The sequence below is a fragment of the Meriones unguiculatus genome, chromosome 14 (assembly GCF_030254825.1).
Source record: "Meriones unguiculatus strain TT.TT164.6M chromosome 14, Bangor_MerUng_6.1, whole genome shotgun sequence".
In the NCBI taxonomy this organism is placed as follows: Eukaryota; Metazoa; Chordata; class Mammalia; order Rodentia; family Muridae; genus Meriones; species Meriones unguiculatus.
Window position 1 is genome coordinate 88,757,426 of NC_083361.1, and position 121,896 is coordinate 88,879,321.

Genomic DNA, 121,896 nt, shown 5'->3' on the forward strand with positions numbered 1-121,896 from the left:
CTTCACTTTCCTTCTTCCAGATATCCTGTCTCCATCAGAAAATGTCAGGCATTCAGTATGTGAGCATACATTCTGTCTTCCCTATTAGACTATTAGTTCTTTCTTTCTGTACTGCCAAGCCAAGCGTACTCCCCAGGACAGAGGGAAACTCTATGAAGAGCTAATGATCAAATGGGTGCAGCAGGGTTAGCAGGACACATACACAAAGTCCTCTAGTCATCACCATTGGATACGCTACCCTACCACTTCCCCATATACTTCAGAAATCACATACTGGGACTTGGAAAGAAAAATAGAAATGAAGGTAGGACTAAAATAAGAAAATGCCCATGTCTTTGGGAACTCCCCAGTTCATAACATAAATAAACTACATGCAGCCACAAAATTTCAGCTCCAAAAATCTTTGACCAGACTTTGCCTCAACTTCCCAAGGCTATGCACACCTTCAGATTGTTATCACACGCAGAAAGATTCATGTTTTTCTAATCCCCAGCTCTCTTGCTCTCTAATATTGGCGCATTGTTTAGGAAACTCTATAATTGCTCCATTTTCTTCTGTCAGCTGTATGTTTTTCCTGCTATACTCCCTACTGAGACAGTTACCCTGATCTCTGCCTTTCTTCTCTTTGAAAGTTTACATAGTAAACCACAAACATTTAAAAAAAAGCTATAATCAGGTTAATCAAAGCAAAGAAACAAAATGTTTTATTGGAATTGCATATACTATTATTGCTACTTAAAATTTTAAATGTATTTGCACCTTTATCCATGCTTAGCCCAGTTTTGTGAGCAGACGTCTCTTTTCCAAGGACAGGCACTCTGCTTAAGATTCCACTCCTATCACTCCTTCAGGCTCTTCTACCGGGCCCCTGTACAGTCCCTCCAGTCTTGTTCCTCTTCCGGTTCTTTGTCTTCAGACAATAGCTGTGTGCAGACACAGCCATCATAAAGGCATGGTAACCTTTCTTTCCAGCTTTCCAGCTGTTCCCCACCCATAGTCAAATTCCTTTCTTTTTAATCTCTCCTGACACCAGGAAAGGTTGTCTGCTTGAGTGTCAGCTTCTCCGACATGATTCTGAGACTCTAGCTGCCAGGAACTTGACCTGGTGGAACTTAACTTGCTAGTGTTGCATTTCATTGTACTGCAGATAGCGCCCTCTCCCCCTGCATGTATCTTTCTCTGTGATGGCCTATTCCTTTCTAAATGTCAGGAATACATTTTCCTAGTACAACAAATTCCCTTTCAGAATTCATGTTGATGGTAACTCACCTTGTTAAAGCTGCTTTTCTCCCTTAAGGAAACTGCTTCTTTTTTCAGTTTTCCTACTGAACACACACTCCCCTCATACAATACACTCTGACCACAGTGGACTCACCTGCCAATCTTCCCAATTCCCTACACTTCTCCTCTCCCCCACAAACACTTCCCCTCCATTTCCTTTCAGAGTTGCTTCTTAACTTTCTTCCTACATTAACTTCTCTGTGTATCCTTTCCTTTTCTTTAAATAATAATATTTTCCATTTTTTCACTTTGTATCCCAGATGTAGCCCCCTCCCTCATCTCTTTCTGGTCCTACTCTCCCTCCCTCTTCTTCCCCTATCCCTCTTCCCTAGCCCACTGATAAGGGAAGTCCCCATCCCCTGTCTGACCCTATAGCCAACCCACAGAGGAAGAGGACCCAGGCAGTCCTGATGCGTATCCTTTCTTCATGGGAACTCTTTCTCTGTCATTGTCTTTAAACAGCTACAATAATGCCAGCAAAATAATTTATAAAAACAGAGTCACAAACACTGAGAAACCATGCCATAAAAGAGTAGCTTTATAGTCTTTATCCATAGATGAGTCCATGATACTGGACAGCCCAAAATTAAAGCTCTATTTTAGAACATACGTAAAATGGCACCTTATATCCTTTGCCAATTGTAGAGTTGTCCTTCTATTCTTAATACTCTCAGTAAACACACTAAAATTTGATGGTGATTAGAGCCTGAAGAGCATAAAAGTACAAGTCATAATCCTAAAAGTGTATGGGATGTGAGTCAGAAATCTACTTCACAGTTTCTGTCTCCTCCAACTGAGAAAAGAATGCATTCCTTTCACCAATGGGATTTCTTGTCATCTATTCTCTATTCTCTTTCTATTTCAAACCAGGGTTAAAACTGATATCTCTAATAAGTCTTTTTAGTTCCAGCCTATACAAATCTTATTTTTTAACTATTTTTATTTTAGACTGTCTCCAGGTCAAGTAGAAATGGAAAAACTGACAACTCCTAAGAATGCTTCTAAGATATAGATTAAACCCAGTTCCTTTTTCCTTTTCTCTGGTGAGCCAACTGAAGGAGTCTAGGAAGGTACTAGCTTTCATGTCTGCAAAGAAGCTGTGAAAACTTCCCACAAAAAGCCAATCACACTCCAACTGAGGTCTTTTCCTTGATTTATCTATGTTTGTGTGTTAGTCAAAGTTCCCCAAATGAAGACGCTCTAGGAAGACAGGTCAGAAGACAGAACACAGTGTGTATGAGCATATACACTTCCTGAGCCTCTCTAAGACCTTATAAAACGCACATTTCTACTTCCATGAATGCATGTCAAGTCACCATACCACATCCATAAATGTGACATGGATACATAGAACCTACTACATCCTCCTTTGTTATACCTGACACTATTACACCATAGAACTTAGGAAAATTTATGGACTCTTATAGGTACTACATAATATAATATATTTCAAATGTTTGCTCATTTTTGTTCTATCCTTTACTTATAAATACACTCTTCCACACAAACACACACAAAGCACAACAAATGCATCATCATTAACAAATCCACAGTAACACAAACTAATTATATTCTCATGAAACAGTCAACACAGAAATCAACCAAAATTAAAAGGCATGTTGTTGAAGGGCACATTTGTTTCTGTGATATTTTTTTTTTTTTTGGATCTGCATACATAGAAGCTGAGGAAAGGAAATCATAATTCAAAATACAAGCTTTTAAAACAAGTAGTTTGGAAAACCCTTAAGCAGAATATAAACTGGCTGCATCAGCCTCTCAGCCTCTTGACAGGTAGTCTGGGAATGGAGCTTTGAGTCAGATGGAAACCTGGCATAATTTCTCTGTGATCCTTGACTTTAAAAGGATATATGTTCCGTCCTTGTGTGGAAGGGAAATAGACAGGTTAGAAAAACAACAGCATTGACACTATCTGGATAAGAAATCCATGGTCGGTGTGGGGGAGGAGCACTCACTGAAGCTGTGTCTTTTCTTTGTAGCTGGACGTGCTGTGATGTGGGTCCAGCCGACACAGCGGCCTCCGTTCGTCTCTCTAGGACATAAATTTATGAAGTTCTCCAAGTCTCTAAACACCTGTATGAAGTGGAGGAGTGGAAAAGTGGCACAATTAGCAGAGTGGCACCAATGAATAAGGAAGCTGATACAGATGGGAGTTGATCCCAAGAGGGTCTCATTCTTTTGCCTTAGTATTTTTACGCTGTCCTCTGCTCCCGCCAGTGTGTCCGTTCTTCCGTGACAGGGAATGTTAACACACTGCATTTGATGCAGTCACATGCGTAGTCGTTTAGAGGACACACAGGCACACCCTCAAACACTCAGTTATGTGCTAATATTCTCATCCTACATATTTGCAAGAAGTTAAAGAACCACATAAAATGTTAAATTGCAATAAATGACATAAATGGTCACATATTTAGGAAGAAGTAATTAAACCACAACTTTTAAAGGTTTCCAAAAGTCAAGATATGAATATGCAAGTAGTTAATAGGATGGGCAAATGAGGAGAGAGAAACCATGCACAAACACTTTTTCATTAAACACACACACACACACACACACACACACACACACACGGAGAGTGATAAACAAAGAGCCAACTGTCCTCCTCGGACAGGTCAGGTTCTGAAGACAAACGTAGGAGTCACTAATGCAGAAATGTTAAAGCAGCTTCCAGAGAAATGTGGATGACTTTGTAAAAGAGGATTGTCATATACAACAAAATTATTCCTCACAAGCTGACAAAGTCATCCGTGACTTGGTTGTGCCGTATGCTCTTACACTGAGTTAGTTAGCACTTTGCACACTGCTTGTTATGAACGTGAAAACCCATGGAGAGGATTTATCTCATACTGCTATTATGATCCATGTAAAATTAATTAATTGTATTTATACTCTAACAAGGCAAGGTTTGCATGCCTTAGGATCCACTCCTTACTCGTGTATGTCTGTTCTCCATAGAGCAAATGCTCAACTGTCATTTTTTGAATATTCCAAGCTATATCAGCCATGTTTCAGATAAACCCAACTGGTGGGAATCATTCACAGATGTAGAGCTTCCATCAGCGTGTTTCTCACATACATCACGCCTCTTCCACTGCTTCTGTTCTTGAGCTCATTTTTGGGGGTATCTAATAAAACCACCTCAGATCTTTGCATAGTAGTGGCATCTGGCTGTTGAAAATCTCCAGGATGTATCAACATTGGCTCTTCACTTAGTCTGTTGCTTTGGGATCTGCCTAAACAACTTCTGGGATACAATTCACTTCAAATTATTGTGTTGATTAATTGTAATATCTCTCTATTCCATTTTCATTGTTATTTGTTTGTGTTTTTTTTAGATTCTTTTCTGTTGTTTTTATATTAATTACAGTTTATTCACTTTGCATCCCAGCTGTAGTACCCTCCCCCATTCCCTCCCAATCCCACCCTTCCTCCTTCATCTCCTCCCATGCCCCCCACCTCCAAATCCACTGATAGGGGAGGTCCTCCTCCCCTTTCCTCTGACCCTAGTCTATCAGGTCTCATTAGGACTGGCTGCATTGTCTTCCTCTGTGGCCTGGTAAGGATACAACCTCCTCAGGGGTAGGTGATCAGAGAGCCAGCCACTGAGTTCATGTCAGAGACAGCCCCTGTTCCCATTACTAGGGAACCCAAATGGACACTGACCTGCCATGGGCTACATCTGAGCAGGAGTTCTAGGTTATCTCCAAGCATGGTCCTTGTTTGGAGTATCAGTCTCAGAAAAGACCCCTGGGCCCAGATTTTTTGGTTCTGTTGCTCTCCTTGTGGAATTCCTGTCCTCTCCAGGTCTCTCTATCTCCCCCTTCTTTTCTAAGATTCCCTGCACTCTGCCCAAAGTTTGACTATGAGCCTTAGCATCTGCTTTGATACACTGTTGGGTAAAGTCTTTCAGGAGCCCTCTGTGGTATGCTCCTGTCCTGTTTCCTGTTTTCTCCCTCCTATTTGTCCCTGCCTATCCTATTTGTCTTTCTTGGTAAGGATGGATCATCTTACCCAGGCTCCTCCTTCTTGCTTAGCTTCTTTGGGTGTGCAAATTTTAGGATGTTTATCCTATATTATATGTCTAATATCTACTTAAATGTGAGTATATACCATGTGTGTCTTTCTGCTTCTAAGATAGCTCATTCAGGATGATCATCTCTACTTCCCACCATTTGCCTGCAATTTTAATGAATGCCTTGTTTTTATTGCTGAGTAGTATTCCATTGTGTAAATGAACCACAATTTCTGTATTCATTCCTCCTTTGAGGAACATCTGGGTTATTTCCAGATTCTGGCTATTACGAATAAAGCTGTGACAAACATGGTTGAGCAAATGTCCTTCTTGTGTACTTGAGTCTTTGATCTTAGCCATTCTGATGGGTGTATGGTGAAGTCTCAGGGTTGTTTTGATTTGCATTTCCCTGATGACGAAAAGACATTGAGCATTTCTTTCAGTGTTTCCCTGCATTTAGAGAGAACTCTCTGTTTAGCTCTGTACCCCATTTTTTAATTGGAATACTTGATTTGTTGCTTTTTAACTTCTTGAGTTCTTTATATATACTGGATATTAGCACTCTGTCAGATAAAGGGTTGGTGAAGATCCTTCCCCAGTCTGTAGATTGTTGTTTTATTCTGACGATAGTGTCCTTTGCTTTACAGAAGCTTTTCAGTTTCATGAGGTCCCATTTATTGATTGTGGATCTTAGAGCCTGTGTTGATGTTGTTCTGTTCAGGAAGTTGTCTGCTGTTCCAATGAGGTCAAGGCTCTTCCTTACTTTTTTTCTAACAGATTTAGTGTGTCTGGTTTTATGTTGAGGTCTTTGCTCCACTTGGACTTTAGTTTTATGCAGGGTGATAGATGTGGATCTATTTGAATTTTTCTAGACATCCAGTTAGACCAGCACCATTTGTTGAAGACTCTGTCTTATTTCCATTTTATGGTTTTGGCTTCTTTGTCAAAAATCAAGTATCCGTAGGTGTGTGGATTTATTTCTGGGTCTCCTATGTGATTCCACATTGATCCACCATTCTACTTCTATGGCAGTACCATGCAGTTTTTATTAATACTGCTCTGTAGTGGGAAAAGCAAATTAAAACAACCCTGAGATTTCACCTTACACCCATCAGAAGGGCTAAGATCAAAAGCTCAAGTGACAATGCACTTGAGAGGATGTGGAGAAAGGGGAACTCTTCTCCATTGCTGGTGGAAATGAAAACTTGTACAACCACTTTGGAAGTCACTCTGGTGCTTTCTCAGACAATTAGGAATAGCGCTTCCTCAAGATCCAGCTATACCACTCCTAGACATATATCCAAAAGATGCTCAAGTACACAACAAGGACATTTGCTCAACCATGTTCATAGCAGCTTTATTCATAACAGCTGGAACCTGAAAACAACCCAGATGTCCCTCAAAGGAGGAATGGATACAATACAGAAATTGTGGTTCATTTAAACAATGGAATACTACTCAGCAATTAAAAACAAAACAAGGCAATCATGAAATTTGCAGGAAAATGGTCGAATCTAGAAAAGGTTATCCTGAATGAGGTATCCCAGAAGCAGAAAGAAACACACAGTATAAACTCACTTGTAAGTGGATATTAAACATATAATATAGGATAAACATCCTGTAAAATCTGTACACCTAAAGAAGCTAAGCAAGAAGGAGGACCCTGGGTAAGATGATCAATCCTCACTCAGAAAGACAAACGGGATGGACATTGGTAGAAGGAGAAAACAGGAAACAGGACAGGAACCTACCCCAGAGGGCCTCTGAAAGACTACCCAGCAGTGTATCAAAGCAGATGCTGAAGCTTGTAGCCAAACTTTGGGCAGAGTGCAGGGAATTTTATGAAAGTAGCTGGAGAGAGTAAGACCTGAAGAAGACAGGGGCTCCACAAGGAGAGCAACAGAACCAAATACCTGGGCCCAGGGGTCTTTTCTGAGATTGGCACTCCAACCAAGGACCATTCATGGATATAACCTAGAACCCCTGCTCAGATGTAGCCCATGGCAGCTCAGTCTTCAAGTGGGTTCCCTAGTAAGGGGAACAGGTACTGTCTCTGAAATGAACTCCTGAGTTGGCTCTCTGATCACCTCCTCCTGAGTGGGGAGTAGCCTTTGCCAGGCGACAGAGGACAATGCAGCCAGTCCTGATGAGACCTGATAGGCTAGGGTCAGAGGGAAGGGGAGGAGAACAACCCACTATCAGTGGACTTGGAGCCAGGCATGAGAGGAGATGAGGGAAGGAGGGTGCGATTGGGAGGGGATGAGGGAGGGAGCTACAGCTGGGATGCAAAGTGAATAAACTGTAATTAATATAAAAAAAACAAAAATTTAGTTAAAAATTGCTCTGTAGTACAGCTTGAGATCAGGAATGGAGATACTTCCTGACAATCTGTTGTTGTACAGGATAGTTTTGGCAATTCTGGGGTTTTTGTTTTTCCATGTGTCATTGAGAATTGTTCTTTCAAGGTCTATAAAGAATTGTGCTGGTATTTTGATGGGAATTGCATTGAATCTGTAGACTGCTTTTGGCTGAGTGGCCATTTTCACTGTTAATGCTACCGATCCATGAGCATGGAGATCTTTCCATCTTCTGATATCTTCTTCAACTTCTTTCTTCAGAGACTTGAAGTTTGTTTGTTTGTCCTTTTCCAGCAGGTCTTTCACTTACTTGGTTATAGTCACACTAAGGTACTTTATATTATTAATGGCTATTGTAAAGGGTGTAGCTTCCCTAATTTCTTTCTCAGACCCTTTGTCTTTTGTATACAGGATTACTCATTTTTTTTTTGTTTTTTGAGTTAATTTTGTGATTTCATGGGTAGGTGCTTCAAACTGTGTTCCCTCTTTGCCAATCAGGACCTCAGATATGCAGCTAAATCCATATCTTCTTCTAAAAAGGTGACTTTCGGCTTCATGGCACTCTTCTTTCAAGACTGTTTAATAATTCTAAGACCATTTAATAATTCTAAGCCCTCCTTTCCCTCACCCAGGACTAGGGTTAGGAGCCATTCCCTGAATTTGCTACTTACAATGATACCTTCGAATCTCATTTTGTCTGTCATGCTTTCTAACACATGGTTAATATTTCTGTATATTTATTAGTTTGGTTTTTACATTTCAACTGTACTACAAATGACATCTGATATTGCTTTCTTGAATGTGACTCACATACATCTGAATGCAACCATTAACAGAACATAATGTACACTTAACAGGGGTTAACTGGAAATGAAGTTGCCACTTCTAAGGCTCGATTATCAAGGCTGAAACACTGAGATCAGGCATTCATGGAGCAGAGGAAGCCTTGTGCTTTGTGGATGAGACACATCCAAGAGGGAGCTGCGTGTAGTCTGGCTAGTATCCCCGTCAAATTACCTGGCTCATACATGGCTCTTACAAAGGAAAATCTGTGATTTGTATGGGCTCAAATACTAATGGCATGGCCACTTAAATCAAGTACAGAATGAAAGAACAAAGAAGAGAAGCTCTTTGAATATGAAATCAGCAAATCAAAAATCAACTATGGCTATTTAATAGTTAAACTAAATACTTAAGTGCCAATGAACCATGGACTTTCCCTCTTCCCTCGAAGAGAACCCAGAGACTGTTGTTAGCAAGTGAAGTGAAGGAAGTCAACGGCTGTAACTCTGAATGCCAGGCATTTGTGTGGTTACTCAAGACTGTATACTCTAACTCTTCATCAGAGGATACTCTATCGCTGGATATGATCCCCAAAGATCAGAAAGCAGAGTTTCAACAGAGATTTAGGAAGAGCCAGCCCCACTCAGCACATGCAAGGGGATATGAATAAAATTACTTATTTTCTCTTTACTCTTTATTTCCTGGATTTACACAATGCCTATTGCATAAATCTGAGATTTCTCAGGTATTGAGCCTCACAGTGTCTTCCGATAATGTGCAGTGTTAGAGTAAGAGGTAGTTGAGCTCATTTTCAGCTAAAAGAGAACATGATTTAATTGTACCAGCCTTTAAAGACCCTGGGGACCTGAACCTCCCTGGAGAATTTTAAGACAAAAAGTCAATATCAGTGTTCTCTCTCTGTGGGGTTTAGGGTGAAATATAAGAGTAACAGGCATGAGTTCACTTCGGGAAACAGAAGAACGTGCTCAGAGAGTGCCTCTACTCTGCCTGTCTTCTGGTGAGTTCTGAAACTTTGTGGGGTGGGAGACAGCGGGTCTCTGAAATCCTGCTCCAAGAGCTGGCTTAAATGAGTAAGGATGGGTGAGAGCTGAATGGACTAGGTAACAGAGTCTTGACAGCAGCTTCCTAGTAGAATAAACAGAGATGGTAGAAATAGCAGGAGTTGAAAAATGGGTTCTTATTCTGGAATTGTGAGTCACTTATTTTGTAATTTTCTGTATATCACCAAGTAATGCACTTCCCATGTTCAACATCTAAGCTTCAAAAGTCAAATTTTCTAAGGTTTAGCAGCATTGCCACAAGTTCAGGTAACAAAGTGGGACTCAGAACTCAGGACTATCCACTATGTGGTTCTAAAAGCTTAAGCATTTACTTAAGTTTCCATTCTAAGAAGGAGAAAAAGTCTTCCTCAGAGAAGACACCAGTTAGGTTTATCTGACACCAAGTGACCAGCTTAAGAGAATAAGAGAAGTCGGCTGGTAATAACAACAGATGAGCCATAAAAACCTAGACATGTCTAGTCTTTTCTCATATGTGCTATAGATTGAAATCTATGGTCTGTAAACAAAAACCTCCTGAAAACTAACTGCCTACTTCACACTCCTTTCCAGACCCACTCAAATCTTTATAGATATTCATTAAATAATTAAATAATATTTTTAAAGCTTTAGAGGTTTTACAGTGTCCGTTAACAAAACATCCATATACTAGATACAGTGATTATTTGTTTTTCAAAGTCAGTATATACCAAAGCCAGGGATAAACCATAGCAGCTCTGCGCCCTGCCAAAGGAGCCTTCCCTTATCACATTAGCTTCTGTGTGGCTACAGTAACAGAAATAGTCGAGTTTCCAGAAGTGAAAGAACCTGTGTTTGGCCAGGAAGCCATGCTTTTGATGCCCTCGTCTTCACATGTGTCTGCTTGAGTCATGTACCCTCCCCATGTTACCAGGCTCCTGAGAAACCTCTGCTCAGAAATGCAAGCTGTCACGAACAATTCCACATTTGGCTAAGGCTGAGGATCTGGCTTGCTTCCATGTATGTGGACCTATCTGCATTACCCACGTGGCACGCTGGGGTTGGCTACCCAGAGGCTATTTAAGCTGTGGGCTGGCTTTCCCCGGGGTCCGAGGATTGTTCAATGTTCCTGAATAAACTGCATTGAAAAAAAAAAAAAAGAAATGCAAGCTGTACTTTCCAAATTTCCTGCACCTATAATGTTTCCTCAAGATCCAGAGTAGACAGACAGCCTGGCAGATCTCTATGTAAACTAGGTGTGTATTACTTGTCCTCCATGACCTATGGGGTGACCATACATCACTGAACCCCTTTCCACATCTGTCAAGGATCAAATGTGCAATCATTTGAACACTTCTCTGAGTAGCTGTACATAGCATAGCTGACACACAAATGTTCTTTTTCCTTGTCTGTGTCTCTTTATTCACTGATATCCAGGAAGCTCACAATCTCAGCACCACTGACTAAGGAAATAGTGTGATCATTGATCTGTCAGGTGTTCTTTCTTCCAAAAATTCTAAAACTTGAGTTCCCAGACCTGTCCTCACACAGATCCACACCTTAAGACTTTTTCTGTCTTCTCTCTGTTCTCTTTAAAATGGTTCAATTCTATTCTTTGTTTTCTAATTTTGTTCTGTGTAGCTCTACAAAGAATTGGACTTGGCATAGTGGCACTTGCCTTTATTCTAAGCATTCAAAAGGATTAGAGGATGAGACAGAGAGATCTCAAGTTCAAGGACAGCTTAGGCTACAAAAACTAAATGTATAAATAGATGGAAAACACAAAGGTCAGTTTAGGGTGGCTAATCCTGGATCTCAAAGAACTGGTCCTTAAGGGACAAGGGTACACAGTTATTGAGTAATAAAAACAAAAGAAATGTGATCACTGTAAGCACAGTGGGGTGGCCACTGACTTGCTAAGAAATACTGCACTGAACTTCTTCAGCGTTCCCCCAAAGTTGAGAAAGGCTTCCTGAAGAGGCTATGCTGCATAACCTTACACCAATCTCACTAGCTTAGACATTAATACCTCGGCTCCTGGGTTCCCTTCCTCTTCCTCCCCCATCAGAGAAAACTTTCAAAACATAGTCTGACCTTACTTACTGGAAACTAAGGAAGGAAAAGGACAAGAGAGTGGTATTTGCTTTTGCCAGAGCAATGGGCGCACATGACCACTGCTGACCCCAAGTCTAAAACTCTTGCCCACAAATCAGTCTGAATCTTTGTGTTTTGTATGACATAAACATTCTGAGTTTTGAGGGCAAAGGAACATAATTTTGACATGAATCCCTGGAGTTCTTCAAGGAGCCAAAACCAAGTCAGCCATATAAGAAGTCTTCTAGCATTCTCTATTCTTAGCCATCACGAGACGATGAACATGAAACCATGTCAAAAACATTACTGTAAGAGAATGCACAGAATAATCACGCACAGAGAGGTGGCTGAAGCAGTTAAGTAACATGTATGTAATGGTATTAAAACATCTGGGAGAAAATAATCCGCATGCCTGTAGCTATAAATGTGAATAAACATATCAGTACGTGTGTGTGTACATAAAATGCTGCCTACACATCAGGTAAACTGAGAACATGAACATGACAAAGTATGTCACTTTTATGTTGGCTGGAGAAGGAATGCGGGGCTCTAATGCGGGGCTCCAAGTGTGAGAAGAGTAAGGCTGTGCGGAACAGAGTGGGAGGGGTGTTGCTTTGGAGATGGATGGGAATCGGGCTGAGTCTAATGTGCACGGATGTGTCTTTTGAACAGATATTTTGGGAGTGTGTGAGACTGTATCAAGATGTGGAAGAATTTTTGGGGACAATACCCTCATATACTCTCAATATTAGTATGCCTATTGGATACTTAGAATTTATATTTTTCTGAAAGTAGAATCTGCTTTAAGTCCCTGTAGAAATATATGGGGGCTTTTCTTACTTCTCAGTATTGCTCTATTTTTCTCTGCATCATATTAAATTACATTAATTGCATTTAATTTGTACATATTTTATATATTTTATGTAAATAAAAAGTTAATATTTGCTTTCCATGGTATGTCATATTTTGATTTAAAAAAAAATGTTATTGTTCTTTTAATCCTCTGTTTTCAGTAACTGCGCCAATGAAAACTGATGCTCAGATGTAGTCAGCTCCCTCAGTCTCTTACTGTCTCTTCTCCTTATTTCCCAAGTATCTCCATGATATAAGCTGACTCTGGGCTCTAGCGAGATGGCTCAGCCATTAAGAGCACTCGCTGCTCTTGCAAGCTTGGTTTTCCAGCACTTACATGCCAGCTCACAACCACCAGTAACTCCTGTCAGTGGCTGACATCCTCCTGGATCCACTGGCTCCACATATATGTTGCACAAAATCAAATGCAAGCAAACACACATACATGTACATAAAATATATAAACCTCTAAGATATATCTCTGGGGAATGTCTCCTAATTAATGACATGTCTGAACTTTACAGTGTTTCCAAGGAATTGTTTAAGCACTTCCAACACCTGCTTTCCTTCCGCAACAATAAACCTTTAAAATAAGTTACCGTATTTGTATTTTCCTGAATGGTGCTTCTAAAATACATGAATATGTGAATAATATAATAATAATGTGTTTTTCATTGTTAACTGATATTTCTGAAGTCTTATACATTGTCTTTCTACATCCATGAAACAGGAAAATGCTATCTTAGTCTGTAGCCTCATGAACATAAAATATAAAGACCCATATTATTCCCTGTGCCTGTATTATTATTCTCAAACCAGTGGTTTCATGAATGCACCAGCTTTTTAAATTTTTTGTATTAATTACAGTTTATTCATTTTTTATCCCAGCTGTAGCCCCCTCCCTCATTCCCTCCCAATCCCACCCTTCCTCCTTCATCTCCTCCCATGCCCCTCTCCAAGTCCACTGATGGGGGAGGTCCTCCTCCCCTTCCATCTGACCCTAGCTTATCAGGTCTCATCAGGACTGGCTGCTTTGTCTTCCTCTGTGGCCTGGTAAGGCTGCTCTCCCCTCAGAGGAAGGTAATCAAAGAGCCAGCCACTGAGTTCATGTAAGAGACAGTTCCTGTTCCCATTACTAGGGAACCCACTTGGAGACTGAGCTGCCATGGGCTACATCTGAGCAGGGGTTCTAGGTTATATCCATAAATGGTCCTTGGTTGGCATGTCAGTCTCAGAAAAGACCCCTGAATGCACCAGCTTTTAATTATAGAGATTGCCTCACTCTATCTTCTGGTTTCTTGTCTCCAGTAAGCACAGCTCTTGACAGTCTCCAAGCAAGCTCTCACGCTGAGACACATCCTGGGTTCTTCCTGTTATGGCACTGTTCAATGTGACTCGCCCTGCTTCCTTCCTCCTGACTGGTATCCCTGGTCTGGAGAGCCTCCACCCCTGGCTGGCCGGGCCCCTCTGTCTGATGTATGCTGCGGCCCTTGGGGGAAACACTGTGATCCTGCAGGCTGTGCGAGTGGAGCCCAGCCTTCATGCTCCCATGTACTACTTCCTGTCCATGCTGTCCTTCAGTGACGTGGCCATGTCCATGGCCACACTGCCCACTGTGCTCAGAACCTTCTGCTTTGATGCCCGCAGCATTGCTTTTGATGCTTGCTTAGTCCAGATGTTCCTCATTCATTCTTTCTCGATGATGGAGTCAGGGATTCTGCTAGCCATGAGCTTTGACCGCTATGTGGCCATATGTGATCCATTACATTATGCCACTGTACTCACCAATGAACTCATTGCTGGGGTGGGGTTAGCTATGACTGCTCGAAGCTTCATCACTCTCTTCCCTCTGCCCTTCCTTATCAAGAGGTTACCTATCTGCAGATCCAATGTTCTTTCCCACTCCTACTGCCTACACCCAGACATGATGAAGCTAGCCTGTGCTGACATCACCATCAACAGTATCTATGGGCTCTTTGTTCTTGTGTCTACCTTTGGCATGGACCTGCTTTTTATCTTCCTCTCCTATGTGCTCATTCTGCGGTCTGTTATGGCCATTGCTTCTCATGAGGAACGCCTTAAAGCTCTCAACACGTGTGTGTCACATATCTTGGCTGTGCTTGCATTTTATGTGCCAATGATAGGGGTGTCTACAGTACACCGCTTTGGGAAGCACGCCCCACGATACATACATGTTCTCATGTCCAACGTCTACCTCTTTGTGCCTCCTGTCCTCAACCCTCTCATTTACAGTGCCAAGACAAAGGAGATCCGCCGTGCCATCTTCCGCATGTTTCACCGGATCAAACTGTGACTTTCACATCTTAACTCAGGATCTAATGATTACAATCATAGTTTTCAGAATTAACATTATCAACATCATACTGTAAGATGGATATGTAAATAGAGGAGAAGCTATGAGACCAGGAAAATGGAGACACAAAGCTTAAAACATAAAATAAAGAGATGCAAATCACTGGGGCATCCAAGCTAACATCTGTGTCATCCACAGAAAAGTAAATGTTGGGGACAATTGAGTAGTTGTGTAAAGTTTTACAGACTAACTTGAGCTAGAAATTATTTTTATAAAGGTAACAAATTTTCCTAATGTAACAATTTTGCTGAGTCACTATTCTACTCTAAAGTCTTTATATACATTGACTGACTTAATGCTCATATTTTAATCACATGAGGCATAGAGAATAAATTGCTCAGGGTTACATAGATATTTGAGATTAAATTCATGTCTGTTTCTCATCCTTGTGCAACATCTGTATGAAAACCTTGCCATTGTCTTCTCTGCGATGCACGAAGTCGCCATTGCTATCTTGTTTTCCCCAACACTATTGCTCTAAACTTTGACAGGTTGCTTTAACTTCATAAGATGAAATCTGATGCACTTTCATAACTCACTATGAAACAAACAGACACACAAAGATGTCCCAGGAACACTGACAGCTGCTAAGACTGACAGTTTTCTACATCTCTTCCATCTACTGCATTGATCTTTTTCTAGGAAAGCCGGGCTCCTTGTCACAAATGTCTGAGTGCAGACTTTCCTGTAGGGTGGGAGAAGTGCTGGAGATCTACTTTCTCTTTTCTCTCTCCCTTGAAGGGTGACAATTTTCCTTTGATACAATCCCATGCCAAGAGATGTCAGAAATTATGTTCTAGAATTGTTGACTAAAAAAAGAATTTCTGGCATACACATCATAAAACATTCATGATTTATGATTAGACAATTAAAAAATAATTCTTTCTGACCTTCTTTTAGTATGATTTTTCCATATGTGTCATTTTTTTTGATAGCAGATATTTTCATCAAATATCGTTATTTAAAAAATAAAAATCTAAAATCATGATTTGCATCCTAAAGCCAGCTAGGAGTTTCTTATATGATTCAGTAAATTTATTTTTAAGTTGATAGTTACATTTGACTGTAGATTAACCTTTTCTGTTTATTTTACTTTCGAAATTGTTTTGCTATATTATTCAATAATTCTCTAAAAAGTTAACTTAGTGGACCAATAAACATGAGTGTCTTACTGTACTCATGGCTGAGTTTTGAGACCTGACACACAAATGCTCATTTACAAAGAGCTCCCTCCCATTGTACCCAGCACCCGGCCTTGAATGTACCCAGGAAATGTATGTACCCAAACACCAGGAAATTCCTTAGCCTAATTTTGATGATCTCAGACTAAGTTTATGCTTATTTACAGCTGAAAAAAATAAATGGTAGTGACTATAAAATCTATATCAGAAAAACTGAGCTAGAATCCCAGGGCAGCAGAAGACACCACTGATACAATATTTTCTTTGGTATGCAAGACTCTACTGGGTACATTCAAGGTCGGGTGTTTAAAAAAAAGAGTCATAAAAGTCCTATGACAAATAAGATCCAATGGAGAACTAAGAAATGCCAAGCCACTTTGCAGGGAGTTCCACAGGAACTCAAGGAAGAAGAGGTTTTTTTCAGAAATGATCCTCAAAAGAAGATAGTGCCCACATCCCTGCCAAAGCCTGGTCATCTGCTTAATTGTCCATGCACCGTGTAGCAGAGCTGACGAAGTTGTTTGCAAGCCTGAATAGCTCTTCTCAGACACACAGCTTTGCTACTGCAGAGACATCGTCCTTGTGAGCAACTGCAGTTGATGAAATAGCCAGTGGTGAAGTAAATGTCCATAAAAATTGTGTGAAGGCATAACAAAGGCTGAATACTACAAGACTGTCCATTAAAGGTAAACGAAAGCTGGGAGAAACAGATTCCTGGGTGCTGGGGCTTGAAGCAGGGCCTGGTGCAAGCTGGGCTAGCACTCTGATACTGAAATACACCTCCAGTTCTTTATGGTCTCAACATGCAATTCCTGATTTTCCTGTTAATCGAGATGAGCTGTTCCTTATATACTGATCAGGCTAGAGCTTAACAGATAGTCAGTTAGCTTTTTCTATACTGGACACAACACGAAGCCAATTTTTGAAACTGTATGAAAGTAAGTAATAAAACTCAAATTAATTATAAATAATAATTATAAATAATTATTTTAAATAATTATAAAATAATTATAAAACTCAAATAAATTCCTGCTAAGCAGACATATATAAGGGCATTTATATAAGGGAAAGGCAGGCAATAAATTGGAAATATTGTATGATTCTCCACAAGAAGGATTTGTGATTATGCTTAATAAGAAATTTAGATTATAAATTCAGCATTTAGAATTCAAATGTCTATAAGAATATTTTTATAAATAACATAACTGTCTTCAACTATAAAGAAGAATTGTTTGAAATAAAACCGGTACAAATTGGACAATGTTGTTTTATTTATTATCAACCATAGATTTTTTTTTCAAAATAATGAAACTTCTCAGTCAATACAAAAATGGGGTCTTAATTTATTTAGAAGTTGACACGCTATATAAAATATTTATTTTGCTAGTAAGAACAAATACATTAATTCAGAAAGAAAAATTACAAGTCTTTATTTAAGGATTTGGTTCATATATATTAAGCAGTAGCAAAGCAAAATATGCATTTATTAGTGTGACTGGCAAATATTTCCCATGCTCAATATGGGTACAGTAGTTCCCCTATAGCAATACGAGTCAAGTACTCACTTATCATTCTTATGCCCTATTATGTCACTAAATTATATAGCTGAAAGCCGAGCTTTGGGCTTTTTAAATGTGTTTATTTAGTCCATGTGTAGGTGTACCTGCGTGCAGGCATGTCTGTGCCACAGTGAGCAAATGAAAGTCAGAGAACAACTCTCAGGAGTGGGTTCTGTCCTACCACACGTTGCTGAATCCCCGGTTTGCAGCCAGGTCATCAGGTCTGTGCAAACTCCTCTGCTTCCTGAACCATCTCACTTGTCCCAGATTTCAACTTTGTATTTTTATTAATTACAGTTTATTCACTTTGTATCTCAGCTGTAGCCCTCTCTCCCACTCCCTCCCAATCCCTCCCTCCTTCTGCTCCTATGAGCCTCTCCAAGTCCAATGATAGGGTAGGTCTTCCTCCCCTTCCATCTGACCCTAGTCTATCAAAAGCCTGAAAAACCACTCAGAAAGGTGGTTTCTAGTGACAGGTGGGGGCTGGGAGAGAGAGATTACTAACCCCAGCTAGTTCATTGTCATCTTCGGCATTTTGCATGTTTACACATAACTATATGCAGAGATACCTTGTTTCCCTTTTTCTCTCCAAAAACTAATTAGGTTGCTTTCTATGATGATTCTGGAGATTCCTGGGAGAGAAGTTCCTCCACTGGCTTTGCCTTCAGTTGGTTCTGTAGCATCGCAAACAGCTCAGCGTATTACGTGTTCCTGGGTCAGAGCTGAGTGTGCTCTCCGCTCGGTCCCATCGCCACGATGGGGCTCCAGCCCTCGCTCGCAAGTGTTGGCTCCAGGCCCTGCTCCTGCACTGCTGCGGCACTCTCTTCTACCTGACTCCCCTCCCGTTGTGCCTCCAGAGCCTTCTTTCCTCACACTGCACCCTCTTTCCTTTGCTTGGCGTGCTTTCCTTCAGGGGGAGGCTGTACTCTTTTGGAAGAACTCATTTGCTGCGTTTTTTAAATTGACAGTCTTGGGACTACGGTGGCAGGACTTGGTTGCCTCATGCCTCTGAGACATTGGAACCTGTAAGTTGTGTTCCTGGTTTTACCAGTCCGTCACAAAGCCATCTATCTAATCAAGCTTCTTCTTGAGATACGTTTGCCTACAATTGGCAATAAGTATTTCTCTGCTATCTCTGTTGTCTACATTATGTTATCTGTAGGTTTTTTTTATTTTACTTTCTGTTTTTTTAGTTTGGATTCAAGGATGGGCATCTATGTATGCTCTCTTTTATTTGCATCACCATCATATTACTTGGTCCACATAGCTTTAATCACTTTTCTTGATATTTTTCTGAATTAATAATTTTTATTACAATTTGTTCACTTTGTATCCCAGCTGTAGCACCCTTCCTCATCCCCTCCCTGTTCCACCCTCCTTCCCTCTTCCCCTGCTATGTCCCACCCCTAGACCACTGATAGGAAAAGTCCTCCTCCCCTACTATCTGACCCTAGCCTATCAGGTCTCATCAGGACTGTCTGGATCCTTTTTCTCTGTGGCCTGGTAAGGCCACCTCGCCAGGGGGAGGTGATCAAAGAACAGGTACTGAGTTCATGCCAGTGACTGCCTCTGCTCCTCTTACTAGGAAACCCACATGTAGACTGAAACCAAATCATCTTATAAGAAAAAATATGAAGAGCTATTTAAAAGGCTTCTGCCCCAAGTACGTGCTTTCTCCATCCACTGGACTTACACCATGTTCTGTCCACTGCGCGAAGAAAGCCTCCAGGTCACTGCGCTTAGCTCTACCAGGCCCCAACTGCCTGTGCCACATGGGTTGTGCTCACATTTACAAGTCTCAGAAGGTTTACATATCTTCATGTGTGGGATTCTATGGTTTCCCTGGCCTATGTCATGTCTTGGTTCCTGTTGTAGCTTGCAGGGTTGTCTTTGGGCAGTGCTACTTATCGTAGGACATGAACCCACACTCTTGTAGACTCGGCTACACTGCCACAGCTGATGGTGAGAAATGGTCCCTCCATTATGCTCTAGTGTCAGCTCCTCTCCCACTCAGTTTGTCTATCAGCTTCTTCAGAGAAATTTAATCTTCCCTTTAGATGTGCCTGAGTGAGGACAGCACATGCCATCACGGTCAAATAACTATTGGATAACTTGAAAGTTTAAAGATATGCAAAACCATCATTCTCTTAGTAGATAATACCATATATATGTATGTATGAATGAACTTACTTTTGTATTACTTGAAAACAAAAAAAAGATGTAACTCAAGGGCCTTTTTCTTGTTATGCTGGAGAGAATTAATCTGCAGCAAACTGTAACCTAATTAGTGACCTGACGTTCTGAGTTGCAGATTGTGTCTAGGCTGCATCTTGCATGCAAAACCTATCCCCGAATGCATGACCATATCTAAAAATATGTATTTAAGGGCTCCACAAACTATCTGGATACACTCAAACATCAGAAATAAGAACATTTTCTAAGCTACATAGGGTTTCTGAAAATATATCCCTGGTCAGAACTTGGTGCCCAATAACATTTTGTGAATCCTCCTGCGGATCTCCTTTGTCTTGATGGAATAGATGATAGGATTGAGCATTGGAGGCACAAAGAGATAGACCAGAGAGGTGAGCTTGTGCACGTACTCTGGGGCATGCTGTACAAATCTGTGGACCATTGACACACTAATCATGGGCACATAGAAGACGAGCACAGCAGAGATATGTGACACACACGTGTTGAGTGTCTTAAGCCTCTCTGCCCGGGAGGCGATGGCCAAGACAGAGCGCAGAATGAGCACATAAGAGAGAAGGATGAGCACTGAATCTACGCCGAAGGCGGAGATGACGATGAACAGCCCGTACATGCTGTTGACAGTCGTGTCTCCACAGGGCAGGCGAATCAGGTCGGGGTGTAAGCAGTAGGAATGGGTCAGGACATTGGCCTTACAAAAGGGCAGCCTCTTCAATAGAAAAGGGAGCGGAAAGACCATACAGAAGCTGCGGATGATGACGGACATGCCCATACGCGCCACACGGGTGTCAGTGAGCACTAAGGAATAGTGCAGAGGGTTACAGATGGCTACGTAGCGGTCAAAACTCATGGCCAGCAGAATCCCAGACTCTGTCCAGGAAAACAAGTGTATGAAGAACATCTGGGCCAGGCAAGCACTAAAGGCAGTCTCTGGGACATGAAAGCACATAGAAGCCAGCACCGTGGGCAAGGTAGAAAAGGACACTCCCAGGTCATTGACAGAGAGAAGGGCCAGGAAGTAGTACATGGGCTGGTGCAAGCTCTGCTCCTCCTTGATGATGAAGAGAATCAGAGCATTGCCTACAATAGAGACAGCATACAACAGCAGCAGGAGGGCAGCCAGCCCGTGCTCCAGACTCTCCATCTCTGGGAAGCCCGTTAGTATGAAGCTTGAGGTGCTTGAGGCATTGTTGTGGAAGCTCATCAGGCTTGCTGAATAGCTGCTAGCACAAGGATGAAGTGAGACTGAGCTATGAAAAAAGTGAAGACCGGGCCAGTAAGTGTCTCAACAAAGGAGGTAATGAGGCTTGTATTCCTCCACCAAAGATATGGAAAGAACAGACTTGATAAGCCCTTTCCCTTTCCCCAGAGCCATCCTGTAGCTTCTTTTTGGACATTATCCTCTATTGTCTTGTGTCATCTTATCCAAGAAGTTTGCATCTGTATGATCTGGCCTTTGTTGGCCCCAGGTTTTTAGACATCATCATACAGTTAGGGATAAATGAAGTCAGTTCTTATTCCTTTTTTATTTTATGTACATTGGTGTAAGGGTGTTGGATACCCTGGAACTGAAGTTACAGACAGTTGTGAGCTGCCATGTAGGTGCTTGGAATTGAACTCAGGTCCTGTGGGAAAGCAGCCAGTGCTCTTAACTACTGAGCCATCTCTACATCCTCCAGATCTTAATACTTTAAGGCTGGTTTGTTCTCTTCTGAGCTGTCTCTCTCCTTTTCCCTGAACTCATCTCCTCTTTGCTGTTTGAGCCCCTCACTTACTCACCAGAGTTCAGTAACTTTACTCTCTGTCACAGGCTGCTTTTGATTTTCCTTTCTGGATACTCATATGTTTCCTTGGGTGAAATATCCTCCAACTGAACCATATGCTACGTTGAGTCCAGGGGTATAAAAAATGCTGTTCAGGCTACATTCATAGCAGTTGCATCTGAAAGTCTGCAAGAAGGATTAAGGCATCCAGTAATAAGAAGCAATGTGCTATTTTTATTTCCCAGTCTGGCCCAATGTGGCTATTTCATTTTATATGTGTTTAGTACATATGTTTTCTTGTATATGATATAACTTCATTGTTCCTTATAGAAAAATAAATTCGTTCTTACACACAGTATGTGTGTATACATATATACCTACATATTTGTGTCACATTTCCTTTATTCCTTCATCTACTGGAACACTCCCAAGGCAATTCCAAAGTTTGGCTCTTGCCTTAACATATTTTATTCGTTGTTTTTATCACAGGTAGTCACAGTGACAAACTTGTGGTTCTTTGGTTAGTATCTTTCTCCCTTAATAAAGTATGAGCTCCAATCACTGTCTGCATTTCCTTTTATTTTTAAGCTGTATCATATTTGCAGTCATTTATTTAGTGGGAAAGCGCGTACCATGACATGTGTGGAAATTAGAAGACAGCAGGTGGATCCTAGGAACCAAGCTCAGCCTATCACGCTTGGTGGCAACTGCCTTTGCCAGCTAAGCCATCTTATATCTCTCTTCATTTTCTCCTCGACACTTAGATAGCAAAACTGGCATACATGGGCTCAGAGATTACTAGTTATAGTTTTAAGCTTTTATAAAATGTTATTGAATTTATAAACTGATTTCATAACAATATATTAACACCTACATTTTAAGTGTAAAATCTATGAGACAAGTAAAATAATCTGAACTTACTTTCCCACACAGTAACTATAAATTTAACTTTCTAATAAATTATTTTCACATTTAAAGAATATGAGCATTAATATAAAATAAAGTTCTTAATGTGAATATTCAGGTCTCTAGTGCAAGTCACACACTGAAACATGACAGATAAGAAAACGGCAACGAAAGCAGATTGGGAGAGGGTGAGAATTTCTGGTTCCGCCTCTAACCTACCTCTAACCTCCGTCTCTAATTTTAACTAGTTTCCCACTCAAAGCCTCTCATGTGTATTGTCTACTACCGATGAGAACATCAGAGCTAATGCGCTGAAGCTTTGATCTCAATCCAAACTATGCATACCAAACAAAAACACAGATGCCTCTCTGAGCCTTCATGCCAGGACCTGTAGTGTAAGTGGAGAATCAGGCCAGCACAGTGGCGTTGCAACCACTTAGGACTGATGGCCTTTTCTGAAATCTTTGTATCCTAGTCATCTCAGAACCCCAGAGTTGGGAAAGAGGTTCCTGAGGATCCCTGTGAGAGAAGGGCTAAGCTCCCCGTTTACCTCCTCAGGGGGGATCTGATGGCTGTGAGAAAAGACGAAACGAGGTACTTGCCCAGAGGAGAAACGCCAAGATACAGCTCTGCTCTTCATACTAGTCTGTTTCCACTCCCTGCTCTGGGATCTATGAAACTGCCTCTTAAAAGCCCCCCGAGCCCCAGGAGATGGGTGGAGCCTTAGGAAGAGTGAAAACACTTGAGTCAATGTGCTCCCCTGTGTGCTGTCATTTCTCCCACTTAAAGATATCAACGAAGTTGAGAGTCAAAGCTGGGGTTGACCTGGAGAGTTCACAGGTTCAGCTCTTCATTTGGTGGAACCAAGACTCGAAGACATGTACAACGTAAGCCAGCAATGGATCTGGGCAGAATCTCAGATCCATGGATGCCCCTGATTCCCAAATTAGCTTTTTAAATAACTGTGCCAAGGCTCAAACAGATTTCAAGAAAAGAATAATACAACCAGTAAAATTTAAGTTATATGGTGACAGCAAATAGAGTAACGTCTAATTTTGTCTAGAAAGCCACCTTACTGACTCCTAAAAGTCTTGTGGAAAAGTGGGAGGAAAGAGAAAAGGTCCTGGAGGTGACAGGAGCTTCATGAGAAGACCAACAGAGCCAACTAACCAGGGTCCAGAGGAGCTTGCTGAGACTGAAGCATCAACCAAGGCCATGCAGGAACTGGACCTAGGCCCCCTAGATGTAGCACACGGGCAGCTTAGGTCTCATGTGGGTCCTCTAGTAAGGGAAGTGGAGACTGTATCAAACACAGCTCACTTGCCACCTTTTGAGCACTTTTCCCTAGTGAGACTGCCTTGCCAAGCCACACAGGAAGAGGCACACGCAATCCTAATGCAACTTGGTGAGCTGGGCTGGATGGGAAAGGGAGCTCTCCTTTTCTGAAGAAAAAGGGAAGGAAGGAGGAGGAAGGGGACTGGTAGAGGAGGAGGAATGGGGCTACAACAAGGATGTAATATGAATTTTTAAAAATTTTAAAAATAAAATAAAGGAATCTGCCTGAAAGTTTGTTACCATATGGCCAGACCAACATTCAAAGCCTGCTTCAGGAAGGCTGGAGGACGGCTCAAAGATTACAAGCGTTGATTACTCTCGCAAGTCGCCCAGGTTTGATGCCAGCACACACCTAGCTCACAACCAGCTGGAACCCACGTCATGTGAGACCTAATGGCCCCTTCTTGTCTCCATGACTACCAGTCACACAAGTGGTGTGACTGCTTACGTGTAGGCACAACACTCAAGCACATAAAAAGAAAATAAATAACACATTTAAAAGATACTTTTAAATCCAGCCATTAAGCTTAATTCTTTTGGGTTTTAGATTCTGTGTTTGTAAAATGAGGGACAAATTCCTAAAGATCTGAGCACATGTGACCCAATGACACATAACAAGAGTTTGTAAAATGGTTGGAAAAACTGGCTAATTTTTCTCCCCAGAAAAGAACTTTAATAGTAGAAGGGCCAGTTCACTCTGTATACAGATTGACTGCTGAGACACAGTCTATTTTAAAGTCTTAAAATTGAAAGAGCTCTTGGACCATAATGTGCTAAAACCAAACTTTTATAATGGAGAAATTGAGACTCTAACTGAAAAGTTTGCTGATTAGCATAGCAATGTGATTTACAACATCAGAATTTGAACATAAATTATCCTAATGCACACCCAAGTTGCCTTTGCTGTCCGTGCTCTCTCTCTTCAAGGCTAGAGAATAGAGGAGACATCAGCGACCATGTGCTCCAGCCAAGGGTACACCTCAGAGGAGACCTGATGAATTCATTTAAGGCGCCTCAGATAATCACCAGATAATTCAGTGGAGAAGGAGAACATGTTCACTTAGGGTAACCAAAGGGAAACATTCTAAACCCTTGTATGTTGACTGTATTTAAGTGCAACTTTTATTTGTTGAAGTTTTTCCTACTGGAAGTATAAAACTCCATTGAACTAATTGTCTTTTACCTTTCTGAAAGTTTAATTTTAAAGATAAAATTTTTATTAAAATAAAAATTATGACCGTGCACAAATAAACATATGCAAACAGTCATTAACTAAAAGATGGAAATACAGAAAAGAAAAAAGAAAGAGGTTTGAAGGACAGCATTGACAAAGTAATCACAAAAAGTCAGAACTAGTCTACTCACCACAGGTTTTATATGCTGAAGCATTGGTTTTTAGAGTTTAGTACACAGCCATTAGAGTTTCAAACATGGCTTCTGTCAGGGACCACCTGTGGGAACTCACCAACTTCAGGGACCACCTGTGGAAACTCACCAACCTGCCTCAACTTGCCTGTTCCCTTACCTGTGGTAAACATACTGCTTGGCAGCAGCAGAGATGTGCTCACAGAACCGTGGCTTATCACAAGATGTTTCAGGCCCCTGGCCAAGAAGAATCTGTAACTTTTCACCCACCCTACTTCCTCATCCTGAACCCTTTATAAAAGCTGATTCTGCTCAGTAAAGTTAGAATGCTTGACAAGCACCTGTTTGCTTGGACTCGTTCTTTTCTCTCGCCCATCTTTTCACAGGATTGGATTCTCTTCTATCCCCCCCGAATAACAAGCTCCGCTGGTCGGAGCAGGCTTCTTTTTAATAAAAAAAGAAAAAAAAAGAAAAAATTATTGAGGATCTGAAAAACAATTCTTCTAAAGCTGACTTTTTTCTTTTTCGTAATATTTTTTTATTTTTATTAATTACACTTTATTCACTTTGTATCCCCCCATAAGCCCCTCTCTCCTCCCCTCCCGATCCGACCCTCCCACCCCTTTCTTCACGCATGCCCCTCCCCAAGTCCACTGATAGTGGATGTTCTCCTCTTCTTCCTTCTGATCTTAGTCAATCAGGTCTCATCAAAAGTGGCTGCATTGTCTTCCTCTGTGGCCTGGTAAGGCTGTTCCCCCCTCAGGGGGAGGTGATCAAAGAGCAGGCCAATCAGATTATGTCAGAGACAGTCCCTGTTCCCATTACTAGGTAACCCACTTGGACACTGAACTGCCATGGACTACATCTGTGCAGGGGTTCTAGGTTATCTCCATGCCTGGTACTTGGTTGGAGTATGAGTCTCTGGAAGTTCCCTGTGTTCAAATTTTCTGGTTCTGTTGCTCTCCTTGTGGGGTTCCTGTCCTCTCCAGCTCTTACTATTTCCCACTTCTTTCATAAAATTCCATGCACTCTGCCCAACAGTTGGCCATGAGTCTCAGCAAAGCTGACTTTTTCAGAAGTAGCTACACACTGCATTGCATGGGTTGTGTTAAATCATATAATAGACAAGAGTAGGTGAATCATGAGCTCTGGCACTCTTCTTCAACAGTTTCAACAAAGACAAAATGCTGAAGCAGCGTCATGGATGACTTGCACAATGTGGGTTCTATTGGAACCATCACAAGCTGTTGTGTCTCCTTTTATTTCCTGTTTAAAATCGAAGGGAAAACAAGTGTCGGGTCAACAGGATCACTCAGATGAACGACTAAAAACAAGCCTGTGATTTGCATCTCAGAAGGCCTTCGGATGGTGCTCCGGAGACACCTCATAATCCCTGCGGGAGACACCTCATAATCCCTGGTACTTGTGCGTCTGTGCTCAGCATCTACCATCTACACTGTTTACTCACAACAGAATGAAAATAAAACCAGCCTGCATAACTGTCAACTGATGAGTGGATGACGAAAATGTGATACACACACACACACACACACACACACACACACACACAGGACATCTATTTGGCTGTAAAGAACAATTAAATTTCCAGTTAAATGGATGTAACTTGAAGTAACCATATAAACCTGAAAAGTAGGGAAAATAAAAACCATTGGAGGAGGGGGAAGAGCTCTAGAGAAGAAGAAGAGTGTTAAAAGGGGGAAGTGGGAAATGGTGGGGGAGATGCTTAACTGGGGAGGGATAAGAGGGCAATAGAACAAAAAAAAGGAGAAATAATAAATAACACTAAAAATGTTTAGAAAAGCCATAGGGAAACATTTTATATGCTTACTTTAAAATACATGTGTAACATATATAAATACACATACATGTAAATACACATATACAGTATTAATACGGTTATTTCTCAATAGTGGGATAATGACCCCTCCCAGAAGCTATAGATATATATAATATATATTATAAGTTATATAATATATATGCACATATACACATACATACATACATATGTGTGTATATATATATATAGTTGTAGTTGCTGTTGTTCTTGGTTGCCTGACGAAACATCAAAGTAAGATCCTATTGCTGAAGACACTGCATCCACTTCAGGCCCAGGAGTGGAGAAATCAAGCTGTCACTGCTCCAGAATTGTCCCGACTGAGGGCTCTCCTACTGTATCCGGAAGGCACTATGCAAGCTGCCAGGGCAGAGCCACCATCAACAGTGCTACCCACCTCTAAATCCTGAGAAGCTCAACCATGACAGGACCCGCAACATACCCCTAAGAGCACAACAGTGGCACTTGAATCTTTGGCACATCCAACAACTGGCTTTGCCTGCTCAACTGGAGGGAACTCGTCCCTGGTACAGTCAACCAAGTGGAAAGATGAAAAGCCTTGGGGGGAGAAAAACAAACCTGTACTAACCTCTAAGCAACATGATATAGTTTCCAACTGCCCTCTGAGTATTCTTACACTCATAGATAAGTTCAATTCTCACTTCTCACCAAAGAAGCTTTATGTTAAGGAACATGAGGATTCGTAGAGAGATCCATACAACTGGAAAAATGCAGAAATTAAGTGCCCATGGGGTTCCCAAGCTCAGATGAAACATTTATGACACAACAGTTAAACCTAAGGCCCCAAGGCTCCAGGAACATGGTGGAAAGGGGGTGAAAAGATCCTGAGAACCCGAGGACAAGGACAGGAGGAGGACAATACTGTCTGAGAACTGAGCAGGAAGGTTGTTCCCATGAGTTCTCAACAAAAGATCTGCCTGAAAAGACAAGACCTGTAAATAGCTCAACTCGGATGGAGAGTAATTTCACAAGGACCCAGATAAAGAGCTACAGGCAGTCAAGGAATGCTGAGGTGGGGAGAGCCATTATTTGTTTACTTATTTATTTTATTCTGTTTTCAAGGATAAGACCCCAAACCTAAGCCATCAGTCCTGAGCCAAAACAAATGAGAGTAGCGTTAACTAAATTCAGTAGGCTGTGTGTGTGTGTGTGTGTGTGTGTGTGTGTGTATGTGTGCGCAATACGGAAGAGGTCATGACTAGAGGGGGCAGTTGGAGGGAATTAGAGAGGGGAGGGTGGAAATAATGCAAATGCACTGTTCCCATGTACAAAAATCTCTGAAGGTTGAGAAGGTGGCTGGGTGGCTGGGAGTGTAAACGGATCCGGGAGGAGCCACAGGGGAAATGGGAATTAATATGCTCAAAATGCACTGTATGCGTGTATTAAATTCTCAAAGAATTAATAAAGCATTTAAAAAAATTATGCCCTTTAGGATAGTGATGCTTTTTGGCACTTCTGGGTGTTTCTGATGAAAATAAATTCAGTGTGTGTCCCTTAGAGGCAGAGAGCTCCTTCCACCGGGATAGGGAAAACTGCGGCAGGTAAGTTAGAGACACAGAAACTGGAAGGAAATCAGCCCGTTATCTTCTGCAAGGAAATTAAAAGAAAGTGTATGAACTCAATAACTAGGAAAATGTGCATCTTATCACCGCCAGGTTTCTGAGGAAGTGTTCTCCTAAAGTTACGATTGCTTACACGTCTTTTACTGTATCGTTACTCGTTAGTATGGGGGATTTCTAAAAACAGAGTGCATTGTAACTCTACAACGTATTTAGGCTAAGCAATTAAGGAAGCGGAAACAGGAAAATCAACCTGAGAGATACAGAAATAGTCACTTCCTACTCCATGTGCATAGAGATGGGCACACACCCTAACATAAAGCACACAACTTCACCACAGTCACACACGCTCACACACGCACACACACCAACACGCACACACAGCCTACTGCAGCCTTGAAAGTATCTCCACCACGGGAAGACATAGACTGTCTAAGTTTCACTTTATATTGGGCTACATTTTCTAAAGGTCGGTCTAGACTGCAGGTTTATTAAAGGATCAAGACTGAATGTCTTGTCTTCTCTGCCATACCCACTGCTTAAGTTCTTTTGAAGCATTTCCATCATTTTATAAAGTAGCACATTATTTTATCACATCCTAAATTGAATCATCCTATATATTGAGGGTATTTTGTTACACAGCCTTTTCTATCATTTTAATTCTTTCATTAATAGATGCTGAGAATGACTGGCTCTTTGGCCTCCCCACCCCCGAAGGGAGGAGCAGTCCTGTTAGGCCACAGAGGAGGGCTTTGCAGCCAGTCCTGAAGATACCTGATAAAACAGGATCAGATGAATGGGGAGGAGGTCCCCCCTATCAGTGGACTTGGAAAGGGGCATGGTGGAGATAAGGGAGGGAGGGAGGGAGGGACTGGGAGGGAATGAGGGATCGGGACACGGCTGGGATACAGAGTTAATAAAATGTAACTGATAAGAAAAAAATAAAATTAAAAAAAATAGATGCTGAGAAAAAAAAAGACAGATAACAAGAAAAAAAATAGATGCCGAGCATATAATTACATACAATGTAAATAGCAAAATAAAATAGCTAAATTTCAATATCACTGAAAATAAGAACTTTTAACATAATTCATATAAAATAACATTCATTTCATCCTAAAGGCCAGATGGGTACCATACTATATAAAATAGTTATACATAATTTGTGTGCATATGTGTTAGAGAGACAGAAACACTTTAGTTAATATCTCTTGACCAAACTTTTTGGAGAAAACAATCTGATTCCCACAACATCAATGTTTCCATGGTAATGAGAAATCTAAGGTGATGTAAGAATGTAATTTAAAAAGTGGAGGTGTAATGGTAGAATGATTACAAAAAAGTAAAGTTTTCCTTTTGAAAAGAAGGAAATGGAACACGTGCTTTTTTTTTTTTGATAAATTTTAATGTGATCTCTTTTTATCTCACCAGAGCCTGTTGAGAAAATTCTTACCATGCTGATGCTTTTTACAGAATCTGATAACAAGAATCTCGATAGAAATGTCAGTGACCAAAAAAAAAAAAAAAAGTTAAAACTCCCAGGTCAAAGCAGGGCTCTGAAAGTACAAATTCATGCAGTCAGGACAAGCATGCCCTGAACCTTACAATATTCTCCAACTCAAAACTTTGTCCCCCAACAGGATTTTGCAAAGCCTCCGCCGAATCTCCTTGGTTTTGATGGAATAGATGACAGGGTTGAGCATTGGAGGTACAAACAGATAAACGAGCGAGAGGAGCATGTGCACAAATCGTGGGGCACTCCTGCCGTAGCGGGCAGCCACGGACACACCTACCATGGACACATAGAAGATGAGCACAGCACACAGGATGACACACACGTGTTCAGGGTCTTCAGCCTTTCCTCCCGGGAGGCGATAGCCAGCACAGAGCAAAGTATGAGAACATAGGAGAGGAGAATAAGTGCAGAATCCAGCCCAAAAGTGGAAATGACTATGAACAGACCAAATACGTTATTAATAATAATGTCACCACAGGGCAGGCGAGTGAGATCTGGATGCAGGCAGTAGGCATGGGAAAGCACATGAGCCTTGCAGAAGGGCAGCCTCTTCAGAAGGAATGGCAAGGGGAAAACCATGCAGAAGCTTCGAAGGAGCACACACAAGCCCATCCACATCACCCGGGCATCGGTGAGCACTGTGGAAGAGCGCAGGGGGTTACAGATGGCTACGTAGTGATCAAAGCTCATGGCCAGCAGAATCCCAGACTCCACGAAAGAGAAGAGGTGGATAAAGAACATCTGGGACAGGCAAGAATTAAAACTTATTTCCCCTAAGTGGAAGCAAAACACAGCCAGGACCGTGGGCAGTGTGGAGAAAGACACGCCCAGGTCATTGACTGACAGCAGAGACAGGAAGTAGTACATGGGCTGATGCAGACTCTGTTCCTCCCTGATGATGAACAGGATCAGAGCATTGCCGGCTATGGAGACAGTGTAGAGGACACCGAGGAGCAGGAACAGCCAGTGCTGGGAGGTCTCCAGCCCTGGCAGTCCTGTCAAGATGAAGGGAGGCAACCCGGAGCTGTTGTGGGCTTCACCTCTCATTCTGCAACTCCCTCAAAGATGTCAGACCTCTACCCTGTAAAGAAAATAAATTAACATCTTCAAGAATGGTCTGAGGCCCGTATTATGTTCTTTGTCATATTTATGTAGTTTTTTGCTTTAGAGAAGCTTTGATCCTGATAGCACTTAACTTTGCCTCTCATTGAACAAAAGATTCTGAAAACTCTGAGTTGTCACACTGAATTTACCTAGTAATAGACATTTCCCTCCTTCTAACCCAGGTCTATTTATTTTTCTTACCTTTAAGGCTGTGAGCTCAGTTTACAATCCATTAGAACTAGTCTTTTCTAGTACCAACATAAAACTCTATTAGTGCCAAGGTCTTCAGTTATTATGCCCTTTTGATGCAAAACACTTCCTCATCAGACCCTGATCTTGTCCCCTATCTGCACTGTGGTGGAGCTGAGCCTCCACACTCTAAGCACCCACCTCTAGACCAGTTGCCCCATGGCTTCCACCCATTTACCCAGATGGCAGATAAATGGCCAGAAAAGAAGCTGTCCAATGTGGTGGGTCACACCTGCCATAGTCTTCAGAGGCTGGGAGACTGGAGGCACTGGCATTAGTAAGCTCTATGGCAAGACCCTGCCTCTCAAAGCGGCCATCCATAGTGATGATCATTCAGGCATTCACTAGCTGTGCTTACACAGTCTTCTCTCCTTTCTCCCTCCTTCTCACTCTTCTTCACAGTCGGCTGACATCACTTCTCTCCCTGAACAGTATGATTTACTGGAAGTGCATTCTTAACAGTTTCATTCGTGGCCAACATGTGCTCAGTTCCTAAAAGCTGTGGCATGAGCAGTCACTTCTCTAAGAACAACATTGCTTTCATGCATGCAGTTCTCCCTTTGCATGACCTCATCCTTACACCCAAGGTTAAGACTCAGTCACAGACGACGCCTTGACAATGCCTCGACAACGCCTTTTCCCACTGCCTACTACATTAATGAGGTAACGCTAGATAGAGCCACTGCCCCCACGTGCTTCCTCCAGCACATACTCTATACCGTTTCCCCTTCAGGCCCTCCCTCATACCTGGAAGACCACCTCACTGTCCTTGATAAGAGCTTCTTCGTTAAAGAAAAAACTTATTTCACAGGTTTTTGATGAGAAGATGCCATCTCTGGTGAAACATGGGGATGATTGTAAGCAGAGCTACCTCCCCTCCCCTTAGACCATCCTTTATAAACACTTCTTTGCTAAGGTCTTCTATTGTATCCTAAATACTAGATTTTTCTTACAAAAGAACGGGACGGAGTTTGTCCTCACAAAGACTGCATTCATAATACAGTCTCATGGAGTACTGTTTCCAAGAAAGTAATTTCTGATACAGAAAGCAGTAGACGTTTCTTAGACAAAGAGGAAAAGGCAGAGAGAAGACAAGGAAGCATAGGTTTTCCTTCTTCCAACTATAATGTAGAGCTGGGGTTTCTAATCTAATGTCAGAGCCTTAACCCTTGATTTTGGACCTCTTGATGTTTCAGTCACCTACCTGAGAATCACAAAATGGCCAGTGTGAAGAAAGAAAGCGCATTGGGGGCCATGCCCTGCACACATCCCTCTCTCTACTGAGCACTATATATATATATATATATATATATATATATATATATATATATATATATATATATATCTGGAAAGTCCCTCAGCTTGTTATCAGCTCAGGTGCTCATGGACTTCTGGGAACCCAGAGCACCACCAGCATCCACGCCTCCCGGACTTAGCATTCATGTCTCATGGAGTTATGACAGAGCAGAAATGATCAGAACGGGAAGAGACCTGTGGGTTAAGAAGATTCTATCTCACCGCTCCTTCACGGAAACAGAGCGAACGACTCCTCAGATGTGAGCAGTGTGATAGTGAGTGACTGTTTGACTATATGTATTTTATAGCCATTCCATGTACATGTGTGTCCTCATATGACCTTATTAACCACAAAAATACTGAATCCCACAATAGAACATGTAGATACTATATAAACTCAACACTTAATGTGATCATGACATTTGCAAACCACACCTGAACATCAGTGAATCTGTTCTGAACCACAGTAAGAAGCATTACTTCACACTGTTTGTCAGTATGTGAATGCAGATCATGTAATACAAAGCATTCAACCAGGTACAGAAAGAAAGTGCAGAAGAAATTGCTCTGCATTCTTCACAGATGGCTATAGAATACCTATTAGGGAGAGAGTAAAGATTCATAGATGAAAACATTACAAGAACTTTAATTTCTGTATATACTCTACTCCTTGATTGAGAATCGATCACACCCCAGTAAACGTCATTTTTCTTCTAAAATAGGTAAAGGCATTCATCGTACAGTGACAAGAAATCATGCAGAAGAATTGCCTAGTAAACATTCAACTTGTCATGTGGTCTCCGTGGGGTTAGCTAGTGTATTAACTTTCTGAAGGCTAAGATCCAATGATACTAGGGAACGCAGTTGGAGACTGAGCAGCCAGGGGCCGTCTCTGACCTGAACTCAGTGGCCTGCTCTTTAATCACCTCCCCGTGAGGGGGAGCAGCCTTACCAGGCCACAGAGGACAATGCAGCCACTCCTGACGAGACCTGATAGGCTAGGGTCAGAGGGAAGGGGAGGAGGACCTCCCCTATCAGTGGACTTGGGGAGGGGTATGGGAGGAGATGAGAGAGGGAGAGTTGGATTTGGAGGGAATGAGAGAGGGGGCTGCAGCTGGGATACAAAGTGAATAAACTGTAATTAATAAAAACATTTATTTAAAAAATCCATGCATGGTCCTTGATTGGAGTATCAGTCTCAGAAAAGACCCCTGGGTCCTGATTTTTTGGTTTTGTTGTTCTCCTTGTGGAGCTCCAGACTCTTCCAGGTCTTTCTATATCCCCCTTCTTTCCTAAGATTCCCTTCGTTCTGCCCAAAGTTTGGCTATGAGACTCAGCATCTGCTTTAATACCCTTCTGGGTAGAGTCTTTCAGAGGCCTTCTGTGGTAGGCTCTTGTCTTGTTACTTATTTTCATCACTATCAATGGACTGGAGAAGGGGCATGGGAGGAGATGAGGAAGGGAGGAAGGGCAAGATTGGGAGGGAATGAGGGTGGGGCTAGAGCTGGGACACAAAGTGAATAAATTGTAATAAATAAAAAACTATATTTAAAAAATGAACAAAAAAAAATCCAATAGTACAATGATGGAGAATGGAGACTCACTAAAGTGTTCAGCCAACAGGCTTTCAAGAGCTTCCCTTTGTAAACAAACGAGCTAGTATAACTGAAAGGATTGATGATGACTAATACACTTGAAACAAATGAAGAACATTGTGTGTGTGTGTGTGTGTGTGTGTGTGTGTGTGTGTTTCTACATGCATGGATGCTTTTCTAGATGGAGCTCAGGGTCTGAATATGCTAGGCAAGTACTCTGCCACTAACAACCACTAAAAACTTACTTGATATTACAAGCCATTTTCAGTCTTAGTATAAAACAGCTTAATGTGATTAACTCGCATTTTATCCTTACATAATCACAGCCATTTTTCTGAGTCAAATATCTACCTTACAGCTGCCTTTGCTGGGGATAGCATGAACAGTAATCAAGGTGTCTTTTCTTAATGAATTTTATACCACCTTCCCCCAAGAAATAATACCCATGCATTATTATTATGATGTTTGTGTATGAATTGACTTTGTTAACTTCACATCCTACTCACAATCTGCTATCATTGTGTATTGCATTTAGTAAAACCAAGGCACTGTGAGATAGATAACTTCACTGGAGGCTGCAGGTATGGCTTGGTGGAAGAACAGCATTTACTGTTCTTCCATAGGATCAGAGTTTGGCTTCAGCCTCCCCTTAAAGCAGCTCACAATCACCTGCCGCATTTCTGGGAGAATAAATGCCCTCTTCTGGCCTCTGTAGGCAGCTACATACACCTGGCACACACAGAGACACACATAAATACACACATACCACCACCACCACCACCACCACCCATAAAAATAAGTATTAAAATAACATTACCAAAGTCTCACCTCATGTAACTGTTAGAAGTAGCTTTCAAATCTAGACTCTGAACCACGATGCAAAATGGCGACACCTTCACATTCAGAAGACAGAGAGTCAGTCTATCCATCATTCCCCTGAGTCATCGCTCCATTCTGCCTAACGTGAGTTCTAGGATGCTGCGGATACTCAGTCGAATCATGAAACAAACCAATGGATCGGTTATGACGTGATGCCTTTCAAGAACCTAGGCTAAACTAAGCCTGACGCTGTTGGACACGTGGCAAGTGTTCAGCATTTTCAAGGCAGTGTCACCAACTCAGATGAGCCTTCAACTCACATGTCAGTCTGCACCCATTTGCCTTCTGCGTTCCTGCTTCCTGGGTGTTCATCCTAGACAAGGTGTAAAATCTGTCATCTCAGTGCCTTTGACTATAAGAATAGTAATTTTACACATATCATAAGCTTACTTATGATATATATTTTTAAATAATTGCAATATAATAAAATAACATTTTAACCTTAACTGGAACACAGCAAAAGGTATGGGAAACTTGAGGAAATATGGGTCAAAGGGCACAAGGTTTCATTTGTGCACCAACAATAGGTTCTAAAACTATAGAGTATGATCTCAAGTCAGTTTAACTACTCCTGGAAGGCTTGTAAATTTTTTTATTTTTTTAATTACAGTTTATTTACTTTGTATCCCAGCTGTAGCCCCCTCTTTCATCCCCTCCCAACTCCACCCTCCCTCCCTGATCTTCTTCCATGTCCCTCTCCAAGTCCACTGATAGGGGAGATCCACCTCCCCTTCCATCTGACCCCAGCCTATCAGGTTTCATCAGGACTGGCTGCATTGTCTTCTCCTGTGGACTAGTAAGGCTGCTCCCCCCTCAGGGGTAGGAGATCAAAGAGGATGCAACTGAATTCACATCAGAGACAGCCCCTGTTCCCATTACTAGGGAAAACCCACTTGGACACTGAGCTGCCATGGGCTACATCTGTGCAGTGGTTCTAGGTTATCTCCATGCCCGGTCCTTGGTTGGAATATCAGTCTCAGAAAAGACCCTATCATTACATGCTCAGTGCTGAGAATCTAATCCACAGCCATAACCCACAGCAGGCAACTGCTCTACCAATGACATACATCACTTACGTTCAATCTCATGTTGTGTTATCAAAGAAAATAAAAATAAAAATATGTGGGAACTTTTAGAAATTATGGGTATCCTGATTATGTATATGTTGTGCACATTGTTTCATGGTTATAGATTTAGCTTCTAAATGAATATGAATAGCTTTTCATGCTATCATATTAAGTGGTTTTATACAAAGAAATGTTAGTATTACTTTGGCTCTTGCAAAAAGAGCATCCTTGAAGAAAGCTGATGAGGTTAGCAGCACTGACATTAGTTATGGCAATCAGAAAATGTTCTATTATTTTATATTGAATTAATTATCTATTATTCTCCTTTGACTACAGAAAACACATTCTATCAACAATGTCTTTGGGAGATTTATAAAAAGAGAAAATAAAGTACAGTGTGTGCCCAATATTTCTTGAACTGCTTGAGCACCAGGAGAGGAGGCCTTTGGGGCTCCCTGGGTAGGGATACATACAATAGAGCAGTGCACATATGTGGAAATGAATGGCTCTACTAGGAAAGGTAGATGCTTGTCCCTAAAGAAGAGAGAACAGGTGTGCTTGGAAAAGCACCACACCTGAAAGCCAGCAACATGCCAGTGCTCCGACCACTTCCTTCAGGCCCCCTCCACCTTCCCAACCACACTGTAGGTGGCCTGCTCTTCTACATCCATCTCTTTCCTCTCCAGGTCACATATTATTTCAATACAGATATATGCACTATTCAAATATAGATTCTACATGAATAGAAATTACATCTTCCTAAATGCTATTTTAAAATAATAATAAAATTTGTGTTAAGTTTTCTAAATATTTCTTCTAGAAAATAATAGACATATTTAACAGTAACATAAACTGTTAAAGTTTTGACTCCCAAAGAAATCAGTGTCTATAAACACTGTTAGAAAATAGTTTTAGTAGTGATGTAGAGGTAAGATGAAAGTCTGATGAGGGTTGCTTCAGTTATCTTTAATTAGAGAAGAAGAGATGTGCAAAGTATCTGAGCTCGCAAGTTTCATCTAAGTCAAAAATGCCAACAAAACTAGCAAACAATCATTTGAAGTTTTTTTGTTAAATCTCTTATTTTAAATAACAGTTTGTTATATCCTATAACAAATTAGGATATTGACCAAAAGAAGACTGTTGTGAAGTATGTATTTTAGTTGCTTACATATATCTTTCATTCACTCATCAATAATATAAAATGTATTGAGAGATTTTGTTCATGTTTGTTTGAGTCTAGGATATGTGTAGACTAGGCCAAATGCTGTGGCATAGGCTTGGAAACCCCCATGAGGGGGGCGGAAGCAGGGCCATCTTGCCCTTCTCTCCAGACTACTCTCTTTTTTCCCTCAGTGTGTGTGTGTGTGTCTGTGTGTGTGTCTGTGTGTGTGTGTGTGAGAGAGAGAGAGAGAGAAGATGTACATTACACACCATGTCTACAATATTTTATGTTAACTGTATTCATGACAGTATTTATTAATACATTTTCACAATAATTTTTTGTTCATACAATTCTTTAGGTATAGTTCACCAAGATTATATTTGTCATAGCTTTCTTACCTTCTATACCATGTAAAAATGTATAACATAACAGAAACAATCTGTTTATCAATATTTGTGAAAAAGGTAATTAAAAATCTGTAACAAAATATCTTTGATGTATGTTGTGCTGTAATTGTTAGCTTTTGATTTCTTCCTAAATTACTACTTCATCCTTAGTACAAAATTTATTATTTCCACACTACAATCAATTTATACAGGAATTTCATGACTATATAAAAATTCATAGAGCATCAGACTATGGTATTGGCCTGCCATACCATAATATGCCAAAAGGGATGTGTGCCCACTGGTGCAGCTTTATTTGTAATAGCCAGAAGCTGGAAACAGCCCAGATGCCCCTCAACTGAAGAATGGATGCAGAAACTGTGGTACATCTATACAATGGAATATTACTCAGCAATGAAAAATAAGGAAATCATGAAATTTGCAGGTAAATGGTGGGACCTGGAAAGGATCATCCTGAGTGAGTTGTCCCAGAAGCAAAAAGACACACACGGTATATACTCACTCATATAGACATACAACACAGGACAAACCCACTAAAATCTGTGCATCTAAAGAAACTAAGCAAGAGAGAGGACCCTAACTAAAACGGTCAATCCCCATCCTGAAAGGCAAAGAGGATGGACATCAGAAGAAGAAGAAAACAGGAAACAACCTAGGAACCTTCTACAGAGGGCTTCTGAAAGCCAGAAGAAGAAAACAGGAAACAACCTAGGAACCTGCCACAGAGGGCCTCTGAAAGCCTCTGCCCTACAGACTATCAAAGCAGATGCTGAGCCTGATGGTCAACTGTTGGGCAGAGTGAATGCAATTTTATGTAAGAAGTGGGAAATAGTAAAAGCTGGAGAGGACAGGGTCTCCACAAGGAGAGCAACAGAACAAGAAAATTTGAACACAGGAAACTTCGCAGAGACTCATACTCCAACCAAGGACTATTCATGGAGATAACCTAGAACCCCTGCACAGATGTAGCCCATGGCAGTTCAGTGTCCAAGTGGGTTACATAGTAATGGGAAGAGGGACTGCCTCTGACATAATCTGACTGGCCTGCTCTTTGATCACCTCCCCCTGAGGGGGGAGCAGCCTTACCAGGCCACAGAAGATGACAATGCAGCCACTTCTGATGTGATCTGATAGACTAAGATCAGAAAGAAGGAGAGGAGGACCTCCCCTACCAGTGGACTTGGGGAGGGGCATGCATGCAGAAAGGAGAGGGAGGGTGGGATCGGGAGGGGAGGAGGGAGGGGCTTATGGGGGGATACAAAATGAATAAAGTGTAATTAATAAAATAAAATAAAAAATAATAAAAAAGAAATGAATGTGTGTAAAGAAGTTATACAGATGTTAAAGAATCCTTGTTGTTTATACCTCGAGCCTGTGAGGTAAATCAATGGAAGACTGATACCTCACTTCACATGTGAAAAAAATCAAGACTCTAAAATCCCAAACGTCATTTACACTTTCTCCTATTAGGAGCGACATGTGACCGGAGAGTTAAGAAACATTTTAGGATCTAAAACTACGATTTGAGAAAAGTCAGCAATGTGTTTGTCGATTTGTTCAAACCTTGTTGTCTTCCCTTGGTTACTCATTCGCTATTTCTTATTCAACCACTCTTTCACTTATTCCTTCATTATTTGTCTCACACTGTCAGGTGCTATCTCAATGGAAGGACCGTGGCAGCTCTAATATGGACGGACAGACAGCTCAGGATTGTTGCCACAGAGAAGTCTTACTCTGTGAGGATAAAAATATGTATGGAGAATGGCAAGATGGTTCCCGGAGTTATAAACAAAGGACTGTTAACTTCAACTAGGTAAAACTACGCGCCGATGTGCCTCTGGTTTCCCACGCGTGGGGAAAGCGTCCAAAGGATCCTAAAATCAAACTGTGAAGAAATAAACACCAGAGCTTTACAACTTTTTGGACCTAAGGTATCAAGTCATTTTTGCTTAAAATTCCACAGTATTGATGAGCTTGACCCATCCCACATTAACCTCTCTCTGCGTCTTTATCTTTGTCATGCATAGCCCTCAAGGTCCCACAGTGTCACTATGTATATTTTATGTTAGGCCTTGGCATCTCTAGAAAATAAATTTTTCCTTGTTTTGATGGTAAAATATCTCTTGGTTATCTTGAAAACAAGATTGCTTTTTATCTCTACAGAAAAGTTAACAAAGTTAAGTTTTTGTTATGACCCCAGATGGTGTTGGCAGGTACTAGCCTAATAATGTGGATTAACTTCTAATCAGTGATCCTGGAACTTTAAGCACAGGCCTCACAACCCTCACATCACAGAACAGAGACTTAATCTCTCCCCGTTCTGGTGCCTGGCTGCCCACACTCCCAATGCTAGGCCATATGTTGTTTCTGACTTTGCCTGAGTCACAGCTTGACCCTGAAAAGCATCTTGCGAAGCCTCCGGCGTATCTCCTTTGTCTTGATGGAATAGATGACAGGATTTAGCATAGGGGGAACAAAGAGATAGAGGGTAGACATGAGGATGTGGACTGCGTGAGGCAGGCCGGCCCCAAAGCGATGCACGATGGACACACTGACCATGGGCACATAAAAGATGAGCACAGCCAAGATGTGGGACACACAGGTGTTGAGTGTCTTGAGGCGCTCCTCCCGAGACGCGATGGCCAGCACTGATCGCAGGATAAGCACGTAAGAGATGAGGATGAGCGCAGAGTCCAGGCCAAAGGTGAGCAACACGATGGACAGCCCATAGTGGCTATTGAGGGAAACATCGGTGCACGCCAGCTTAATCATGTCCACGTGTAGGCAGTAAGCGTGGGAGAGGATGTTCTGAGGGCGGCAGAAGGGCAGTCTGCGCAGAAGCACTGGGAAGACCACGATGAGAGCAAAGCTGCGGAGCGCTGTGCCCAGGCCCATCGCCACGACGCGGGCGTTGGTGAGTACTGTCGCATAGCGCAGTGGGTTGCATATGGCAACATAGCGATCGAAACTCATAGCCAGGAGGATGCCAGACTCTGTCCAAGAAAAGAGATGTATAAAAAACATCTGGGCCAAGCAGGCATGAAAAGTGATCACTCGGGCATGGAAGCAAAGAGCCACCAGGACAGTTGGCAGAGTGGAGAAAGACACGCCCAGGTCGTTCACAGACAATAGGGACAGGAAGTAGTACATGGGCTGATGCAAGCTCTGCTCCTCCTTGATGATGAGGAGGATCAGGGAGTTGCCTACAATGGAGATGGCATAGAACAAAAGGAAAGGGAGGGACAGCCAAGGTTCCACGGCTTCCATTCCTGGAAAGCCTGTCAGAATAAAGCTGGGAGCCTCAGAGGCATTGATTCTGGAGTTTCCCATGAGAGGAGAGTCGCTCGCCACCAGTCAGAGGAGGGTTTTTGGGACACTACACCATGTGTCCAATATTACTACCATCCCTGTGAGGGAAAGGAAGCGCACAGGTCTTCAAATACTGGCTGCACACCTGTCTGACATCTGAAATCCACTGGTGAGCTGATCAGAGGGTTATGAAACACTTGCTATGGAAAGAGGTTTCTTTCTCAGGCTTCTCTCAGAGGAATAAATTGGAAATCTTTTGGAAGGAGCTAACCATCTCATTCAGTCTCGTAGTAGCTCCCTGGATATGGTCCTTATAGTCAGTCAGCCAGCTTTCTCCATATGCCTCAAATTTAATAACCATGATATAAGGTAACGGAAATTAAACATCCATTCTGAGATAGAAGGAAACAAATGTTCAAGTGAAGGAAGGAAATCACTCCAGGCTTCTTGTTAAGGAAGTTACATGGTTAGAACTCAAACTCTAACCCAACTATAATTTCCAGGTTTTTTTCCTGTAAATTAATAAACTATCTCATGCTTTATGTTTATAACATACCGTTGCTGCTCTTCCATTAGAATGTCAAATTTCCCAAGAATAGGAGATGAGAAATGCTGCCTTATATCAGCCAGGTGAGGCTGTGGTGAAAGGGCAACACATTTGTAACATTTCTGTGGAAAGCCTCCAAACAGCTAATGCCTTGTAAAAAGTGACTTCACAATATGGTGCCAGATCAATTTCTGTGTCTCACAGATAGCCATTGACACGCATAACTGTCATTGAATAGCATGCTGTTTTCGTGTTTATTATTTTTTACAATCCTCAGAAAAGATAGTTTTCTGTGGCAGAAGTTAGATTTTCTATCAGGAAATACTAATACTAAGTATCAGGAGGAAATTACCTGTTGGGGGACGAGGGTTTGAGAAAGAGCCCCAAGGATCATCCAATGAAGGACAAGTTTGCTGGAAAAAGAGTGTCAGTTTTGAAGAGGTTGAAAACACAGACCAGAAACACTTAGAGAAATCTTTACAGTGCAATGAGCCCCTGACGGCACCATGCAAAGAGCGACTGGTGCCAGTTTTAGAAGAAATTGTCCCAAGGTGAACAGACTTCTTCAACACTTCATTCCACCACGAAATACATTCCACTGTAAGGAAACACAAACTTGTCTTAACTAAAAGCCTGCTTCTTCAGAAAAAGAGTAGCACTGATATCTGCTGTAATCAGAGAAGATGAAAAGGCTCTAGTGGCCCCTGTGACACTAGTGTCATCTAGGTTTCTTAGCAATTTCCTGAGTATTTACACCAAGGAACAAAAGGAGAATAGAAAATTAAGAAAGAGGTGATAAAGAGTTAGAAAGACAAGGATATAAACAGAGGAGAAAAGGCTGAAAAAATTTTAAAAGAGGAAATAATATTAGAAGGGGAAAATCAAGTGAAGAAATGTGAGATGCAGGATACAAGATCAGAGAGAGAAGATTAGAAAGGCTACGACTGCAACTCTGAAAATAAAGATTAAAAGAAAGACAAATAAAACTGCAAACAGCTACAGGAGCTGCATCCTGCCTCATGCTCATCCCAGGCTGGAGAAGAACCCACTCATGCCACATTTCTCAGGAGCTTCCTCTCAACCTCTGAGCAATGGGGGCCCACAGGAAGGCCTAATATTCTTCAGCCAAACACTGCTGGGAATAGGTTCCTCACCACGGGATCCCGGTGTTTACCACCTGCCACTATTCCCTTGACTGCTCCAGGGCTCTGTGCAGAGAGCAAAATTAAAGTCTCTCTACTCCCAGCCAAGCAGAACGTCTGTGCATTTGCAGCATGACCTCACGACTATCGGGGTCCTGTAAGCAACGTATCAAATCAGAGTCTGAGCCTAAGACTTACAAATAACAAAATACACCTAATCCATTCTTCTTCTTCTCCAGCAAGACGGGGTTCTTCCCCAAGCCTCATTTCCACCCCAAGAGCCCTTCCCAGGGGAGATGCAGACAGTGTGCTGTACTGTAGGGACAGCTACTCCTGTGGACAACAGAAACAAATGCTTATCAATGATGCCCTGTGTGGTCGGTGTCCTTGAACTCCATCAAAGCTTAACGACATTGCCTTACTTAATCCTCAAGACCAACCTCACAGACAAGGAAGCCTCCCATTCTGCACCTGAGAAAACTGGGGGCTCAGAAAGTCAAAGTATACTCAAAATTATTAGAACCAAGTAACAAGGCTGCCTTCACGCAGACCATTTATTGATTCTCTCACAATTATCACAACACATAATGGACAGACGTGATATTGAAAATTTGTAATCACAGCATGGGTGCCACTGTCCCCTGCCATCTCTTGCTACATAGTCAACCGCTTCGTGTTCTTTGACGTCTCGCCCAGCGGCGAGCCCTGGGCCACGTCTCCTTCAAGCTGTTTGCAAGCAAAGCTCCAAAAACAGCGGAAAACTTTTTTTGCTCTGAGCACTGGAGGGAGAGGATGTGGATGTAAGGTTCCTCCTTTCACAGAATTATTCCAGGATTCATGTGCCAGAATGGTGACTTCACACACCATAATGGCACTGGCGGCAGGTCCATCTATGGGGAAAACTCTGAGGATGAGAACTTCATCCTGAAGCACACAGGTCCTGGCATCTTGTCCGTGGCAAATGCTGGACCAAACATAAACATTTCCCAGGTTTTATCAGCACTGCCAAGCCTGAGTGGCTGGATTGTGGCTTGTGGTCTTTGGGATGGTGAAAAAAGGCCTGAGCGTCATGGAAGCTGTGGAGCGTTTAGGGTCCTCGAATGGCAAGAACAGCAAGAAACTCTCCATTTCCAACTGTGGGCAACTCTAATTCTTTTGACTTGTGGTCATCTTACCCACCAGACCATTCCTTCTGCAGGAGAGCGCCCACCCCATCTGCTCGCAGTGCCCTGCTCTCATTGTAGTTCCTTGGGTTCCATATTTCCTCATTCCCCTCCAAGTCTAGCTGGATCTCAGAGTTAACTTTATGATTATGAATAAAAAGTAAATAAAAAAATAAAATAAACAGGGAACGCTGGGTCATAGAATAGATTTTATTTTTAGAATTTTAGGACTCTTTAGTAACTGTAATACTAATTCATATTCTTATCTGAAGTTGAGTCTCTCTCTCCCTATACTCACCAATATCTGTTCTGGAATTTTTATTAGTTCATTGAGAGTTTAGTACATGTGTTTTGATCTTGTTCAAACAAACCCTTCCCCCAACTCTTCACAGATCCATACCTACTTCCCTACTGACTTAAAGTTGTGTCCATTTTATTCTTGGATGTAAAGTCTGCCGGAGGAGCGTGGTCAGGTTACAAGGTCCTGTCCTTATAGAGAAAACTGTCTCTCTCCCTCTCCCAGAAGCTAACAACTGCCAGCAGCCCATGGCCAGCAGTAGGGTTTTGTGTCCAATGGCTCTCTCCATGCTGAGGTTTGATCTAGTTAGGGCTTGTCCAGATTTTTTGTCTGCGGTTTCAACTTTTTGAGTTTCTATGTGCTGCTGCCCTACTGCGTGTAGGAAGTAAAATTTAGTCATCCATCCCCTTTGACTCTTACACTCTTTCTATTCCCTTTTAGTGGATGTTTGAAACTTGGGAGGGATGTGAAACACACATGTTCCTTTCAGGGCAGAACATCTGCTGTCTCTTATCCTCTGGCTCTGGCCAGTTGTGGGTCTCTGTACTAATCACCAATCTTCTGCTAGAAACGGAAGATTATCTGCTTGAGCAAAGCTTAACCTATGGGTATAATGGTAAGTCATTAAGAACTTATTTAATACTGTGTTTATTCAGCAGCATGATAGGAACAGGTTCTCCTCCAGGACCTGTGACCTGTGTAGTCACAGGCTCTAGCCTGATAAAGGTGCCAGATGTTGGTTTCATCTTGTAGAATGGGATTTAAATCCAATCGGAAAGTGTCTGGTTACCCCCATGCTGCTCATGCCACTGTAACACTGTAGACATATTTTATGAGGCCAGGGCATCTGTTTTGTTTAAAAATAAAAAATACCTAATTGGTATAAGATAATATCGCTTCTCACTTCTTAACACTGTCTTCATAAAAGATATGAAGGGAACCCATATTTTTCTGAGCTGGAGAGGCTGGGTGCTGAGCAGGTATAGAGCATTGCTGGATCTTGAGGAAGCGCTATTCAAGTGTAATTGATGAAAAAATTAAAAAAAAAAGGGAAAAAATAATTTAAGAACCTTAAATGACTTTCAAAAGTGGAGGAAAACATGGAGTTAGTCAATTGGCATGGAGCACGTCTCGCCCCTGGGGGCAATGGTCTCCTGAACCTACTCAGACCTCGGACACCACCACTGCTAGTCCTAGAACTGACGCAGGATGTTCCAACGAGGGGGTTAAGGCTTCTCATAATATTTCCTATAAGCCCACACCTGTTTGTCTATATCCCCCATTTTTATTCATTATTAGCCAGATAGAGCGAAGTAATTGTGGTAATGATACTTGCTTTTTTGCCCAATGCTGGAATGCTAGTAAATTTAGGTATGCCCTGCTTACTCCCATGCCTCACTGGGTGCCTGTGCCTGTTGATGCCCCTCACGCTATGACTCTCTTCAGACAGAAAAGGGATCTTGGAACTACAGCCACCATTGTTACTACCATCTCATTGGCGGCTGTTGGAGCTACCACCGGGGCATTAGCCATGAGTTATACTGGGCAGACTGCTCAGACCCTGAACAATCATTTAGCCAATGTAGCTCATGCCTTAGTTGTACATAAAGGAATTAATGCTCAACTAAAAGGAAGCTTGATGGTGTTCAATCAGAGGATTGACCTCGTGCAGGAGCAAATTGATACCCTATGGCAAATCGCTCAACTTGGCTGTCAATGAAAATATGCTGGACTTTGAGTCACTAGCATATAACATGAGAATTTTTCCTGCGCTGCATATCTGTCTAAACAATTGTCGAGCTATATTTTAGGTAGTTGTACTGGAGAATTCGATACTACGATGGAGCAGCTGAGAGTGGCCATTGTCACAGTAAATTCTACCAGAGTGGACGCAGGACTAGCCACAGGATTATCATCAGGGATTGCTGCAGCCATGAATCATCTGAAGGAATGGGCAGGCATGGGAGCGTTAGCAGGCCTTCTGGTGTTGGTCTCCTTGGTTTGCCTGTGGTGTATATGCAAGATTAGAATCTCACAACAGTGTGATGCAGCCATGATCATTCAGGCCTTTACAGCCATTGAAGCAGGACATTCTCCCCAAGCATGGTTGGATACCATAAAAAGCTAAAATGATACGCTCAGGATGCGAGGCTAAGCACTGCACTCAGGGTCAGCAGCTTTGGACCCAGAGAAGAGCATGTCTGGTTGCATGCGGGTTGATGCCCCAGGTCCCGCCTCTGAGAAAAAGGTATCAGACGGGTCTGATGCTCTTTGGGTGGATGACACCTAAACGAACATCGGTACAAAGTCCCAATTTATTTCTAATATCAGAGATCAGACTTCTACTCTTGCCTGATGCGTCTAAAACAAAAAGGGGGAACTGTAGAGAGCTGCGGAATGCTATGCCTTAAAGATGGAGCTGGTTTCTGCCTTCCACCTTCCCAATGGTGAGTGCTTTCTGTCACAAACAATTCCACATTTGGCTAAGGCTGAGGATCTGGCTTGCTTCCATGTATGTGGACCTATCTGCATTGCCCACGTGGCACGCCTGGGTTGGCTACCCAGAGGCTATTTAAGCTGTGGGCTGGCTTTCCCCTGGGGTCCGAGGATTGTTCAAGGTTCCTGAATAAACTGCATTGAAAAAAAAAAAAAAGAACCATAAAACCATATGTAAATGTGTACAATATTGTGACTTAGAAAGCACTGAATAAAAGTTATCTGTCAAAAAAACTATTAAGTACTATTAAAATTAACTTTAATTTTAGTTAGTTTTATTTAATTTTACATCCCAAGGGTTCCCCCTCTCTTCTCTCCTTCCAGTCCCTCTCTCACTCCTTTTTCCTCCCCTTCTCCTTTCCTCCCAGAAAAGGGGATCCCTCCCCCTTATCAACCCTCCCCAGCACATCAAGTCACAGCAGGACTGAGCATATCCTCATCCACTGAGTTCAGGCAAGGCAACCCTGCCAGAGGGAAGTGATCCAAAAGTAGACAATAGAGTCCATGTTAGAAATAGCGCCCCCTCAACGCTTGCCAGATGACCCACATGAAGAACAATAGTGCTCCCATCGGGCACTATTAATAATTTCTTATTGTAAGTGTTCCTCTAATGCTTATTCTCGTTGGATAAGCAAAATTATTGGGAGCAATATGGAGAAATTTGGCTCCCTAAGCAACAGCTGTTAGACCCTTCCCTGGGGCCCTGCTTCTACAAACAACTGCCAGTCAAATTGCCAGCCAGATTAAGCATGTGGGGGGGGGTTAGAGATGGAGACAGAAAAGAGAGGGAGAGAGGTGTTTTCTAGAGTTTATCATTCTTACACAATAACAAAACAAAAAGCAGGTATCAAAATCTTTATGGTTTTTAATACATTGTGGTGTTCCTGCCCTTTTTAAACATGTCACATATTATACGACATATGTCACATATACGTTTTAAACTCAGGCTGATTTCCATCTTGGTTACATGTGTTCAGCTAGTTTGGTTGGTTGGATGTTTTAAAGTGAATATGTGCTTGCCTGAGTGAATGTTTGTAGACCATGTGGTTCCGGCAGAGCACAAAAAAGGGTGCAGGACTTCCTGGAATGGGGATTACCGCAGATGGGTGTTACTAGATGTGGGTGCTGGGAACCGAACCCAGGTCCTCAGCAAGAGCAGAGCTCTCCACTGCTGTGCTGCCTCTCCAGCTCTAACAAGCGTTTGTTTGGATCAACCGTATGATACCATTTTTTAAGAGACAGTTGTTTTATGAGAGCGAATTTAGTCTCTCCAGCAAATTTCATACAGTTTTACTGTGTAGCATTTTCATTTCTCTGAACAGGCTGAGCTGAAATTCAGAATCTGTATTTGTTTGGATCTTAAGCAAGAATTCTGAGATTCCAATCACCTAAAAAAAAAACATTGAAGACATCTATAAGCCATATTAAATAGTAGGTGACTTGAGGGGGTTTTTTTTGTTGTTTTTTATTTTTATTAATTACAATTTATTCACTTTGTGTCCCAGCTGTAGCCCCCTCCTCATTCCCTCCCAATCCCATCCTCCCTCCCTCTTTTTCTCCTATGCCCCTCCCCCAGTCCACTGATAGGGGAGGTCCTCCTCCCCTTTCATCTAACCCTAGTCTGTTAGGTCTCTTTGGGACTGGCTTCTTTGTCTTCCTCTGTGGACCGGTAATGTTGTTACCCCCTCAGGTAGAGGTAATCACTTGAGTTTTTGATCTTCGCCATTCAGACAGGTATAAGATGGAATCTCAGAGTCATTTTGATCTGCATTTTCCTGATGATAAGGAGGCTGAGCATTTCTTTAAGTGTTTCTCCACCATTGGTGATTCCTCTGTTAAAAATTCTCTGTTTAGCTCTGTATCACATTTTTTATTTGGATTATTTGGTTTGTTGGTATTTAATTTATTGAGTTCTTTATATACTCTAGATATTAGCCCTTTGTAGGATGTAGGATTGGTCTTAGCCTGAGCTGTTGGTGTTCTGTTCAGGAAGTTGTCTCCTGTGCCAATGAGCTCAAGGCTCTTCCCCACTTTCTCCTCTAGCAGATTTAGTGTGTCTTGTTTTATGTTGATGTCTTTGAGCCACTTAGACCTGAGTTTTGTGCAAGGTGATAAATATGGATCTATTTGCATTTTTCTATATGTAGACATCCAGTTACCAGCATCATTTGTTGAAGATGCTATCTTTTTTTATTATATGGTTTTGGCTCCTTTGTCAAAACTTAGGTGTTCATAGGTATATGGGCTTATTTCTGGGTCTTCGATTCGATTCCATTGATCAACCAGCCTATTTCTATGCCAGCACCATGCAGTATTTAAATAAATCCGGCACTCTTTCAGAAATCTAGGCATGCCATACCTCAAGACCTAGCTATACCACTCCTGGGCATATACCTAAAAGAGGCTCAAGGACATTTACCCAACCATGACTATAGAAACTTTATTTGTAATAGCCAAACTGGAAACAACCTAGATGTTACTCAATCAAAGAATGGATAAAGAAACTGTGGTACATTTACACCATGGAACACTACTCAGCCATTAAGAACACGGAAATGATGAAATTTGCAGGCAAATGGATGGAACTAGAAAACATCATCCTGAGTAAGGTAACCCAGACCCAGAAAGACAAACATGGTATGTACCGACTTATAAGTGGATTTTAGTCATACAGTACAGGATAGACATGCTACAATGCACAGACTCCCAAGGCATCTTGGGTTTCACGTGGGCCCACTAGTTAGGGGAGTGGGTAATAACTGTGCGGGGGACTATGTTGCCTGATTTTTTGATCACTTCCTGCATTGAAACTTCCCTACCAGGCCACAGTGGAGGAAGATGAGCTCTGTCCTCATGTGAGTAGACGAGCTGAGGTGTCTGGGTAGAGGAGCTCCCCTATTCTAAGGAATATGGGAGAGGGGATGCGGGAGGGAGGGTGGGCCTGGAAAGAGAGGAGGGAGGAGCCTATGACCTAGATGTAAATTGAATTAATTAATAAAAATATTTTTTAACAAAAGAAGAAAAATGGTAAGTGAATACTTGTATAAATGTCTAGGACATTTCTAGGGAGAGTTTTCCATTTGGAGACTGTCTAGGGTTTGAATTACATTGTGGCTTCTACTTCCCTTCTGATTTGGAGTTTTACCTGAGCCATACTGTCAGAACAAAAGTTTGATGTTCATGACAAATAGGCTATGATACACATTTTTATAGGGATTATTAGACTTCTTTCTCTGGACCCTGGGTGCCCACAAAGAGAGGCTCTGGAGGCCAAAGTAATTGCATGCTGACAGGAAATAGAGATAAAAATCAATGTCTCTTTCTTGTTTTCTGCTAACCCCATGATGGAGGGAGGTTGGATGTCAAGACTCATCAAGACAAGATTTTAAGAGACTAATTTGATGGAAAAACAGCCTAAACATCCTTATAAACTATCCTGGTTTAAAAAAGGAAAAAGAAAAGGTTTTAGGACATCTCACTAGAATTAGAAGTACAAACTTGGCTACAACCATCCATTCACATAAAAACAGGTCAATATTGCTGAGAGTAGAAGCTGATCTCAGAAGTCCCCAGCTGTGCCTTACAGCGTGGCTCCTACATTACAAGCATTGTCCACTCTCCTCAATTATTTACATTTTAAAAGCAGTTCTTATAGGTAATTGTTGAAAATTTAGATTAAAAATAAAAGCTCTAACCCTGTCATGATTCATTACTACTGACTACATACAAATTTAATGAGGAAATGGTATCTCATTAAGGAGTATTTCCTCCTTAAAAACCTGTTTAAGTAAGCCAGGCATAGTGGTGGTGCGCACCTTTAATCACAGCACTCAGGGAGGCCAAGGCAGGCGTATACTTGTGAGTTCAGGGACAGCCTGGTCTACAAAGTGAGTCTAGGACTCAGAGAAACCCTGTCTCAAAAAATCAGAACAAACAAATGAACAAACCTGTTTAATAATTTGCTGAGATCTTAGCATTACGTGTTGCCTTTATTAATACGATGTCACAGAAATGAGCAGACGTGACCAGAGTACTAACATGGCTCATACCTATGGTTCATAACCTGAAACAGCAAAGGGCCCTACACTGTAAAGTGCCTTGAGTCTGATTCAATACTCTACTTTCATGTTTTTTTAAATATTAGTAATTGTAAGGAATGTTTTGTGGAGTGAAGGCTAATGATCAGGGAGCAAACACATGTCCATGATCATTTCTTGATACATGGCCTTAGAGATGCCCTGTGCCCACAGAAAGCACAGCATACAGTACACAGGAAGTTCAGTGACACCAACACCATTACAGAGAAAAGGAGAGGAGAGAGAGAAGAGAAAGTGAGCTTAAAAATCCAGAAGTGTTGCTTCAATAGTTTCCTCATATATCATACCCTGTGGCATACTTTCCTTATTCTTTTTTCCTCTTATCAACACCTTATTATTTTCCTGAAAAGGAAGCACCATGAATCAAATTCCTAGAGTAGGTCATCTGAGTTTTAAATTTGAGTATTCCAATATATGCATTACCACACCTCCAAAAGCGATGGATTTCAGAGCTATCCCAAACACAATCCTTGAATTTAGCAAAACTGAGAACAGATAATTATATCCAGATTACACACTCACCTTTCATGTCCTCAAACAAACCATCATAGGCAGCTTCACATCACTGGTACGCGTGGCCATTCTACCACTCATACCTCACAGGGCTCAGATTCACACGTGACAACCCACCACAGCTAAAGCCTAAGCAGGCCACCCTATCATTGGTATGCCCATAAGATTAGAGTCTCTAGAAACAAGTGTTCAAAGAAAGAAATCAGGATCCAGGTGCTAAGCTCTAAAAAGAATCCGGGGACAAACTCACAAAATGGCTCACAGCAACGCTGCTCACAGCAACGTGAGGCGCATGCTCCATTCGGAACTCAGTACCTGTCCCCAGCTTCCGCCGCAGGACAGACTTGTCGGCGGTTCAGCTTTGCAGAGTCTACGTCCATTTCCACTCACGGGAGATCAACCTCCTTACAATTACCACCTGAAGTACTCTCTTGGGGATGAGAATAAGCTAAAAAGAAAACACTGCAGAAGTCCAGCCCTTTCGTTTCCACTGTCCAAATTGTTGCCCTAAGAACTGAGAAAATCTTCAGACAACTCTCTCTCTCTCTCTCTCTCTCTCTCTCTCTCTCTCTCTCTCTCTCTCTCTCTCTCTCTCTCTCTCCCTCTCTCCCTCTCTCCCTCTCTTCTTCTCTCCCTCTCTCTTCCTTTGCTTTTATCTGTCTCTTTAAAACAGTGAGTGTTTTCAGAGTTACAGATGTATACAGAGTACCATGTGAAAAAACATTGGAATTCGAGTCGTGGCCATGTAAATTGACAGTTAAATAAAATGCCGAAGTGCAGATCAAGAGACCCGGGAGCTGATTGCTGTTCTGATAGTCAGCAGTGCCCTGCTCGTCCATCTCATCAGCTCATTCTGTGAGCTTGGCCCTGTGGGTGAGATCCAGGTAAGGTTAATGATTAAACCTCCACCACACTGGTTGCTGTTACGGGACAAGGAGATTGTGAGATGGGGAATGTGCTGTTTGTTTTTCTAAGTTTGAGGACAATTTTATTTGAGATAAAGAAAAAAAACCCAGCAGGTTAGGAAAGCTGTCGATATAAGTATCTGAATGAAGGGAGATGGGGAAGAGGCAGAGACAGCCTCCTCTGTTGTAGTGAGTGTCAATAATCTGACAAGGTTGCAAAGAAGGAGCTTCAGAGAAAGAACCAAATCACCCAAAGCACCAGGAAAGGTATGTTTAGCCGTTGGACAGTACCCAAAGAGGGGTAAAGAGAAGGAGAGAAAAAGTAACGCTTTCCCAAGTCCTGGGAAAGGGGCAGGCAGCACGGCAGAGGTGCCACAATGCTGCCTGATGGGAAGCGCCCCAAGCTTTCACCTGGTGTTAGAACTTAACTGTTTTACCTCAGTGACATTGTATGAGACAGGTAAACCAAATGCTGCCATTCTCAGTTCAAATCAAATTAAAACCCTCACCAGGGTTGGAGGGGTCATTGATGTCTAAAATCAAAGGGTAGAGAGCTGAGCTGGGATTCCACTGCTGTTTATAAGTCAAGATGACTCAAGAATTTGAAAATAGTCATAGAGCATTCATACTTCCGAATTAAGGTTCAGATTTCTTGATACTCAACCAAAAAAAAAAAATCTGCGGGTAAACAATGTGTCACTTGAAGATACATACGATGCCCTTTAGCCTTCTGCAAACAAAAAAAAAAAGAAAAAAAAAAGTCTCATTCTTTAGAATACCTTTGTTTCTGGCAACACCAGGCTTATCAACTCCCTCCTCACATCTATTCTTTCAGGATTTGCCATGCCACCTGGTTATCATATCTAGCCACTGCCCTGGTGAATCTGTAGGGCCATGAACTGGCTTTGCAGTAAGTAGTTGGGAGCGATGGAATCACATCTAAAGTGTGTGATGTATTTCATGCTTAAATTACTATGGACACTCCTGAAGCAGGTGGATGCATTCAGGTTGACAATTGCTTAAGATACAAAAGCTCTTTAACGTACAACTCAGTAGACATTTTACAGACACAGAAGGCACTAACATGGAGGTCCTGAACCAAATGGGCAATGCTGATACTATGAACTGGTAAGTCTTTATAAACACACTAACAAAAAAGAACACAAAGAATGTCTTTTTGGGCTTGTGTATAAGCTGGAAAAAGAAACAAGGAATGCCCCAAGCTTCTTGTGCAGAGATGAAGCAAATTGTCTGTACAACAAAGTGGAAGGAGATAGATTGACCAGGGTCAGGCTGAGAAGATGAACAAACATTAGTTTGCTGCTTTGGATTTCATACTAAGTGCACAGCACCAATGATGAACACAAAAAGAAAAACCTGTTATATATGACAGCATCTTCTCGGATGCTCAACCTAGTTAGCGGAAATGAATATTTTCTCATTAAAAATGTTTTTCATAGAAAGGCCATTATTTTAGGTGAATCACTGCATGGCTGATGCTGAGGAGCCGGTGCACCATTTCACTTGAGGTAGAGCCCTTCTTCTGTCAAGAATGCCACCCTCCAGTGTGATTGGCCGTCTCCCAGCCACTCTCTTCCTGACAGGAATCCCAGGGCTGGAGTGTGCCCACCTCTGGATCACCATCCCTTTCTGTGTCATGTATCTGGTAGCCCTGCTTGGTAATGCTGCCCTCATCCTAGTCATTGGGACAGAGAGTGCTCTCCATGCACCCATGTATCTCTTCCTCTGCCTTCTCTCACTCACTGACCTGGCTCTCAGCTCCACCACTGTACCTAAAATGCTGGCCATTCTGTGGCTCCATGCTAATGAAATTTCCTTTGGTGGATGCCTAGCCCAGATGTTCTGTGTCCACTCTATCTATGCCTTGGAATCCTCGGTTCTTCTAGCCATGGCCTTTGATCGATACGTGGCTATCTGCAGCCCTCTGAGATACACAACCATCCTCAACCACACTGTCATAGGGCGAATTGTCTCTGCTGGCATAGTCCGTAGTGTGGCTATTGTCTCCCCCTTCATCTTTTTGCTGAGGCGACTGCCCTACTGTGGTCACCGCATCATGGCTCACACATACTGTGAGCATATGGGCGTTGCTAGGCTTGCCTGCGCCAACATCACTGTCAATGTAGTCTATGGGCTGACTGTGGCTCTGTTGGCTATGGGCCTGGATTCCATCCTCATTGCCATCTCCTATGGCTTCATCCTCCGGGCTGTCTTCCGTCTTCCATCCCGTGATGCTCAGCACAAGGCTCTGAGTACCTGTGGCTCTCACCTTGGTGTCATCCTGGTTTTCTATATACCTGCCTTCTTCTCCTTCCTCACCCACCGCTTTGGTCACAAGCGAGTTCCCAAGCACGTGCACATCTTCCTGGCTAACCTCTACGTGCTGGTGCCTCCCGTGCTCAACCCCATTATCTATGGAGCAAGAACCAAGGAGATTCGGAGTCGGCTTGTAAGACTGCTTCGCTCAGGGAAAGTCTCAGTGTGAAGTCTGAGCAGAGGTTGGAGATGACAAAAAGTACATGGTCAGGTTAGTCATTAGATAAAGTAATGTGGACGGAGATATGTGATGTGTTAATGACAGCAAGACAAGGGAAGAACTGCTGGAAGGAAGAGCAACAGTCTGGTGAATGCTGCTTGCTAAACATCACAGTAAGGTGCTGCCCACCGCTTCTGCACAGATAGGGGATTACACTGTTGTTCTGTCATCTTAGAAGAAAAAAGGAGATACAATCTCCAGGAGGAGGAAGAGGATGAAAAGGGGGAGGAAAAGGGAGAGAAGGAAGAAAAGGAGGAGGCACGTTCTGAGGAGAATTGTGCATCTCGAGGTTGGAATAATCACTGGCACAATGTGGAAAGAAACAAAGGAATCAAATGGCATTCAGCACGATCATAAACCTGTACTGGCAGCGCTCTGAGGTGGGCACAGTTCTGAAGGAGCACCTGGGCTTGCATGTGCTCTCTCTCACTTGGTTTCCAGCTTTGAGCCAGTTGTGAGATCTTCCGTTAAGAAAGGTCAGCTCTGAAACCAGGGCAGTGGGAATACCTGTGCGGTAGTGATAAGGACTAAATAAATTACTGAGTGGTGCCTAAAATGTAAAATGCTCAGTAAGTAAATGTGAATTATAGAATGTTTAATCTCAAAGATGATTAATTTAGCTTTCATATAAGACTTTTTACATAGTCTTCTTATATAATCTCCCATCATAGAATTATAACTATTTTTATAATATCTATATATAATATAATATCTACAATGATAATATGATGAGTGCTTAATAAAACTACATCTCCTTCCAATACATTTCTTGCCCTTCAGTTTGGGATGAGAGAGGGAGGGTGAAACCGGAGGAGATGAGGGAGGTGCTACAGCTGGGATACAAAGTGAATAAATTGTAATAAATAATAATAATAATAAAATTTAAAGTTATATTTTCTTTCAGTAGCAAATGCACCCTCACTAAGCATTTAGGGAAGCTTATGTTCACCTGAGCTGCCTTTGCACACAGGCTGTTTTGACTTCAGTCACTAAGCGTTTATTAAAGCTCTTCACACTGAGAGGTTGCTGTGCTTCCTGGAGTGAACTCTGTTTTCATTAAATTTATAAAATATAAATTCAGCTTGTGATTTTTTTTGAGTTCTAATTTTCTATGGTTTTCCTTTATTTATTTATTTATTTATTTTTATTTTTTTTTAATTTTTTATTTAACTTTTATTAATTACACTTTATTCATTTTGTATCCCCCCATAACCTCCTCCCTCCTCCCCTCCCGGTCCCACCCTCCCCCCCTTTCTGCATGCATGCCCCTCCCCAAGTCCACTGATAGGGGAGGTCCTCCTCTCCTTCGTTCTGATCTTAGTCTATCAGTTCTCATCAGAAGTGGATGTGATTCTTTTTTTAATCTTCCTTCCTTCCTCCTTCCTTTTATAATATCCATGCATGTACATTGGTTTTCTTGGTGTATCTCGGGAGGCTCTCTGCTCATTCCCTTCCATTTTTATTTCTCTTATCAGTTACTTGAACAGGAAATATCCACTGACAAATCTTCAAGTTTGCTGCTTCTGTTTTCTGTCCAGCCTTTGGCCCAGTCTACTGCTGGTCTTGGGAGTTTTTCACTTGGATTGTATGTGTGTGTGTTTTAAATATGTGTTTTTTTTTTTCTAATAATTTCTTAAATGTCTTTGGTAATAAAGTCAGAGTGTGCCTTCCCTTCTATCTTTAGACATACTTCCCTTTAGTTCTTTGAACATATTTAAATACCTAGTTAAACTCTTGGTTAAGTAAGCCCAAATTTTATTTTCCTGAAGAACAGTTTTGTCTTAGTATTTTATTTTGTGTTTGGGCCATGTTTCCTTTTTTTTTTTTTTTTTTTTTTCAATGCAGTTTATTCAGGAACCTTGAACAATCATCTGACCCTGGGGAAAGCCAGCCCACAGCTTAAATAGCCTCTGGGTAGCCAACCCCAGCGTGCCATGTAGGCAATGCAGATAGGTCCACATACATGAAAGCAAGCCAGATCCTCGGCCTTAGCCAAATGTGGAGTTGTTTGTGACAGAGAGCACTCACCATCGGGAAGATGGAAGGCGGAAACCAGCTCCATCTTTAAGGCGCGGCATTATGCAGCTCTCTACAGTTCCCCCTTTTTGTTTTAGACGCATCAGGCAAGCCTTCTTTTTTATATACATACGAAATTTCTGTTATACATAACCAAACGACTCACAAAAGGTAAATACCTCATGAGGCGTCAGAGACATAGAAAGCAAACTACAACGAGACAACCATTGCAATGGTGGGGAAGGACTGGAGGAACTACATTTTCTTCGTACACTGGCCACTAGTGTGTAGACTGCTAAGAATTTAGGAAAATCAGGGATTGCTGCAGCCATGAATCATCTGAAGGAAGGGGCAGGCATGGGAGCGTTAGCAGGCCTTCTGGTGTTGGTCTCCTTGGTTTGCCTGTGGTGTATATGCAAGATTAGAGTCTCACAACAGCGTAATGCAGCCATGATCATTCAGGCCTTTACAGCCATTGAAGCAGGACAGTATCCCCAAGCATGGTTGGCTACCATAAAAAGCTAAAATGTTACGCTCAGGATGCGAGGCTAAGCACTGCACTCAGGGTCAGCCGCTTTCGACCCAGAGAAGAGCATGTCTGATTGCATGCGGGTTGATGCCCCAGGTCCCGCCTCTGAGAAAAAGGTATCGGACGGGTCTGATGCTCTTTGGGTGGATGACACCTAAATGAACATTGGTACAAAGTCCCAATTTATTTCTAATATCAGAGATCAGACCTCTACTCTTGACTGATGCGTCTAAAACAAAAAGGGGGAACTGTAGAGAGCTGCATAATGCCGCGCCTGAAAGATGGAGCTGGTTTCCGCCTTTCACCTTCTCGATGGTGAGTGCTCTCTATCACAAACAACGCCATATTTGGCTAAGGCTGAGGATCTGGCTTGTTTCTATGTATGTGGACCTATCTGCATTGCCCACGAGGCACGCTGGGGTTGGCTACCCAGAGGCTATTTTAAGCTGTGGGCTGGCTTTCCCCAGGGTCAGATGATTGTTCAAGGTTCCTGAATAAACTGCATTGAGAAGAACAAAAAAAAAAAAAAATCAGAAAGAAGGAGAGGAGGACCTCCCCTATCAGTGGACTTGGGGAGAGGCATGCATGCAGAAAGGGGGGGAGAGTGGGACCGGGAGGGGAGGAGGGAGGGACTTATGGGGGGATACAAAAGGAATAAAGTGTAATTAATAAAAGTTAAATAAAAAATTTAAAAAAAAGAACTATGTGATTTTGTAAAAAAAAAAAAAGAAAAGAAAAAAATCTGTATTTTCATATAATAAAACATGATTGTCTGATTTCTACGCAAAAAAAAAGAATTTAGGAAAATGTTTGCAGTCTTGCTTTACTTAATTAAACACAGACACTGATAAGTCATTCTAACACTAGGTATCTAAAAGAAAATAAAGCATCTACCCAGAGAAAGAAAAAAAAAGCTTTCTGTTGAAAATGAATATACTTTACATACATACACTCATACCTTATGTCTGGGGATCCATGACAGACAACTGAAATAAAGGAAATATCCTAGTAATGTCATGAAACACCATTAAAATTATTCTACATATGTTTAAATAGTGCATTAGTTACTTTTTGTTGCTGTGATAAAATACATTGAACAATGACAACTTAAGAAAAATTTTATTTTGGCATTCGGTTCCAGAGGGCTAAGAGTCCGTGTTGGCAGAATGGGGCATGGCACCAAATTATCAATCATGACAGCAGGAGCAGAAGGTTGAGAGCTTACATCTTGAACTATAAGCATGAAGAAGAGAGAGCAAACCAGAAGCAGGCAAGGCGTTTTCATCTCAAAGCCTGTCCCCAGTAGCATACTTCCCCCACCAAGGGTGTATCATCTACCAGCAAGGGGAGAGCAAGTGTTCAAATGCCTGAGACTATGCCCGAGACATTTCTCATTCACCCACACACAAGTACAAAAGATCACTGTCAGCTCTGAAACTAGCCTCTACCCTCTAGTTAAGATGACTGGACTGAGGCTACATACTTTCCTTTGCCAGCCAGCTAGCTGCCTACTATAACTCTGCCAAAAGGAGGCCTTGAAGGCAGCCTGGAAAGGCGAAAGCCTGAGAACGGATTGACCGTTACTATCCATATCTGATCTTGTATCATTCAAACACCTAACTTTTCATTAGTAGTTGATTTTTCAGTTTCTCTCTTTTAGCCAAACTCATCACATCAGCATATGCCATCTCCCACAGAGTCTGGGGTGTAGGCTCTAGACAACCGGAATTCTAAAACTGCTGCTAGCCTCTAGCTCTGCTACAGTCCTGCACAGCAGAACTAAAAGTCATTCACAATGAAGTTGTTTATGTTCTTACAGCTTACCACTTTATATAAGTAAAATTAAAAGTGACTGAATGTGAAATACGTTCCATGCCGTCAATGTTGAACACATAAAATAATTTGAAAGAAAAGAGGACATTGTATTTATTCATCCAATTAGGGAAAATGTTTCCTGGAAATTTTGTTCCTATGTTGAATAATTGATGAAATGAGAAAATTTTCTAGTTGTTAATGCATTCTTGTAATAATTATACTGAAATAGTTTAACATGCAAAGCCTATTGTTATAGAAAATAAAAGAAATAATTTTAATTTATATACATGTTTTGAAAGAGTGATAAATATTTTGGGAAAAATAGGTTGAATAATAGACCATCTTCAAGGAGTCAAAACAGCATTAAATTTTCACACTTAATGAAAGTTCATCTGTTTATAATTTGATGATGGTGACTTGGAAATTTCTAGTCTGTAAATATTCTGGTGACGAGGGAGATGACTCAGTTGGTGAAGCACAGGCGTGAGGTCATCATCAGTGTGAAAAGTCAGACATGATGGCAGCGTCTCTAATCTGAGGTCTGGGGGTGTCACTGCAAGAGGGACTCTGGGGCCTACTAGTCAGCAGCCCCGCCAGCTATAAGTCTTAAAAAATAAGGTGGAAGCCAAGCATCTTTAAATCCAAGCACTTGGGAGGCAAAGGCACGTGGATTTCTGTGAGTTCAAGGTCAGCCTGGTCTACGGTATCATGTCTAGGCCAACTAGGAAGACGTAGTGAGACCCTCTCTCTAATAATAATAACAAGGATAATAACAAGATGGTTAGCAAGTAAAGACACCAGAATTTGACCTGTGGCCTCTACATATGTCACAGATGTGCATACATGCATGTAACACAGACACACACTAACAAAAAGATGCTATTGAATGCATTTTTAATAATTTATTTATTTTTATTTTATGTGCATTGGTGTTTTGCCTAGGTGTGTGTTTATGGGTGTCAGATCTTGGCATTACAGAGCTGCCATGTGGGTAACGAAAATTAAACACAGATCCTCCAGAAGAGCTGAGCCACTTCTCCAGCCTGTAAATGTATTTTAAATAATGATGTGACACATTAACTTTTAAGTGTCAATATTCACGATTTACTGAAATTTTCATCCTTTTTCTACTATTTAAGCTTCCAATCCTATTTTTCAAATGCTTAAAGTTTTTCACATTTGAGTGTGTATTATTTACCATATACAACATTTACTACATTCTTTAGGAAATAAATTCCTTAAATTTTTGTAAGGCCACTGCTTTGGAGTAACTTGAGCAGAGAATATATGTTGCAAAGGAAGTCAGAAAAGAAAATCAGTGGATCCAGATTCAATACGTGGACCCTGTGTCAATACTTGGATGGACATATATCATGAAGTCAGGATCTGGTGAGTGGCCAATGCCATGAAACTCTGGCCAGAGCAGAATGCTACCCAACAGAATTGGCTTCATTTCATAAGCTGGCAGCCTCAGTAGAAATGCTCAGACAGGAACTGTGCTCTGCTTAACTCTCTGCTATCATTGTCATGAAATCTATGCTCTTATCATTGACTATGCATATATTTTGTTTTATTTTTGTTGAAAATAGAAAATTTCCATATACTATATTCTGATTGTGGTTTCCCCTCCCTGAACTCCTTCCAGAACCATCCTTCCTCCCTTTCTATCAAAATCTACACCCTTCCCTTTTCTCTCATTAGTAAACAAAGATGTCTTTACAAAGATAATAAAATAATATAAAAATTTAAAAATAGAATAGGATAAAGCAAACAAAAGGAAGACTAAAAGAGCCAAAGAAAAATCACAAGGAGCACATAGATGCAGAAACATACGCATTTGCACACACAGAAATCACATAAAAACACAAAATCAGAAACTGTAATATATAAGCAAGAGACTTGTATGGGGGGGGGGGAGAAGCCCAGAGAAAGTGTCATGAGACCAAAAAAGCAAAAAACAAAACTACTGAGTTTGTTTTGTGTCGGCCATCTACTGCTGGGCGTGGAGCCTGCCCTCAAGTGTGGTCTGTAGACCTAGTGAGGCTCTGTTGGAGAAAACTAAGTTTTCTGTGTGAGTAGTTATCAATTGGAGATAGTTTCTGGGTTAGTGATGGGGGCTGGTGTCCACTTCCCTTCCCAGCAATGGTTCCCCGTCTGGCTTAGACCTTTGGAGACCTTATGCGTGCTGACTGAATTTCTTATCTTATGTTTATGGATGTTTGCCTGCACATATGTCTGCACTACGTGTAAACGGTGCCCTCAGAGGCCAGAACTGGGCATCATATTCCCTGGAACTGAACTGACAGTTGTGAGTGGCCATGTGGGTCCTGAGAATCAAACCTAGATCTTCTGGAAGAGCATCCTGTACTCTTCACTACTGAGCCCTCTCGCCAGCACCTTAGACCGTGTGTGTTTTGAGTGGCATCTGGTGACACAATGGCATTCACCACCACTAACTACTCCAGTCACATAAATCTCTCATCCTGAGCACAAAATTCTAGTGAACCACAACAACAGGGCATTCAAGAAAACTCACAATGAAAGAAAAAAAAAGAAGTCAAGCAAAGAAGATGGACAGAGACAAGGACGAAAAATACAGCACAAACTTCCACTTTTCTTCCAAAGTTACCACGATTTTTTCTCACTCAATTTTTTTCCTCACTTACCAATGTCTCATTTTCTTTTTCTCCCTCGAGAGGGACACAGCAGGTACCTCGGAGGAGGAGGAGGACACCTGAGTCTTTACTCTTGAGCATCGCAGAATGAGTCAATAAATAACTTCACTTAGTGAGCCAGGTGATCAAAGGAGGCTGGACTACAGAGCTCAGCTAAAGACATTCAGAGAGTTCAGAAAGGAGCACACAATTCAAGAGGGGTAATGCTGAGTGTTCCCACTCTCTCGCACCACATCCATCCAAATTTGCAAGGGTACAGACCTTCCACTCCTCCCAACGAAGCTTCCAGCGCTGGCTCACACCTGCCCAGACCATTGCCCCTCTTCCTTCTTTCCTAAGCCACTCAGCACTCATGCAACACATCACAGAGTAGCTGTGCTCCCACACAGTGCTCGTCTGCAGGGATCAGCACTCAGCACACTCCACCAAAAATGGATGCCTCCTGCACAGGTAAGAGTTCTGTTTTGTTTTAATAAGATTCCAAGGCAAAACCGTGTTTGATTAGGGAAAAAAAAAAGAAAAATTACTATGTTGATGTATAAGTGTAAGTTTGACTGAATTTGCCTAAGCAAGACCTCAAAAGTCCAGTTACTGACTCAAAAAGGCCTGAGGCAAACTTGGAAGAGGACCCCCTTTGTGAAAGCGAGTGGGACACCAGCTGAATGTACTTTCACACTGTCTCCTGACGGAAGAAGTCACACCTGCTTGCGCCCTGTCCTTCCCAGCCTTCTCCGCCACAGATGCTCACAGAGCAGCAGATAACATCTTACAGCAACAGCTGGAAGTAAAAGGAGGGAAAGAGGTTTTGTAGTGACTGCATCTTGCCGGATTCTACCACAGCAGACCAGTTTCAGGGCTCAGCCAAAACCACCCTGTGTTATCACTGAAGATCTCAAGGCAAACAGGGAGAAGGCTCAGAGACTGAATAACATTGCTGTAGTATTAGAAGATGACGTGGAATAAAGTGTTTTTTTTTTTTCTGGAAGTGATAGAAAATTAAATATGGACACTGGGTAAAGTGAACAGACCCGACTGAAAATCTGGATATATGAGACCAAGTTTAAGTCCTATAAGTAACATAGAGCCCCCATTAAAAAGGCAGGAGTTTAAAGAGAGCTAAGAAGGAAAAGAGAGACAGAAGGCCACTTGAAACTTACCTGAAGCAAGAAAAGAAAATATACAGAAGGGGAAAATAAAACTGCAAACACTGTGGTGGGGAAAATAGGAGTACAAAAATTTGAGGAGTATCCATCCAAGGGAGCAGGCAAAAGGTCTCTAGATGATGTGAGGTCATGTCACAAGATAAGTCAGGAAGTTTTCGTTTGGGTACATAACCCATTACCTTGTGTTGAATACAGAAGCAAGCAATGACGAATATTATAGGAACTAGCAGAGGTTTAAAGGAATTCTTACTGAACGGACAATTTTTTCAGCCTATAAGTACGTGAATGAACCAGATACCTAATGTTTCAGGGCAGGCATGCCATCACCACTTGGACAGAGGCCTTCATGTGTCAAGACAAGGATCAGCCTCCAACATGAGTGACAGCCTCCCAGGCACTCTCTTCCTAACTGGAATCCCAGGGCTGGAGTTTGCCCACCTCTGGATCGCCATCCCTTTCTGTGTCATGTATCTGGTAGCCCTGCTTGGTAATGCTGCCCTCATCCTAGTCATTGGGACAGAGAGTGCTCTCCATGCACCCATGTATCTCTTCCTCTGCCTTCTCTCACTCACTGACCTGGCTCTCAGCTCCACCACTGTACCTAAAATGCTGGCCATTCTGTGGCTCCATGCTAATGAAATTTCCTTTGGTGGATGCCTAGCCCAGATGTTCTGTGTCCACTCTATCTATGCCTTGGAATCCTCGGTTCTTCTAGCCATGGCCTTTGATCGATACGTGGCTATCTGCAGCCCTCTGAGATACACAACCATCCTCAACCACACTGTCATAGGGCGAATTGTCTCTGCTGGCATAGTCCGTAGTGTGGCTATTGTCTCCCCCTTCATCTTTTTGCTGAGGCGACTGCCCTACTGTGGTCACCGCATCATGGCTCACACATACTGTGAGCATATGGGCGTTGCTAGGCTTGCCTGCGCCAACATCACTGTCAATGTAGTCTATGGGCTGACTGTGGCTCTGTTGGCTATGGGCCTGGATTCCATCCTCATTGCCATCTCCTATGGCTTCATCCTCCGGGCTGTCTTCCGTCTTCCATCCCGTGATGCTCAGCACAAGGCTCTGAGTACCTGTGGCTCTCACCTTGGTGTCATCCTGGTTTTCTATATACCTGCCTTCTTCTCCTTCCTCACCCACCGCTTTGGTCACAAGCGAGTTCCCAAGCACGTGCACATCTTCCTGGCTAACCTCTACGTGCTGGTGCCTCCCGTGCTCAACCCCATTATCTATGGAGCAAGAACCAAGGAGATTCGGAGTCGGCTTGTAAGACTGCTTTGCTCAGGGAAGGACTTGGTATAAAGTCTGAGCAGAGATGAGAAAAATACAATATTCTGGATATGACATCACCAGGAAGAGGATTGGAGAGATAAAGTGGAGAGTTAATGCTCAATTTAAAGGGACCATTCTTTTCTGGTCACTTAAAGGAATTGTGAATAGGCGCGGGGGCTGATATTTTCACTCTTCTCTCAGAAGTGGAGTCTTGACTAGTTTATTTCACAGTGACACATCTAAAAGGAGGAACTTCAACTGAGGACATCCATATCGCACATCGTCTCGCCATCGGGCCCAGACCAGAATGGGTGATGCTACCCCTGGGCTGGTGGTCCTGGGTTCTATAGGAAATCGGCCTGAGCAAAGCCAGGAGAGCAGGCCGGTAGACAGACTCCCACAGGGCCTCTGCATCACTTCCTGCCCTCAGCGTCTTCAGTAATGAACTGTTGTATAGAACTGGGAGTGAAACAAACCCTCTTCTCCCGGAGCTGCTTTGGTTATGGTGTTTCATCACAGCCATAGTAACCCTAAGTAATAAAAGGGGCTGCTACTTACTAAAGAAGCCTTAAGGAAAGGGACTGAAAGAGATGCTATCCTGTGAGTCCACGTGGGAAATAAAAATGAACTTGGAGTGAGTTTGAATCGGGGTTCTGCCAGTTCACCACTTCAGGCAGCAATTACAGCCCAAACGGTCCAGTCGGAGTGCCCGAACCTAAACTTTCCTCCTTATTAATTGCGTGGCTTTGAGCAGGATGCTTAGTATCTCTGTGCCCCAGTTTGGCCAGTTGTTAAATGGTGTTAGCATGTAGCTCATAATGGGGTGTGAAATACATATGTCAGTAAGTGTAGAAAATTCTTATGGCATGGCTTGTAAAGGTCCAATAAGCAAATAAAACGAAAAAGTTATACAGTCTCTCCAAACACTAGTAAGTAGCTTCTTTGTCTCTTTTTTTTTTAACATTTTTGTATTTCACAGTTATTGTGGTAACTGCATTACAGATCAAATCTGTAATTTGTAAATGGTGTTTGAGGTGTTATTGATCCCTCATGAAACTGCGTTTCCTCCCATCCTTCCTCCAGTCTTCTGGCTTGAGGTCTATTTCATTTTGTACCTGAAGTGCTAACATTCAGTGAAACTGAGTCCCACAATATCAGGAATCTCATCTTGAAAATTTACAAGTTCACCTATACTGCTCAAACAGAAGATTGTTATTATTTAAAATAAGAGCCTGTAGTTCAGAAAAACACCCAAGGTTACATGTTTTCATGGACAGTATACCATCTAGCCAGCTGTGCTAGAAATAATATAAACTCGGGACGCTGGTGGCCAGCACCTTAAATCTCAGTGTCTTAGTCTTCTTGCTACCTCAGGGAGGAAGTAAACCCTGGAGACCAGGACTTGTCCTTGACTCGGGGCCTTGGTGGTCAGGCCTCATCCTGGACATCTGGTCATCTGGTAACTCAAAGTGATAAGGGAACAAAGGAGAGGGTAAACTACACATAGTCAGTGAGGTTTTGACAGGCAATGGGCTATGCACATTTATGACTTGTGCACCTTAGTTTCCCCCACGGTTAAATGGAGTCTGGAAACAAAATGGCAGCACTTAGAACAAGTTTCTTTTGCTTCTTCCCAACAAACTCCAGTTGACATCTGCTTTCAAATGAAGTTTCTTTTCCTCAATGGAGGCTTCTGGCTCTATAAGCCTCACTTAAGGAAAGGGCCTACACCTGCCAGCATACGGCCAACACAGAACAAATTCAGGGGTATTTTTGTAGATTTTGTCTCATAATGCTTTATTTGTGCTTTTTTTTTTTTCAATCTGACTGGTCTTTTTCTTGTGTATTGTGGTTTCTGATGTGCGGAGTTTTTCATGGGTTTTTTGTTTGTTTTTGAGGTTTGTTTGTTTATTCTGTATACAATGTTCTCTCTGCATGTACACTTGCATGCCAGAGGAGGGCACCAGATCTCATTATAGATGGTTGTGAACCACCATGTGGTTGCTGGGAATTGAACTCAGGACCTCTTGAAGAGCAGCCACTGCTCTTAACCTTTGAACCATCCCTCCAGCCCTAATTTTGTGTTTTTATGGGTTTTTTTTATAACTATGTGTTTCTTATGCTTTTCCATTTTTTTAATCCTGATTTCTTTGTTCCTTTTATTTGCCTGTTTATTTTATAAAGAGATGAAAACGAGGGTGAGGGTTGAATGGGAGAGAAGGTGGGGAGGATCTGGAAGAGGGAAACCACGATTAGAATATATTGTATGCAAGCAAATGGGTGGAACTAGAAAAACATCTTTCTGACTGAGGTAACTAGACCCAGAAGGACACATACCTAAGTAACAAGGAAGGTTCAAGGGAGGATGCTTGAATCCCACTAAGAAGAGGAAATAAAATAGACACCATAGACATCAGAAGTGGAGAGAGAGAAAAATGCATGAAAAAAAATGGGTGGAGAGGGAAAGAGGGAATCAGATGTGGAGAGAATGAGGATGGGGGTGAGAGGGCTGGGGAGAGAGAAGGGAATTGATTGGTATTGGGTTATCTTTGAGACAAGCTGGAGACCTGATATGGGGTGACACCAGCTGAGACTCCTAGCAGCAGATACTGAGACTGAAGTGGCCACATCCTGTAGCCAGGCAGACTTCAGAGGAGGGAGGGGAAAACCAACCCATCCACAAAACCCTCCACCCAAAATTTGTCCTGTCTACAAGATGTGCAGGGATAAAAGATAGAACAGAATTGAGGGAATGGCCAGCAAATGACTGGCCCAACTTGGGACCCACCCAAATCGAGAGACCCAACCCCTGATACTATTAATGTACTCTGCTCTCCTTGCAGACAGGAACCTAGCAGATAATGGAAACAGATCCGGAGAACCACAGCCAAACATTAGGCAGAATTCAGGGAGTCATATAGAAGAGTTAGGAGAAGGATTGAGGGAGCTAGAGTGCTCAAGGACACCACAAGAAGACCTAATTAGCCAACTAACCTAGACTGAATCACCAAAGAACATTTATAGGCTGGTCCTGGGCCCCCTACACATATGAAGCTGATGGCTGCGTGGTCGTCAAGTGGGTCTCCTAACAGATGGAGTGGGGGCTGTCTCTGACATGGACCCTGTTGCCTCCCTGTGAATCCCCTTTTCCTACCATGCTGCCTTGTCATGCCTCAGTGAAAGAAGAGGCACTTAATCCTGATGCAACTTGATGTGCCAGGGTGGGTTGGTATGAGAGGGTAGGAAGGTATGGGCGAAGCAGGTGGGAGGGTATGACTGGGAAGAGAGGAAAGAGTGGCGTTGTGATTGGGATGTAAAATGAACAAATAAATTAATGAAGAAAAAAAGAATATATTGTATAAAGTTTTTTATTTTATTTTTTATTTTAATCACAGGTCATTCACTTTGTATCCCAGCTATAGCCCCCTCCCACTTTCCCTCCCAATCCCACCCTCCCTCCCTCATCTCTTCCCTGCCCCCTTCCAAGTCCACTGATGGGGTAGGTCCTCCTCCCCTTCCATCTGACCCTAGCTTATCAGGTATCTTCAGGAGTGGCTGCAATGATCTTTTTTAAAAGATCTTTATGTTTTGTTGTATAACAAGACAAAATAATATGGTGATTATGTCTCTGTTAGTTGGTTATTATACAAAACTGCATCACAGAAAGCATTTAATCTATATGAAATCAATAAGTAGCTAATACTGACAGAATTGTTTCATCAGCCTGGAGTGCATAATAATCTTTCTTGAGTCGATAAATAAATGGCATGTTCACTATGTTACTGTTTGTTTTGAGGAATGTAAAAGCACATCCAGCACATCACCTGATCCTGAGACACTGTTAAGTACCTTGACTCTTATTTGTTCATATTATATTGGGACTACTCCTGCAAAGACTCAAAACACAGTTAAAGAAGAACTGTTTTAGCCAGAAAGGCAAATGAGACACAATTACAACAAAGTCCTCCAGGGCCTCGTGTCTTGGTATAAGGAGCTCAAAGGAGGAGATCAGAGTGTGGAGAAGAGACAGGAAGAGAAAGGGGCAGTGCAGAAAAAAACACAGGGGATAGGTGACAGGGCATGGGGTGATTGGCTGAAATATCTAGGGTGACTCCAAAGCAGGTGTAGATCAGAGATTCCAGCATAAACTTCCTTGGGGCTGCATGATCTAATCTGAGTTGGACAGTGATGAAATAGTTCCAATCAGTTGTGCGGGAAGTCGGAGTAAAGGGAGATTGGATGTTGACAACTGAAGGTTGTCCAAGGTAACACTTCCCAGAGACCATAACCCACGGTTTGCAAGAACGTTCCTCAAAACTCTGTGTGTAGGGTGAAGAAACCCAAGTTTTGAGCTAGAGTACTGTGAAGCTGAAGCAACTGCTTCAGCCTGCTGAGTGGCCCAGGCCATCCTAGAGCCTCAGGCACCTCGAGAAGTCTCTACTCTTACATAAGAAACAGTGAGGTTGGTTTGCAACAAACCTAAACTGGGACCCTGTGTCATAATGTGCTTGGTTTCTTTTAAGTCTCACTCTTTTAATTTGCACAAATGGAGACCATCTAAAATAATTTCTTAGTGATTCATCCGTGGTGAGGTACCAAAATTCTTCTGCAATCCTTATCAATGGCATCTTCATTCCACCACCCCAAGTCTATCTTTCTCACGCATATCTTTACCTCCTGTATATACACGTAAACATGTTAGTATGTATACGCAGGATTTGAAGAAGAAAACCCTGTTTTTCTCTGAGGTAGCAGGGTAGGTACCAGCAGGCTTGAAGATAGACCTATCATAATCAGTGTCTGATAAAACCAAGATGTGAAACAGTAAGGCTCTTATTACTGATCAAAAGAAAGAGATGAGTTATATATGTTAGGCCTGGTGGAGACTGGACATTCCAAACTGCTCAGAATATCCTCAGATTACTGTGTGCCCGTTGGCTTTCTGACAAAGAACAAAGTTATACCATCATCTCCTACATTAAGAGGTAATCCAAGTGGCCCCACCACCTGGACAGAAAAACCATTAGTTCTGGGGTCTAGGAGAAAAGACTACCTACACATATAGTTAGAGATTACACTGTAGTCTCTCAAGCCACTGGCCACTCTTTCAAGTGTTTTCTTCAGCAATGACCCTTTTGCCTTTGCCCAATCTCAGCTTTGAGAGCATCCCCATTTTTTAATAAGCTACACCTATTTTCTATGCTACACTCTGTATGTCTTCTCTGAACTTTCTACAGAGATCACGAGAATCACAAGGGGAAAACAAAGTGAGACCTCAGTGTCATTTTTCTTCTCACCCTGAGAACACTTCTTTAGGACCCACCTTTTCCTCTCAGTCTGTAGACATGATATCCTATTTGGGTTTCAAATGTAAGCAATAGTTATTTAAAATTCTATTTGCAGGGAGATCCCAAATTGGGGCTCTCCATCAGGTTCCCTCCCCTCAGAACTTGGAGAACCCCACAGAAGAAGGAGCAGAAGAATTTTAGGACCCAGAAGGATCAAGGACACTATGAGAACATGGCCCACAGAATCAACTAAGCAAGGCTCACAGGGGCTCACAGATGCTGAAGTAGCAATCACAGAGCCCGAGTGGGTCTGAACAAGGTCCTCCATATATATGTTATGGTTGTTAGTGTTTTTGAGACACCTGACAGTGGGAAAGGATGTGCCTCTGACTCTTTTTAATGCTCTTGGGTCCCTTTTCCTCCTATTGGATTGCCTCTCCCAGTGTTGATGTGTTTGTGCCTAGTCTTACTGTAACTTGTTATGCTGTGTTTAGTTGATGTCCCTGGGAGGTTCACTCTTTTCAGAAAGGAAATGGAGAGATGGAACATTAAGGGAGACTAGGAGGAGTGGAGGGGGGAGAAACTGTAGTTAGAATGTATTGTGTGAGAAAAGAGTAAAAAAAATAATTCTATTTGTTCTTGTTACAAATATGTAGCCATATTGTTGGTATAATGTTTTTTTTTTTTTAATGTATACACCTTACCCTTGTTCATTCAAATACTGATTTTTTTTTCCCCCTCCACCCCCAACTCTCTGGTTTCAATCCGGATATTGCATTGTGATACTCATTCTAAGCATCCTGTCTCAACTCTTGTGTAAACAGGACAAAATAAAGCAACTAGACACAATGTTGAGCAGGGAGGAGCCAGAGGACAGGAAAAAGAAGAGGAGCCAGAAGGCAGGAGATGAGTGGGAGGAGGAGGGGCGAGAGGAGAGCAGGAGAAGAGCAGAGCTGGAGGAGAGATCTTGGAGGACGTGGAGCATGAACCAGACCTAAGATTTCACAAAAAGCAAGTATAATGTGGAAAATCTAAATGTTAGGAAACTGAGGGCTTGGAGGTTTAGGAGGGAGTAAATATTGCCCAGCACTGTGTTCTGGGTTAACTAAAAATCCAGTCTCTGTGTGGTGATTTGGCTATACAGCTGTTTAAGATTAATAGCAAGCATTACCAGAAGATAAACGAATAGAAAATATCAATAACCAGTAACTGTAATTTGGCTGTTTTCTGAGCTGTTCTTCTGGAAATGAAATTCTAAACTTCTGGAGATGCAGAAAGACGCTGTTTGCCCCCTACATCTCTGTCAATCACACACTGTAACTGTGGGAAAGCAGGTATTTTCTGTGCTTGTTCATTGCCTTTGTAACTCTATATAATTTGTCTGTGTCTAAAGGGTCAGAATGGTTACTCTGCTGAGCATAAAGAAGACCGGATGGGGAGGAAAGAGTAGTGACAAGAATCATGCTTACAATACTAGTGTGAATATTGTCAACACTCAAATGAAACTGCGTGTCGTCGTACCTGAACCTAAAGTATAGTAGGGAGTTGAGGTGAGCAGCCCTCTGCACACACAGGTAAGGGGATAAGACAAACCCCATGAAAGGCTCTTAGGCACATATGCTTGTAACCAAAACTTTTACCAAAACTTCCCAGAGTGCACCTGGCTGCGTGAATCACAAAGACGGTTATCCCAGCGCAGAACACTTACCTGATGATAGTCTCCACTGATGGGCTGAAGCCAATATAGCTCCTTTAACCAGCGTTTTCTTTGTTTCAAAACAACTGTGTGATTCTCGTTCTACCTTTGAGGACACTCGCTTGTTTCTTTCAATACACCCATAATTTACAAAGGCAACTAAATCCCCCACTGCAGTGCTCTGCAGTTATCTATTAAGCTCATTCTCTTTAGGAAATGACCCTGTTATTTAATTTCACAGTAGTGAATTTAGATAGCATAGCAACAATGCGGGTGATATTTTTAAAGTGGTCAGATTCAAAGCCCAGTTTTGAAACACTCTCAGAGTTTTAGCAGATTAATGAGTGTAAAAAGAGCTTTTATTCTCCTGTTTCAATTGTTGTCTCAGATGGTTCCTGCCTCTGTCTGCTGACCTAGTCCTAGTCCTGGAATCTTCTAGCCTCTGTACAATCTAACCTAGTCCTAGAATGTTTTTAGCCCAAGACTTACTGCTTAATAAGCTTAATAAGCTCACCCTTTCTATCTCTTACTGAACTCATTACTGGCTGGATCAACTCGGCTGTTCTGGGTTAAACTCCTCTTTTAGCTAACTTATTCAACCTGGCTTCTTTTGGGATCTGAAGTGCTCTGCTTGGCCTCAAACTATAGCGATCAACTCTAAGTTTCTGGCTCCTTCTTATTCTCTGGCTCATTCCATCTTCACCTCTGTTCTTCTCTACAATCCATCTTTCTATTACTGTCCTAGTAAACTGCCTCTTTCCTTTCATTGCCCCTTAAGTGGCTTCCCTTTCCTCTCTCTTCTCATATCATATTCTGTTGGGCATATCATATTCCGTTAACTCTTTCTCTGACTTATTACCTGTTCTGCCACTCAATTAGACATCGTTTTCAAACATGGGCGCTTCCTTCCACAAACTAACTTTACCTTCATTGTTTGGGATTAAAGGCATATACCACCATTAAAGGATATAAGCTTTTCCTGAAACTTGCTCGATACCAGGCTGGCCTTGAACTCAGATCTGCTTGCTTCTGTCTTCTGGATTAAAGGCGTGTTTGTATTCTAGCCAGATCACAGAGAACTGGAACATGTTTGCATGTGATCTCTTGCCAGAACATTCTTGTTCTGAGTTAAAATTCCTCTACAAATGAGAGATGGGAAAGGGAGGAAGGTCGGGGTGGAGTATTAAGGGCACCTACAAGCCTGTAAGTTATTTGGTTAGAAAAGATGGATTTGCTATTTTCTTTTTGTTGTTGTTGTTTCTTTCTTATTTCCTCCTTCTCCTCCTCCTCTTCCTCTTCCTCCTCCATCCTCTCACTACCTCTTTCCCTTCTTTCCTCTTTTTCGGAAAATAAGAAAAAAAGAAAAAGAAGTTTTCAGAAGATAACAGATGTGAGCCTTGTCTTGAGACAAGGAATGAATAGCATCTTTCTGATTCTTCAGAAGTTTAGAATCTCATTTAGAGAGAAACAGCTCAGAAAACAACCCAATCCCAAGATGGCTATATACTTATCACAAGAACAAATAAAATTATTTTTAAAATTTTGTGCTCCTTATTTGTAGCACATCACACTGAAAGCTCCCACAGTTTGACTATCCTACTTTGAGATCCAGAGAAAGTATCTAGCCTACAAATATGAGCATGTAAATCATCATGATGCTCAAAGCCATATATCCAGGTGAGAACAACATGGAAATGGCAGACAACAAAGAATGACTTCAAAATTAAGCGGTTAGGAAAATGTAGCCTGTTTATTTTAAGCCTATAAAGGAGAAATAATTAACTTAAAATATGTACGCTTCCATAGTGTGAAAGTACATTGGGAAGTCGTGGGTTACTGTATTCATATACAGGGCATGAAATGTGGATTCAGAGTGGGAATGAGTCAGGGGAAAGATACTAACCTACATTTGGAAATTCTGAGCCATAGACACCCCTAGCACTCCCAAAGACAAGGCCAGGGGGCTATAGAAAATATGAAGTCACAACTATTAGAAACTTAGAAGCCATGAATACAAAAGAACCAGAACTTTGGTTATGAAAAGGGTCAAACCTCTGAGAGATAAATTTTAAAAGATTTGGTATAACATATTTCACTATTAAAGCACTTTTAAAGAGTTGAGTTCTTAAAGACGACTAAAGGAAGTACATTCATCAAAGAAACGGGACTCTATAGCTCAAACTATAAATACAATTTGAAAAAAAATACAGTTTTTTAAAAGTTCCTGTATCTTATTGGGGTAACTCCCTAACTGCAGACATTCATAAAATATTGCCCCTGGGAGAAGGGAGCATGAGGATAAGACTGAGAGGAGAGAAGGGGGAGGGCTTTGATCGGGCTGTGAAGTGCTTAAATAAATAAATAAATAAATAAATGGGAAAAAATTGCCCCTAGAAGGGAGACGCGTAAAAATTCAGAAGTAAGCACTGCAGAAATAGCCTGGTATCTAATAGGGCAGCAGAGGCAAGGAAGAAGGAAAGGAAGAAAGCATTTTGTGGAGGAAAGATGGTGCTTCTGACAGAGGTTAGCCTCACAGAACAGGAGACTAGAAATAGGCAGATAACAAAGGACAAACTATAGCTCAGAGGGAAGTTAAAAAGCAAAAGAACTCTAGACAGAGAAGCATTCGAGCAGAGGCATGGTTTTGAGAAGTCTTAAATCATGATTTCTTGAGAGAGTAACACCTAGGATTCTGTCACTATGGAAGTAGCCAATAGAGGTGATGGCGATGCTGGCAAAACGTGTGTATTGGCTGAGTGTGAGCAAAAACATCAAAACTGTCAGGATGTATTCGCCCTGTTTTGTGTGTATGTCTGTGTATATGTGAGTGTTTGAGTGAGTGACTGTGTGTGTGTACGCGCGCATGTGTGTGCCTGTGCACAAGCGCGTAGGGCAGAGGTTGGCATCAGGTATCTTCCCTCCACTACTTTCCACCTTGTGTTTTGACACTGAACATAGAGACCATTGCTTGGCTACGCCTGGCTGCTCAGTGAGCTCCAAATATCTTCCTGTTTCCCCACGCCTCTGCCTAGAGCTTGGGTCAGAGATGCACCACTCTACCCAGCTTGAACATGGGAGTGGATCTGAGCCTCAGTCTTCATGCTTGCGCAGGAAGCACTTCACCCAATACCCATTGAGGCTTCTCCCCAGCCCTGTGTATATTTGAAATGTAAAGGGATCCTTAGGTCAGAGACATGAAAACGAGTAAAACTGTCTCAGAGCATTACAGGTCCCTTTCCACACAAGACTACGGTGCCCATCCAGTCTCAACTCTACAACACGGAGGAGCTCCAAGCAATCTTCTTTAATGTAGGACAGGCTTGGGCAGTGAGAGAGGGGCTGCCCAAATGGGCTCATAACCCGAGGAGGAGGAATTCCTAAAATAAGTGCCTTCTCCTTCCCCTTCTTTCTCCCTCTCCACAGAATGGTGCAATCGTGGGCATTCACTGGAGAGACTAGACCTGCGGAGCCCCTAGAAGCATCTCAATGGCAGCGTGGATATCTCCATCCATGGCTATAAGCGCCTGCAGGTTTGCGTCGCGGTTGGAAAAACCCAAGGCCTCCAGCTGCTCCAGTTCGCGCTGGTAGCGACTTTCGGTGAGGAGGGTGGAGGACAGCTCGCTCTGGGTAGAATGGGAACAGGTGTTGGCCGAGGATCGGAAGAGCTCAAGAGCCAAGGAGTGTTGCGTGGTGTCTTCTCTGTGGGCTTGTCTTCTCCCCCTGGTTTCTGAGACTCCTCTAGCCCCACGTGGTTTAGCTGAACCTCTCAAGAAGAGTCCCAGCTCAGGCACCTCCCTGGACAGCGTCTGTAGGCCTTGTTCTATCTGTAGCAACGCCTGCAGCACCCGAGGGTTGGTGAGGGCGGGGAGAAGTGGTATATGATGGAGCAGGGGGCTGCCAGTTGCCAGCTGGTGGAGCAGAGCTGAAATCTGCTGCAGGACGTTCACCGCTCGGCACAGGACAAGCGGCGAGAGCTGACTGCTTACAGGGTCTTTCTCCACCGGCTGCAGGCTCTCTTGGGAGGGGAGATCTGGATCTGGTTGTAGGTCTAGTGTACCAGGTCGGCACCGTGAACTCGCCTGACTTGAATGTATGCCCTTGACCTGGGTAACTCCTCCTGTACTAACCTCCTGTGCCAAGGTCCTGACCGGAGGATCAGAACTGCAGTGAGCGTTGTTGGCTTCCCCTCTACACAGCTCTGAGCCTGGAAGGTGGCCTTTAGAGGCCGCCAATAAGGCCAGAGTGGAGAGCATGATCTGCTGGATATCAGAGAACCCGGGACGCATAGCGTTGTCGCCTCCTGGCACAGCTTTCGGGGCCGCTAGCCTGTGCTTGTGTTCCTGCAGGACCTCCTGCTGTCGCGCAGGCTTCTGAAAGTTTTCCGGAAACTTGAGAGCTGAGTCTCGTTTCTGTGTCTTCTTTGAGGATTCCGGAAGGCGCATGCCATTGGCTTGTTTCGCATTTGCCAATCCTTGAATCAGAGGATCTTCCAAGAATTGCACCAAAGACTCTGGTGCTGATGTCAGCAGTTGGACAAGCTGGCTGAAGAAATCAGCTAGGTCCGGTGAGCGCCGGGCCAGGCGACCCAGCCTGGCTAGCACCCTAGCACTGTCAGAGGCCAGTGGTTCTGAACGGTGGGTACTGTGGCCTGTGGGGCCTGCCAGAGTTCCTGCGCAGGCTGACCCTTTCAAGCGAGTCCTCACTACCACGTGGACCGTAGAGCCATCAAGAACACCGCGCTGGCTCAGTATGTCTTGATCCTGGAGGATCTTCCCAGTGAAGATGAGCACCAATCGGTCAGTATCACAGTGAAGGTATTTGGAGATTTGTTTCTTAAAGCGGAGGACGTTGCTGTTTTCTGCCAGCCAGAACTCCTTGCTGTCCCGTGGCGTCTTGACAGTCACTCTGATGATACCTGAGGATGGCTCCCTGCCAGACACCAGCTGGCTGTCCCCTGCTTCCTCCCTAGCCCGTGCCATAGTTCCTGAAGAGGATGCAGCGCCGCCGGAGGGCACAGCGGAGTCCACACCTGCGGAAGCTCTGATGTGGTTCCGAGCAGACCTGGCGCAGGGACCAGCAGGTGTCCAGTTGATGTCCTTTCACCTTCGTCCTGCAGACGCCACCTCCCTACAGCCACCTGGCTCCCATAGCTGGGGCAGCTGCCCCTGCCTTGGAGAATCTTTAGGGGATACGGTGTCAGTGATGAGGTCACAGTTGAAAGGTAGACCTGAATGGGGGCAGGGCAGAGGTCTACCGCCTGCCTGAGGTGGGGTTTTCCTCACCATCTGATTGAAACACCAACGCGGGGAAGCATGTCACTGTCCAGAAACACATTTCTCACAAACTTGTTCCTCTTCAAATCCTAACACTAAGCTCGACAAGTCATAATGGTTGAGTAGGAAAGCAAGGTCATGGGATTCTCTGCTAAATTTCTCTGTACCCCCATCGTAGTCTCGCTGAGGCCTCAGGGCCCATTTCTGTCTGAACAGAACGAAGGAGTGTAATTAAGATGTGTGATACATTCTCGGTTTCAATGCTATATTTGTATTCCAAGATCCTGAGCCAGGTGATTCCTCTACATCGTCCTAAAGGTGGTATTTGCTGATAGCAGGGCTGCTTGAGAAAATAAACCGGGGGTGGATAGGCGGTCCGGTGGAAACTGCTACCCGGGTTAGAGGAACTGTCTTCTTTCCAGAGAACCCAAGTTCAGTGTCCTCACCCACTCCAGCCGCCTCACACCAGCAATAATAATGCCAACTCCAAGGGAGCCATGCCCTCTTCGCATTTCTGAAGGTACCTACACATGTAGGAGACATGCGTACAAGTAAACAACAAAAAAAAATACATTGTCTCAACTTGGAAATTGGTGGCTGGGTTAAAAGAAACCACAGCAGCCCTTTGAATCTAGATCTAAATATGATTTAATTACTGTAAGACTGTGTGAGAGGGGACAGGTTTCAGCTGTTTGGACCATGCCAGGCAGGTAGAGCCCCAGAAAAATGTAATCTCTCCAGGAGTTATTTATTAATATTGAAGACTGACTGGGCTGTGTTAGGTTTGTACCATTTAACAAAAACAATCACCCTCTCAATCTCTGTCAGTCTCCCAGTCTCTCTCTCTCTCTCTCTCTCTCTCTCTCTCTCTCTCTCTCTCTCACACACACACTGTTGTTTTGGGGTTTTTTCCTAGTTGCAGGTAGTTACAGGTGGCTTCAAACTATCCAATGCAGCTTCTAGGAACTGGACTTGGGTCCTCTGCAAGAACAGTGTGGTGGCCTCCATTGGTCCATAGGAAGTGGCACTATTAGGAGGTGTGGCCTCTTGGAGTAGCTGTGGCCTTGTTAAAGGAAGTGTGTTCACGGAGACACAGACAGACATACACAGAGACACTGTGGGAAACTAAATCTGGGTCCACTGCAATGTGTTACAATATCAGTATTTGTTCTGGCAATTCACATATAGATTTTAATTAGTTTTTCTTAACTTCTAAAATTTTATATATAAGAATTATCAAAATAGATATGCCATCTTCTCCCTTGAAAAGAACTCCACTAATTTGTAACTGTCATGAAAAGCCAACCAAAACCTAAGTTGCCTTTTCTAAAACTTAAATTCTGATCCAAGGTGTTTAGCAGAACAAAGTAACAAAAACCAATGGCATTTTGTGAGGAACCATGGTCTGAGAATTAACATTTTGCCATCAGTTACCTGAAGTTAAAACAATTAGCTACGAGTAGATAAAATAAGAGCACAGGGATGTAAATATGGGTTTACACATCTGTAAACAATGATGAGACCCTTTGACTCCATGTTCGTATTTGCTGGAGTCAGAGGTTCAAAACTCCCAGTGAATGCTACAAATCACACTGAATTTGCGTGTTGGGAACTAAGGATTAAAGCAGAAACTAATTTCTTTGGGCACAGTTATTAGCAGCATGGAACCTAGAAGTAGACCATCTAATTTCAAATCCCGACTCTAGCAGAATGCTTCCTAACTTCAGCTGCATGCGTCCCCCTCCTTGTGTGCTTCAGCTTTCCTCATGCCTAAGTCAGAAATCACAACATGGCTATGGGGAAAGGGACAAGCCTCCCGACAGGTCGTGTAATCCCAGCTGGTCATGCTTAACACTCATTACAGGCAACAATAAACAAACTCAGCAGGTTGTATTTGTGAGTGTGTGTGTGTGTGTGTGTGTGAGTGTGTGTGTGTGTGTGTGTGTGTGTGTGTGTGTGTGAGTGTGTGTGTGTGTGTGTGTGTGTGTGTGTGTGGTGTAATTATAAAGAAGCAGCTGTGATGCTGAACGGGCTCAAGGGAACATGGAGAAAAGTGCAGGTGGGAATAATGGAAATGCCGCATTCTTGTATTTTTAAAATAAAACATAAAATCAACCCTAAAAGGAAAAAGAGGAGATGAATCAATGCAGGCAGCTGTGGCTGCTAACAATCAGTAATCCCAGTGCTCGGGAGGCTGAGGCAGGGGCTCTCCTGCACGTGCGAAGCCATCTCGGCTACCCAGTGAGACCCCCACCTCAAAGCAATATCAGAAAGCTTCTCTTTGCACCTGTGTCCGTCTAAAATCTCATGCCACGCTTCCTTCATAAATGGCAATTTTTTCTAGATGTTAGAGTTTTTCTGCTTGTACTCGATTGGTGCATGGCTGTCGCCCACTGAAGTCCTCCAGGTCCGTTCCAAGCTCTGTGGGTCTGATTCTTAAAATAGTCCTTCAGTGTGGGCAGTGTTTTGTTTTGTTTTTTGTTTTTTTTTTTTTCATAAAACATCAGTAAGATATTTTAATGAAGTAAAACAAAAACCAACCTTCGTCTCATGTTTCTATCCAAAGACACTCAAGACTAATTTTTTCCTGTCTATCCCTTCTAACTGCAACTTTATTTGTGACCATTAATAAAGGCCAGTTTAAAGATTAAAAAAAAAGTTTAAACCTTTTTTAAAAAAGATTAAGCACTCAGGCTAGCAAAAAGGTACTCAATACACACTTTTCTCATATCAAACAAGCTACTCTCTCAGTACAGTGTAACTGCACAGAGTATATACAATACACATGTTCGCAAAGCAAACACTAGGCTCAGAACAGATTTGAGAAAACAGGATATTCACGTTGATTACAATAACTCTAAAAATGATTGTGACGTTGAAAGGGCACTTAGTTTACAAAAAAGCCACAAATATAGATATATGTATGTAATCACCAAGAACCATGGTTTCTGTCAAATACTAAGAGCCAGATACTGGTATATAAAACGTGAAGTTATGACACTGTATACATTTTTTTAGGAAATCAAACAAAACAAAATTTAAGACCATTTTTGTTATTGTAGAAAGTCAAACATGCCAAGTAATTTAGCTATGGCCACTGTCACCAAGTAAAGCGATACTGTGAATGTGATGACAACAACTGGACAAAGCTGGTGAAGTGGGGACTGGCACAGCTGGAGAGAGCAGTACTGTTCTAGGAGAGGGGTAGAGGCTATGGAAACACCCATTCATGTAACTGAATTCACAGTTTCTCCTCAGCAGTGCCCTCTTTGGCCTGTTTCACGGATGCCAGTTCCCCAAGAGTCACAGTGCTCTAACTGGCAGGGCAGGAAGCTTTCCTGAGCTCCGTGCTGCCAGCTACAGGCAAGTATTAAAGCATGCATCAGCTACACGGGACACTCGGCCACTGTCGGGCAGACTGGTGCAGTCTCTTTCTAGGCTGCTTGTATTAGAAAGAGCCCCAGTTTTTAAATGAGGCCAGATTTATATATTACCCTCTAAAATAGTGAGCTACTGTAGCAGCAAATAGGAAATCACAGAAGCAAAACCACAACTTTATTTTTAAAGGTTAATTTGTTACATCAAAGTAACTGTTTTTGCCTTTAAATTTTCTCCCCTCCCCAGACATCTTTTTTCCTATCACTGAATTCTTTGACCTATTACCTCATTCTGACTTTCCTATCACGGCTCTGAAAAAAGATACTTCCTAAGCCTGGAAAAGCTTTAGTTTACTCTTAAAAACGGGAATACAGGAATTTCAAAGTTAAAAAAAAAGTCTGTTATAAAAGTATCTTTCACAAATATATATATTTAAATATTAAAATACCTAAGATTTTTATAAAATGGCTTTTGGAAAGATAGTAGAGGCACAAAGAGGCCACATACCATCCTTCAAGTTGCACGTAAGGTGCCACAAGGTGCCTTAACAAAGAGGCAGGCAGTATCTAGCTGATGCAACAGGAGACACTTGAGTAGCGCCATTGCATCTTTTCTACCCCTCCTCCTCCCCATCTACTCCTTCTGTGCCTCCCCCAGTTCTTCTCAACTTCATGACTGCTATATTATATGAATACATATTCACATATATCCCTGTGTATAATATATATATGTTATATATATATATATATATATATATATATATATATATATATATATCTTTATAATGCAAGCTTCTGAGTCCATTCAGAGCTGCTCACATGTACATGTGTTGATGGCTGATTCTTAGGGTTAGATGACCTAACAGGAAGCTCACTCCTAGAAAAGACTGATCCTCCCTTTCAGCATCCGTTAATTGCCTGCAGTCCTTCGTATAGGGATGGGGTCTTGTGAGATTTCCTACATCCAGGCTCTTAAAATCTCTTTCCTAAAGTGATGCTCAATTCCTTGTCCGGGATCAAGGAGATAAATATTTAATCACTGTGGCCTTTTTTATTTGTTTGTTTGTTTGGTTGGTTTGTAGTAAATCTCTTGATAAAGAAAAAGGTATCATTTGGAAGGAGCCAGATACTAGGCCCAGTATAATGACAGCTGAGTCTGCCTTTTCTTCTCCACCCGTGTGACCCCACACCCTGTCTTGCCAAGGCCTAGGTATTTCATCTTGGACCATTGCTTGGACTCAGGGCAGGAACAGTACATGGGAAGCCCCAGCAGACATGCACTTTCAGTAACATCAACCTATAAGAGTCAGACCTCATCTGAGCTGCTGGATGGAAGGCAGCAAGCTTCTCTGTCCCAGGACAGTCTGTTTGGTGGGTACACCACTGTGGTGCTGGGTAGATTCCAATCAACTCTCGAGGGCTCACAGAAGTCAGGGGTATGGTAAAGTGCGCAACAATTATAGACAATAGGTGGCAGATACTCAAAAACTTAATAAATTATTCTATGACTCAGCAATGCTGCTTCTGGATATACATCCAGCAGAAATGGACTCAGTACATCAAAGAGAGACTTGCAGGCCAGTGTTCATTACAGGACTATCCCAAATGCTAATATATGCAAGAGCCTGGATCGATCAATAAAGAAGTCTGGAATAAGAGGGCTAATATCCAGAATATATAAAAAACTCAATAAGTTAAAAACCAACAAATCAAGTAATCCACTTAAAAATGGGGTATAGAGCTAAAGAGAGAATTCTCAATAGAGGAATATCAAATGGTAGAGAAACAAATAAATATTTAATGTCCTTAGTCACCAGTGAAATGCAAATCAAAACAACCCTGAGATTTCACCTTACACCCATCAGAATGACTAAAATCAAAAACTCAAGTGACAACATATTCTTGGAGAGGATGTGGAGAAAAGATAACCCTCCTCCATTGCTGGTGGGACTGTAAACTTGTATAACCAGTCTGGAAATCAATCTGGCATTTTCTAAGAAAATTAGGCATAGTGCTACCTCAAGATCCAGCTATACTAATCCTAGGCAAATATCCAAAATATGCTCAAGTATACAACAAGGACATTTAGTCAATCATGTTCATAGCAGCTTTATTCATAAAGCCAAAATCTGGAAACAACCCAGATGACCCTCAGTTAAGGAATGGATACAGAAATTACCCATTTACACAATGGAATACTACTCAGCAATTAAAAACAAGGAAATCATGAAATTTGCAGGCAGATGATGGGAACTAGAAAAGATCATCCTGTGTGAGGTATCCCAGAAGCAGAAAGATACACATGGCATATACTCACTTATAAGTGGATATTAGATATATGATATAGGATAAACATACTAAAATCCGTACACCTAAAGAAGCTAAGCAAGAAGGAGGACCCTGGATGAGATGATCAATCCTCATTCAGAAAGGCAAATGGGAGAAAACAGGGAACAGGACAGGAGCCTACCACAGAGGGCCTCTGAAAGATTCTATCCAGGAGGGTATTAAAGCAGACTCACAGCCAAACTTTGGGCAAAATCAGGGAATAAAAGAAAGGGAAGATGAAAGACCTGGAAGGAACAGGAGCTCCACAAGAGCAACAGAACCAAGAAATCTGGGCACAGGGGTCTTTTCTGAGACTGATACTCCAACCAAGGACCTTCCATGGAGATAATCTAGATTCCCTGTACAGATGTAGCCAATGGCAGCTCAGTGTTCAAGTGAGTGGCCTAGTAAGAGGAAAAGGGGCTGTGTGACATGAACTCAGTGACTGGCTCTTTGATCACCTCCCCCTGAGAGGGGAACAGCATTACCAGACCACAGAGGAAGACAATGCAGCCAGTCCTGATGAGACCTGATAGACCAGAGTCAGATGGAAGGGGAGGAGGTCTGCCCCTATCAGTGGACTAGGAGGGGGCATGGGAAGAGAAGAGGGAGGGAGGGTAGGAGTGGGAGGGGCCAAGGGAAGGGACTACAGCTGGGATGCAAAGTGAATAAACTGTAATTTATAAGAGAAAATTAAAGAAGAAATCTGGTATATGTGCACCATGGAGTATTATTTGGCCATAAAAAGAATAAACCCCTGTCATTTGTAATGAAATACATGATGGTAAAGAACATTGTTATTTGAAATAAAGTAAATACAGAAAAAGCAAGGGCTCTAGGTTCTCTCTCATAAGGGTTAAGACAGTCAGGAGGACTGGGAACCTGACCCACTTATAAAGAGTGCCTTCCTTCATGTTTAAAGTATTGGAGAGATCAGGGATACAAGGCACACATCTAAACATAGTAAAGGCGATATACAGCAAGCCTATAGCCAACATCAAACTGAACGGAGAGAAACTTAAATCAATCCCACTGAAATCAGGGACAAGACAAGGCTGCCCACTCTCCCCATATCTCTTCAACATAGTGCTGGAAGTCCTTGCTAGAGCAATAAGACAGTTGAAGGAGATCAAGGGGATACAGATGAGAAAGAAAGAAGTCAAATTATCACTATTTCCAGATGATATGATAGTATACATGAGTGACCCCAAAAACTCTACCAGAGAACTCCTACAGCTGATAAACACCTTCAGCAAAGTGGCCGGATACAAAATTAACTCAAAAAAATCAGTAGCACTCCTGTATACAAAAGACAAAAGGGCTGAGAAATAAATTAGAGAAACAACACCCTTCACAATAGCCACAAATGACATAAAGTACCTTGGTGTAACCCTAACCAAGCAAGTCAAAGACTTGTATGAAAAAAATTTCAAGTCTCTGAAGAAAGAATTAGCAGAAGATATGAGAAGATGGAAAGATCTTCCATGCTCATGGCTTGGCAAGACTAACATAGTAAAAATGGCCATCTTACCAAAAGCAATCTACAGAGTCAATGCAATGCCCATCAAATTACCAACACAATTCTTTACAGACCTGGAAAGAAAAATTCTCAACTTCGTATGGAGAAACAAAAAACCCAGAATCTCCAAAACGATCCTGTACAACAACAGATCATCTGGAGGTATCTCCATCCCTGATCTCAAGCTGTACTATAGAGCAACAGTTATAAAAACTGCATGGTACTGGCATAGAAACAGAATGATGGATCAATGGAACCGAACAGAAGACCCAGAAATAAACCCACACACTTATGGACACCTAATTTTTGACAAAGATGCCAAAACCATACAATGGAAAAAAGATAGCATCTTCAACAAATGGTGCTGGTCCAACTGGATGTGTACATGTAGAAAAATGAAAATAGATCCATACTTATCACCCTGCACAAAACTGAAGTCCAAGTGGATCAAAGACCTCAACATAAAACCAGACACATTAAATCGGCTAGAAAAAAAAAAGTGGGGAATACCCTAGAACTCATTGGTACAGGGGAAAACTTCCTCAACAGAACACCAATAGCACAGGCTCTAAGAGCAACAATCAATAAATGGGACCTCATGAAACTGAAAAGCTTCTGTAAAGCAAAGGACACAGTCATCAAAACAAAGCGACTGCCTACAGATTGGGAAAGAATCATCACCAACCCTTTATCTGACAGAGGACTCATATCCAGTATATATAAAGAACTAAAGAAGCTGAAAAGCAGCGAACCAAGTAATCCACTTAAAAAATGGGGAACAGAGCTAAACAGAGAATTCTCTGTAGAGGAATATCGAATGGCAGAGAAGCACTTAAAGAAATGTTCAACCTCATTAGCCATTAGGGAAATGCAAATCAAAACAACCCTGAGATTTCACCTTACATCCATCAGAATGGCCAAGATCGAAAACTCAAGTGACAACACATGCTGGAGAGGTTGTGGAGAAAGAGGAACCCTTCTGCACTGCTGGTGGGAATGTAAACTTGTACAACCACTCTGGAAATCAATCTGGTGTTTTCTCAGACAACTAGGAATAGTGCTTCCTCAAGATCCAGCCATACCACTCCTAGGCATATACCCAAAAGAGGCACAAAAAGGACGTTTGCTCAACCATGTTTGTAGCAGCTTTATTTGTAATAGCCAGAAGCTGGAAACAGCCCAGATGCCCCTCAACTGAAGAATGGATGCAGAAACTGTGGTACATCTATACAACGGAGTATTAGTCAGCAATGAAAAATAAGGAAATCATGAAATTTGCAGGTAAATGGTGGGACCTGGAAAGGATCATCCTGAGTGAGTTGTCGCAGAAGCAAAAAGACACACACGGTATATACTCACTCATATAAACATACAACAGAATAAACCCACTAAAATCTGTACATCTAACCATACTAAGCAAAAGAGAGGACCCTAACTAAAATGTTCAATCCCCATCCTGAAAGGCAAAGAGGATGGACATCAGAAGAAGAAGAAAACAGGAAACAACCTAGGAACCTGCTACAGAGGGCCTCTGAAAGCCTCTGCCATGTAGACTGTGAAAGCAGATGCTGAGCCTGATGGCCAACTGACAGGCAGAGTGAATGGAATTTTATGTAAGAAGTGGGAAATAGTAAGAGCTGGAGAGGACAGGAACTCCACAAGGAGAGCAACAGAACAAGAAAATTTGAACACAGGGAACTTCCCAGAGACTCATACTCCAACCAAGGACTACTCATGGAGATAACCTAGAACCCTGACAATGCAGCCACTTCTGATGAGAACTGATATACTAAAGATCAGAAAGAAGGAGAGGAGGACCTCCCCTATCAGTGGACTTGGGGAGGGGCATGGCATGCATGTAGAAAGGGGAGGAAGGGTGGGACTGGGAGGGGAGGAGGGAGGGGCTTATGGGGGAATACAAAATGAATAAAGTGTAATTAATAAAAGTCAAATAAAAATTTAAAAAAAAGAGTGCCTTCCTGGCCTGTGTGAGGCCTTAGGTTTGATGCCCAATCAATTTGAACATAAAGTAGAAATAAGACTGGGAAGGGAATAGGAAGGAGGGAAAACAGGAGGTTGGATTTGATGCATGTGTATGGTATTCAGGATGGAAATATCTCCCTGGACTCTGTTATTATGCAGTGACTACATGTTATCAGAAACAGGTGCAGAAGCTATCATAAGAAAACAATTCACTAAGCACTCTCCTAGCCAAGACTTTAAAACTCATCCCAACTGGTGGTCTCTGCCTTTCTGAGGAGCTTCAGGATTCCTCTCACCCAGATGAACATAAAGAAATTAAGATTTATTTTTGTGTAGGTGTATGGGTCTGTGTACATGGAAAGATGGGTGCCCTTGGAGTCCGGCATCAGACCCCGAGAGCTGAGTTACAGGTGGTTGTGAACCACCCACACTACCAAGGATTCTGAAAACCAAACTTGGGTCCTCTGCAAAAGCATACTTAAACGGTGAGCTATTTCTCCAACCTCAAGAAATTTTTTTGTATGAAGGTTATTTTCTTCCTTGGCCTTCCAAAGGTAGAAAAGAGGTGTTGTAGCAGACATCGTCTGCTGCAGACACCCCCTGCAAACATGCCCTCCTGAGTTGTAGGAAATGGTCCCTCCAGGTTGGTCTCATCTTCCCACCGCATGCTGGTCGCTGGCCTCACTGCTCTGAGATTTGGATGGTTATGGAAGGGGAAGGAAAGACTGGATTTGAAAGGCCGCTGCACAGAGTCCCTGACAGGTACATACACACTGCAGCCAGTTTTCCCAGAGAGATAACTCCCTGGAGACTTCTTCCCTTGCCTGGCCGCACTAGAGCATGGATGGTTTTGTGTGTATTGCTACTCTGTGTGAAAACTCTGACTTCGTGGACCATATTTAGTACATACACATGCACAGCTGTACATAGGGTATGCACAGTTTATGCCTTTCTTCAAATACGCAGTTATGCACACATTCATGGGTATGGGTGGGTACTCAAAGTCACGGCCCGCCTGATCACCTACGGGTTGTAACCTAGACATACACAGGTGATGGGAACGATACTCTTGTTTGAGTCTGTGTTTTAAGTCCCTCTTACTACGGTGTTTCTGTATGATACTCCTTCTGCAGGGGAAGCCCTTCCTCCCCCTTCAAAAGTTGACCTGCTTCACTCTGAAAACTTTTCAAGTCTTCTCCTTGAGTGGCTTCCATGCCTCTCCAGACCAGACTAGTAATAAGCCTGCTCATGCAGTTTCACAGATCTTCACCTGTTTTCTTCTGCGTGTTCAGAGTGTGTGTGTGCGTGTGTGTGTGTGTGTGTGTGCGTGTGTGTGTGTGTGTGTGTGTGTGTGTGCATAGGCATGCATGTGCAAGCACCCAAGCACTACTGTGACCAGAGGGCAACCTGGAGTGTAAGGTCCCATCTACCACCTAGTTTCAGAGTCTCCACTGCTGTTTCTCAGCTGTGTACACCAAACCAGCAAGCCATGAGCATCTGAAAGGTGACTTACCTCACCTCACAGCTTCCAGAAGAACTGCTGGGCTTATAGACACTCATGCTACAAATCCAGCTTTTATGTGGCTTTTCAGGATTTGAACCTGGATCCTAACAAGTTTTTATACACTGAGCCATCTCCCTAGTCCCGTCATCATTTTCTTCTGAACTTATCATAGATTATAACCATGAATAAAACATATTTTGTTTGAACAACTGTTGCCAGGATACCATAACCCAATGAGAGTAGAGTTGTGTCTGTTTTTCTCAGTTTGAATTCCTAATACCTAGATGCTAAGCACAGGTCAGCCACTTCATATGAGCTAGAAAATTTAAGAATCCAACTCTCCTGGTGGTTTAAGGTACTTACTGCTTCTCTTGCAGAGGGCCTGAGTTCAGTTCCCAGAACCCACATGAGGTGGCTCCCAACTGCTTCTAAATCCAGTTGCGTGGAATCCGACGTCTTCTTCGGCCCCTATATTGGCACCAGGACATACACTGTATACATATGTTCACAGAACACACACACACACAATGAATCTTTAAAAGGAAAGAAGAGGAGGAAGAATGGAAGGGGAGGAGGAGGAGGAGAGGAGGAATAAATATCACTCTCTGAATCTGTAAGAAATAATAATAAAAAACGGGTGAGGTTGCAGAATTTAAATTATAAGAGTGCATTCCTGCTGCTGTAGCTCTTACCCACTCAGAGATTAATTTTAAGTCTGTGAGACAGCTTTAAGTATAACAAGAAACTGTGTCCTTTCTCTAGCCAGGTAGGTAATAAAGTACATCATAAACAGAGTGTATGATAGCAATTCCTAAATCTGCAAAAAAATCTGAAAAACTTCCAAGACGCCAGGAAATCCAGGGCCTCCTGCTTCAAAGCGTGGCAGCAACGTTTCCTCTCATCCCAAGTGTTTGGCTCCTCCAGCCTCTAACCATTTAGCTTTCTAAGCCCTCCAGAGAAGCAGCCCTGACCACCGGCCCCCTCGTGTCCTGCCCCATGCCTCTTCTAGGAGCCCACAAGAATCAGACTCAGGCAAGAGCTGCACTAGAGGTTTGGTGTAATTGCATCTCGAGATAGGTACACACAGTCGAGGGCCCCTGGTAGGAGAGTGGCAGGCACAGTTGGGTCACACAGAATCCCCACCCTGTTTCTGGCTTGTCGTCTTCCTCATTGACTCCAGAACATTGTCTCCACAGTAAAGAACATCATAGTAATTTGGTTCATAGTGCAGCTGTATTCAGGAATAGGAGAACTAGGGTAATAAGACATGGGGGAAAGGCACAAAGGAAAAGATATGGTCCGGATAACTAGAGCTCCTAAGACTTCCTCAGTTTCTCCACAGCAGCATCTACGTCACCCCCCGTAGCAATGAGGGCCTGAAGGTTAGCTTCAAGATTCAGAAAGCCCATAGCCCGAAGCTGCTCCAGCTGCACCCGGAAGTGAGCCTCCAGTTGTAGCTGCTGGGGGTTGGTGCTAGCTAAGGCCTGCAACACTTGGAGGAAGGGGGTGGAATGGAAACCTAGCTCTGCAGAACCCTGTGCCGAGGAGACCTGAGGAGCTGGGGCTGGGCGGGGATCCTCTGAAGTAACAGCCCCTTCTCTAGATTCTGTACCTCCCGCTACTCCACTCAACCCTGCTAGGCAGGGCATGAACCAGAGTAGGAGACGAGGTGCTTCAGTAGCCAGGATCTGCAGACCCTGCTCAATCTGCAGCAAGGCTTGCGTGACACGGGGATTTGCCATGGCTCCTTGAAGGTGCAACAGCAGTGGTAGCTGCTGGTGTATCTCATTCTGCATTCGAGGGACTTGATTTGTGCCAGCTTGCCTCAGAAGTCTTGGGTAACCCGTGAGAGGCAGCCAAGGAGATTCTGGGCCTCCGGGAGTGGCTGACAGAAGGGAAGATGGTGTAGGAACAACGGGGGATCTGTTGGCAGAATCTCCGATCTGAGAGGGAAGAGTGGGCAGGTTAGTGCTCTGGCCAGGAGAGCCCTTCCCTGCATCGTGCAGGCTTCCCCCTTGTCCAGCACTGTTCTCTGACGAGTGTCTCAAGAAAGCTGGGCAGGAGGACTTTCCCTTGATTGCTACTGACTCTTTGGGGAGAGGCTGGCCTGACCCAGCTTTGTGGGATGAGGGTAAAGTTGGAGGTACTCTATTTGCTGGTAGTGGTGCTTCCTGGCTTGGGCTCGAAGTTGGCACAGTAGTACCCTGCACATAAGGTCCCAGGGACTGGGAAGTCTCGTGTAACTGTTGGAGATAATCGAAGAGTCCTATGTTACCCAGAAAGCTTGGAAGCCTACTTCTACTCTCAGATGCATCCTGGTCCCCAGGCTGCCTTCCTTGTCTGCCACCTGAGACCCCATATGTGGTGGTCCAGGGGTTAGGAAGAGGGTCACAATTCTCTGTCCTTGATGGCTGGCTGCTGGTGGTGGCGGGTACTAGCAGTAGCAGCAGCAGCAAAAGGATTGCCTCCGAACTGCTCCTGCACTGCGTTAAGCATGGGGTCCATAATGTCTGTGTACATGGTACGAAGCACATTGTAGCCGCCAGGGATGCTCTCCAGATTGCTGAGTGCGCGGTCCTGGCTGCGCATCATCTCCTGCATCATGGACGGGTTCCGCAGAAACTCCATCGTCTGCCGCATGATCTCAGGGTTGTTGAGAATATGACCGATCTCAGGGTTCTGCTGGATCAGCTGCTGCATGTGAGGATTGTCGAGAACCAGCTGGCGCACTAGGCCGGTGTTGGACAGCAGACCCTGGATGAAGGGGTCATCGGCGAGCTGAGCAACAAGTTCAGGCACTGAGATGTGCTGCCACATTAGTGATCCTGGCTGGTCGGGGAAGCCACCTGAGGTCAGACCAAGCCCACTGAGGCCTGTGAGGACGCCTAAACTGAAAGGAGACCCGTCCACAGGATACACAGAGCTTGACTGCGGGAGAACGCCAGGATTCGGGCCTGGAGTAGAGGCTGGTGGAGCTGGACACTCAGTGCCTGTGGTCCGACGCTGCATCTTAATGACCAGGTGAACTGTGAGGCCATCTCGCACCCCACACTGTGCCAGCGAGTCAGGATCCTTGAGGATCTTTCCAGCAAAGATTAGAACCAGTTGATTTGGATGTGCCTTAAAGCGGTGCGATATCTCTTCCTTCAGCTGCCGGATGGTGCACGTGTCTACAACTGAGAAATCCTCCTTGTCCTTGGGTGTCTTCACGGTCACCCGGATGAGGTGGGAATCCTGGGCTGGCGCTGGGCTGCCCTGTGGTAGAGCCTCTCCACTTTTGGCCATGGTGGGCAGCAGGAGGCCCAGGTCTGTGGGGACACAGCTGAGGGGATAGGAGTGGAAGACCGAGATCATTCTTTCAAACAATGGTAAAAGTAAAAAAAAAAAAAAAAAAAAAAAAAAAGAGTATAAAGAGGGCCTTGGGTCTAGGGTCAGGGGGAGGTGTAGTGTCCACATAGAATAGACCATTAGGCCACTTGGAAAGGGATGCTTTGAGGAAATTATGGAATTGAAATGTGCTGCTCAGTGGGGAAACACTCAGGACCCAGGGAAATGGTCTGCAGATGATGTAAACGAATGAGGAGCAGGAAAAGGGCCCAGGTGGGGGGATACACACCAGTCTGCTGTGGCCCCGTCCTTTCTCTTAGGCAGGGCTCCAAACCGCCCTCATCTTGCTGCACAGCCACCCTGTAGGCCTTCTGGGTTGGAACCCATTCCATCAGGTCACCTCTGTGACCTCAGCACTGACATCACAGCCTCACACCGTGGGCACTGGGGACTCCAAGGTGATCAGAATCCCTGGAAAACCCAACTCCCCGCTTAACTTCTATCACCTTTATTTCAATTACATATTAAAAATGAGGACCCTGGGCTAGCAATTCCTTCTCAGGCCAACAGCCCTCCTCCATACAACACATACGTGGTGGATGGAGGCCCAGAACAGAGGCTCCATACAAACATACGTGGTGGACGGAGACTTGGAGTAGAGTTGGGTCCCTAAAAAGTTTCCTAGAAACATGTAGTTCCTCAATTAAGAACTGAATTGGGCTGCCCAGACTCGTAGACTTCTTTCTGGAATCTTCATTCTTTTTTCTCTATATTCAATATCCAATGTTGACCAGAATATATAATTTTTACATATTTTCAAAATGTTTGTTGATAGAGTAAGGAGTATGATAGAAGAGTCGAAAATGACTAGAAATTTTTTATATTTGTTTGTTTGTTTCAAGACACAGTTTCTCTGTGTGATAGCCTTGGCTGTCCTAGACTTGCTTTATAGACTAGGCTGGCCTTGAACTCACAGAGATTCACCTGCCTTAGCCTCCTAAGTGCTGGGACTAAAGGCATGCTCCAGCGTGCCCAGCTGGAAATTTTTTAATCTGATGATTTTTTTCTTGTACAGAGGAATGGCCATATAAAGAAACTACATGAAGAAAATCATATGAAATTTAGATCTTATTAATATGATATATTTATTTTATCTAATATATATAAATATGGCAAAGTAGTTAAATATTACAAGTCTAGAGTATAGCGGTGTTTAGATTATTTGAAATATAGACTGACTAGCTACTCAGCTGGACGGTGGTGGCACACACCTTTAATCCCAGTGCTCAGGAGGCAGAGGCAGGCAGATCTCTGCAAGTTCAGGGCCAGCCTGGCCTTCAAAGTGAGTCCAGGGCAGCCAAGGCTACACAGAGAAACCCTGTCTCAAAAAAACCAAAAAAATAAAAAATAAAAATAAAAGACTAACTACTCAATATATAAAAAAACATAGTAAGATGAAAAAATACTAAAGGTTCTGACTGTATCTAGTTAGCACATAAAAGGGACAGACAGAAAAACACTGACTCATACAACATGTGAAAATTTGGTATATTATAATTTAAAGAAGGGACAAAGAAGAAAGAAAGATCAAGGGCCACTGTCAAAGTGAAAGAGTAACCAACACTAAATTTACGATTGACTACAGAATTATCTCTTTTTCTTTGAAAATTTCATGCATTTATACAGTGATCGTATCTACCCATAATTTCCCCTCCCATTCCCCTCAGACAACTCAACACAGCTGAGGGGATAGGAGTGGAAGACCGAGATCATTCTTTCAAACAATGGTAAAAGTAAAAAAAAAAAAAAAAGAGTATAAAGAGGGCCTTGGGTCTAGGGTCAGGGGGAGGTGTAGTGTCCACAGACAACTCTCATCCCCCTTCCACCCTTGTGTACTCTCTTTTGGTTGCTTTTTGTTTGTGTGTTCTGGTTTGTGTTGGTTTGGTTTTTTATAACCTGTTAAGTCCACTTGGTACAGCCTGCTGGCACATTGATTGATCTTGTTGGCTTAATCTTGCACAGCTCTTGTGTAGGTAACTGCAGCTGCAATGAGTTCATGAGAACAATGGCCAGAAGCCATTTTACAGCACCTTCCGGAGGCAGAGGCCAGAGGGCCACAAGTTCTAGGCTAGCCTTGGCTACATACAAAGGCTCATTTCTATCTGTCTGTCTGTCTCTGTATCTATCTGTCTATCTATCTATCACTGTTATATAAACTAAGACAAAATGGAGTAGAGCTATAATTTTTCTTAAACGTTTTTGGTAAGCTGTAGTGGTGAAGCAGGGTCTACAAAGAGTCTCACTAGAAGTGGTGGAAACTTTGTGTTCCTGCCCCCTTTACACATGCTGATGACAGTCAATTTGAGGCAACTGTTTGAATACGTGATCCACAGCCAAACATTAAGTGAAGCTTGGAGAATACTGTGGAAGAGGGGGGAGGAAGAATTGAAGGAGCCAGGGGGATCAAGGATACTACAAGAACACCTACAGAATGAATGAACTTGGGTCCACAGAGGCTCATAGAGACTGAACCACCAAGCAGAGAGCATGCATGGGACAGACCTAGGCCATCAGTAACAGTGCTACAGCTGGGTCCTCATGTGGGACTCCTTAAGCAGGAGCAGGGGCTGTCTCTGACTACATTTCCTAACTTTGGATCCCTTTCTCCTAACTGGGCCTTGTCTGGCCACAATAGAAGATGCTCCTAGTCTTTCTGCAACTTGATATGCCAAGTCTGGTTGATATCCATGGGAGGGCCCCCCCCTTTTCTGAGAAGCAGAGGGGGTGGGTGTGGATGCAGGGAAGGGAGATAGGAGGGAGGGACTGGGAAGGAGGAGGGAAGCTGCGCTCGGGACGTAGATAAATAAAACAATAAAAAAGTTTAAAAGTATACATTTAAAAAGAAAAAGAGTCTGTCCCAAAAACAAAGCTGTGTAGGCACAGTGTTCCGTGGAGTAGTGGGTTGAAAACGATGGGAATCTGCAGCAAAGATGGCAGTACTGTACCTCTGGTTGATAAGGGAAGACAAGTCCCAGTCTAATTCTCGTAATCATGGAACTAGGCTCCATTCAAGAGGCTCCATTATAAATGCCAGCATCTCGTTTACATTTTAAATCCTCCCACCTGGATCTTTCAGGACCTATCTTTACCCTTCTTTCAACTTAAATATGGCTTTGAGAAACATGACTAAATATCACCATGGCTAAATATTTAGGGCTATATGTTTCCCTTTGCTTCATAAGTCTCTCCCACTGCATGTGGCCTATCCCTGTGCCACGAGGTATCTCTATCTAACTGTGTAGCCACATCCTAGCTTACACATGTTTGTTCTCTAACACTTGATCATTACATAAGCAACTGTGATTATCAAGAAGCATACAATGCATGTGTTCGTGTATCTGTAGGTAAAACAAAGACATCAAATACATGTTGATTTCGTGTGGGGGTGGAGGAGAAAGGCAAAATAAATATGGTGATGTTCACAAGTAATTCCAGCACTCAGGCAGCAGAGGCAAATGGACTGTCACAGGTTGAGGGCCGTCTTGGTCTACATCAAAAGTCCCTGTCTCAACAACAACAACAATGAAACCAAGGGAAGCCTCAGATGAAGGCAAATAAGTGTAGCCATTTTATTGACAGATCTTCTAGCCATGACCAGTGATCTAGTATTCAGTTGAGCAAGAATTGATTGATTTCTCCTGTTCCAGGACCTCTCCAGGTTGGAAGCACCAAAAAAGGTACGAAAAGCAGGTGAGTGGTTAAATGGGTCAGCGTGATATAAAGTTGATGGGGAGAAATAATGGTTAGAGTCCCTGAGGTCTCTTGAGTTTCTGAATAGCAGCATTCATGTCACCATCAGTAGCTATGAGAGCTTGTAGATTGGCAGTATAATTCACAAATCCCATGGCCTGGAGACACTCCATCTGTTTCCTGAAATGAACTTCGGGAGCTTGTTGGGATTGGGAAGAGTCTCCAGACAAGGGCTGTAATCTCTGAAGGACTGTTCCAGGTTTGTGGCAGCATTCAGGCCACTGAGGCTCAGCTGTGTCTGGCACATTCCAGGCCCAGGGCATTGGATCAGGGTAGCTACAGCTGGAAGGAGGAAACCAACCTAGACTCCATAGGTAAGATTCAATGCAGGGCAAAAGGACAGGAGCCTCTGTAGCCAAGAGCTGCAGACCGTGTTCAATTTGTAATATTGCTTGTGATGCTTTAGGGTTGGCTAGGGCTGAGAGCAACTCAGAAAGCTGTAATGGCTGCAAGGATGCAGGAGGTTGCTGCCTCCACTGCTCATTAAGTTGGGGCAGATTCATGAGCAGCAGCATCTGTGCTGCAGTGAATGGGTGGTTCCTAAGCAACTGGATCATGCCTCCTGTGATTTGAGCGATGGTCTGCTCGTCTGACTGCTGGAGATCTTCTACACCTTGGTCTGAGCTACCTAAAGAGGTGGTGGTACCCTTACCATCTTCCTGGAGCTCCTTGGTGACTGCGATGCTGGACAAGGCTGGAATCCCAGCTGGCTGCTGAACAGTGCAGACATGGCTTTGGCCTGTGGTGGCAGCTGTGACTGGAGTTCCCCCGGAAGCATGGCTAACATTGTTTGGAGCAGCCTGTGTTGGGTTGGTAGATGGCAATCCACAAGAATCAGCATAAATGACGTGGGCAGTAGGGAATTGGTCCCATTGTTCCTCGGATGGTGATGGAGATAGCAAAGGAGTCTGGACTTGTTCTACTACTTGTCCAGCCAGAAGAGTTGTAACAGAGTTGTCCTCTAAAAGATCATGCATGCCACTGAACATCTGGTCATTGAAATTATCATAGCTCTGGCCCAGGCCATAGGCCTCATTTGGAATCATCTCTAAGCCCACGTATGGCTGTGGGTTCAGTGGATGCTCAAAGTTCTGTGCTGGCCGCCGTATCTGCATTATCTCTCGGATGATGGCAAGGCGCCTGGCCAGCTCTAGAGTCTGGCAGAGGATCTCAGAATTGTCGAGGAGAAGGGAGGCTCCTGGGTTGTGCTGTATCAGTTCTTGTATATCTGGGTATTCTGAATTCAGCTGACCCATATTGGACAACAGTGTCTGGACACAAAGGTTCTCCAACATCTGTGCAATGTGCTCTGGACTCTCCACATCTGGGTTTTGAGTACCCACGTTGGGTGCATCAGATTTCATGAGGAGGGGTGATTCCACTTTAGTCTGACTCATGCCTGCAGATGGGAACACCCTACTGCTATTTCCTTTGGTGCTTCTGTCTTGATGGCAGGGACTGTTGGTTAACAGGTTCCGGAAAGGGTGAGCCAGGGATCTGGAGCCATGCTTGGACTTGATGACCACGTAGATGGTATGGCCATCTCTGATGCCCCTCTGGCTCAGTGTGTCATGGTCTTTGAGGAGGCGGCCCATGAACACCAGTTCCAGTTGCTCTAGCTGGCAGTTAAAGTGAGCAGACAGCCTCTCCTTGAATTGCTTCACTGAGGTGTCATTAGCTACCTCGAAGATGCTCTGGATGTCTGGGGTCTTCACAATCACATGAACGACACCTGGGAGGATATTCCCATGTTCAGGCAGGCCTACATGACACCTGCTCTGAGGCATCCTAGATGTTCGAGAGATGATATGCGGCATAGACCTTACTGAGTAGGCTGCTGAGGAGCAGGCAGAAGCCGAGTTAGAGAGGTGAGGGCAGACAAATGTTCCTGTTGGCCTTCGATGCAGGTGTTGTGCTCTGAGGTCGTAGGTTAGTCTTTCTTGATGCCCTGCAAAAGCATGAATGGGCTGACGCCGGTATTATGCGGTGCTGTGCCCTCACCCCGAGTCTCCAGATGTGGCCCAGCTGAGGCCTGGCGTGGCTACTGACTCACACTTGGCACAAGGTGGGCTAAGTGCTGCTGGCCCTCCACAGCTGCCCCACCCCCAAGAGCATGGCCTGCTCAGAAAAGAAATATTATGATGCAGCTTAAGCCTCACAATATGTCATGATGAAATGGGGATGAATAAATTTGGGAGAGTGGAGATGCCTCTCTTTGTAATAAAGCAAAATAGGACAGTTTCTCAAAAGTGGGGATAAATTTTCCTAGTAAATAATAATAGTAGCAGTAGCAATAAAATGATATGGAATATGCGTTTTTTTTATAGTGTGTGTAAGTCCCCTTTGGAATGATTAGTCTCATTGTATAAAGTGTTGAAACCATTAAAAACATCATTCTGGCCATTAAAAATGGAGTCTGTATCACAGGAAGAATTTGTTAATTTTGCTAATGATCTTGACAAAGTGACCATTAGAAAGGACAATGGAGACCAGATTTGATGGGACACACCTTCAACCCCAGCCCTCTGGAAGCAGAGGCAGGCAGATCTCCGTGGGGAGCCTGGTCTACACAGTGAGTTCCAGGCCAGCCGGTACTACACTGTGAGGCCTTGTCTCAAAAATTAAATTACCTAAATAGAATAATATTTTTAAAGAAAGGAAGATGGAAAAAAAGTGAAGATCTTATGTGAAAAGGGAAGTCACCTTTCACCTCTGAGGTTAGACTGGATTCCAGACTTAGGTGAGAATGTGCCCATTTAGTAGGGGGAAGACTTTTCTTCCCTGGGAGTAAGGGTGGGACTAGCCACGGAGGCTCTCTAGGAGGTGAGTAAGCTGCTGTCTACAGCACACTTTATTCACATAGTTTGCATGTGGTTTGGTCTCTATACGTACCATAATAACAGACTTTTTGAGTGATTTCAAGGTCTTTGCTCAGTTTTAAGTGAAAACACCAAGGAGAGCGTGTCCCAAGATCAAGTGGCAGCAAGGAAAGTGGTTAGCAATTCATTTCCTCAGGGAGGCAGGCTCCTCCAGTGAAGAGCGAGGATTCTCAGCACCTGGATTACTGGAATTAGTATTTGATTGTTTTTGTTAGAATGCTCTGGAATTATTACTGGATATGCTAAGATATCTACATGAATACTTAAGTGTAGAATTTTGTATATATGTGTATATATATTGCACATGTTCAGGATCTATGTTTGTGAATATACACACAAGGAAAGGGCATGCATTCTCTGTGACTAGAACAGCTTGGGAAGCTGTGTTTATACAATTACCCAGAGAAGGGGGAGCATTGTGTGGACAGATAAGGGACACCCAGAGAGCTTTAAACTGCATGTTATCAGTGTGTTGTAGAGGGGAAGAGAAAGACACGCTAGGAGATTTTCTGCGATCACACCAAGAAGTCTTTATTGAGAATGTCTTGAGCCACAGTCCAGTCCACATCCCAAGCCACTAATCATGACTAACTCAGTTGCTAGAACATCCTAGAACAGAGGCAGCCTTAAGTGCCTCTTTCAGTTCTACACAAAATTGAGATTGTTTGAGGGCAGAGAAGGATTTATCTTCAGACCAAGATTCTGATCTCCTCCTCTGAAGACCCCATCAGGAGTGGAGGTGTGACAGGGACCTTCCGTACCTCACTCTCAATTCCAGTTTCCATGGGTCTATACTGGAATCAGATGCACTCAACTAAAGGTCTCATTATCCTAGAATTCCGGGTTCTACAAGGGTAAGTTTTTAAACATGACACCCATGCATCAGAAAAAGAGGCTAACATTTCTCCAACTGATTTTGTTAGTGGTGTTATTCAGTGCTAAGGACTGAATGCTGAATTTTCTTCTCACCTGCTGTGCTAAGTAAGGATTGACTCTAGGCCCTGCTACATGCTAAACACATGATTCAGCACTAGCTGCCCTCCCAACTTCTATCTAGCTAATAATGTATTTTGTTTCTTAATGAAATCCTTGCAGGCCACTATCATCACCTTAATGTGTTGACTGAAATTTAATTACATACAAAGCAGACTTCATCAGTATACCTCAATCATGGGCAGATGGTTATTAAGGGAGTTGTCCTTCTAGAGGGAAGGAAGACAACATGATTCCACTAGGGCCCTGGTGAGTATTGGAATCTCCTGGCCTGGGGGGACTTGGTAGGGGTGGATAGAGCTGGAGCCCCAGAAGGCCTTTTGATGGGAGAGCTTGGCAGCTTTTGCTTTAGTGTCTGGAAGACGAGGTCGTAAGTTATTAAGAATCCGTCATTATAAACATAGAGCTTGTGGTCCCAAGGGCAGTAATTGATGCCGTGCAGTGTTTCCAGCATCTTGTCCAGCAAGACGCTGAGGTGGTGTTCCTGCCCAGTGGTCGTGTCATAGGCATAAAAGATCTCCTCTTGACGCGTGCTCCGCGAGCGTAAAGCGTAGAGCACCCCACAGGCCATGAAGGCCCCCGAAAGCGCGGGCTTATACTGGCTAGTTTGCCAAGTCTGCTCGACCTCTAGGGTGCTGTCATTGAGGCGACTCACAACCAGGTTTCCCTTGCTCTCCTCTGTGGCGTAGAGCACCCAAAGCCCCTTCTCATCCCCAGCAAAATCTAAGTCCGTCCAAGGCACCCCGGCATATGAGAAGCGGTTGTTGTAAGTGGCGCCTGGCAGTGAACGCCGTAACACTAGGGTGTTGGAGGAGAGGTCCACCTTGGCCATGTCTCTTGTGCCGTAGTAGTTAAAGTACATGAAGTTCTTGTACACGGCATTGCCACTGCCATCGCCATATCCCATCTTCCACTGCTCATAGTGCTTCCGCAGTACCAGGTCACCAAAGGATCTGTACAGCCAATAGTAGTCAAAGTACCTAGGCCAAAGCCACCAACATTAGAACCGTTCAGCAACAGCAGTAAGCAGGGTAGTAAATTACTATGAAAACAGTCAGTCGCTCATCCCCAAATGGGACATCTGTAACACAACCCCTACACTCATGCCTCAGGGAACATAGAGGAGGGGATAGAGAGATTGAACATAACAGTCAAAGGAACACGAGTTCTGCTGTGTCTTCTGGATATGACAGGAGCGTTGTACCAATGGACTCACAATAATATGGTCACCTACATTAGACCAATAATCATCCATCGTAGACACAGGAAAGGCTTCTGAGGTCACAGCCCAGATGGAGAGCTACAAGCAGTCAACAGCTGTGTAGGGAAGGAAAGTCTGTTTTCCTCAGGGGACAAGTCCACGGCAGAGTGCCCATGCAATCTGTACATGACACATGTACATGACACATGACACATGTGTGCAAATGGGAAACACTAACTGGACTCATTACAAAAGTGTGTATGTATGCCTGTGTGTGTTTGTGTGTGTGTATGTGTATGTGTGTAACTACAGAAGAGAACATAAATTTTAAAGGTAGACATGTGGGGCCACATAGGAAGAGTTACAGGTGAGTCAGGCAGGGAGGGTGGACATGACGGAAATACACTGTACTTAATATATGAAATTCTCACACACAAAAATGTACAACTGGGAAGCCTCATGTGTCAATTAAGAGCAGGGGCTTTGAAGTCAAATGGCATTTTTAGTCCATCTTTTACTTACTATACACTATGTCAAAATGATGAGCCATTTTAAGAAGCAACAGCTACGGTGTCTGCTGGCCACATAAGTGCATAATCTCACTAAATTATACTGAAAACATTATATGAGGTAAATTTTGCCCTCAAAGACTATAGGGCTAAGTCTCAGAAAGTTTATGTTCTTTCTTCAGAGTCGTAGAGCTTATAAGTAAAACCTGATGGGAATAACAAAAGAATAGACTTCACTGATTATGAAAACTGACCTAAGTGATGAAAGCAATAAATTTAGGACAGTGTTTATCGTAAAGAGCAATCAACAAATAGTCGGTGATGCATTCTTTGTGGACAGCTCCTGAACCCAGGCTGAACCACGTGCCACTGGACAGTCAGACGCAAATAGACTATGATTCTAGAGTTAGGTTCAATAAAATCATTAAGTTATAAGGATTCTCAGGTCTTAACAGTGAGCAGTAAGCTCTAAACTATCAATTAGCATCTTGGAAGTAACCAGGGTAAAGGCTGCCTGTTGTATCTCCCAGCTACACACTCTGACTGAAGTTGAGGAGCATTATTATGACTAATGCTCATCTTTTTGATAAAAGCTTCAGGTGGGGCTCATTAAGAGTTGGTTCCACCCACGACTATCTCTCTCCCATGACCTGCTGCTCAGTTAGGTCCACACCACACTTCCACACACACTGACTGCACCACACTCCACACACACACACTGACTGCACCACACTCCACACACACACACACACACACACACTGACTGCACCACACTCCACACACACTGACTGCACCACACTCCACACACACACACTGACTGCACCACACTCCACACACACACACTGACTGCACCACACTCCACACACACTGACTGCACCACACTCCACACACACACACTGACTGCACCACACTCCACACACACACACTGACTGCACCACACTCCACACACACACACACACTGACTGCACCACACTCCACACACACTGACTGCACCACACTCCACACACACACACTGACTGCACCACACACACACACACACACACTGACTGCACCACACTCCACACACACTGACTGCACCACACACACACACACACTGACTGCACCACACTCCACACACACACACTGACTGCACCACACTCCACACACACACACACACTGACTGCACCACACTCCACACACACTGACTGCACCACACTCCACACACACACACTGACTGCACCACACTCCACACACACACACTGACTGCACCACACTCCACACACACTGACTGCACCACACTCCACACACACACTGACTGCACCACACTCCACACACACACACTGACTGCACCACACTCCACACACACACACTGACTGCACCACACACACACACACTGACTGCACCACACTCCACACACACACACTGACTGCACCACACACACACACACACACTGACTGCACCACACACACACACACACACACACACACACTGACTGCACCACACTCCACACACACACACTGACTGCACCACACTCCACACACACACACTGACTGACTGCACCACACTCCCACACACTCTGGCTTTAGGCAGGGCGAGTTGCACCCACCTTCCTAGGCAGCTGAGGCATCACTGAAGAGCCCACACACACACACACACACACACACACACACCGCTCACTGATTCATGTAGCCATTCATCTAACTAACAAATGCTTGTCAGCACCCACTGCAGCGATTCGCACTTTCCCATGAACTTGCCTGAACTTTTATCATTTATCTAACTATCCTCACGTTATAGATGGATAAAGACGGTTCGTTCATCCGAAGTCTTTTAGCATAAAGGCAGTGCTAACAGTCATCATCACTACAGCTTCACTTCAGGTCTCAAGGTCTAAGCAGAAAATCGGGACTCTAACGCTGCGTTATGTAAGAGTTTGTCTCTGAATTGGGATAAGACTTTGGTTCATGTTAATAGTAAAAGCTTCGGAGTAGCCAGGCAGTGGTGGCGCACGCCTTTACTCCCAGGACTCTGGAGACAGAGGCAGGCAGATCTCTGAGTCTGAGGCCAGCCAGGTATACATAGTGAATTCCAGAACAGTCAGGGCTACACAGAGAAACCCTGTCTCAAAAACAAAAACAGAAACAGAAAAAAAAAATTCCTTTAGAATAGAAGGGGCCATGTATGCTCCAAAGGAAGTATTGGGTAGAGATCTTCCAGGTCTAGGCTACACTGGCTGGCCAGCAGCAAACATAAAACAGAGGTAAAAATCTGTACTAGGGCTACTAAGAAACCTGTCAGGGCCGGGTGAAAGTGCACGTGGAATGGATGCAGACACAAAAAAAAAATTGTCATCTGGAACCCACCTGCCATCAGAGCGCAGAGGAGCCACCCAGTAAAGGAAAGAAGCCGGACGGGGTGCGGAGTCACGGCCCCAGGCACCCGCCTTGTATGATAAACCCCTCCAATTGAGCTTCAGCACAAGGGGTCTGCCCACTTTCTGCAGGCCTCCATGAGCGCAGGAACCTACAAGGGAGAGCAGGCAAGACATGGGCTGGGTGCAAGGCACGGCATGGAGCGTAACTAGCACCCATGTGCTTGAGAGTTGCTCATGCAAGTGCGAACCTAATCATGAGTATGAAGAGATGAATGCATGTGCCTGGCTATGAGGAGTATTAACGGCTACCTACATAAGTATGTCCACGAGAAGATACCAGTCTTGTCATGAGCAGGATATTGAAGATTTATTCCTTATCAAGGTCCTTACTGGCTTCCCCTTAGTCCCTCAGTCTACTAGAGCAATCATGCTTTTGGCCCAGTCACTGGAGAAACAAAATCAGTCTGTGAACTCACCAGGGGCCAGGGGTGGACCAGGGTGTCTGGAAGACTGTTCCTGTTCCTTCTCCCGCTCGCACTCACTCAGTTGCCCCTCAAGGATGTCCACCTCCTCTTGGAGGGCACGGAAGCTTTGGTGGTCAGAGTCAGCCAGAAGCTTCAGGGTCAGACTGACGTTAGTCACCTGAGAGAGTAAGATCCCAGGAATGCTGATACAAGGGGTTCTCAAGCTCAACTCATGCTCTTCTCCAGAAAGAAGAGGTTTTGGAAAGTGTCAGATAAGACAGGAGGATGTGAGGAATGGAGGGCTCTTGAATCCAGCTACACACCTGGTTCTGGAGTTGGTGGAGGAGGTCCGAGGCCCCACTGACACCTCCCCCGGCCTTAAACTGAGCTGCCAACTCCTGTGCGCCTTCCAGCCCCAGGTGTAGCAGGTTGAAGGCTGGGTTGTCATACGGGGATGCAGGGACACCGGGATTCCTGGACTCCAGCATGGGACTCCGTTCTGGAGTGTGGATGTCTTCATCTTCAGTGGCATGTGCGTACTGCTTGGCCTGGGCATGAAATTACAGGTGTAAAGTTTCTCTAAATGTCAGGGAGCCTGACTCTTCACATCCATCCACATTCAGAGATTATGAACTTACAAAGCACCTATGTCTATCACCTTATTTAACAGTAGCATTATCCCCATTTCTCTTCCAAGGACAGAGAGAGTTCCTGGTCATCAAGGGAAGCATCAGGAGGCACTCAGCTCTGGATCAGATCTAATTAATGCTCACAAGAACACAGCAAGAGGTGAGCGGTGATCGTGCAGTCAGAAAAGTCGCAAGGGTCTGAGACTAAAGGAATCTTACAACATCATGTAATTAATAACTGACAAGGCTGCATGCTTCTCCAAATTTTGACATTTATTCCAGATCTTTTGCTCTTACATCAAAGGCAGCTACACATCTCTACACCGTGATGGGGTGGGTCAGAAAAAGCCAAGAAGGTGAGGGAAGTGGGGAGCTCCCTTGCCTCAAAGAACCAGAGCAAGAGTACAGATGCTCTGAGGCGAGGAGACACGTAGTTTGAAATCTTACCCTGGCGTAACATGACTTGCTCAGATCCAGTTCAATTCCATGGAGTCTAGAGCTACACTTTTTATTTTCCTTTCAAAATCACATATGCCATCTCTCTGTATGTCAGTACCCTCAGGTGGACAGTGATAAAAGTTGTGGAATTTACCCTAGTGTTTTACTTTAAGACAGACCAGGTAGGTGAATAGATGATAGATGGATAGATAAATGATAGACAGATGAGATAGATGATATAGAATATAGATGATTGATAGAGATATAGGATACAGAGCACTTGAAATCATGTCTGCCTGCTTATAATAGAGCTGATTAGATGTGTGATTACAGTTCTTTACTTCTTTCCCTCTTCTGTTTTGAAGCTGAATAAACTAGCACTAGATTGAAAACTCCCTCCTATACTTTTAGACTAAGCCTGCGGTACCAGCTGGCATTTCTTGATAGACTTGTCTAAACAAATGGGCTCTGTGCATCTCTGAGCTTTACCCTCCCCTATATATTTTTGAGCTCTGACACCCATAGTTTATTCTGGCTCTGGCTCCAGCCTGAAACTCAATCGCAATAGGTTTTAGATTCAGTCAGAAACTAAAATAAAGCCACTAAATCCATAATGCCCTGGGCTGGACACTCGTATCACCAGCATCCTTTTAAGAGGAGGAACACACACTGAGTTGGTGGAAAGAAGGACTAGTAACAGTAGGGTGTATGGCCAGAGTGTGCCTCCCCCCTCGTTCTATGACCATACTCCCCAAGGAAAAATTAGGGTAAAATGCTGTCCCACCATCATTTCTCTTCCTCCACGTCTCTCTACTTCACTCTTGCCAAGGACCTACCAATTCTTGAAAAAAAAAAAGAAAAGAAAAAAAACGAGAATAGAACAAGAGGCCAGCCCCAAACATAGAACCATCTCTCTCCTACACGATAGGTTTCCCCTTTGCCTGTACCTGAAGCTGTCCTGGAAGCACCAGGGCCAGCAGCAGAAGGGAGGCCAAAAGAGCTGAGCCAGACTGCATCTTGGTCCAACTGTACATAAGAGGTAAGTTCCGAGGGCTCCCACTGAACTTTTATCTCCAGTGCAAATGAATAGTCTCAGTAGGAGGGGACAAAGATTTCAACATCAAAAGGGCTAAGATATGTGGAGGATCTTGAAGGGTACGAGACATGCTTTTGACTTCAAAGGTGGGTGGAAGGGGGGTTCCTCTATGAAAACAGGATTGTCCTCATCCATCCCAAACAGAGATCTGTCCTTGCCTTGCCAAGGCCTCCTACACAAATAGATTAAAGCAAACCTGAGACATCTGGAGGGGCCCTGATGGGCCCCTTTCAAAGGGGATTATGATCTTTTCCTCAACGCTCAGGGGAGGAAGGTTCTAGAAGGAAATGCAGACTAACCTGTTCAATGTAAGGACAGACGCCATTTACTTAACCACTTAGCCATGTCCTCTGGATGGGGCCAAAGTGGGCCCCTCGGGCCACTTAAGCAACACCGCACCGTGTTGGTGTTACCCTATTACAAGCTTCCCTCTTCCTCAGCAGTCGGCCTCCTCCACTCTCCTGGGTACTCTAAACATTCCCGTTCTGCTTCGCCTCCAAACGCTCTCCTAAGTCCCCCCATGCGGGACGTCCACAGCCTCTGCTGTCTGAGCTCTAAGAAGCCTCCATGCTGCCAACAACAGGAGGCTACCGAGCCTCGAGTTCTCTGGTGGATATTCCTATAGAGAGTTTGGTTCCTAAAGCCTGGACAGGAGATCACAGCTCAGAGCTCTCACTATTGACTAACCTAAATATCTCTGTGTCTCTATGTCTCTGTCTCTCTCCTCCCTCAGTCTTATTACTTGAGTTTGTAATTACTCAAGCAATGTAGAATCTCCCTGTGAGATGCTAGATTTCACTAGAAAGTTGCCATGAAGGATTTATCGTTCCATTTTTTATTGAGAAGGTTGGTGTCTATAAATGCTGGCTATGCAACCTGCTGCTTCCCTGCTTCTCCCAATGCCCCAGAGTCAGATTCTGTGGACACTCTGCCATGGCCCTCTCACTACTCATTCATCCTTTGAGATTCTATCTACACTGTACAACTGGTTTTAGAGGCCGCATAAATCTCCATTTCTCATTCTCAAAAGACGTCACAGAGCTGAGGTAGATATAATTCTAGAGAATTACATTATATTATAATATTGGGAAATCTTTTCTGTGAGGTCATATATCAGGTTATCCTGATTCACAGATGTCCCTGTCTTGCTCCCCACTCAAAACCAGAGATTCATTCTCCACTGCGTCCCACATCCTGTCATCCAGGAAACATGAAAACTGAGAAGATAACCTCTGGCTATCTAGGGTGTTGGTCCTAAACCCAAATGTGCACGTGATACAAAAACGTACGGAACCAGGGTCCAAGTGGGTGTCACCAGACCCATGTTTTAGAGAACAGATGGACAGAAGGCTGAGTAGGAGAGCATCCAGGGCAGCATGAGCTGTGGCCGTCTCCCCATATCACAGCAACTATGCTAAGCAAACGGCAACCTGCCATTGTCCGCTCCCCAGCTGTCCAGAGCCCAAGGAATTGACCACCAGATCAGAAGCTGGTTTCCAGGCTCTGTGTCTTTATCCACACTGTACTATTTCTCCAGCTCCTCCTGTCTTCATCCCTTTGGAAGACATGAAATTCCTGCTTGATGTCAGATACCTTACAAAGGTTCTCACACAGAGCCCAGTCTGAATCTGTGTAAAGTGATGAAGAGAGATTATAGTCCCATCGATGTGTCTTGGGCCTCCTTGTGTGTCACGGGAAGAGCCCAAACACTGCTACATTGCTGACTCATCACCGGATCACGCTGGGCAGGCCGGGAGAGGTCCTACATGTGTGGAATAAGAAGTGCTGCAAGAAGATGTCAACACTTGGGTTCACCCCGACAAAGCCCGTGGTTTGTCTTGACTGTCAGTGCCCACTCTTCTCACTCTCTGAAGCATGTGCCTGAGCCTCTGGGCAATCTGCTGTGTGCGCACTCCATACACCACAGGATTAAGGGCTGGAGGGACTACCACGTAGAGATTTGCCAAGAGGATGTGGATGTGGCCGGGAACTGTGTGGCGGCCGAAACGGTGAGCCAGGAAGGAAAAGAGGGCAGGTGTGTAGAAGAGAGCAATGACCCCAGCGTGGGCCCCGCATGTGCTCAAGGCCTTGTGGCGGGCGCCGTGGGATGGCAGGCGGCAGACAGCACGGAGGAGGAGGGCATAGGAAGCACCTATGAGCCCTAGGTCCAGCACTGGGGAGAGCAGTGTGGTGGCCAGTCCGTACCAGATGTTGGGGCGTGTGTCGCCACACGCTAGACGAGCCACGCCCATATGCTCACAGTAAGTGTGAGGCAAGGCCCGATGCCCACAGTAAGGGAGTCTCTGGAGAAGGACCACAGGGGGAGCCATGACACAGGCACCACGAGCCACAGCTGCTATAGCCACCATACCTACCACACGCTGGCTCAGCAAAGCCCCGTAACGTAGAGGCTGGCAGATGGCCATGTAGCGGTCCACTGCCATGGCCAGCAGCACCGAGGACTCAGCAATGAAGGCCACATGAGCAACGAAGAGCTGGGCTAAACAACCCCCAAAGGAGATTTCATCTGACAAGCCCCAGAGCACGGCTAGGGCTTTCGGCACTGTGGATGTGGCCAGAATCAAGTCAGCAGCTGCCAGAAGCCCCAGAAGCTGGTACATGGGAGCCTGGAGGGTTTTGTCAACTGCCACTAGCACCAGGAGAAGGGTATTTCCAACCACAGATGCCAGATACAGCAGGCACACGGGCACAGAGAGCCAGGCATGCAGGCCCTCAAGCCCTGGCACACCCAGCAGGACAAAGGGCCCAGGGCCAGGAAGGGTCTGATTGCGGGTGAGCAGTGCAGGGTCCGTCCCCATCTTCTGCTCCCGCGGCGCTGTCCCTGCAGAGAAGAAAGGCGGCCTGTGAGCAGCAGCTGTGGGGTAAGTTGATGGAGCATTTCCTGATCGCTCCACCACGGGGCGCTGCGCCCAGCGGGGGCTTCCCAACAGCACTGCGAGGTTGCTAGTGTTCCCACACGACGGGTCAGAGTTTGGGATCTAGGAGGTCCACAGATGCCTAGTCACACAGGCCGTAAAAGGGGTTTGAGTCACAACTGCCTGAGCACCACGCGCCTTTGAGTGTCCTTTACTCTGAGTGAATGTTCTGGCGTCAGCCCAGGCATGGGGGGAATCACTGTTATTAAGCGGCAAACAGACTACCTCTTTCTTCCACCCAGAAAATGCACATCAGAAAGATCAGGATGAAGGAGACAGGAAGTGTCTCTTCCAGTCTATTCACAAATGCTAAGGTGAAGCTCCTGGTCATGACCCTTCTCTCACAGTGGATTAAGTTCATATCCACTCTCCCAAATTTCCATCCCTCCCCCTGTGTAAAGGATGTTTTCCTGATGCCCAAAACACCTCCCCTGCTAGTTCTGGTCCACTGTAGCTCGAAGTACCTGACTTTGTGGAATGCAGTATGTTCTTTGATCAGTATGGACATCTGAGACTCCTCAAAAACAACCTTGTGGTTTCTATCTTGTCTATCCTTTTTCTGTGAGAAGATACTATGGATTCTATGGAATCATTTTGGAGAAATCTGGGGCCCAGTAGGGATGAAGGTCATCAGGTCTGGGATAGCGGTGGGAGGAACTGAGGCTGGGTGTCTCCGTAACAGTGGAAATGGTGGTGAAATTCAGATGGTGGTACTGGAGGGAGGGCAGAGGTGCATGCGTGCGTGCTTGCATGTATGTGAAAGACAGAGTGGGGGGAGGGAGAGGGAGTGGGAAGAGAGTCTCTATTTCGCTCTGGCCAGCCTCACACTCACAGAGATCTACCTGCCTCTGCATCTGCCTCCTGAGTGCTGGATAAACCTGAGTCAGGAATGGTAGTACAATCATGTGATTCCAGCACTTCTGGGGCTGAGGGAGGAAAACTATGGGTTCAAAGTCACCCTCGGCTACCTCAGATACCAATACCAGCACACACCAGGCATGTGTATACACACATACATACACACACACACACACACACACACACACACTCAAACACACCACCACCACCACCACCCAAAAAAAGCCTGGAGGAAAGAATTGCAGTAGAATAGTGTTTTTTTGCGCTCTACCTGAAGGCCACAGTTTTGTCATTCAGTTCCTGGAAGGTGGAATCTGGTCTCTAACCCGGTCTGTTAGACTGTTAAACTGTGGACTGAGGAACCTGGGGCAGATGACCAGAGAACATTTTAGCAAGTAGAACTGGCAAGTTTAGCAGAGCTACTTCTGGGGTACTCACTTATCCACACAGCCTCCCCAGAGCAGAGAGGTTAAAATCCACACTAAACATCACCACAGGGTAGTCACTGATTAGGAACCTGAGCTTGCTTCTGGAAGGAGTTGCTTTGCCAAGTCATGGGGCCCAGACCTATCTCCTTACCATCGGGCCCCACAGAGTCCTCTGGACACCGAGAACACCCTGCTCGGACCTCTTACAGGGCAGACACAAGGAACCTAAGACATCAAGGCCCTCAGTAGTGGGAATGCCTGTCCCCAAACCACAGGGTAAGCACATCCTATACCCAAGCGAGGGCCCCTTAATAAGTCCTGTGCTCAGGATGAAGGCTCTCCCAGCATACATCCTGTTGGCACCTTTCCAAGGACAACTGCTTTGGTCTGTTTGTGACCACAGCACACACTTCTTCCAGTTCCCTCTACACACTAAGTGAAGATGGAGAGATGAAAGCCGGCATGCTCCTCGCATCCTCCGGCCCAGTGCTTCTCAACCTTCCCGATGCTGTGACCCTCTAAAACATGTTGTGGTGCCCCCCCAACCATAAAACCATTTTGTTGCTACTTCGTAACTGTAATTTTGCTACTGTTATGAATCATAACGTGGATATCTGTGTTGTCTGATGGTCGGAGGCGGCCCGCCAAGGAGGCTGCGATCCACAGCTTGAGAACCGCTGCTCTAGCCTTTTCTCGGCCTTGTCCCGACTCTGCAGGCATCACCGCACACTTCTCTGCCTGCGCGCCCTGTCCTCTCACCCCGCATGAGAACCTCAGCATCTCGGCACTGTTTAGCAAGGGGCGTGCAGAGGGAGAAGAAGCAGTATTCTATTCTCCCTTAGCTCCCAGAACCAGACTGGCGCTGGGCTGTGGCACGGAGTCAGCTGCGTCTCCCTGGTGCAGACAGGACTGCTGACAGGTCACCCGGGCTGCTTGCTGCGATCAGAAAAACGCCTGTACGGAAAGGCTATAGTCCCAGAGCTGGGGCCACATGAGATTCTCCAGATTCAGTCCAAGACTGTTCCTCCTCCGCCATCCCTAGCTCCCTTCCTCTCAGCTTCCCATCCCTTTGGTGGAAGCCGCCACACCACTTGCTTAGATTCTGAATGTCTACTTGTCTGTGTATCCCTGTCCAGAAGGTGTCTCTGATCTGACTCACATGGGCTTGCTTTAACAACAGCAGCGCAGGGGACACGAGTGGCTCATAGACAGCTAGGATCCAAGGTTTGCCCTTGCCTCCACTGCCCCAGATACCATAAGGCCATCACCACCTCTTCAGTTTTCCTTAGAGATGAACCAACTCCTACCTAAGAGGCTTTAAGGACAAGGCCAACGGTCCTGAGCAGAAGAGCACCAGACACTTATGAAGTTCAGCCAGATGCACAGAAGACAGGGTGGAAATGTAAAAGAAAAAAACTGAAACAGTCTGTTCAGTCTTTTTTCTTTATGATCTGGGGAGAATCAATTAACTTGGAGCCATGATTTTATCCCATTGTGGGTCCTCAGCTGATTTTGGAAGAAGTACGGATGGAACTATGACGCCAAATTAATTTCTCCTTTTCCTGTTCTCATGCTGATGCAATGACAAAACTCAGAGCAGGCTCCGAAGCCACGTTGTTTAGGTGCATTTCCTACTTCTGCCACACCGAATCTGTGATTCACACAAGGTCCTCAGCTCCTCTCTGCCCTCATTTCCTTGTTTCTAAAGTGAGGATAATCATAAGTGCATCTACTCTGCAGGTGTTTTGTAAGGGGGGGTACAAATCTAAAGGACTGGGGATATGGCTCAGTGGTAAAGCACTCTCCTTGCTTATATGAGACCCTAGTGTCAAGCCACTGCAAAGCAAGGGAACTAAACAAACCACAAATCAAAAATTATATAAACGTATAGGGCTCAACAGTGCCTATAATGTAGCAAATACTCGGCACACATTAAGCATGGTTGTCGTTGCGGCCAGCACTTTTGTTACTCCTTAAATCTATCCTTCAGAGAGCCTTTCTACTGTACTCTTAGTGTGCCCATGTGACGGACCATCTCTCCATATACCTGAAAAACAAAACACAGAACGTGAGTTGGAGACTAAAGCTAAAATTGTGAGCAGCCCAACGAGTACAAACTTATTTGTTCAGTTGATTCAAAGGGAGAATAAAAGATTTGATTAGATTAAAAAAAAGACCTTCCTTTGGCAATAGAACCCATTAGGACTGGGCTGGTTGCAAGATCATTGCTAAACAAAATGAGAACCAAGGGACACTGCCCTCATGTGCCACCGTGCCTTACCATTCTGACACAAAATAGTGAGACAGAGCAAGAATGACAATGTTTTGTACCAGATACCCAAGGTGAGGGCACAGTGGCCCTTGCAGAGCCGGCAACTCAGCACAGAGTGTCGAGGCGTACGTACAGGGCATGTTGCAATGGAAGCTTTCTCAACCTACCCTCCTCTGGTTCTGTGAAAAGAAAAACTAAAGTCTGAACAACCTTCTTCATTACTTCTGACCTTCTATGTTGAGCTCAGTGTGGAAGAAATCCACGGAGAGGTTATAACGGGGGCTTTGTTACAAGCGTCTTCAGATGGTGTCCAGGATCTGAGTGATCTTGGCTGATGAAGGGCTCCTACTCATGGGACGTGGATTTCTCACCTCTATGCTGTGGAAACTGCATTAAAGATGAGGAAAAGGGATCTTTTTTGTTTGTTTGTTTATGTATCTTCTCTTTTTTTATTTTTTATTTTTTTTATTTTTTTATCAGTTACATTTTATTAACTCTGTATCCCAGCCGTGTCCCGATCCCTCATTCCCTCCCAGTCCCTCCCTCCCTCCCTCATCTCCACCGTGCCGAGGAAAAGGGATCTTGTTTCTACCCACCAATTTCTGCCTCGGGTCTTGCTTCTCCAGCTCATTCAGATGACAGGGTACCAAGAATCTCAGCAACTCCAAAGACTCTTCTAGGGCAAGCTGAGAGTAAGCAGGTGTGAGTAGACGGGATTTATGGACTGCTCCTGTGAGCACCTCTCAGGGGCAATGAGCCCCAAGCCCCTGCAGGCCTGAGGTCTCAGCTGTGTGGTGTTAGTGAGGACTTAGTAAAGATCTGAGGCTATCTCTGTGGACTTCTCTGGGTCCCAGGTTTACATGCCTGACATACCTAGAACCTAGGGAGAAATGGAAACTGGCCCAACAGGTCCCCAAAGATCCACTGCAAGTGAGAGCAACAAAGCCAGGAAGACATTCTCTTTACGCTAGACATATGGTAAAGGCAGTTGTCGTTGGGAAGTTATTGATGTTCTTAGGGACTGCTTCCATCCCTTAAGCTCTGTAAAGAGACGAGGTACTCTGATAAAAACAGCCTAAATGTTTTTCTTCCAGACCAAACTTTCAAATAAAATTTCACTGTTATGAGCACTCTCCTCACCCCTTCCTAGCTTAGTGTTTTCTTGGTGTGATGAAGATTGTTCATCTCCACCCCCCCCCCCCCAAAAAAAAAGTGGCTGTGACTACTAAGGTAAGGTGTGAAGCATCCTACAAGTGCCTTTAACTCACCTGAATTGACACAGTTGATGCAAAAGGTTGTGTGACTCGACGAGAGGAGCTTGAAGGCAAACCCTGCCTACCTCAGTGCCAGCTAGACCTACATGAGAGGCTCTTACACACTAACAACAGGCATTACTGTCCACACCACTTCCTTCTCCCCGAACATTGTACAGTTCCCCATTTTGAACAACTTGATGGCTCTTATTGTCACCACAGCGAACCAAGTTCGTATTTGGTTTTAGTCCCCAGTTATCATGATATTTTGTGCATGCATTTATAGGTCGGGTAACAAGAAAAATAACCAATGGAAGTGTATAGCTGAAAATTTCACACATGAAAAAATATACAGGATAGGACAATTTATATGTGGGAAAAGTCATCTGGTTTGTGTATAATTATTTTCTTTCAGTGCAAAACAACATAGATTTTCATCCGTGATCTGTTGGTGAAGCAGACAGTTTGAAACCTGCCACGCCACAAACAGCCATGGATGAGTAGGGCTGTAAGTCTGAACTTACAGGAAGAGGAATTGGGCCTTTTTTCTCCTGTAATAAACAGTTAAGAGAAGAGTTACAGTTACAGTTTTCAGCTTGATGGATCTGAAGAGTAGCCATGACAATCATGTAGACACTGACAGAGTGGCTAATATAACCTGCAAATCCAAAGACTTTCCTTTAGAATTGACCCTAAGAGGTCAGAAAGCCGATGGCTTCTGGGAGAGGGCCAGTTTTCTTTAACGGCGTGGTCCCTAACAGATCCAGGCTCCAGCAAATGGCCACACATCCAGTATTACACGGGCAGCACAAACTGGACTTGATGAATTTAAAAAGAAAAAACACACAAAGTTGGGTTTAAGTGAGAAGGGAAGGTGGATGGACATGGAGGGGCTGGGAAGGGGAGAGATACGATCAAAATACTTTTTATAAAACTGTCAGGTAACAAAAGTAATTTAGTTAATTACATTGTTTTAAAAAGAAAGGTAACATATAAGAATCTTGGCTCACAGGATTACTGACAGAGGCCACAGAGTTAGATTAAGGTACAGTCTCTCAGGAAAGAAGATAGAGAAACAAGAGCAGCCATTCAGGCAGAGACAGCGAGTGGGAGGAGGAAGACGGGACAGCACATACAATGGCCCCTTCTCTCCCTTGTTTTGCTTTATAACTCCATTAGTCTTTCATGAAAGCCATTCGTGCGTGTCGGTGAATAATCGTGGGTTTCATTTCCTACCAAGATTAACAGAGTAGGTCCTTTCAAGTTATCTTAACTCAGAATCTATTTATTTATTGAATCCTCAGAAAGCTTTTAAAATCTCAGCTCTTAGCTAATCCATGTTCTCAGCAAGATGGGAGTTACCAGAAAAAAAAAAAAAACTGCCAGAAAAAATGTTCTCCCACCTGTGAGTGCGTTCAGCAGCCTAGCAGAGAACGCAGAGACCTCCTGGAGGACGACGGGACTAGACTTCACACACACGTAGAGAGGAAGGGGGGTGCAGGGGGCGGGAGGGGCAGGGAACAGGGAGACAGGAAACCTGAATCTACAGAGGCCACATATTTAAAGTAGGTCCTGGCGGCCTCATGGTGGTTAGACCGGCTTGTGAAAATGACGCATTGTGTGCTTCAAACCTGTTTTTAAAGACGGATCTAAAATCTCCCTGCTGCAGGTAAACAACAAATAAATGGCAATTCCATTGATTTAATCATTTCTAATATATGTATATAGAGCAACATACATTATACCCTGAAATGTATAGAAAAGCTTCAAGGCAATGTACAGAAAAGCTGCAACTTGTATTTTTCCCATCCTTGGTCTCTTTTCATGATTCTGGGCTCAGTGAGAATGTCACCACGATTTTATGCCAGGTCTTCATTAATGACCTCCTTGCTAAGAACCTCAGAAAATCACTTCAAGGTGTAGACCCTCTCTTCAGATGAGATCTGGGCGACGGAGGCCCCCAGAATGTGCTCCTCCTTGCCCCAGAGTGTTTTCATTGTTGTTTTTGTCGAGAGCTGGAGGAGGGTTACCTGTGCATTTTGTTCTTTTCCATGGTCTTTTGTAGTCTTTGGACAGAATTAAGCTACTGACTTAATTCCTTTAGTATTCTTTTTTCTTTTTTTATTATCATTTATTACAATTTATTCCATTTGTATCCCAGCTGTGGCCCCCTCCCTCATTTCCTCCCATTCCCACCCTCCCTACTCTTCCCCTATACATCTCCCCCAGTCCCCTAATAAGGGAGGTCATTCTCCCCTTCCATCTGACCCTAGCCTATCAGGTGTCGTCAGGACTAGCTGCACTGTCTTCCTCTGTGCCCTGGCAAGGGTGCACCACCAAGGGGGAGGTGATCAGAGAGCCTGCCACTGAATTCATGTCAGAGACAGCCCCTGATGTCCTTACTAAGGACCCAACCTGGGAGACTAAGCCTATGAGCTATATCTGAACTGGGGTTTTAGGTCCTTTCCATGGATTGCCCTTGACTGGGTTATCATTCTCTTCAAGGCTCCCAGGGCTCAGTTGTTTTTTTTTTTTTTTCTTGTTACAATTTATTACTTTGTATCCCAGCTGTAGCCCCCTCCCATGCACTGCCCCCAGTCCACTGATAGGGGAGGTCCTCCTCCCCTTCCATCTGACCCTAGCATCTCATCAGAACTGGGTGCTTTGTCTTCCTCTCTGGCCTGGTAAGGCTGCTACCCCCTCAGGGGAAGGTGATCAAAAAGCCAGCCACTGAGTTCATGTCAGACACAGCCCCTGCTCCCCTTACTAGGGAAACCACTTGGACACTGAACTGCCATGGGCTACATCTGTGCAGCAGTTCTGGGTTATCTCCATGCATGGTCCTTAGTTGGAGTATCAGTCTCTGCAAAGACCTCTGTGCCCAGATTTTTTGGCTCGGTTGCTCTCCTTGTGGAGCTCCTGTCCCCTCCAGGTCTTTCATCTCCCCCTTCTTTCATAAGATTCCTTGCACACTGCCCAGAGTTTGGTTATAAGTCTCAGCATCTGCTTTGATACCTAGATCATAGAGTCTTTCAGAAGCTGTCTATGGTGGGCTCCTGTCCTGTTCCCTGTTTACTGCTGCTTCAGATGTCTAACATGTTTGTCCTTCTGAATGAGGATTGAGCATCTTCCCTAGGGTCCTCCTTGTCGTTTAGCTTCTTTAGGACTATAGATTTTAGTACGTTTATCCTATATTATATGACTAATATCCACTTATGAGAGAACATAAACCATGTGTGTCTTTCTGTTTCTGGATTGCCTTACAACCTCTTTGGAAATCAACCTGGAGCTTTCTCAGACAATTAGGAATAGTGCTACCTCAAGATCCAGCCATACCACTCGTAGGCAAATATCTAAAATATGCTCAACTATACACAGACATTTGCTTGCTCAACCATGTTCGTAGGAACTCTATTCATTATAGCCAGAATCTGGAAACAACCCAGATGTGCCTTAATTAAAAAAAAAAAATGGATACAGAAATGGTGGTACATTTACACAATAGAATAGTACTCAGCTTTTAAAAACAAGGAAATCATGAAATTTGCAAGCAAATGGTGAGAACTAGAAAAGATCATCTTGAGTAGTCTTCCTTTCTTAATTAATATACAAAGTAACAGGGGTTTTATTGTGACTTTCCATACATACTTTCTGTTGATCTCCCTCTTCTCCTCTCCATTCCCCCATTCTCCTCCTGCTGTTCCTCCTTCTCCCCACAGTGACTAATCTGCTTTCACATCACACATATTCTACTATCTTCTTTTCTTCCCATAACTCCCCCACTTAAGACCTCTTTTTCCAATGTGGAAATGAAATATAGATGTGATAAGAAAAAAAAGGTACTTTCTGGGGGAAATGGGGAACTCAGTAGAGGTGGGAGGGAAACAGGAGCAAGAAACAACTGAGAACAAAGCATAATGGCGTTTATGTATTAAAACGCCATCATGAAATTAAAATCATTCTCTCCGGTAAGGTGTGGTGATTCAGGCCTGAAGTCCCAAGAGAACTACCTCCCAGTGGAGGCCATCCTATTCCACTAGTGAGTTCCAGGCAAACTTGGGCTGCAGAGTAAGGGTGCCTATCTCAAAATAAAACAAAGTCATAAGGTAACTATCTGAGGAAAGGGAAGGAACAGAATGTCCCAGTGGGAGGGCAAGTTTCATTTAGGTTAGTTCTACTCTGTCCTCATCGCTTTCTCCTCTGCCAGTGTCACAGCACACAACAAAAGAAGCTCTCGAGGATTCTCTTTTCTGTAAGACTACATGTTGAAGAGTCTGCCCTGGCATACAAAGCATCTTCAAGCAGTTCTTGCCTTAAACAGAATTCTCTTTTGTTTCTGCCACACTGTGTCATTCTTCCTAAAGGCATATCCGCTGTGAGATTTTCCTGCCTTTTCTGCTGATCAGTAGGTCAACCTTCTGTGCTCTTGGCAGAAAATAAAAGAATGACTTTATCTCTGATCTGCTTGGTTTTCACTCCATAGACAGTAGGGTTCATTGCCGGTGGAATAACAACGTAGAGATTGGCGGACATGATGTGGAATGTGAGGGAGACATTGTGTCCAAAGCGATGAGCAAGGATGGAGGAAAAGGCAGGTGTGTAAAACATGAGGATGACACAGACGTGGGAGCCACAGGTGCCCAGGGCTTTCTGGCGTGCATCTCTGGAGGGTAGACAAAAAACAGCACATAGGATGAGGGTGTAAGACACAGCAATGAGGACCCCATCTGAGATGACTGTCATGATGGGAACACAAAATCCATACCAGATGTTGATGGAGATATCTGCACCGGCCAGCCGGGCCACACCAATGTGTTCACAGTATGTGTGAGGTATGATGCGTGTGCTACAGAAAGGTAAGTGTGTCAACAAGAATACACCTGGCAAGGTGATACGGAAGCTGCAAAAGGAGATGCCCACAACAATCTTGATAATAGTCCTGGGAGTCAAGATGGAAGCATATCTCAAGGGCGAGCAGATGGCCACATAGCCATCAAATGCCATGGCCATCAGAATGGTTGAGTCCAGGACAAAGCTACAGTGGAGGAAGAACATTTGCGTGAGGCAGCCTGGGAATGTGATTTCTCAAGCCCCCATCCAAAAGATACTGAGTGTTTTAGGCACAGCAGCTGTGGACAAGATGAGATCAGTCATTGCCAGCATGGACAGAAAAAAAACATGGGTTCATGAAGGCTCCGTTCCCCTGCGATGAGGTAGAGAAGGACACAGTTTCCCATCACTGCTATGATATAGATCACACAGAAGGGAATGCCAATCCACACATGGAATTGCTCCAGGCCTGGGGTCCCCACCAACAGAAAGGGCCCTGGGTGGTAACTGCTTGAGTTAAGGTAGTCAGAGCAGGCCACACTGTCATCTAGCCTAAGAACAGAGAAATGACCAACATTCAGCATCACCCAAGTCACTCTCACTTCCAGCCAAGGATCACTATGGACTCCTAAGGAAAGTTATCATCAAGTGCGACTTTTTGAAGTGATAGGTGGCTGATGATGACGACAGCAGTGTACAACAACAGGTCATCCCAGACACACTGTGGTTACTCCATCTCAGGAAAACATCTGTTGTTCTTCCAGCTGCCTTCTAGTTGACGTAAGCTTTCTAGGGAACTTTCCCAACTATCTGTACTCTATGGCATACACTGTCTTCTGATGTACACCAACAGGTTATAAGACACTTTTTACAAGTTGGCAGGTTGCAGATTTTATTGACACAATTGGTTAATTCTTGCTTTCCCCCTTTGTCACTGTAGACTATCTACCTATGCCCTATGACAAACAAAATTTGCTTCAAAATGACCTGAACACTAAGGCTCTTAGATTTATAATAAAACCTTGTATCACTAACTAGCAACCTGATTCAGATAACTAAATACTAGTAGAATTCCAACATGATGCTGGATCACATAGATAATTAAAATTTAAATTACAAAAGCCTTATACCTGGGGTTCAGGGGTCCCTCACCTCAAAATAAAAGCAGGGAGGAGGATCGTTTCCACCACACTGCACACGATGTAAGTGTGTACTGTCTTAATTCTTGTGCTTAGGAACACTGTAGATTAAGATTTTTGTTTAAACACAGATTTCCCTATCCAAAAGGACATGTGATGTTTTTCAGCAAACCCTGACCTGCATTTACATTCTCTCTACAAGTTAACATTTTAGTTGTTTCATTTCTTTGCCTGTGATAAAAACCAACCTGACCAAAAGCAACATAGGGGATAGAGCTTATTTAGCTGACAAGTGCAGGTTTCAGGAAGGCAAGGCCACAACTCAAGGCAGAGTTTGAAGGTAAGCCTGTTTACTTTCCACACATCTTCCAAAGAAGATCTCACAGCCAAAAAATGGGGGGTGGGGCTTTATCCCTCCAAGACTGGGTTTCACTGTGTATCCTGGCTGTCCTGCAACTCGCTCTGTAGAGCAGCCTGGCTTTGAACTCACAGCGATCTCCCTGCCTCGGCTTCTGCTTCTGCCTGTAATGGGACTGAAGGTATGTTCCACAACTGCCTGACAGGAGAAGAGGTATTTTAAAAACAACCTTTCTGTTTGTTTGAGGTTTGGATTTTGTTTTGTTTTGTTTTGTTTTGTTTTGTTTTGTTTTCAATGTGTCTTACCATATAGTCTAGTCATTCTTTAAACTCCCTACAAACAAAAACATAGGCTGGTCTCAAATTTATGGTCCTCCTGGCTAAGTATTATAATTACAAGTCTGTTCCTTCATGCCAAGTTTATATCCCTTCACTTTTGAGAACATGGTATCACATAAAAATGAAATAAGTCAAAGGAAGAAATACTTCAAGATCTCATATGTCAGTACAAAGGGTGAAAACACAGAATTAGAGAGCACTTGGTGCTGGGGACATGGCTCATTTCGTAGAGTGCCGACCCCACAAGTAAGAAGTCCTGGGTTTGCTCCCAGACCATGTAAAACCATGGGTGGTGGCACAGGACTCCCAGCACTCAGGGGGGGGCAAAAGGATCAGAAGTTCATGACACCAATCTCTACACAGCAAGTTCTAGGCCAGTTGGAACTATTTAGACCTTCTCAAAAGAGAGAGAAGAAAAGAGAAAAGAGGGCCAGTGAGATGGCTCAACAGGTGAGGGAAATTGGTGTCAAGCCTGACAACCTGTGCTCAATTCCCAGGATGCACACAGGGGAAGGAGAGGATGGACTCCGCTGAGCTGCCTCTGACCGTCACATACACACCGCCTCACTCCTGCCCCCACACAGACATCCACAGATAAATAGTTTTTATTTTAATGAAGCAAAATAAATAGAAAGCACTTGAGGAAATTTAAATGTGAACTAGGCAGAACTGGCTATTACGTGGTATAAAGGAGTTGGGTGTTAATTTCATCAGTTATGCCAAAGGTTACAAAATTATAAGATACACATGCAGACATGCCAAAAATATTATGGAAAAAATCCTAGTGGAGGGTATATGCTGTGGAGACAGAAAGCCAGGTTCCAGAATTAACTTTTATGCTGCTTCCAAGATTTTATCTATGTGAATTTGGAAAGCTATTTGAAACATATAATTCTTAGACTCTTCACCTTTTAAAGGACCTGACATCTCCAATTCTGCTGGTTTATATCATGAAAAATAAAGCATGCCTCCAAATTACACTCACTGGAGCATGGTCAGCTTGTAGTGAGCTTTGCTTCCGTGTCAGCTTGTGGGGACGTCATGTCATGAATGTCTATCACTGGCTGTCAGGTGAAGGCAGAAAAGACTCCACTCTGCAGGCTGCCTGCGTGTCCCAGCACACAAGGTGCCTGAACACCACCAAGCGTGGCCATCCTTAGCTCGGCTACATGACTGCTCATCCATCCTATCCTTCACACGTCCATGCAATGAAGCAGTAACACAGCACTACAGACATGGTCTCAGCTTATGATACGAATGTTAGCCCAGTGGTGATGGCACGTGCCTTTAATCCCAGAACTCAGGAGGCAGAGGAGCTCTGTAAGTTTGAGGCCAGCCTCATCTACTGAGCGAGTTTCAGGGCAGCAAAAGCTATACAGAGAAATCCTGTCTTGAAAAACCAAACAAGCAAACAAACAAAACAAAGAAGAAGGAGGAGGAAGGGGCAGGGTTAAAATAAAAGTGGGAATGTTGCTTATGGAAGAACATTTCTGGGCCCAGCTCGCGGGATCTAGACAATGGGGCAATGGGCTTTTCATTCACTCCTTCTCTCTCTCTCTCCCCAAATCTTACTTGCAGTCAGACCCATTCAAAGAGCCAGCACTCACCTAATCTTGGGAATCAGGCCAAACAGAAAGAAGAAACTATGCTGGGCAGACACAGAGAAAATCTACAGGGGGCAAAAATGACAAACGGAGAAGAAGCAGGGACTTCCAAGAGGTTGCTTCCATGCCTCTCTATATTATTTCATCAGCATTCAATGTGGAAAAAAAATAAAATAGGCAGGACCTAAGGGGAAAGGGGAACTCACCTCCATTGCTGATGGGAATGTAAACTTGTACAACCACTTTGGAAATCAATCTGGCGCTTTCTCAGACAATTAGGAATTGTGCTTCCTCAAGAGCCAGCTATACCACTGCTAGGCATATATTCAAGTATACAACACAGGCTTTCTCCTCTCAGTCTCAAAGGAGGAGCAGAGAAGTTTCTGTTAACTCTACTTGTGCCACTGCTCCCACAGACAGGCTGCACTTTGGGTTTGGGGTTTGTTTTACATGTGTTGTGATATGTAGCCATGCCTATACTCAAGACCTCACTTACCAGATAGAGAACTTAGGATGATGTTCTAGATCTCTGTGATAATAATGACATCAGAATAAACCCCTGTGCATATGCTATTTTTCATCTATTCGGCAAAACACCCAAGAAAACCAGGTAAGAGAAGACAAAGCTGAAGGGATGTCTCAATGTGTATGGTCATCAGCTTCTCTTCCAGAGGACACAGGTTTGATTGCCAACACCCACAAGGCAGATGGCAACCTCTGTACCTCCAGTTCTGGGGGATCCAACACTCTCTTATGGCCTCTGCCGGCACAAGACATGCATGTGATACACAGGCACACGTGCAGGTAAAGTAGACATAAATTAAATGAATAAAACTAAACCAAATAAATAAAAGGTTGTTCTG

The 121,896-nt window shown here is 43.6% G+C and overlaps 10 protein-coding genes and 2 pseudogenes across 10 annotated transcripts; 3 read left to right on the forward strand and 9 right to left on the reverse strand.

The window, feature by feature from the left end:
- The first annotated feature begins 13,812 nt into the window (after positions 1 to 13,812).
- Positions 13,813 to 14,751, forward strand: LOC110558334 (olfactory receptor 51I2). Its single transcript, XM_021653178.2, has one exon. It carries the CDS (start codon positions 13,813 to 13,815, stop codon positions 14,749 to 14,751), a length of 939 nt encoding a protein of 312 aa, XP_021508853.1.
- A 5,273-nt stretch (positions 14,752 to 20,024) lies between these two features.
- LOC110558333 (olfactory receptor 51I2-like) lies at positions 20,025 to 20,966 on the reverse strand. Its single transcript, XM_021653177.1, has one exon. It carries the CDS (start codon positions 20,964 to 20,966, stop codon positions 20,025 to 20,027), a length of 942 nt encoding a protein of 313 aa, XP_021508852.1.
- Positions 20,967 to 30,167: 9,201 nt separating this feature from the next.
- LOC110558318 (olfactory receptor 51I2-like) lies at positions 30,168 to 31,129 on the reverse strand (annotated as a pseudogene).
- Positions 31,130 to 40,223: 9,094 nt separating this feature from the next.
- Positions 40,224 to 41,171, reverse strand: LOC110558339 (olfactory receptor 51I2-like). Its single transcript, XM_021653184.2, has one exon. The coding sequence runs from the start codon at positions 41,169 to 41,171 to the stop codon at positions 40,224 to 40,226; it is 948 nt and encodes a 315-aa protein (XP_021508859.1).
- Positions 41,172 to 53,863: 12,692 nt separating this feature from the next.
- LOC132646999 (olfactory receptor 52D1-like) lies at positions 53,864 to 54,817 on the forward strand. The gene has a single exon (XM_060366233.1). It carries the CDS (start codon positions 53,864 to 53,866, stop codon positions 54,815 to 54,817), a length of 954 nt encoding a protein of 317 aa, XP_060222216.1.
- An 8,597-nt stretch (positions 54,818 to 63,414) lies between these two features.
- LOC132647066 (olfactory receptor 52D1) lies at positions 63,415 to 64,380 on the forward strand. The gene has a single exon (XM_060366294.1). It carries the CDS (start codon positions 63,442 to 63,444, stop codon positions 64,378 to 64,380), a length of 939 nt encoding a protein of 312 aa, XP_060222277.1. The 5' UTR covers positions 63,415 to 63,441.
- Positions 64,381 to 74,789: 10,409 nt separating this feature from the next.
- On the reverse strand, positions 74,790 to 76,313 carry LOC110558319 (ubiquilin-3-like). The gene has a single exon (XM_021653162.1). The coding sequence runs from the start codon at positions 76,311 to 76,313 to the stop codon at positions 74,790 to 74,792; it is 1,524 nt and encodes a 507-aa protein (XP_021508837.1).
- A 12,321-nt stretch (positions 76,314 to 88,634) lies between these two features.
- Ubqln3 (ubiquilin 3) lies at positions 88,635 to 90,672 on the reverse strand. Its single transcript, XM_021653175.2, is given in 2 exon segments — positions 88,635 to 89,747; positions 89,749 to 90,672. Coding segments are annotated over 2 exon segments (2,037 nt in total).
- Positions 90,673 to 94,448: 3,776 nt separating this feature from the next.
- On the reverse strand, positions 94,449 to 96,272 carry Ubqlnl (ubiquilin like). Its single transcript, XM_021653164.1, has one exon. The coding sequence runs from the start codon at positions 96,270 to 96,272 to the stop codon at positions 94,449 to 94,451; it is 1,824 nt and encodes a 607-aa protein (XP_021508839.1).
- Positions 96,273 to 98,565: 2,293 nt separating this feature from the next.
- Positions 98,566 to 104,937, reverse strand: LOC110558321 (olfactomedin-4-like). Its single transcript, XM_021653165.1, has 5 exons — positions 104,869 to 104,937; positions 103,178 to 103,402; positions 102,867 to 103,032; positions 102,380 to 102,539; positions 98,566 to 99,307 (listed from the first exon to the last, which is right to left on the reverse strand). Exons 1-5 carry the CDS (start codon positions 104,935 to 104,937, stop codon positions 98,566 to 98,568), a joined length of 1,362 nt encoding a protein of 453 aa, XP_021508840.1.
- A 1,891-nt stretch (positions 104,938 to 106,828) lies between these two features.
- LOC110558322 (olfactory receptor 52D1-like) lies at positions 106,829 to 110,019 on the reverse strand. Its single transcript, XM_021653166.1, has 2 exons — positions 109,846 to 110,019; positions 106,829 to 108,016 (listed from the first exon to the last, which is right to left on the reverse strand). Exons 1-2 carry the CDS (start codon positions 110,017 to 110,019, stop codon positions 106,829 to 106,831), a joined length of 1,362 nt encoding a protein of 453 aa, XP_021508841.1.
- A 7,155-nt stretch (positions 110,020 to 117,174) lies between these two features.
- Positions 117,175 to 121,245, reverse strand: LOC110558323 (olfactory receptor 52H1-like; annotated as a pseudogene).
- Between the last annotated feature and the right edge of the window lie 651 nt (positions 121,246 to 121,896).

Bases quoted from the DNA above. Each gene is read 5' to 3' on its own strand.
- LOC132647066 (XM_060366294.1), top strand. From the start codon at position 63,442: ATGAGTGACAGCCTCCCAGGCACTCTCTTCCTAACTGGAATCCCAGGG.
- LOC132646999 (XM_060366233.1), top strand. From the start codon at position 53,864: ATGCCACCCTCCAGTGTGATTGGCCGTCTCCCAGCCACTCTCTTCCTG.
- LOC110558333 (XM_021653177.1), bottom strand. From the start codon at position 20,966: ATGAGCTTCCACAACAATGCCTCAAGCACCTCAAGCTTCATACTAACG.
- Ubqlnl (XM_021653164.1), bottom strand. From the start codon at position 96,272: ATGCCGCATATCATCTCTCGAACATCTAGGATGCCTCAGAGCAGGTGT.
- LOC110558319 (XM_021653162.1), bottom strand. From the start codon at position 76,313: ATGGCACGGGCTAGGGAGGAAGCAGGGGACAGCCAGCTGGTGTCTGGC.
- LOC110558334 (XM_021653178.2), top strand. From the start codon at position 13,813: ATGGCACTGTTCAATGTGACTCGCCCTGCTTCCTTCCTCCTGACTGGT.
- LOC110558321 (XM_021653165.1), bottom strand. From the start codon at position 104,937: ATGCAGTCTGGCTCAGCTCTTTTGGCCTCCCTTCTGCTGCTGGCCCTG. The intron at 103,403-104,868 runs GTACAGGCAAAG...TTTCATGCCCAG, and splicing joins TGCTTCCAGGACAGCTTCAG to GCCAAGCAGTACGCACATGC. The intron at 103,033-103,177 runs GTGTGTAGCTGG...TTACTCTCTCAG, and splicing joins TCCACCAACTCCAGAACCAG to GTGACTAACGTCAGTCTGAC.
- LOC110558322 (XM_021653166.1), bottom strand. From the start codon at position 110,019: ATGCTGAGGTTCTCATGCGGGGTGAGAGGACAGGGCGCGCAGGCAGAG. The intron at 108,017-109,845 runs GTTATGATTCAT...TGGACCTCCTAG, and splicing joins CAGACAACACAGATATCCAC to ATCCCAAACTCTGACCCGTC.
- LOC110558339 (XM_021653184.2), bottom strand. From the start codon at position 41,171: ATGGGAAACTCCAGAATCAATGCCTCTGAGGCTCCCAGCTTTATTCTG.